Source organism: Saccopteryx bilineata, chromosome 3 (assembly GCF_036850765.1).
Source record: "Saccopteryx bilineata isolate mSacBil1 chromosome 3, mSacBil1_pri_phased_curated, whole genome shotgun sequence".
NCBI classification, from domain to species: domain Eukaryota; kingdom Metazoa; phylum Chordata; class Mammalia; order Chiroptera; family Emballonuridae; genus Saccopteryx; species Saccopteryx bilineata.
The window spans coordinates 316,636,938-316,760,064 of NC_089492.1; the positions used below are offsets into that span (position 1 = coordinate 316,636,938).

The following is a 123,127-nucleotide window of genomic DNA, read 5'->3' on the forward strand; positions in this document are numbered from 1 at the left end:
AACCACATCGGTAATCTCTGCTTCCAAGCCAAACAATAGGATCCAGTCCTTCTGTCACCCAAACCAGGAAACAGAGCAGTAGTGTCTGTTGCCTCAACCTAGCCTAGTGGCCACCAAATGTCTCTAATACCAAACCAAAGCTCTGAACTCCAGTGTCACCAAACTAGATAACCAGTCCCTGGGTCTTTGTAAGTCCAAATAAGACAATTGGCATTGTGTCTCTAGCATCCAAAACAAAACCACAAGTCTTAGACACCCCCCCCCCACATAGAGTCTACCAGACCCCTAATTTCTGTCACTCCAAACTAACAATTGAGCCTGACTGGTAGTGGCACAGTGGCCAGAGCATTGACCAGGGATGCCAAGGTTGCTGGCTAGAGCACAGACTTGCCGCCTTAGGCTTGCCAGTGTGAACGCGAGGTCACCAGCTTGAGTATGGGATCATCAACATGACCCATGGTCGCTGGCTTGATCACAAAGGTCGCGGGATTGAAGCCCAAAGTTGCTGGCTTGAATGCTCCAATCCCCTCCCCCATCAAGGCACATACTAAAAGCAATCAATAAACAACTAAACTGAAGCAACTACGAGTTGATGTTCTCATCTCTCTCCTCCTCGCCTTTCCTCTCTCTCTGTCTCTCCATCTGTCTTTCAAAAAAGAAAAAAAAACCTAGTAATTGAATGTTCAGTCTGACATCTCAAGTCTTAAAATTTTGGTGTCTCACCCAGCAACTAGACTCCCATTCTGTCTCCCCAAAAGACACTAGACCCCAACTGATACCCTTAAAGAAGCTCTAGGAATACCAGTCTTGGTCACCCAAAATTAGACAATTAGATGCCCTGTCTGTCACCCAAACTAGACCTTAGAATCCCAACTCCCCCGTTCTAACCTTGACAAGAATCCTAGTCTCTGATACCTCAAACAACTCCAGTCTCTATCACTCCCAACCATCAAAAGAGCCACATCTGGCTCGTGAGCCATAGGTTCCTGACCCCTGCCCTAATCTATCACTTCAACTTTGAAAACTAGACCCACTGTGTTTTTAAGACCAAACTAGACAAGTGGACATCCCCCCAACTAAACAACACAATCCCCCCAGTCATTGTCACTTCACACTAGGCAATGAGACCTCCCCAATCTCTGTTGCCCCAAATTATGCAACAGGACCCCCAGGCTCTGTGACCACCAAATAAACAGCAATGGTGCCAAAAGGAAACAACCAGACCATAATCAGGTTGTCTCCAGCCAAGGGGTCACCCTACCAAGTCATCCCAAACCAGGGCCCTAGACTCCGAGTCATCACTATTCCAAATTGCCACCTAGACACCCAGGCTTCAAAAATCCCATTCAGGCCCTGGCCAGGTAGCTCAGCTGGTTAGAGTGTAGTTCTGACATGCTGAGGTTGTAGGTTCAATCCCCGGTCAGGGCACATACAAGAGTCAACTAATAACAGCATGAATAAGTGGAACAACAAATTTGTTTCTCTTTCTTTCTCAATCTCTCTCTCTGTTCTCTGTTTCTCTCCCTTCCTCCCTCTAAAAAAATCAATCAATAAAAAAATCCCCTTGCCCTGGCCGGTTGGCTCAGCGGTAGAGCGTCGGCCTGGCGTGCAGGAGTCCCGGGTTCGATTCCCAGCCAGGGCACACAGTAGAAGCACCCATTTGCTTCTCCACCCCTCCCCCTCTCCTTCCTCTCTGTCCTCTCTTCCCCTCCCGCAGCCAAGGCTCCACTGGAACAAAGTTGGCCCGGGTGCTGAGATGGCTCTATGGCCTCTGCCTCAAGCGCTAGAATGGCTCTGGTTGCAACAAAGCAATGCCCCAGATGGGCAGAGCATCACCCCCTGGTGGGCATGCCGAGTGGATCCCGTTCGGGCGCATGCGGGAGTCTGTCTGACTGCCACCCTGTTTCCAACTTCAGAAAAATACCAAAAAAAAAAAAAAAAAAAATCCCCTTGTTTGTCACCTCAAGCTAGATAAATGACCACCAGTCTCTGTCACCTCAGAGTTGGTAATAGATCCCCAATTTCTATTACCCTGAACCTGAAACTGGAGTCTCAGCCCAAACAAGACAACCAGATGCCCAGTCTGATGCCCAAAATGAGGTGCAGCCACTCCCTGGCTCTGTCACTCCACACTGGACAACTGGATCCTTTGTCCCTGTTTCCCCAAACCTGGGCACTCAGGCTCTTCAGTCCTAAAATCAACAACCAGATCCCTAATCTGTCACTCTCCAATTAGTCAGCTGGATACCCCAGCCTCTGTGACCAAAATTGACAACCAGATTTTAGGTCCCTGTCTCCTCGATGAGACACCATAAACAAACCTCTCAACCCCAGTGTTATTTGATGCATGAAAAAATAGACCCTGCGTCTTTTTGTTTCTTTTATGTGAGAGGAAGGGAGATAGAGAGACAGACTCCTGCATGCACCCTGACTGGGATCTACCCAGTAAGCCCCATCTGGGGCTGATGCTTGAATCAACTGAGCTATCCTCAGCGCTGGGGGGGGGGGGACGACGATGCTTGAAATCAATTGAGCTGCTGGCTGTGGGAGAGGAAGAGAGAGAGAAGGGAGAGGGGGAAGGGAAGAAAAGCAGATAGTCGAACCTGGGACGTCTGCACACCACATCAACACTCTATCCACTGAGCCACCAGCCAGGGCCTGGACCCTGAATCTTGACAACCCTAAATGGAATCTTCTGGCCTCAGCATCTCAATAACTCAACATCAGAATTAGGGACCTGTACTCAGTCACACCCAGATTAGGCCTCTCCAGACTGAGTCTCAACCTCCACTGCTCCCTAACCCCAGGCTGTTGACAGCTTACTCAGTGATCTGCTCCAGGTTCCTGAGCCCCCAGCCTCAGTCACCTCCAACAAGGCACTTGATCATATTCACTCCAGGTACAACAGCTTAAACTAGATGTAGTGACCACCCACCCCTGTGAATATGAAGTCTCGGTCACCCCCCGGGGTGATATCTGGATATCAGTGATATCTGGATTAACAAACAAAACATTCTCTGCTACCCCCAAAATAGGGTTGGGACACTATCGGAATAACCCAGGTGCCTGACTCAGCTTCAGGCACCCCTGGTCTCATTTTCCAGAAGTCCATGTCTGGTGACCTTCCTGGAGGTCTGGAGGAAGCACATTCCCGCCCTCTGGTGGCTGCCACTGGAAGTGTGTCCCTTGTGACTGTCTAGGACCCGTGAGTGTGAACCCAGACATCCATGCTGCCTGGTGTTTGCATCTTGCCTGAAGCTTGAAACATGGGGTCATCTTTGCCTGCTCCCTCCCACTCAGTTCCCACACAGCTCAGTGATCCAGCCCCGACCCTCTTCCTCCTGAATCTGCCTTCCCTTTCTCTCTCCATTCCATGTTCTTGTCTCATTTTTCCTAACTTGACTCATCCTTCCAGCCCATCCCCATACCACCCCATAGGGATATTTCTAATGTTCACACTCGACCTTGTCCCTCCCTTGCTCAAAACCCTTTCATAATTCCACATTACCTTAAGCTAACATTCAAAGTCCTTACCATGGCATGCAGGTCCTGCGTGAGGGCCTCCAACATCCTCCCCATCATTGTCTCCTAAGGCTGTCCCCCTCACTCTTAATCATGGTCTTATCATTGATCAGGTCCAATCTCAGGGCATTTGCACTTGCTGATCCTTCTGGCTAAAATATTCCCAGACCTCCAAGGGGCAATCTCCTCCTCATTGTCCAGCAAGGCCCCACCTCACCGCTCTAAACTCAGCTACTCTCTAGCCTTGCCCAGTCCCATTTTATTGGCTTATAGTGCTTATAGCTGAGTTTCCTGTTGTTGGTTGTTTGGCTTGTATTTTGTGACTTCCACTAAATGGGAGCCCTGAGGGGGCAGGGCCTGGTTTGTTTGCAGCCCTAACCTTCCCTCAGCTCCTTAGCCAGCATGTCCAGTAGAAACAGAATACAAGGCAGAAGTGTGACTTTACATTTACATATCTACTTAATCAATCATATAAATTAAATTAAAAAGGAGAAAACATGCCTGACCAGGCGGTGGCGCAGTGGATAGAGCGTCGGATTGGGATGCGGAAGGACTCAGGTTCGAGACCCCGGGGTTGCCAGCTTGAGCACGGGCTCATCTGGCTTGAGCAAAAAGCTCACTAGCATGGACCCAAGGTCATTGGCTCGAGCGGGGGGGTTACTTAGTCTGCTGAAGGCCCGCGGTCATGGCACATATGAGAAAGCAATCAATGAACAACTACAGTGTCACAACGAAAAACTGATGATTGATGCTTCTCATCTCTCTCCGTTCCCGTCTGTCTGTCCCTATCTATCCCTCTCTCTCTCTCTGTCCCTGTAAAAAAATTAAAAAAAAAAAAACTTAAACCAGTATACTTAATATATTATCCTTCCAACATAAGCAATATAAAAAAATTATCACCTGATCAGAGTGGTGCAGTGGATCAAGTGTCGGACTAGGACATGGAGGACCCAGGTTCGAAACCCTGAGGTCACCAGCTTAAGAAGCGTGGGCTCATTAGCTTGAAAGCGGGGTCACTGGCTTAAGTGTGGGATCATAGACATGACCCCATGGTCGCAGCTTGAGCCCAAAGGGCACTGGCTTGAAGCCCAAGGTTGCGGGCTTGAGCAAGGGGTCACTAGCTCTGCTGTAGCCCCCACACACCATATATAACAGGACTCCAGAATGACACTGGGCACTCAGTGGGCACTTTAGATAAACACTTGCTGAATGAACGACTAACAGTGAGTTTTGGTGACAAGATACTAGGTTAAAGAGGCTGTGCCTCTGCTGGGGATACTTCCTCTGCAGCTCTTCCAGTGGCTGGCTCGTGTCCCTCAGGGGTCACCAAAACGTCACTTCCTCAGACAGCCCTCCAAGGTCAGCTCCACTTGAAGTAGCTTTTCAGGCCGTCCCCCACCTCACTTTGTCATGTCTACCAAACGCTTTTCCCACCAGGTGTTTCTCTTTTGTCAGCATTTCTACAGTCTTCACATTACAATGAAAAGCAGATCACATCCCTCTCACTACACTCAGAGTAAAAGTGAAGCCCACACTGAATCCTGCAAGTCTCCCGCTCCCTCTCGACTCGTCTGCTCTGGCTACACTGGCCTCTTTGGCCTCCTCGCCATTCCTCAGATCTCCAGACACGCTCTCATCTCAGGGCCCTGTACCTGCTCAGTTTCCTCTGCCCAGCACATTCTTCCTCCCAAGGATCCACAGCTGTTCCCTCAACTTAGGCCTTCACTCAGTGTCACTTCAGGGAGGCTTTCTTTAACCTGTGACTCATTTTTGTCTGTGCAGGTAACATAATCGGCCCAACTACTGTCCTTAGAGAGGCCTGCTTGTGTGGTTGGCCCCTGGCCGGCACCTGGGAAACTGGATTTCAGGACAGTCCCCACCATTCCCTGGTAAGGGTGGCTCACATGGCTAAACTAGTTGTGCAAATGGCATTGTTATGTGGAACACTCACTTTCCTTCTCGGAGTCTGGAATTTTGGTCCATGTCAGACAGAGGGTGCTTATGTGGCCAGTCCCCAATAAAAAGCCTGGGCACTGAGACTAAAGCGTTCCTCGCAGACATTTCACGTGTGTTGTCACAATCACTGATGGAGGAAGTAAGCATGTCCTGTGTGACTGCTGGGAAGACTCTGGGACACTTGTGTCTGGTTTCCTCTCAACTTCACCCCATGTGCCTTTGTCCTTTGCTGATTTGGCTTTGTATTCTTTCACAATAAATGACAGCTGGACTCCCAGCTGTGTGCCAAGTCCTCCTAGTAAATCAAGCATGGTTTCCCTTCCCAACTCTTTTCCTTGCACTTACTCCCATTGGTTATTCTCTCATACTTAAAAATTATTTATCTTAATTTATTTCCTTCCCCCCACTGTGGGTCCCCCTCTGCCTCTGTCTCTACAGTATCCCAGCATCACCCCGCACAGACCCACAGAAGATCCTGGGAGAGTATGTGCTGAACGACAACTACAACAGCTTTATTTCCAAAGCTGGTTCCCTGGGCTTGTGACGGGAAGGGGGCTTTCGGCGGGAGCAGCAGAGCAGTGCAGAAGTTAACAAGGCTAAGCGGCCGGCTAGGGAGGCTGGCAAACACCTCATACCAGCTCCATTTGTAGCTCTTCGCTGTCCAGGGCCTCAATCTGGTGGAAGGCAGCGTGGGAGCCAATGACCACGAGGGTGGCTCCTGCAGGAAAATGGACAGTTGAGGGCCTTGCTCCTTCACCTAGCCCCCACCGCCTACCCCCCTGCCCAGACCCTGTACTCACCCAGGACCCAGAAGACTGCTGAGCCTGCACCAGCCAACCAGAAGAAGGGAAAGGAGACAGCCCCAGCCAAACCATACTGATGGGCGGGGGTCACCTCTCGGCCTGGGGGACAGAGAGCATTGGGAAGGCTGTTCAGATAGACACACGTGCCCACTTCCAGAGTAATCCCCGATGCCCCTCAGAAGTCTAGTGCCATAAGCCTCAGGAGCCTCAGAATCACCCAAACTCCTCATGCCAAGGCCCTCCAAGTCCAGGTCCATTTCTCCAATGTCCCCGCTGTCCACTAGAATACAGCACACCATCCTCAGTCCCTCCCTTGCCTTCACCCTAACCTCCAAAGGGAAGCCGCCAGCCCCCACTCCCCCAGACTAGGGCTTTCCTGCTCCAGCCTGCTCCCAACTAGACGAGGAACCTCAAACGGGTGGCCCATAGGCCAAGTCTGACCTGAAAAACCTGTCTTTTGAGCTGGCCACTAAGTTCCCCAAGAATGTGATTTGAGGCTGACAGAGAAACCAAATGATTTCACATAACAATACAGATTTCTGGCTTCTGTGGCAGACTGAAAGAGCAGGTGTGCAGGCCCCTGGGGTGGCAGCAGCTGAAACCAGGTCGTGGTTGTGCTCTAGGAGCCCCGTCCATGCCCTGCTTGCCTGCTATACCTCTCCACCAGCCCACCTTTGTCATGTGCATGACTTGTAGACCCCTAAAGGATTGTCTGGGAACTACCCGCCTAACTGATCCCACTCCTTCCTGTCCCTACTCCAAACTTTGAGCACCCCTGGGTGGGGAGGCGCAGGTCCTTCTTTCTTCCCAAGAGGGCCTGGTGCCGGTCTGGGACCACATGAGCCACAGGCCTCAGGTTTCCTGTTTGAGAAATCCCAGGATCTTTCTGATGCCACCCCAGGAAGCAGGACAGGGATGGGGACAGATCTAGGCCAGTATAAGGTCGCCACCTGGTGTCCAGTATGGGTTTCTGCAACTGATGCTTTCCCAGGGAGATTAGGGAAGGGGGTTAGTGGAGAAGGTTTAATGGACAGAAGCTAGGTGGGGAGTGGGTTGTAGAGTATCTGATTCTAGGTTTGGGGAATAGCAATTTGGGGGGCTAACACTGGGTAGTAACATCTGGTGTGTCTGGTATTTTAAGGAATAGGGATTGGGGGATAAAGCATAGATGTAGGCTTGGGCAGACTTGGGTTTGAGGTCCAAGAGACCAGGATTTGAGCGGTCAGGGATCCACCTGCACAGCGGACTTCTTACCAAAGAGCACAAACTTGGACTGCAACGCGCGCAGATAGAGAATGTAACAGGCACCAAAGAAGACAGCCAGGGCCACCAGCAACATGGGAGACGTCATCCTGGAGGAGGGAAGGGAGGCATCCGTCAGGCAGCTGGGGCTGGCCCAGCCAGGGGGACCCTGGCCTTCAATACCGGCTGATGGCAGGCTTTGTTCTTGAGGCCAGGCAAGTTGTTACATTTGGTCACAATGCGAGACTGACAGGGAAGTAGGGACCAAACCTTTGGTGAAAAAATGGCAAAAGTATCCCCAGGGGGCGGGGCCTGGCCAGTAAGAAGAGGGGCTGACCGCTGAGGGCAGGGCGGGCCAGGGCCGGCCAGTGCGACCGGCGGGGGCGGGACGTGGCGGCGGGGGCGGGCGGCCGGAGAGGCACTCACACGCAGTACAGGATGAGACCCAGGAACACGAACACATAGTTGCTCTGATAGTACTCCACGTTTCGTACGAGGCGCTGGCACAGCTCGCCCAGGTTGCGGGGCCGCGAGAAGCGCCGCTGGTCCGCGAAGGCGGCCCAGGGCCGGATGGTTGCGCGGCGCCGCTCCAGCCATTCGCGGCCCGCGCCGGATGGGATCAGTTTCGGCAGCAGAGTCCTGGGGGGCGGGGCCAGGTCAGTGGTAGACGCGGATGGAGGCCGGATCCCCAGTCAGAGAAGGCTGCGGGGGGCCAGAGTCCGGGTTCTGAGGGGTAAGGGTGCAAGACTCCTGGGTCCTAGGGGAATAGGGCGCTGAGGGCCTCGACTCCAGAGTCCTCGAAGAGGAGACCAGGGGCCTAGACTCTAGTGTCGGGGGGCCTGGATTCCTGGGACCCGAGGGAGGAGGGACAGAGGGCCAGGACTCCCGGGTCTCGGTCAGGGGTCTACACCCGGTCTGCTCACGTGGCGCTCAGCCCTTCCGCCTCAGCATCGTTCTGTTGGTCCTTCTCGGCTGCCATGTCTGCGTCGTGAGGGGTAGAACCGCTGTAACAAGCCCTGGGTCCTGCGGACCCTGCCCACCCCTTTGGAGCCGGGCCCCACCCAGCGGAGCCGACGTGGCGACGTTTGGGAGCCGCGGGGTACGAGAGTTCTGCCGCTGAGCATTGTGGGAGTCGGAGTTCTGATGATGTCGGGGAGGGTGGACGCCGTGGTAGTGGTCTGGTTCGCAAAACATCTTGGGAAATGGAGTCTAGTCAAGTGACGAAGAGCGCCTCTGGGCATTGTGGGGATTGTAATTCCAGAAGCAGGGGGTGTGGCGTCAGGAAGGTTGATTGTCACGAGTTGCTGTGGAGAGTACAATGGAGACCCTGTAGAGCTGTCGTTCTGACTCCAGAGGCATAAAAAACACCTGGAGGCTTCATAAAACACTGATTCAGCAGATCTGGGATGGGGCCCGTTCATCTGCATTTTTAACAAGTTCCTAGGTGATGCTGATACAGTACTACTAGCGCATGAACCACATTTTGAATAGCCAGACTAGAGAATTCTTGGGAATCTATTCCTTCTGTCCTCAAGAGGCAAAGACTAGACTAGAGAGAAGGCCACGGTTGCTGGAAAGGGTGTCTGGGGTGGGGAGCAAAGGTCCCCCACAACCCCTGGGCTCCCAGGGATGAATGGGTTAGACTAGAAAACTAGAGACACACCCCACCACCACCACCACCTTGAATAGGAAGGAGGTACATTGGGAAAGGGAAAAGATTGAGAATTTTTAAGACAGAATTGTTGCAACCAAAAGAGCTGGGGTTTTGGAGTCAGTGGTGGAAATCTGGGCTATGTTGAGCTCATCGCCTCCCTGAACTTGTGTCTTCATCTGGACAGTGGGGATCCTGATAGTGCTGCACTCAAGGGGTTATGATAATTCAGTTACATGGTCCATGGAAAGTGCTTGAGTATTGATACTTTGTAACTGCTTAATAAATTGTAGCACTGGTTATTGCTACTTTACTATCATGAATGTTATGATTATTTCTAGAGTTAAGTCTTCTTGACACTAACAGTAATGCATAAAGGGCTGCTGGCCTGTTGGATCTCCCAGAGTGGCTGGTGTCTGAGACCTGGGCCTCTCTTTTTCCTAGTTTCCCACAGCCATGTTCCTTTCAGTCTTTGCCCCTACCCTACCTTTTCTTCTTGTGGGGAAAAGGCCGGCATTTTAAAAAGGTGCACAGAACAGCCTCAAGAATGTGTGTGGAAGTGTCAGGAAGCCTGCGTTCCCTTCAGTGAACTGAGGGCCTAATATTTTCAAAGCTGGATGGGGCTGAAGGAGAATTCCCACATGAGATATTCAGGTGACTTTTAAACCAACTCTTGTCTTCCAAGGTCCACATCCCTTTTGGAGTTGGGCTTTGAGGTGGCAAAGAGCCAGTCAGCTAGGAAATAAAATACAAACTTTAGCATGATTAACCTAGCATGCAGGATGAACTGGGGAAGCAGAAAGCTGTTGCACCCTAGTCTCTGTCCGTGCTCTCACCTGTGCTGGTGTGCCACCAGCCCATGCTTAGGACCCCTGACCCAAGTCAAATTAGTTAAATTAGAAACCAGAGGGACTGGTTCATAAGTGGAACTGAGGCTTAACAGCTATAGCCACAACTGAAAGAGAAAAATTTTTAGCAGGCTTGTGTAAGGTTGAGGTTTGCTTTGCTAGCTTAAGCAGGATGCGGTTCTCATACTTTAGCTTTTTGCAGGAACTGTAAGATAACGGTTTCATATTCTTGGAATCTTATATCTGTACAAAATATTGTGCAAATATGCTGAACCAACTGTAACTTTGTGGTTTTTGTCTTTAAATACTCCCCTCCCCATGGCTCTGGCCTGCCTCTCTCTAATTCTCTGTGTAGATTGCAGATGGATGGTCCACTGGAAAGGCTCTAAATTTTTCCTCAGTTTGGGCTCTGCCTCAGTTTCTCACGAGTTGCACCGCAACATCACCCAGCGGGAACTGGGAGGAGGGTGCTGTAGGGCACTCCCAAGAGGTGGGGGAGCTGCCTCTGTCAAAGGGGCTAGTTGAGCAATAGGTAGGTAGGTACCCTGAGGGGGGGTGTCCTAAACTGAAGCTGAATGAGCCACACTTTATCAGATCGGCTCCCTTACTGTTTTTCAGCCCCAGGCTTTTAGAAGAGTCTGGTTCAGGTTTCCCACTTGGCTTCAGGAAACCAAAGGAGGTATCTCTCTGCCTTAGGGCTCCATCTCCCACAATACCTGTTGCAAGTAAGTCTCCATCTCCCATATTGCCTCTGGGACAAGGCCCGGGTCTTCTCCCAAAACCCCTTCCTTATTCAAAGTTCCTCCCATGCCTTGACCAGAGGGTCCCTCCAACAGTGTTCTTGCCTCTGGACCCCACCATCCAGGACCCATGCTGTTCAACATTTCCAGGCCTTTGCCCATTGTCTTCTGCTCAGAACAAGTACTGGTTGGTTATGGAGTAAAATCACTTTCATTGAGCATACTTAGCCCAGAGTGTTAAAGGGGGAGCTGTACCTGAGTGCAAAGTGATGCAAGCAGCAGCGGTCACCAGTGAAAGAGCCCCAAGAGGAAAATAAACACTGGGGAGGAGAGAGCTGGAGGCAGAGGTCCAGCAGCTGCCACCTCCCTTGGCAACCTTGGGACATTTGTGTTTGACTTTTGTTATGAGAGTTACTGGTTTCCTTATAGGAACTCAGTGAATGTGATTTTACTCCATAACCCACCAGTACTTGTTCTGAGCACAGGACATAATGGGCAAAGGCCTGGAAATATCGAATAGCGTGGGCCATGGACGTCCAGAGGCAAGAACATTGTTGGAGGGACCCTCTGATCAAGGCATGGGAGCAACTTTGAATAAGGAGTTTGGGGAGAAGATGGGGCCTTGTCCCAGAGGCAGTATGGGAGATGGAGAGTTACAACAGGTATTGTGGGAGATAGGGCCCTAAGGCAGAGAGACATGCTGTGAAATACAGAAGGATCCCTGAGACAAGTGGATAGTAGGAGATCAGGTCCTTGAGAAAGGGGGCCTATGGCAGGTGAGCCTTGAATTAGGGGCATGGGGGGAGATGATGGGGGCACCTGAGCAGACTGTGGGAGACGGGCCTTGCCGCATGGTCCCTTTAGTCTGAGACCTCCTTCCTGCCTCTTGATCCCCAAAGGAAGAAGAGCTGAGAGGGTAAGAAGGCCTTAACATAGACAACCAGAAACCTGGGTTATATCCCTACTGTGTGACTTCAAGAAAGCCCCTGCCCTGTCTGGGCTTCTAACTGTCCACTTGTCTACGGGAGCATTTCTTACCCTGTGCCAATGAATAAAGTAGTTTCTACAGCCTCCCTAGGAGTGGTCCAGGCTCATACAACCCCTACCCCTCAGATTCACGCACTCCTTCAGCTTTTGTCTCGTGCAGTGGGCATGTGCACACTCACAGCTGTGAACTCTCAGCATCCTGCCCCAGCGTCCCCTCTAACTCACGTCTCTGAGCTGGACCAAGAAGGCTGCCTCGAGGGAAGTGGTATGGCTGCCTAAACAGAATGGCTAAAATTCAAAGGACTGACAATAACTGGACTTTCATGCACTGCTGGAATGCAGAATGACACAAGAGCTTTGGAAAAGGTCTGTTTCAATTAAAGCTAAACACAGTTCATCCCATGACCAGCAGTCCCACTGCTAGGCATGTGCCCAACAGATATATACATGTGTCATTACTAGAATGCTCCTGTTCCTAGCAGCACCAATTGCACCAACTGTAATAGCCCCCAAAGTGGAAATGACCCAAATGTCCATCAACTGAACAGATAAATTATGTTATAGCCATGCAGTAGCATACTACACAACAATAAAAAGAGTGAGCTACCAATACATATGACAATGTGGGTGACTCATAGACATGATGCTGGGAACAGGAAGTCAGACGCACAGACAACATGCAGTAAGATTTCATTTATACAAAGTCTAAAAACAGGCACAACTAACTGATGGTGACAGAAACAGATCAGTGGTTGCCTCTGGAAGGGGGCTGACCTGAGGGGCATAAGGGAACTTTCCAGGGGGACAGAAATGTTCTGTATCTTGATCTGGGTGGATGTAATTTTTAAAAATTGTTGAGCTGTGTCTTTTAGATTTGTGCACTTCACTGTATTAAAGTTTATTTCAATAAAAAGAGAGAAAATAGCACAGTGACTTAGAGCTCAGACAGCTTCTACACATCCCAGATTTGTCACCTCTCAGCTGTGTGACCTTGAGCAAGTCACTTTCCCTTTCTATGCATCATGCCTATGAAGATTAAATGAGCTTATATACATAGAGTGCTTAGAAAAGGGCCGAACACAGAGTGGATGCTCAATGAGTCGCTACCATCATCATCGTCATGGTTGTCACTATCATCACCTCCCTGGGGTCCTACTCCAAGATGAGAGGATCCAGTCTGATTCTCTCCCCGTCCTGTTCCAATCCCATAATCCCATCTCCTGGTGAATTCAAGCTGCTTTTACTCTAACTTTAGTTTGGCCTAAAACTCCACGATTCGATGACCCTGAGATTCTGTGACCCCCAAGCTGGTGCCAGTCTATGTTCCTGGTGTTGTGTGAACCCCAGCCAGGTGTGCCAGCACAGGGGACTCCATCCCACCCACACCTCTGGTCCAGAAAGCAAGTACAACGCACACACCCTTCTCCCCACTGATATATTTGATCATTTTCCAGAACCAGAGATGGCATCAGCCGGGGTTGGGGGGACATTGCAGGGGAGTAAAAAAGAGCCCAGGGAGGGAGCTGGGAAGTAGGGGTGAGGAGAAAAAGAGGAATAGAGACACAGAAAAGAGAGAGGCAGGGCAGGGGGCACGGAGAGAAGCTAGCCAGAGTCGGGGAGAGAGGGAGGGGTCGAGAGATACTTTGAGGGGGTGGGGCCAAGGTGGGAGCCAAAGGGAGAGAGGGCCCCTCCCCCCAAGAATACAAAATGGGAAGGACTGGAGGGGGCTGTCCTGGGCTTCGGGGTCAGGGAAGAGATGAATGAGGTGGTGGGGTTGAGGTCAGTAGTAGGTTTCCTTCTCCACCCAACCTGGAGAGGAAAGAAACAGACACACAGAGAGACAGGAATGGTGAGAAGCACATAGAAAAAGAGAGCGAGCGACACAGAAACCAAAAAGGACAGTGACACACAGCAGGACAGAGAGGCAGCCCGGAGAGACAAGGAGGGGAGTTGGGAAGGGAAGGGAGAGACAACAGAGAAGGAGGCAAGGAGACAGAGAGTGAGGTTAGCGTCGGGCCAGTAACCACGGTGCTGCCCCGCCCCGCCCCCGGCCCTGCCCGCCCGCAGCGCCCCCCTCCGCTCCCCACCCTCGGCCCAGTCAGCCCCTCACCCCCGGGGTTCCTGCGCAGGATGAGCTTGCGGATTTCGTCATAGACAAAGATGAGGAAGCTGTAGGGGAAGGCACAGAACCACCAGCTGGGCCTGCAGAGACCAGACAACAGCAGGGCGTCAGTGTGGGGCCGAAACGGGGACAACAGACAGTCGGGAAGACACAAAGGGCCATGCTGAGGGGGCATTCTCCCTTGATCCCTCCTGTCCACCAGTGAGGGGTACCTGGACCATGGCTGCAGGCTAGGGTTGCCCGAGCACCCACTGTGAGGCCGTCCCACAGGGGCGGGGAGGGGGGAGGATTAGTGGATCAGAATGGAGACTACAGTCGGGGACACAGAGAAGGGGGTTCCAAGAGACGCCAGGAGAAGTGTGGCCTGCGAGGAGGTCCCACTGGGAAGGCTCCCCAAAGCCCACGGAGGGGTCCTAGAGTGGTGCGGGGCACTCACTTGAGAGGGTACATGCGAAGGGCCACGTCCATGCCAGGGCAGTAGGACAGGAAAGCAGCCAGGGCCGTCTCTTCAAACAACCCGAAGATCAGGATCTTGTTCCTGGAGGCACAGGCAGGGCTCGACCCAGGCAACCCTAACCAACCCCCAGTGACAGAGCACACTCAAAGGCAGACAGAGAGACAGACGCGGAGACATGGGGATAAAGACAAAAAGAGAGGCAGAGACAGATTCAGGGACATGGTGACATGAAGACAAATACAGAAAGACAGAGACAGCAACACACAGGAACGGACATGAAAAGGTGAAGCAGGTCTGGAGAGGGACCCGGCAACATACCACACACACACACACACACACACACACACACAAGAGAATCCCAGGCAAAACACAGAAACAGAGCCCCAGGGGAGGACAGACACGCAGCGCAGCCCTCACTTCATGCCCTGCTGAAAAACGGAGTTCCTGCGGGTCTTGCAGATGATCAGGTCAGCCCACTGGACGACCACGATGCTCACAAAGAAGGCCGTGTGGCACGTGAACTCCACCACTTTCCTCTGCTCGTATGTCTGCAAAAGCCGGGACCAGGATGCAGGATGGCAGTCAGCGTGGCCGTGGCCTGGCCTCCAGGCTCCTTGTCTGAACCCCAGGCTAAGCAGGGACTCCATCCCAAAGGGGTCCCCCAGGACCTCAGAAATGTCTCCCCTCTTAGGCTCATAGCCCCACGGGAAGAGCCAGGGATGTACTAGTAAGAAGAGGTTAATGGTGATCTCAGTCGTCAATCAGGGACCAAGGACCATCTCTGGCATGGAGGGAAGTGGGAGGTCGAAGACCCTGTGGGCCTCCTGAGGGGATAGACACCAGTGAACTTAGAAGGGACAGACAGAAACAGGAAAGAAGGAAGTGAAGGTGTCTCACCTGGTGTGGCAGTGTGGCCAGAGGACACTAGGCCCATGACAAGCTGGGCGTAGAGCAACGAGAGGCTCTGCATGCCCAGTGAGGGTCCTGACATGGACCCAGAACTAGAGGGGCCGTTGTAGGAAGCAGAAGAGCTTGCCTAGGGGATGCTGATTGGGAGTCCTCGCCACGCTGTGGGGCCCAGCCCCACTCACCCACTGCTGTCCATAGCTATCCTCAAGGTCATTGACAGTGCGGTCATCCCAGTTCAACCGGATGCCCACTAGGTTGCCAGGCAAGAAACCATTTTCTGCCAGGATCACAAAGTAGGAGAAGAAGCCACCGAGAGCCTGGATCATTCCTGGGAGGAGGAGAGAAGGAAGATGAGTGGCTCAGGTGGGGACTGACAGCCAGCCCCCTGCACTTCTGGAATCCCTTAAACCCCGACCAGGAGAAGAGTGGGCCATCTTAGTCCTCTTGCCTAAACATCATTCGGGGCCAGGCTCCCAGTGGGCAGTCTAGTCTGGTGGTGAGTGCCTGTGACGGGTCATCTGGAACAGAAGCCTTAGGCAGAGGGCTCCCCCAGATGGATAACTTGGTGGCTCTCTCCCACCTGACCCAGACCACCTGAACATCAGGAAGTCCTGAGGACAGTTAGGATTGAGTCTTATAGGCCCCTGTATGCAGGAATGACCTCCCCACACTTCTGACCACCAGAGTGAAGCCTCTGCTTACTGGGACTCTCCCAGTGATGGGGAACTCAGCACTTCTAGTGCTCTGCACACATCACTTCCAGCGGCGGGTTGAAGAGGAGGCAGAGAGAAATGCAAAGGGTTCACTTCTGCCTCATAGAGCTTCACAGGCTGATCTTAACCTTCCCATCATGGAGGTGGGGAGAGCAGTAGGCTCTGGAGTGGCCATCCTGGGGCCAATCCCGATCTGCCACTCAGTGTGCTATGTGCTCTCCAGATGCACCCTCTCCAGGCCTGTCCTCCACCTGTGCCAGCACCACGTTGGTGACCACCCTCATCGGTAAGTCACTCCTTCCAAACCTCCTGCACCAAGACCTATGAGGTTTTGGGTGCCCACAATGAGCCAGGCACTGTTCTAGGTCCTGGGCATCTTGCCATAGTCAAGGCAGGGTCCCCAGGTCCTCACCAATCTGCCCATAGGCCATGCTGATGAGCCTCTCGTTAACCAGCTTGTCAGTGCGTGGATTCCTGGGCTGTCTCTTCATGATGTCACTCTCAGCAGCCTCATACGCCAATGAGATGGCCGGGACCTGAGCAGGAGAGGCCAGGTGAGTCAGGGAGTGAGGGACCTTGCTCTCCAGGGCCCTGGGAGTGGCTGGGGGCTCACCATGTCAGTGCCCAGGTCAATGCAGAGGATGGTAATGGTGCCCAGAGGCAGCGGGATGTTGGCCATGATGAACAGCAGGAAGGGTGTGATCTCAGGGATGTTGCTGGTAAGGGTGTAGGCGATGGACTTCTTCAGGTTGTCAAAGATCAGGCGGCCTGTGGCAGGGACAGGTTCAGACCTCAGGTGTCCACACCACGGCACCCTATTCCCTCTGCCCCCTCCCTGCCCAGTTCATGTGTCCTTTTTCTTTTCCGTTATTATTATTATTATTTTTTGTTTTTGTTTTTGTTTTTTTTCTTTTTTCTGAAGCTAGAAACAGGGAGAGACAGTCAGACAGACTCCCGCATGCGCCCAACCGGGATCCACCCGGCACACCCACCATGGGGCGACGCTCTGCCCATCCTGGGCGTCGCCATGTTGCGACCAGAGCCACTATAGCGCCTGAGGCAGAGGCCACAGAGCCATCCCCAGCGCCTGGGCCATCTTTGCTCCAATGGAGCCTTGGCTGCGGGAGGGGAAGAGAGAGTCAGAGAGGAAGGCGTGGCGGAGGGGTGGAGAAGCAAATGGGCGCTTCTCCTGTGTGCCCTGGCCGGGAATCGAACCCGGGTCCTCCGCACGCTAGGCCGACGCTCTACCACTGAGCCAACCGGCCAGGGCTACTATTTTATTTTTTAAGATTTTGTTTATTGACTTGAGAGAGCATAGACAGAGAGAAAAGGGGGAGGAGCCAGAAGCATCAACTCATAGTAGTTGCTCTCCATACATGCCCTGACCAGACAAGCCTGGGATTTCAAACTGGCGAGCGACCTCAGCATCCCAGGCCGATGCTCTATCCACTGCGCCACCACAGGTCAGGCCACACGTCCTTTCTAGTTCATCCCCATCTACCTGTCTCCACAAATGTCCAGCCACATTGCTTTTTGCAACTGTTCTTGAAATACAACCTCGCCTGACCTGTGGTGGCACAGTGGATAAAGCATTGACCTAGAATGCTGAGGTCACTGTTTTGAAACCCTGGGCTTGCCTGGTCAAGGCACATATGGGAGCTGATGTTTCCTGCTCTCCACCTCTCCTTTTCTCTCTCTCTCTCCTCTTTAAAATGAATACCAAAAAAAATAAAAAAAAATACAACCTCTCTGGAAGACTGTTTGGCAGTTTCTATTAAAATTAAGCATTCCCTTCCCTATCGACCCAGTAATCTTGCTCCTAGGTTTACACCCAAGAGATATTAGTGCTATGTCCACCAAAAAGCAAGTGGAAGTGCTCACTGAAAGATACAATGGCTACTCAGCTGCCATCTTGAGAACAATGCAAGCCCAAAGGAGGAAGGACTTGCTTACTTAGAAACCAAGCCCAGACCTCCCTTACAGCCAGATGCTGATAAGGGACAGTTGAGTCAAAGTGCTAACAATTTTGAGGAACTGTAGTGCTGCTCCAATCCACAAAGGAAAACTGTCTTGCACCAGCGGATGCAGCAACACCAGCTGCTTTTGCCCAAGGCCCTTTGACAGGCCTATGTAACCCCTGCCCTTTCCCTCTCTAGGTGCTGACACCCTTTGCTGGTCTCAGCCCACTTGCACCCAAGTGTTTTTAAAATTAATTTCCCTTTATGAACACATCAGCCTAGTGTTTTCGGTTTGGCCAGTGTTTTTTTTTTGTTTCTTTGTTTGTTTTTTTAAGGCACACTCTTAGGTAAGAGGTGCTTTTTTAAAATTTATTTTTATTCATTTTTAGAGAGGAGGGAGAGACAAAGAGAGAGAGAGGAGAGACAGAAAGAGAGAAGGGGGGGGAGCTGGAAGCATCAACTCCCATATGCGCTTTGACCAGGCAAGCTCAGGGTTTCAAACCGGCAACCTCAGCATTTCCAGGTCGATGCTTTATCCACTGCACCACCACAGGTCAGGCTGGCCAGTGGTTTTTGCCTTTCACTTACTATATAGCATTAGTCACAATAGCAGAAACCAAAACCAACCCCAATGTCTGTCAACAGGGGAGTGGGTAAATAAACTGGTCCATCCACATAATGCAGGAGTTGGGAAACTTTTTGGCTGAGAGAGCCATGAACACCACATATTTTAAAATGTAATTCTGTGAGAGCCATACAATGACCCATGTACCTTACGCATTATCCAGTAAAAATTTGGTGTTGTCCCAGAGGACAGCTGTGATTAGCTCCAGCCACCCGCAACCATGAACATGAGCGGTAGGAAATGAATGGATTGTAATACATGAGAAGGTTTTATATTTTTAACATTATTATTTTTTTTATTAAAGATTTGTCTGCGAGCCAGATGCAGCTATCAAAAGAGCCACATCTGGCTCACGAGCCATAGGTTCCCGACCCCTGACATAATGGAATACTACTCAGCAAGGAAATGGAACAAGCTATGTCACACCCAACCTCGGATGCAAGGAAATGGAACAAGCTATGTCACACCCAACCTCGGATGAATCTCACAGCTATTACGTTGAGTGAAAAAAGCCATGATTCCATTTAGAGGATTTGAAAGTGGTCTATGGCCCAAGCCAGTGACTCAGTGAATAGAGCATCAGCCCAGTGCATGGGCATCCCAGGTTTGATTCCCGGTCAGGGCACACAGGAGAAGTGACCATCTGCTTCTCTCCCCTCCTACTCTCCCTTTCCCCCTTCTCTATCTTCCTTTCCTGCAGCCAGTGACTCAACTGGTTTGAGTGTCAGCCCCAGGCACAGAGGATAGCTTGGTTGGTCTAAGCCAGTGGTTGGCAAACTCATTAGTCAACAGAGCCAAATATCAATAGTACAACGATTGAAATTTCTTTTGAGAGCCAAGTTTTTTAAACTTAAACTATATAGGTAGGTATATTCCTTATCGAGGTAGCGCCCGCATGTGGTATTTTGTGGAAGAGCCACACTCAAGGTTTCAAAGAGCCACGTGTGGCTCACGAGAGCCGTAGTTTGCCAACCAGAGGTCTAAGCACATCAGCCTCAGATGTTAAAAATAGCTTGGTACTCAAGCATTGGTTCCAGACACGGTGCCGGCTGGATCCTGGTCAGGGCGGATGTGGGAGTCTGCCTCACTATCTCCCTTCCTCTCACCTAAAAAAACCCCAAAACTGACCTATGGTGCCAAAAGTCAAGGTAGTGGTTATTTCTGGGAGAGAGTACACAGACTGGAGGGCACCTGACAAAACCTTAATGGAGAACTGGAAATGCTCCTCAGTCAGGGTCTGGTGGGTGCATAGATGTGTATATGTGTAAAAATCACTGAGCTAGAAAAGAAAAATAATAATAATTGAGCTGCCCACCTTACTGTAAATATAAAAATTCAATCTGTACAGTGTGGACAAAGTATAAAGAAACTAAAGATGACTCCAGCCAGCCCCTCCCTCCACTTTCTCTCAAGTGCTGAGAGACATGAGCAACAGGATATGTCGTTAAGAAGGAACAGAAAGGCAGGCCATACGCAGGTATGGATGGTTCGATCACCTTTGTGTAAAAATAGGGGCTTAGGTGTTCACACCTGCTATTCCCTTTCCTCTAATACATGCACTGCTTTCCACAAATATATATATATATACTTATATATATATACTTATATATACATACATACATATATATATATATGTATATATATATACACACTTTTTTTTTTTTTAAGTGAGAGTAGGGGAGATAGACTACCACATGCTCCCTGACCAGGATCACTCAGCAACCTCTGTCTTGGGCTAATGCTCTGCCCATCTGGGGCCATGCTCGCAACCAAGCTATTTTTAATGCCTGAAGCAGAGGCTCAACAGAGCCATCCTCAGTGCCTGGGCCAACATGCTCAGATCAATCGAGCCATGGCTGCAGGAAGGGAAGAGAGAGAGAGAGAAAAGGGGGAGGCGAAGGGGTGAAGTAGATGGTCTCTTTTCCCGTGTGCTCTGACCAGGAATCGAATCTGAGACATCCACATGCCAGGCCAATGCTCTACCACTGAGTCAACTGGCCAGGGTCTCATCTCCAAATATTTATGGATGAAACAAGGACTTAAATGTACTTGAACATGACCCAGAGTGTGTAGTAGGGGAGGAGAGTTGAAACAAGATCCTCATGAGCTGGTAGTGGTCAGAGCTAGGTGATGGTGACAGCAGGGTTCACTATGTCATTCACTCTGCCTTGGGGTATACCTGGAATTTTCCCCTCCTGGAAGTTAGACTGTTTTTGTCACTCCAGGGAGGCCTTCCTTGTCCACCATCTCTAGGTAGGAAAGATCCCCATTACTATCTGACATAGGGCCATGCTTGCTTTCTTAGCACTTGTTGCAATTTATAATTATGTATTTTTTTGTTTGTGAGCTTAAGGCTGTCTCTCCCAGCTCCCTGAGGGCAGGGAGCATGTCTGCTCAGGGCAGAGCATGTGTGCTCTGCACACAGCTATATCTCTAGCACCCCACATGATGCACAGGGTAGGATCCCAGTAAATGTCTAGAAAGTGTGAACACATGTATCCATGTGTGCATTGCATATGCATAGATATCTGGGCATGTAATAGAAGGTTAACCATGGTATCCTCTGGAAGTATAAGACAAGGGAAAGGGCACTTAATTTGTCATTTTGGGCTCAGCTTTCCTGTTTGAATGCTCTCTTCTGCATTATTTTTTATACTGGGGACACTGTAAATGGGGGAGAGAGAAACTGAAAAGAAATGCACCGCAGGGTGAACAGTGACTATTTCTGAATGGCAAGGTTCGGGTGATTCCAATTTTCTTCTTCATACTTTTCTACATTTTCTATAATCATCATGAATTATTTTGATGACTAGAATAAAGTTAAATGTGAACAAGCTTCATTACAATTTAGTAAATTGTGAATAAAATGGGAACAAGGCCCGCTAGGAGGCGGCACCTGGGCTGTGTGGTCTGGGCTCCCAGCACCCCCATTGCACTCACAGCTCCCTCACCCAGTCTCACCTTGGCACACTCGGCTTCCTCGACATGAAAACGCCAATGTGTTCCTGGGGACTTACCCGGGATCCCCGTCCATACCCTGACCCTGTGCTGGGTGAGGGGCTTCCTGAAGAACCCTTTGTTCTCATAGCTATACTTGTGTTTTAAAAATGCTTCTGAATCTGCCCACCCCACTGGCCCTGTGCCAGACAATCCTGGGACCCAGGAGGGCATCAGCTCTGTCCACCCCCAGAAAGCCCCTGACCCCTGGGGGAAGACTGAAGGGAACAAGCTCAGGCTGCAGGAGCCCAGTGGGATCTGGGGTCTCCTCTCCGCACAACCCGCTGCAACACTGGCCTATTCCCCTCTCCCTTTCTGGCCTCATACAGGGACTCCAGTCTCCAGGCCACTTGGCTACTCACCTTCCTCCACACCCGTGACAATGGAGGCAAAGTTGTCATCCAGCAGAATCATGTCCGCTGCCTGCTTGGAGACATCAGAGCCGGCAATGCCCATGGCCACCCCAATGTCAGCTTTCTTCAGAGCAGGGGAGTCATTCACACCATCCCCAGTCACAGCCACGATGGCTCCCTGCAGGGACAGAAAGTGAGGAGGAAGCCCAGAGGCCCGGCCCCAGTGCATTTCCTCATGGACCAGGAGTCCAGCCTTGACCCCTCCTGGGCGGGACCCTGCCCCGGCCCACCTGTCTCTGACAGCCTTCCACGATGATGAGCTTCTGCTGGGGGGATGTGCGGGCAAAGACGATCTCCGTGTGGTTCTGCAGGATCTCATCGATTTGCTCGGAGGTGAAGTCCTTGAGGTCAGTGCCGTGGATCACACAGGCCTTAGCATCCCTGGGAAGAGCGAAGAGTAGTCAGGACGTATGGGGAGTAGTGCAGCACCTGATGGACAGAGAGCCAGGCAGACCAGACCAACAGACAGGAGAAGCAGCAGACCAGGCTCCAAAGCTGAGGCTTAGGGAGGCTCAATCCTCATTCAAGGTCACAGAGCACATGAGTAGCAAAGCAAAATGCGAAATGACACCAGCCTGCCAGTCCTCACGCGGAGGAGGAACAGGAAGGACCCAGGTGCTCAGTCAACAGAGGCCCAGAAGGAGGGGACCCGCTGCCGTCTGGGGGAGAAAGCTGAGCTGGCCGGTGGCACTCACCGGGGGTTGACCTGGCTGACTGGAATGTTGAGCCGCGCAGCAATGTCCTCCACAGTCTCGTTGCCCTCAGAGATGATGCCCACACCCTTGGCAATGGCCTTTGCCGTGATGGGGTGATCACCCGTGACCATGATGACCTGTGGGCATTGTTTGGGAAAGGTCTGGCCTCTGCACTGACCCGTGAGGCACTGGCCCCGCCCCCGTCTGCCCCAGGCCACACCTTGATGCCAGCGCTGCGGCACTTGCCCACTGCATCGGGGACTGCTGCCCGGGGAGGGTCGATCATGGACATGAGGCCCACAAAGCAGAGGTTGTCTGTGGTGAAGTTCACATCATCGCAGTCGAAGGCAAAGCCCTTGGGGAACTGCTCCTCGGGCAGGTAGTAATGGCAGAAACCTGGGGGCAGAGTCAGTGTGGGCATGAGGGCTCCCGCCTCAGGCCTCCGTGCCTCAGGCCCACAGCTCCTGGCCATCCAGTCCCAGCAGTCGCCTCCCAGTTAGCCAGACAGCCAACATTCATTTCCTAAAAATGCCACCCCCTCTCATTCATTCATTCATTCACTCATTCACAGTGCATTCTGGGGGCCCTATTCTGAGCTGCCTCTGGGCAGCATTATGCTCTACCTTACTCCCAGAGATGACCCAGCCCTAACCACAACTCAGCCCCACCCGTGGTACACACCCAGCACACGCTCGCCCAGGCCACCGAGCTCCAGGTAGGCATTCTGGAAGGCTTCCTTCATCTCCTCATCCAGTGGCTGCTCCTTGCCCTGCAGCAGGATGGTGGAGCAGCGGTCCAAGATGCGCTCAGGGGCACCCTTCATCACCAGCAGGTACCGGTTGTCATTGGGGTCCTCGGTCTCATGGATGGAGAGCTGTGGACAGAGCAGAGGGTGAGTGTGTGTGAGCTTCACAAGACCTAGAAACAGCCGGCACCCAGCAGAGACAGGACCCCCAGGCCCGCCCAGACCCATGGGTGCCAGGACAGACAGCTCCCTCAGAGGGCACTGTCTAAATCTTTACCTGAGAGATCATCTGTTTCTGAGACTGTCGCAGAGATCTCTGCTCACTCCTGCTTGTTTCTCCCACTCTGTCTCACAGATACTGCTGCTCCTCTGTGTTTCTTACAGAAATACTGGCTGTCTATAGAACTTGTGCCTCTTTCCCTGCCCTGTGCTTCCCCAACGCCTTCTCATCCCACATCTGACCTATCACCAAATCTGGTCGGCTCACCTGTGAAATACACTCAGATTCTGACTCCACCTCCCACCTCCAGGCCTCAGTCTAGCCACCACCATCTCTTATATGGAATATCACAGCCACCTCCACACTCACCGCCCATTTCAGCCTTCCCCACCTCAATGTATTTCCTCCTCACAGCAGCCAAGAGGATACTTTAAACAATGTGAGTTCACGGAAAATGGTGCAGCCACTTTGGAAAACAGTCTGGCAGCTCCCCAAAAGGTTAAATGTAGAGTCATTATATGACCCAGTAATCCCTGGGTACCCCCAAGAGACATGAAAACTATGTCCACACAAAAGCTTGTAATGTGGATGTTCGCAGCAGTGTTGTTCATAGCAGCCACTATTGCCTGGTTAAGGCACATACGAGAAGCAACTATGAGATGATGCTTCCTGCTCCCCTCCCTTTCTCTCTCTCTCTCCTCTCTCTAAAAATCAATAAATACAACCTTAAAAAAAAAAAGAAACATTATGCTGAGGGAGAGAAGCCATATACTGGAGGATCCCACTTATGTGAAAAGTTCAGAACAGGCAAATCCATAGAGACAGAAAGTAGATTGGTGGTTGTCCAGGGCTTGGGGAGGGATGGGAGGTTGTGGACAATAGCAGAGGAATGTGAAGTTTCTTTTTGATGTGGTAAAATTGCGCTAATTGACATTATGCATTTTATTTTATTTATTTATTTATTTATTTTTTGTATCTTTCTGAAGCTGGAAACAGAGAGGCAGTCAGACTCCCACATGTGCCCGACCGGGATCCACCCAGCACGCCCACCAGGGGGCGATGCTCTGTTGTGACCAGAGCCATTCTAGTGCCCTGAGGCAGAGGCCACGGAGCCATCCCCAGCGCCCGGGCCATCTTTGCTCCAATGGAGCCTCGGCTGCGGGAGGGGAAGAGAGAGACAGAGAGGAAGGAGAGGGGAAGGGGTGGAGAAGCAGATGGGCGCTTCTCCTGTGTGCCCTGGCCAGGAATCGAACCCAGGACTTCCGCACACCAGGCTGACGCTCTGCCACTGAGCCACCCGGCCAGAGCCGACATTATGCATTTTAAATAGATTATCTATGGTATGTAAATTATATCCCTCTAAAGCTCTTTAAAAATGTGAGCAGAGCATCGCCCCTGGTGGGCGTGCCGGGTGGATCCCGGTAGGGCGCATGCGGGAGTCTGTCTGATTGTCTCTCCCCGTTTCCAGCTTCAGAAAAATACAAAAAAAAAAAAAAAAAGTGAGCCTCCTTTCTGGCTGGATAGCTCAACTAATTAGAGCATCTTCTGGAAATGCAAAGGTTGCCAGTTCGATCCCCAGTGTGGGTACATACAGGAACAGATTGATATTCCTCTTTCTCTCTCTTCTTTCCTCTCCTGCTAAAATCAATTTTTAAAAAAATGTGCAGGAATCCCGGGTTCAATTCTCGGCCAGGGTGCACAGGAGAAGCACCCATCTGCTTCTCCACCCTCTCCTTCCTCTCTGTCTCTCTCTTTCCCTCCTGCAGCCGAGGCTCCATTGGAGCAAAGATGGCCCAGGCGCTGAGGATGGCTCTGTGGCCTCTGCCTCAGGCGCTAGAATGGCTCTGGTTGCAACAGAGCGACGCCCCAGAGGGGCAGAGCATCGCCCCCTGGTGGGCATGCCGGGTGGATCCCGGTCGGGGGCATGCGGGAGTCTGTCTGACTGCCTCCCCATTTCCAGCTTCGGAAAAATGAAAAAAAAAAAAGTAAGCCCTCTGCTCAGAGCTCTCCTGTAGCTCATGCCGCCCTCAGAGTCTCACCCAAGTTCTGTCCTCGGCCCACAAGGCCTGATGGGACCCGGCCCATCATTCACCGCCATCAGCTCACACCACACTCCCTGGTTTACTGCCCTGACACACTGGCTGCCTGGCTTTTTTCAAACACAGCAACACACACTGCCTCAAGGCCTTTGTACATAGTGTGCCCACTGCCTGGAACACTCCCCCTGGTTCCCACTCTCAGCACAATGACCTGCAGATAGAGTTCGTATTTCTTGGGCCTTTGTCACTGTTTTCTAGCACTGTAGCTTAAGTTCATTGAGAGGGACTTCACTCACTGCCTGACACGTGGTGGTTGCTCAAATGCCACTTTGAATGAGTGAGAGAGATCCCCAGCTGGCTTCCTCTCTGCTGCAGGAAGATCTTTACTCCTCTGCTTCTGCTCTGGCAGAGACCTCACCCTCACTCAGCTGTGTTCCTCTCCCCAGCAGGTGGATATTATTATTCCCATTTTACAAATGGGAAACCCAAAGCTGTGTCAAGATCAGTAACTCCATGAAAGCAGGAAGGCAGTGAGGTGGAGTTGACTGCTAGGGCATCACAGAAGAAGCGAGGTCCAGGCTGGTTCTCACAGAAAGCCCCCAGTACCTGGTATTTGTTAGTGGAGTTAAAAGGGATCTCAGCAACTTTCTTGTTACGTTCCCGCATCAGCTTCACAGAGCCAGAGGACAACTCGATGCACTTCAACAGGGCCGACTCGGAGGCATCACCGGCCACATCCCTCTGGGGAGAGAAGGCTGTCAGGGCAGAGCAGCAGGGGTGGGCACGGGCAGGGCGAAGGCCAGGTGGGCGGACGGACCCACCTTGAGCACAGGAATGTTATCCTGACCACCCTTGAAGACGGCCCGATTGCAGAGTCCGGCAATGTGGGACAGAGCTACCCAGGTGTGCGAGCTCTTGTCGAACGAGGTCCCTGAAGGAGGCACGTGTCACAGCTGGGGACATCTTGGGGCCAGGCTCCCTCGGTCCCTGTCTGGGCCCCACCCTCACCTGACTGGTCCTCAGTGGTGTCAGCCTCATGGATCTGGTTGTCAAACCACATGTGGGCGACCGTCATGCGGTTCTGGGTGAGGGTCCCTGTCTTGTCTGAGCAGATGGTGGACGTGGAACCCAGGGTCTCTACAGCCTCCAGGTTTTTCACAAGGCAGTTCTTCCGTGCCATGCGCTTGGCAGTCAGTGTCAGACACACCTGCGGGCGCACAAGGACCGGCAAGATACAGTGAGAGCCAGGTGGCAGGGTTGGCCCAGCAACATGAGTGACAACGACCCAACTGCCCAGCCCAGGGAGAATCCTGGGGGGCCTGAAAAGAGAATGCTGTCACCCAGCGAGTCTACTCCAAGGTACAAACCAACAGAAAAATGTGTCTCAAAGATACGTACTGAAATGTTCATAGCAGCAGCATTTATAGTAGTTCCAAAATACAAACAACCCAAATGTTCACTAATAGTAAAAGGGACAAATCAGTTGTGGAATACTGTAAAGATGGAGCGCCGCATGGCAATGCAACAGAGCAAGCGACTGCTGCAGACAATGGCAGGATGAAGTTCAAAACCCAAGTTTAGCAGGAGCCAGAAACAAGTTCACACTGAATTATTCCAAATGACCTGAGGGGCTGGGGGAGGGGCTGGATAAGGTCTTGGGAGTTTCTGGGGAACTTGAGCCTGGTGCAGCTGATGTGGGTGCATTGCATCTGCCCATACTGTCAGGCCGTACGTTCATATGTGCAGAGCTGTGTGTATATTGCATGTCAATGAAAGCCTTTGTCCTAGACCTAGAGTAACTCTGAATATGCTAAATGGGAAACTCTGCCTGCTGATATATTATGTAAAAGAACCAAGGGGCAGACTGGTATTCCTAGGGTGGTCCCTTCTACATCTGTTAAAAGCTCTTAGTAATGCTGCAATATACCCCCACCTGTCGGGAGGAGTGCAGAGAGCAGACTTTAGCGATTGGGCTGACAGCTGGGCAGTGGAAAGGGGACTGTTGTTTTATTTTAAAACTATTTTAATTTTTGTTTAAATTTTCTACCACTGGGGTGTACTTAAATTTGTAAGTTAACTTTAAAAAGTGATAGGGCCTAACCAGCTGGTGGCGCAGTGGATAGAGCATTGCATTGGGATACAGAGAGCCCATGTTCAAAACCTGAGGTCACCGGCTTGAGAACGGACTCATCTGGTTTGAGCAAGGCTCACCAGCTTGAGCCCAAGGTCGCTGGCTTAAGCAAGGGGTCACTGTAGACCCCCAGTCAAGGCACATATGAGAAAGCAATCAATGAACAACTAAGGAGACTAAGGAGCCACAGTGAAGAATGAATGCTTCTCATCTTTCTCCCTTCCTGTCTGTCCCTATCTGTTTCTGTCACATACACACAAAAAAGTGATAGGACTGTAAGCCTTTTTTATGCCTTGTAGTGTTTCTCAAGATTTTTGTTTGTTTGTTTTATTAACGAGGATCTCTGAGTCCCAGAACACTCCTCATTTAAGATCTAGGAGACTTACCTGACCAGTCGGTGGCACAGTGGATAGAGCATCAGCCTAGGATGCAGAAGACTCAGGTGCAAATCCCTGAGGACCCTGGCTTGAGCACAGGCTCATCCAGCTTGAGCATGGGATCACTGACATGACCCCATGGTTGCTGGCTTGAGTCTAGAGGTCTCTGGCTTGAAGCCCAAGGTCACTGGCTTAAGCAAGGGGTCACTGGCTTGGCTGAGATACCCCCAGTCAAGGCACATATGAGAAATCAAAGAACTAAGGTGCCACAACAAAGAATTGATGCTTCTTGTCTCTTTCCCTTCCTGTCTCTCTGATACTATCTGTCTCTCTCATTAAAATAAACAAATAAATAAATAAGATCATCAGCCTGACCTGTGGTAGTGCAGTGGGTAAAGCGTCGACCTGGAACACTGAGGTCGCAATGCTGAGGTCGCCAGTTTGAAACCCAGGCTTGCCTGATCAAGGCACATATTGATGCTTTCTGCTCCCCCCCTTCCCTCTCTCTGTCCCCTCTCTCTAAAGTGAATAAATAAAATCTAAAACCAAATAAATAATTAAATAAATATAATTAAATTAAAAAAAAAAAACACCTCCCTCACACTCAGGAGTCCATCCACACCCAGACCCTCCTCCCTCAGACATGAGAGTCTGAACCCTCTCTCCCAGGACTCAGGGGTCTGTCCCCAGTGCTCTCCTCCCTCAGACCCAGTAGTATGGGGTCCTTCTCCCTCAGACCCCCTGGGTCTGGACCCCCACGCCTTCCTCCCCAGACCCACTGTAAGGGTCTGAGCCTTACAGTGACAGTGGCCAGCAGACCCTCTGGGACATTGGCCACGATAATGCCGATGAGGAAGATGACAGCCTCAAGCCAGGTATATCCGAGAATGAGGGAGAGAACGAAGAAGGAGACACCCAGGAAGACAGCCACACCAGTGATGAGCTGGATGAAGTGTTCAATCTCGATGGCAATAGGTGTCTTGCCCACCTCCAGCCCTGAAGCCAGGGTGGCGATGCGGCCCATGACAGTACGATCCCCTGTGGCCACCACCACGCCCCGAGCTGTGCCTGTGGGGCCAGAAGGGATTAGGCTGAGTGGGGGGGGGAGCTCAGTGAGGTTCAGAGGGATCTGAATCCCTGAAGCATGACCCTCTGTCTACCAGTGGTAGTCAACCTGGTCCCTACCGCCCACTAGTGGGCGTTCCAGCTTTCATGGTGGGCGGTAGCCGAGCAACCAAAGTATAAATAAAAAGATAGATTTAACTATAGTAAGTTGTTTTATAAAGATTTATTCTGCCAAACTTAGCGAAAATCCAACATAAAGTACTTGGTAACTAATTATTATTATATGCTTTAACTTGCTGTAACTCTGCTTTATAAATTTTATAAAGTAAAGTTACTTCCCTACTTTATAAATCACCATTACTGTGGAACCGGTGGGCAGTTAGAAAATTTTACTACTAACAGAGATACAAAAGTGGGTGGTAGGTATAAAAAGGTTGACTACCCCTGGTCTAGACCAACCCTGCCCAAACCGGGTGTCCCCACTGCGCCCCACCTCACCTTCCACACAGTTGGTGGAAAAGAAGGTGATATTCCGAGTTTCCAAGGGGTTGTCATGTGTGCAGTCGGGAGAGCGGGTCTGGGGTTCTGATTCACCCGTCAGGGAGGAATTGTCCACCTGGGGGTGGGCGCAGAGGGGAGAGGGTTTAGCCCTGGGCCTGGAATCAGGAGCCATTTATCTAGAGGAGACTGGGGCTGAAGCCTGTGTCCCTTGAGATCACAACTAGAAGCCTGGGTGGGTGAGTAGTGTTTGAAAGGCCAGAGGTTGGGCTCCTGTAGATGAGGAGGGTAGAGGGCTTCCTGCTAAGGTCTAACAACTTACAGGTCTGAGTGAGGAGGGGCTGGGGGCACGGACTCCCGGGTCTGAGGGAGGAGGGGCTGGGGGCCCAGACTCCCAAGTCTGAGGGGGGAGGGCTGGGAGCTCGACTCTTGGTCTGAGGGGAGAGGGGGTGGGGGGCTGGACTCCCGGGTGTGAGGGAGGAGGGGGTGGGGGGATTGGACTCCTGGGTCTGAGGGAGGAGGCAGAGCTGGGCCCCAGGCTCCAGGCCCACCTTGCAGCCATGGGCTGAGATAATCCGTAGGTCTGCTGGGACTCGGTCTCCACCCTTGATCTCCACCAGGTCCCCGACCACCACCTCCTCAGCATTCACCTGCATCTTCTCACCTTCCCGGATCACCAGGGCTTGCTGGGTGGGACAGAAAGGAGTCACCTCCAGGACTCTGTCTGGGGTCACTTGGCATGGCCCCCACCCTCCTGGCCCCTTTCCGGGCACCACTCACCTGGGGAACCATGTTCTTGAAGGACTCCATGATCTTGGAGCTCTTGGCTTCCTGGTAGTAGGAGAAGCAGCCGGTGATGATGACCACGGCTGCCAGCACAATGCCCAGGTACAGCTGCAGGGAGATGCAGGCTCACAGCTGCCCAGGAGCCAGCCCCCAGCCCCACCCTGAGTTTGTGGAATATGGGAGGGGAGTTTTGTGCCAGTGGGGGTCTATAATTGTGTGCCTGAGTCTCTCCAGTCTGTGTGTCTGCCTGCCTGTGTTTGAGTTCCTCTTTCTAGTATGGGTGTGTTTAGGTGTCAGGGTCTGTCCATCTCTCTATCTTGTGTGCCTGTCTGTCTGTCTGTCTGTCTGCCTATGTTAGAGAATCTGGGGGTGTGCTATCATCTGTCTGAGTCTCTGTATGTGAATTTCTGTCTCTGTCTGTCTTCCTGTTTAGGTTTTAATTTCTGAGAATATTGTCTACCTGTGCTTGATCCTCATGTCTGCTTGCAACTCTGCATGTGTTTGAGTTCCTGTGTCTGTCTTTCCATCAGTTGATCCAGCTGTCTGTACCTGTATACCTGAACTAGGTGGTCGCATGGCTGTGTCCAAATGTGACTACAATGACTCTGCATGTGTGTGTACAAGTGCATGTGTATGCATGCAAGGATCCATATGTAATCAATGTCTGCGTCTGTGTTTATGGGCATGTTGTCTGTGAGCCCACGTCCCCGAGTGTCCACTGTGTTGGGCGGATGGGCCCTGACAGATCTGCAGGTGGGTATGCCTGGGACTCTATAGGCTCGTACTCTCTCTGTGGGTATTTTTCAGCCCGTGACCACCTGGTAGTGTTTGTCTCCAAGGACGTTGAGATCACACAGTCTTGGGATGGAGCCCCAGCTTACAGGTCCTGCTGTGTGATCTTGGGTAAGTTACTTGGCCTGTCTGAGCCTCAGTTTTCCTTGTACCTTCTCTAGTTCTTTCATGGGATGACTGTGAAAGTTAGATGAGAAAAGAGGGGAGTGGGCTTCAAAAAGTAAAAAAGGATGAGAAAAGTGCCTTTGTGCAGAGCAAGGTGGAGGGCACTCACGTTGTCCCCAGAGGGATCATCCTCGGTGCCCGCCTGAATGCCGTAGGCCAGGAAGCAGAGAATGGCCCCAATCCACAGCAGGATGGAGAAGCCCCCAAAGAGCTGGCGGCAGAACTTGACCCACTCTGGAGTGGTAGGCGGCGGCGTGAGTGCATTGGGCCCGTCCCGAGCCAGGATCTCCTGGGCTTTGCTGTGGGTCAGACCCTGGGGGACACAGGACTCACACAGAACCCTCCCTGACCAGCCCTGGAACCCCCACACTTCACGAGCACCTTGGGCCAGAGGCCCAGCCCCAGCCTTTCCTTTCGGGCCCCCGCACCTGCACACAGTCCGTGTTGTATTTCCGGCAGACCTCTTCCACTGACATCTTGTGCTCTGTCTGAGGAACAGGAGTTTGGGGGGAGGCAGGTGAATGTCGAGGCTCCCAGGGGTGGGGCAGGGCCTGCTCAGGGACACTGTGAGGTGCTGAGGGAGGGGCTTACCATAGCCACCTCCTTCTTGAGGTCATCCAAGTCCCGGCGATCCTTAGTGCCCTTGCTCTTCTTGGGCGAGCCCTTGTCATCTTTCTTGTCCTGCGAGGTGGCGACACGATAGCTGTCAGAGCCACCAGACTGCGGGCGAGAAGGGATTACAGGGGGACACCGGCCCTCCGAACCTAATCTCACCCTGTCCTGTGCCTGTGGGCAGGGGCTTGGCTCAGGGGTCTTGGTCTGTTTCTGGGTGGGTTTCCCTCTGGCTCTGGGTGTCTCTCAAACCTGTGTCTTGTCTCTGCCAACTGGCCTTACTGTTTCTGGCTCCATGTATCACTGTCCCTGGGGGTCTCCATCTGAGACAGTTGGCACTTCTCTCTCCCTCTCTGCCTATATCTGTGGGTTGCTCCCCTTCTGTCTCTATGGGTTTTTTTTAAATACTGATTTTATTTATTTTAGAGTGAGACGAAGGGAGAGAGAGAGACAGGGACATCAATCTGTTCCCCTATATGCCCTGACTGAGAATCGAACTGGCAACCTCTATGCTTTGGAATGATGCTCTAACCAACCAAACTATCTGGCCAGGGCTCTATGGGTCTTTATATCTCTGTGTGTCTCCTTCTGTCTCTTTCTCCCCCTCCGTGGGCCTGTCCAACCTTCCAAGTGTCTGTCTCTTGCTATGTCTGTCTGTCTGTCTCTCTCAATCTGTGTGGGCCTGTTTCTGCCTGTCTTGTTCTGTTTTGTCTCTCTGTCCTATTTCTTTATCTTTTCATCTCTGTATCTCTGTGGCTGTTTCTATGCCTGATCTCTCTCCCTCATCACTTAATGTGTCTTTCTATCTGTGTGCCTCTGAGTCTCTCTGCCTGTGTCTATGATTTTTCTTTCCCTCTGCTCTTTGGCTCTTTCTGTCTCTCTGTCTCTCATACAATGTCTATCTCCATCTCTTGAACTATCTCTGCTGAGTCCAGCTGAGTTTGTCTCCCTGGGATCCTCCAAGTTGGTGTGTTGGGACTTTAGATTGTCTCTGTGGGGCAGTATTTTCTGTCTCTGCATCCTTCACCATCCAATCTCTGCCTCTCTGTCTTGAGTCTCTGTCTTCATCTCTCAAGCAATCTCTATGATGCTGTGTCTCTCCCTGTCTGTCTCTCACTGTCTCACTCTACAATCTTTCTCTCTGTCCCTGTCCCTGTCTCTGTGTCCATCTCAGCACCTCTGTGTCCATCTAGCCCCAGCTCTGCAGCACGTTGCTCTCCCTGTCTTCTCCGCCTGTCTCTTCCACTGGGCCTCACTCCCTAGCCCGTGGATGTCTCAGTCTCTGTCTCTCCGAGAACCCAGCAAATCTTGCGAGCCAGTCATTCCTGAGTGCCTTGACTGACAAGCTGTGGAGTCTGGCCTCTCTCCTGAGGGATGGTGGGAGCCAAGGACAGGCTGAAACAGGAGGCCTTTGGAGGACAGAGTGGGAGCTGGCTGGGATTTGGGGTACAGACGAGCAAGAGGCAGAAGCCGTAGGCCTGGCTTCAGTAGATGGGGTATGACTGAAGTGCCAGTCTAGCAGTCTGGGTAGATGGAGAAAGCAGTGTCCTGAGATGGTGACAGGAGGGGTGGGAAGAGGCCAGGTGCCAGTAGAGGGCTGCTGACAGATCCCACGGGCCCAAGGCCAGGCCGGAATCCCAGGCTCAGTGAGGCTCAGCGATAATCTCCTCGTGACCTTGGAGAGGGCTGAGCTGCCTGCTGTCTGCTCCCAGAGGCTGAGCTAAGGGGCTACCGGGAGCGGCTGCAGCCCAGGAGCCTCTAGGAGAGTAGCAGGGGGTGGGAGGGAGGCTTGGCCACGGGCCAACCCTGCAGCAGCACTGCGTCTGACACAGAAGCACAGAGGCTTGGGGACAGTAAGGACACTCCTCCATCCGCTGTCCCAGGAGGAGACTCAGACCCATGGATGGGGAGATATGGAGATATAAGTTCATGAGGTCAAGGTAGAGATATGAAGGGAAGGCAAGGGGGAGAGATGAGGGCCTGGCACGAGTGGGGAAGGACACCGGCTACTCAGCCCTGAAGCCTTCCGGAAGCCTACGGAGCTGGCAGCTGGGTTCCTCTAAGGCTGAGGAGTGAGCCGTGGGCTCCTGGGTCTGAGGGAAAAGGGGGCTGTGACACCTTGGCTTTTGTTTGTCTTTGCCATGACCAGACTCCCTTGAGGACAGGCTTCCATCTGCTGGAGGGGGAGCCAAGGCTTTCCCAATGAAGGCAGGAGGCCCAGGTGGGTGCGCTGTGGGGCGGGAGCACCTCCAAAGGTAGGGGACACACCTGTCTTGCTGCAGCCCGCCTATGCGGCTCCTTGTGATTTTTCTCTCCAGAGCGTCTGCGCCCCCCCCCCCCACTCGTACAGCCTCTGGACCTTGGCCAGCCTGTCTCTTCCCTTCTTAGGGTGTCTGGGGCCTCACCACTGAGCATCTCTCCCTCGACCCCCTTGTAGCCCTCTGCCTCCTCTTCCATCATTCAGGCTGCCTCAGGTTGTGTCTGGATAGTAAATGTCTGTCCTTGGATAGCCTCATTTTGGCCTCAGTTTCTCTTTGTCTCTCTCTGTCTCATCCATGCCTCTCTGCCATGTGTCTGTCTCTTTGTCTCTGTATTTGTCTCTTTCTCCCTGACTCTTTTAGAGCATCTCTCTGCCTCTGCATTTTTCTCTATTTTTCCATGCCTCTGCCTCTCTGTGTTTGCTTCCTGGGTCTGAGTGCCTCACTCCTCTTCTTGTTCCTTTTTTTCCTACATCCCCCCACCTCCAGTTCCTTCTTTAAGGCCTTTGGCGTCAGTCCTGTCCTCCATCTGCCCATGGATTCCCCTCCCTCCATCCCAATTACCTGGAAGCATCAATGACTCCCATTCCCCCCCCCCTCTTTTCCTCATCCCCCCTTCAACCACCCCAGTGTACAGATCTGTAGTCCCATCCCCCACCTCCCTCCCTGGGCCCATCGGCCCTTAGCCTTCATCCGCCATCTTTCTCTCCATCCCTCATATTCCCTTTCCATTAGCATCTCCCATCCAGGTCCTCTCTCTTCATCTTATCCAGCCCAACCCACCCGCCTCCTTCCCCATGGCCCCCCCCCCCCCCCCAGACACACAGGGAGGAATCCAGGGCTGCGGTGGGGGTCAGGTGGTCAGCCAGGAAAGGAGGCAGCATCTGCTGGAGAGACTTGCAGACAGACAAGGACACACGGACACTGAGGCAAGGGCACAGCCCGGCATGCACCATACCCCCCACTACCACACATTTGCAAATGTTCGCCCTCAGCAAGGCACTCAGTCTCCCTGCCATGGTTCCGCTTCTCCCAGCCCCCAGTGTCTGCTCCCCCAGATTAGGGGCTGAGCACAAACCACAGCCCCAGGCCGCACTGCACTACACTGCAGAGCACTCCCCTCCCAGGCCTGGAAGGAGAAAGAGAGGTCATCTGGTCCTCACCGGGCCAGTGAAGCAGAGGGGCTTTAACACCCTCAGACATGACACCAGGTAGTGGACACACCCAGACATGTTTGCTAAGAGTCATACACACACAACCCGGGCTACACAATCGCAAGCAGGCGGTGTTCCCAGGGCCTGACAGAGCCAGGAACTCACATGAGCGCACACACACGACTGAGCATCAGGGAAGGCAAAGATGCCACGGGCCGGTCCGTGCCCCGCGGACTCAGCACACAAAGACACACCAACATGCGCCACAGACCCCCGTGACCCAGGCAGCCCGCGCACACATGCAACCAGAGACACAACCACAAGCGCTGGCCGGGTCGGCGGGCTCACGGGGTCCCGCAGACCTGGCCCCAGAACGCAGGGGTCCCGGAGCCCCCACCCCCTGCACACCCCCAATGTCACTGGACCCACTGTGTCGCACACACGCACCGCACCGCTAGCCCGAACACCTACCCCCATCTTGGCGGCTTCGGGGGTCAGGGGCAGGCGCGCGGGGTGGGGGTCGGGGCAGGGGCCTTGGGGTGAGCTTAGGCGCGGGCTTGGGCTGGGGGCCTCTGCAACGCCCGCGCCTCGTTCCGCGCGTCTGTCCGGCGGTCCGCCCTACCGCACAGGGTCTGCAGCGGCTGCCGCCTCCGCCGCCTCATAAGCCCGCTCCCGCGGGGGGGCAGGGGGACCGGCGTCAGCCAATCAGGGGCACCGCCGCCCTGACGGACGGCCCGCAGCCCTGCCCCCGGTACTGCAGCTGTCCTTCCCGCCCCCTGCCTCCGCTAAGGGGAAACGCTGCGGGAGGGGGGGGATCCCGGAGATCCTCGCCGTGAGGAACCTGGAGACCCTTGCAATGTGTGTGTGTGTGTGGGGGGGCCGCCTGCGAGGAGGGGGAACTGAGGGAGGGAGAGGCCCAGCATTCCCCTTATTGTGGGGGTGCGCTGCGGGAGGTGAACACCGGTGGGGGAAAGCCCGGTGAACCTCTGCAAGGAGGCAGGGGGCCCAAAGCACCTCTACATGCAGTGAGGCGGGAGAGGGAGCCTGAAGAGTGTGTAGGGTACTGCTCAGGAGGGGAAACTGGAGAAGACACAAGAGGGAAGGAAGACCCTCAGAAGGGGTGCTGAGGAGGGGGAAGGAGCCCCGAGGCCCCCTCATTGTATGTATTCCCTCTACCCAGAGCCATGGCACAGCCTCCCAATAAGACACAACTGCACAGCTACACAGGAGACACATCACAACCAGAAGGCCGCATTCAGCATCACACACATGCCCATCACCCAGGTAGCCCAGATACTGGGGACACACACATACACCACTCCATCATGCTCCACCACAGTTTCACAATCACAGTACCCTCACACACATACATACACACACACACACACACTACACTACCCCATCACACAACCCCAAGTGAGACTCATGAACATAAATGAGATACACATAGCACATACCTCACACACCCCATCACACCACAACTGAATCACAATCACAGCCATAAAGTGTCATGTAGATTAATCACACACCCTCAGAACACTACATCAAAGACACACACATCATACACTCCACCATACCTGATCTTGTTCCATCTCACGTAGAGACCTAAAACCATGCAACCCATGGACTTAAGAACCAACACACATCCACACTCAGCACCATCATACACCACAGGCCTCACACTGCCTCCAGACACCACAGGAGCCTTTGTGGATACTGTTGCATGGTCATACAACACACACACACACCATCACATATGTTCTTCCACAGTATATCTGGGCATGAGCAAAGGCCCACAGTGAAAAATTGACAGATTAGCAACAAATTATGGTTGCTAATTGTTAATGACAGACAGAAAGATGCTCCACTCACACATGGCACAATTCCACAGAAACATACACTCTATCCCACACACCTCCCATACTGTGAGAGCATCACCTACTGGGGTGCTGTCCTGTGCACCTTTGTTGTACCTCCAGACATACCCCCCACGCCCCCACCCATATGCCACACCCCATCTTGGTATGTGTATGCACACACAGACACACAGCTGGCACACCTCAGGCCTGCCACCAGCCACCCACTGGAACCCAAGGAGTCATGGCCTCCCACCACCCCTTTGCTCTATGAGAAACACCCCACACTCTCTCTGGGGGGAGCAGAAGGGGCAGAGAGCAAGAGAGAGCCTCTGTAACCTTCTCGGGATGTAAGTCTCCCTTCTACTTAAGGGAATGGCCTTGTGGGGGACACAGGCAAGGGGCATGGTGTGAGTCTGGTGGATGAATGGTGCGTGGGGAAAATTAGGGACTTGTTCAGGGAAGCATGTGAAAGTCTGGAGGCCAGAGTGAGAGGCACAGAAAGAGACAGAAATTTAGAGCCACAGAGATATGGGCACGGACAGGGAGAAAGGACCAGAGTAGGAGGCAGGGAATCAGCTCCTTGGCTTCCCCCAGCTCCCAGAGTCTCAGCCCAATCCTGTACTCTGACCCATCCCCTTTCCTCGCTACTGTCCCTTGTTGCCATAGTAACAGGAAGGCCGAATATGCAGCAAAGCAGGCTGGGTCTGCAGACCTGGCTTGTCTCCATGGAGACTGGGAAAGGGGGAACACCTCCTCTAAGCCAGATAGTTGCCCTCCCTTCTCCCCAACTCTGCACCCTTCCAGGGGCAGGGAGGGAGGGCTTAACATATCCTTTTCCTCTCCTGACACCTTGGCCTGCAGGGATGCACCTGGACCATGGGGAAGGGGATTGAGAAACAGAGAGAAGCCTGGGGGGGGAGGGTCTGGATCCCAGGAGATTCTAGGCTTTCTCTTCCTGCTCTTCAGCTGAGCTAGGGAAGCCCTTGGTCCCCCACACCCCACCCTAGACACGCACTCCCTCCTCAGACACAGCCTGGTGATACTGATGACTGTGCATCGTGCTCCCAGAGAGAGGCTCTGCGGAAGTTAGGGGGGGGGGGGAGACTTAGGAAGGTCACAGGAATGGACAGCGACGGGAGAACTCAGCATGAGAGACAGAGAAGAAATGGACATAGAGTCCGGAACCAGATAGAGGCAGACACAAATGGATCAAGACAGAGACCAGAAAGAAAGAAAAAGATGAGAAACTGACGGAGGGAGACAGCAACAGAAGTACTCAGTGAAGGTAACAGAGATACAGGAACAGACAGCAAGGCAGAGACACGGTTAGCAAACTGGAGAGACTTAGAGATAAAGACTGGGGAGACTCAGAAATGGGGAGAGACCCCAGAGATCAGCAGAGTGGTACTGAGACCGAGATGAGGAGACCAGAAATGTCTACAATTAATATTCTAGTCCCTTGACACAATGACAGTATGGCCCAAGATCAGAGACATCCATTAGTCTGAAGAGATGTAAAGACAACAGAGACACAAGCCCCCCCACACCTGTCCCTGAGAGGCACACACATAGCAAGTGTCTGAGACAGAGGGGCTGGAGGGAGATTGGAGGTGCTGTATACCGTTTCCTGGGGTGTGGCCCGCCGCCCAAGGACTGCAAGGCAGGCAGGCCTGCAGGGAAGACAGAAGTGCTGTGGTCAGGCTGGTGCTGAATGGACAGCTCCCTGTTCTGGGCCACAGGCCACGGGGGGTGGCCAGGCCTCTCTCCCTCGCTCCTTTGCCATCAGTTTGGCTTTGCTCATCGCTCCAGCCCCCTCTTGTCACCATCTAATTTTCTGTTGTTGTTTTTTTTCCTGCTCACTTGTCTCTGCTCCACCTCCTGCTCACTTGTCTCTGCTCCACCTCCATCCCTGCTTTCCTCAGCCCCAACTCCTGGGAATCGTACCCTCCCTGCTTTGTCTGTCTCCCACTCTTAACTATCTCCATTCTATCTCATCATTTCACCTCATCACAGCACGTCTGTCTCTCCCCCTTTCTCTGCTCCTCTCTGGCCCCCTCATTGTCTCTCCCCACCTCTCCATCTCTTCCCATTCTCTCCCCACTTCTCCATTTCTTCCCGGCCTCGTTTTGACTCTCGCTGTGTGACCTTCACTCGTCCTCTCTCAGCTGCAGTTTCCACATAAACATCCAGCGGGGCGGGGGAGGGCGGGGACGGAAAGCAGACCCACCCTTCTCCCTTCTACAGGACTTATCGCTTCCTCTCCTGGGGGCTGGGGAGGTACATTTTCAGCAGAAACACAGGGTCAGTCATAGACACTGGAAGATGGCCTCATGGATGTACGTACACACACACGCACATGATTACAAAGTCGCCGTATCATCCCTGCCCAGGCACACATGTGCCACCACAGGGCCACCCAGGCACCACCACACTGAACGGCTCACTGGTCCTCCCCACCCCAGCCCCATCTGATTTTTGTCTTTCTGTGTCTGTGCTTCCTGGTGTCTCTGCCTCTCCAGATCCCCGCATCTCTCTCCATCTGTCTCGGGGTGTCTGTCGGGGCCTCCTTCTGTTCTGAGAGGTCAGTGGAGAGGGACCAGCTGCAGGGAACTGGGCTGATTGCTGGGTGTGGGCAGGGCCGAGGGGGGAGAGTGCAAAAGTGACCATCCAGTCTGTGGTTCTCAGCAGACTCTTTGGGGGGTCCAAGCCTTTAATGCCCTCACACCCTCAGGAAATGAGATCGGGGTATCCCAAGTTTGGGAGTTTTGTTCTTTTTTTATTCCAACGGGACTGAGGTGTGGCAAGGGGAGGGATGAGGGTCCATCAGGCCCCCTCCCTGGGGGGGGGTCTCATAGAAATTCCAAAGTTTCTCCCCCCAAAAAAGAGAGAAAAAAGAGGCGAGGGGCGCACCAGGGGGACACTCATCTGCCCAGAGGCCCTCCTTTAGAAATGGGGAGCTGTGTCAAGTCTTGGGAGCCTGAGCAGGCCCAGGATGGGGTTCTCCCGGCGGACTGCTTCCTGCTTCCGGGAATAGCTCCGTAGTCCTAGATCCCCGGAGTCCTCAGTTCCTGCGCTCTTCCTGTCCGCAGTGGTGGGGCAGAGTGCCGGGTCCGCGACACCCTCTGGCAAGCCCACTAGGGGGCGCAGGCAGGCTCTGAAGCCGGGCCTCGGACTTCACCGGAAACCCAAGGCAAAATCGTGGCGTGCGGCCAGCCGAGGCTCAAGTCCTGTGGCTGGCCTCGTCCCTGCGGCCAGTTCGGGTGCCTGGCCGGCCCGACCCGTGGTCACTCGTGCTCAGCCAGCTCGCGGGGGCCGGCAGGGCCGGGTCGCGGCCGGGGCGGACTCGTGGCCTCGGCGGGGGCGCCCAGGCCACGCGGGGGCGCGCCGGCCCCGGAAGCCCGGAGTGCCTGGATGCGCCGGCATTCCTGGCAGACGCGCACGTGGGTGCAAGGGGTGGAAGCCAGGGGCCGGGCCCCGCCAGGCGGCCCCGGGTCGTCCAGGAGGCGCTGGGGGCCCCCGTGCGCGCTGCCCGCGTCCCCCCCTGCGCCGGCCGAGTAGAGCTTGCCGTTGCTGAGGCGCATCTCACGGACGGCGCGCAGCGACAACAGGGCCCGGCTTGGGGCCCCCGGGCGCCGGCGCCGGCGGGAACGCGACGTCTTGCGACAGGACACCGCGTGCCGCAGCTCCTGCAGCATCTCCTGGCACACGGAAACCTGCGGGTAGAGAGCGGGGATCACCAGCCCGCGCACTCTGCGTGGGTCTCCCCTCCCCGCTGCCCCCAGCTTCTCTCCTCATCACCTTCCCTCCTGCCCCCCTCCAGCCCCTCCTGCTCTCCCCGCCCCACACCCGTCATCTTTCTCCCCCACCCTCTCCCTACCCATGCCCTTTCGCCTCTCTTCCCTCTCGGTTCCTTTATCTCCTCCCCTGGGTTTCCTGGCTCACCTCTCCGCCTCAGCTCCTGTCTCTCCGCTTCTCGCTCCCGTTTCCATTCTTATCTGCACTTCGCCTCCTCTCTCCTCTTTTCACTCTAAATTCTGACTGTCTCTAGTCCTTTCCCTCCCACCTGCTTTCCATCTCCGGCCTCTGATTCATGCAGCCATTATTGCTACGCGTATTTGTTGAGCACCTACTGTGTGTCACGCACTGTTTTGGGCCCTGAGGATACAGCAGAGAATCAAACAGACAGCAGTACCTGCCCTTGTGGGGGTTATGTTCCCATGTGCGAAGGCAAAAAATAAAACACATAGGCAAGTACAGGTAGTATGTGAGCTGGTGATGAGTGCTCTGGAGAAAAATAAAATGCTTCAGAGAGGTTGGGTGTGTGGGTGGGGAGTGATGCTGAATTTCAACAATGGACAGGGAAATCTCACTGAGAAGAGGACCTTCAAGGGAGAGTGAAAGGCAGGGCTGCCCATGCCCCGTGGAGCCTGGCTGGAGAGCAGGCAGACAGCTCAGCAGGATGGAGGTGCTGAAGCCAGAATGGTGTGGTGTGTTCAGGAACCATGAGAATGGGGTGTGCTGGGGGTAGGGGTGGGAGGGTGGTAGATGAGTCCAGAGGAGCAATGGGGCCAGCTCCTGTGAGGCCAGGCTACACTGGAAGGATTTGGCTTTTATTCTGATCACATGAAAGCCAGTGGAGAGTGAAGTGGGGGATGCTGTGTTCTTACAGGACCACTCTGGAACTATGTTGAGAATAGATAGGGAGGACAAGGGCAAGAACAGGGAGGCACTGAGGGCCCTGAGAAGGTGATAAGGGGTTGGATTCTGAGTATTGTATTTGAAGGTGGAGCCATCAGGATTTGCCAAGAAATCAGACAGAGGGTGTGAAGAGAAGGAGTGAAGGGTAACGCCACATAGTTTGGCCTGAGCAACCAGAATGATGGGGTTGCCTGGTGGGTAGGCAGAAACCCTATGCTGGATACCCGCATTGTGTGCTGCCTCTTAGACATCTGTGCGATGTTGAATATTGAGCTGCATTTATAAACCCTGGGTTCAGGGAGAGGTCCCTGTGAGATACATATTTGGGGGCCATGGGAGGAAGCCCCCAAATTCCATCTCCCAGTGTTCCCACCTTTGTGTAAGCCCCTCTGCCTTTATGTCAGGGTTGCTGTATGACAACAGAACATGCCAGGTCAGCTGACATGCCGGCTTCTGCATGTTCACTCTCTCTTGGATCACTTGCTCAGGGAAGTCAGCTGCCATGGCGTAAACAGCCTGTGGAGAAGTCCCTCTGCAAGGGACTGAGGCCTCCTGCCAGCTGCCATGTGAATGAGTATAACAATCATGTTCTTTATTTTCTGTATCTTAGGATGTTTTGACATCTTTAAAATCTTGCTGACCAGGGAAAGAATGCCCCTCCCAGAGGATGTCAATTCTTACAGATAGCAAAGGGCTAAAGGCCCACCATCCACATGCAAACCAACCAATCCCAAGTTCGAGCCCCATCCACCCCCTTCATCTACCTCACACACACCAAGCTGCCCTCAATCACCTGGGACCAGGTACCAGACAAGTAGAGACCAGTCCTCTAGCCCAGAGCCTGCTGACATGATCCACACCAGTCCCTAAGCTGTTTCCCCTGCCCTGCCTTGTCCTTCCTGTGGAAACCCCAATAAAGGCTCTAGCCTAGGCCTCCCCCATGCTCTTGCTCCTGCACAAATCCAGTGCTCTCCCACATGGCCCTCTGTGGTGTGGCAGGCCCCCTCTTGGGAAATGTTAAGTCATAAAAAATGTTTTTTCAATGGCATTGGCTTCTCTGTGTCACCACTCAGTCACCTCCATAAATTAAAAACCCACAGGGACATTTTGAGACAGTTAGGGTGGTAGAAGGAAAATGTAGGCATGGGGAAGAGTGGCTTTTGAGGACAGGAAGATGTGCTGGGCTGAAGCCTGTTGCTACCTTATGTATGATGAGGCCTGAGACTTGGGCACTGGTTTTCAGATGTGAAGGTTGCTGGTGACAAAGAGTGGCTTCAGTGGACAGGTGGTGAGAAGCTGGATTGGGGTGTATCCAAGAGTGAATGGGAGGAGAGTAACTGGGGACAGCATGGACACAAGTATTTCAAGATTGTCAAGGGAGGGGAGTGATAGGATGGTGGCTGGGAGGGGAAGCAGGGTTGAGAGAAGGATTCTGAAGATGAGAGAGCCCTGGCTGGCTGACTCAGTGGTATAATGTTGGCCTGGCATGTAAAATCTCGGGTTAGATTCCCGGCCAGGGCACACAAGAGAAGCACCCATCTGCTTCTCCACCCTTTCTCCTCTCCTTCCTCTCTGTCTCTCTCTTCCCCTCCCACAGCCAAGGCTCCATTGCAGCAAAGTTGGCCTGGGCGCTGAGGATGGCTCCATGGCCTCTGCCTCAGGCGCTAGAATGGCTCCAGCTGCAATGGAACAACACCCCAGATGGGCAGAACATTGCCCCCTAGTGGGCTTGCCTGGTGGATCCGGGTCGGGCGCATGCGGGAGTCTGTCTCTTTGCCTCCCCACTTCTCACTTCAGAAAAATACAAAAATACAAAAAAAAAAAAATGACAGAAATGAGAGCACATTTGTATGCTGCCAGCTCTGATCTAGTAAAGAGGGGACACTGATGATGTCCTGGGAAGGTGAGAGGGGAGGAGACAGGGCAAGATGGAGGTGCCTTAGCTAGGAGCATGGTCCTTCATGTGAGTTGACTACAGGGTGAGTAGAGAAAGCCAAAGGCGGCTGGATGGGGGACTCTGCATGCTCTCCTGACTCCTGCTTTTCTCAGGGGAGTAGAAGCAAGGTCATCAGCCAAAAGTGGGGAGTGGGAGGAGGGGCTGGAAGCTGGCAGAGAGGGGAAGGTCAAAACCATCTAGGAGTGCAGGAAACAAATGGGTCTCGCAATGGAGCAGTACAGCTGGGTGGCACCAGCAGCCCTGAACATAGTATGAGAGACTAGTGAGCAAGTTTGTTTCTTCTCGTTCCATTCAGCTGCATTATCATCACCTCTCTCTTCCTATTTCTTCTTACTTTAGCACCTCTGCCTCTCCCATCTTTCTCTGTGCCCCTCACTCTGTTCCCTGGCATCCTTGCCTCCGCCTGTGTCCCTTCCTCCTCTGTCCACCTCATGCCCATGGATTCCCCCCACCCTGTCTTCTCTCTCCTCTTCTCGCCCTCCTCTACCCCTGGAGTCTCAGACCCCCTCAGCGACCTGGCTGGAAGCCCCTCCTCGCCACCTGCTTTCCTTCCCTAAGGCCCCCAGGGCCAGTCTCCATGCCCCTCCACCTCTGGGGTTCCACTGCTCCCCCCATACCCTTTGCCAACCTCCTCACCTCTTCGGACTCTGCTGTCCTCCGCGTGGACCATATGAACTCCATGACTGCCACAAAGACAGCGATGATGAGGCCACAGATGAGCACGACAAAAATGCCACCGATGTTCTCCATGCCCAGACCTGGGAGTCAGGGAGAGCCAGGGGTCGGGCTGTGTGGGCACAGCAGCAGGAGGGGTCTTCGGGAAGGCACAGCATGCAGGGTGGCTGACCTTTAGCTCGGTGGTCCTCCTCCTTGGGGCACCGGCCCCCCTCCCACCACTTGCGCTTCAGGATCTCCAGCCGATTGTTCTCCTGAAGCTGCAGGATGGCCAGTGTGATCTCATCCCGGAACGGGGAGCCTGGGCCGGGCACACGAGGGGTGGACCAGCCATCAGGGCTCCAAAGCCCTGTACTCTGAGCCCTAAATGCTCCCTCATCCCAGCCCCTCCTGTCTCCACCATATCCCCAAGGTCTACCCTGTGCACCCCTGAATCTGACCACTGCTCCCCTGCAACCACACTGGGCCAAGCCCCACTACACCCCATGTCACATCTGTCCCAGTCCCCTCCCTGTAGCCTCCCCCACCTCCCACCTAGATCCCTCTCCACACAGCAGCCAGAGGGACAATTTCAGAAACAGAATCAGACATCACTCTTCTCTCATGCTTAAAACCCCCCAGTGGCTTCCCAGGTGCTGGGAGGACAAAGTTCCTTCCTGGCCTACACGTTCCCGCAGCCAATGGCCCAGCCACCTGCCCATGCCCCGCCATGTCCCTCAGCTCCAGCCACACAGGCCTCCTGGCTGCTCCTTGAATCCTCCAGGAGCAGCACCACCCTCGGACCTTTGCCTCTGCCTACAATGTTCTTTCGCTCGACTCACTCAGGGCTCTGCTCACATGGTGCGTCCTCAGGGGTCTTCTCTGACTGACTTTATTTAAAATGACCCCAAGCGCTGCACTCCCTGTCAATCTTCCCCTTCAGAGCAGCTGTCACCACCTGACATCACATTGTAAAGCTGTGTTCATTGTCAGTTTGCTGTCTGTGCCCCTAGAATAGGTCAGGAGAGGGACCCAGAAGCCCCCCCCCCGTGCTATCCCAGCCTGAACCTGGGGCAACTGTAAGGCACACAGCCTCATGGCCTGCGGTACCTGTACAGTCTCACGGCACTCCCAGCTGCCCTGAGGGCTGGGACTGATTGCTCCTAGGCCTATGTTTGTAGGTTGAGGGTACGGAGGCTCAGGAAGGTGACATCACCTGCCCAAGGCCACACAGTCAGGAGCCCACCCACAACATATCCAGCCTGTCCCTGGCCTGCTTGCCAAGTCCCCAGCCCTGCCACCACCATACCCAGTGGCATGCCGATGCCGTAGCCCTTGGTGTCGAGGAGGCCCCCGATCTGGGTGAGGTTGCAGTTGAGGCGCCGGTGGTACTCGTTCATGGTGGACTCGAGCAGGAAGGCATAGCGGGAGTTGAGGACGCGGGCAATGCCCTCCTCCGTGCTCTTGACAAACACACTGGGCTGCTTTGACTGCATGTAGTTCCACATCCGCTGGTATGTCTGATACCGCGAATTCTGGGCAGAGTGGCACAAGGGGAAGAGATGAGGGTTTTTTTATTCCCAGCCCTTCCCTGTACCCTGTCTCCTCTAGCAAGTCTCCCTCAACCCAAGAGGAAGCGAGGAGACCAGAGGAAGACAGAGGAGGAACCAGATGGACAGACTGTACAAGGCCAGGTCCACGCCATCCCACACTCCCAGCCCAGCAAGGACTCCAAGGACCTACGGCTTAGGAAGAAGGGGCCACGGTCTATTTTTCAACCTGTCTTCTCTATTCCATTGCTGTGCCTGGCTCAGCCTGATACCAATCCTATCTTCCCAATACTCCCAGACCTTACTCAAAGAACCTGGGAGCAGATGTTCAACCCCCAAATATACCGGAGAAATTAGCTTCCCAAATATACTCGGGAAGACCTCAGTCCATGCTGAATAAGACAGCTTACTTCCTATAGGTCCTGTGGGAATGATTCCCCCTGCCCTACCACCCGATGTCCACCCTCCTGCGCACTCTTCTCCCTCTTTGATTTGAGGTGCAGACTGCCCTCTCCCTAGGTACCCCACAGGCCCCACCCTGGGTCTCGGCAACCTCTCAACCCTATTCCAATGGTCTCCCACCTGGGAACTCACCCTAATCATCTCCTCCTGCTTACCCCTTCAGCCAGTGGCTGCTGCCCAACTCCAGCCTCCTCTCCAGACCACTCATCTACCCCCAATTGTCCCAGAAGGAACTTTCAACTTTTAAATGCATCATCCTTCAACTGTTCCCACATCCAGCCTTACAGGTTCCAATCTCAGCCCTATCCTGGCACTCAAGGCCTCTGTGGTTTCTCACCCGAACCTCCCCAGGCTCGCTTTCCTCCTTATTTCCTCCCACCACCCCAAAATGCATATAAACAAGTTCCCTTCACCTTGAAGGGCCTTCTGCTCTTCTCTGCTGGTTCGTTTTGCCATGACTGACCTTGGCAGCTTCCTGGACCCCATTTGGCTTGTCCAGCACCGATGTGACATTAGATCCTACATCTACCTCCCACCCTGCCATTCGCGGAGTGAAAGTTCCGCTTCCCCAGCCAGACAGCAGACTCCTCATGAAAGTAAGAGTGTCTTCTGCTCCCCAGCCTTCCTGACCTTCATGACCATCAGTTCCCCTGACCCAGAAGACCCTGCCAGCCCTACCCTGAGCTGTTATGCATGACAGGGATCCTGATGCCAAGGCCAGGCAGCTTTGAGGGGCCTACCTGGAAGAAGGTCATAGTGGAGCCAGCGTGGATGGTGCCATACTCGATGTTGGTCTGGTCGGCCAGGTCATCAGCTGACTCCACAGGCACCTCCATGCGCTGCACGGTGAGGAAGGCGGCCAGGTTGGCCGTGTAGGAGGAGATGATGATCAAGGTGAAGGCCCACCTGAGGGTGGAAGGGGTGAGCTACAGGTTGGAGCTACCCTGCCCATGGCCAACAGCTCCACTGGTGGCCCTCAGTGACCTGGCAGGCTCAGTGACTACTCATTAGTGGTGAGATCGGAGGCATAGATTCTGGAGTTAGATGCTCTGGGTTTAAATATTGCTTCTAGAGACTTCCATTTCTAGGTATAAGAGAATAAGGTGGTCTGGAAATATCCTCCCACAAAGAAAAGTGAGGAGACTAGACAGAATATAGGAACCTATCCATATACACAGAGTAAAAGGCATCACGGGACTGTGATCCCTGAGGGAACAAAACAAAGTGAGCCTGTCATTGCTGAGGCTGCCAGCTGGATTTAATTTACACACTGCAGTGCCAGGAGGGAGGAAAACCCAGGCTGGCAGTCTCGCTGAGCTGTGGAGAGGGAGATCAGAAACCAGGAAGGCCAAGGTGTCTGGGATTTGTGGCACAGAGTACCCAAGGGGGAGAGTTGCACAGGGAGGGTTCCACAAGTCTGTACGGAGGTTCCCTTGACTCTTTGGCTGACTATCAACTTGTGTATGCACAGGGTGAAATTCCAGCAGCCAGCCAGACAAGAACAACTTTTAAAGAGAGAACAAACAATTCCCAGGGCTGGGAATCTTGGGCTCCCTCCAGCCAAAGTAGAAAGATTTCACTGGAGCCTGACTTGTGGTGGCACAGTGGATAGAGTATCAACCGGGATGCTGAGGTCTCAGGTTTGAAACCTTGAGGTCGCCGCATGAGAGTGGGAACATTGACATGATCTCATGGTCGCTGGCTTGAGCCCAAAGGCTGCTGGCTTAAAGCCCAAGGTCATTGGCTTGAGCAAAGGGTCACTGGCTTAGCTGGAGCCCCCTGGTCAAGGCACATATGAGAAGCAATCAATGAACAACTAAGGTGCCACAACTATGAGTTGATGCTTCTCATTTCTCTCCCTTCCTGACTGTCTCTCTCCTTCTCTCCCACTTGCACACACACACACACACAAAACCTCATTGGATTCACTAGACATTCAGTAGAGACCCAAAAGGATAAAACATTAGAAATAGCATTAGCTTAGCCATAGAATAAAGGCTACACTGGACCTTCCCTAAAAGAACTTAAAAACAGGCCTGGGAAGGAATGTAAATAATGTAAAATTCACAATTTATATCATCCAATAAAAAAAAGATTAGCAGATATACAAAAGCACAGGAAACTATAACCAAGACTAACCAAGATTAAAATCACTCAATTGAAACAGACCCAAAATTGACACAGAGATGACAAAGACATTAAACTACTATAAATATGTATTCAGAATGCTCAAGGACACAAAGAAAAACATAAATATAATGCAGAGAGAAATGTAAGATATAAAGCAGAAGTGAATGGAACTTCTAGGAATGAAATATACAACACCTAAGAAAAAACTTTTACTGGTAGGGATTACACAAATTAGACACAGCAGCAGAAAAGAACAGGAAATTAAAAGAAAGCAAAATAATCTATCTAAAATGAAGCACAGAAAGGAAAAAAAAATGAGCACAGAATGTGAGTGGTCTGAGGAATATCAAGTGGTCTTACATATGTGGCTGTAGTGCCAGAAAGGAGAGAAAGGGGATAACAGGAAAATATATATTTGAAGAAGTAATGACCAAAAATTTCTCAAATTTGATAAAAACTATAAATGAGCAGATCCAAGAACCTCAATAAAACCAAGTAGCATAAAGAGACATACAAAATACATCAAGGCACATTATTATCGATCCCTGAAAACCAGTGATAAAGAGAAAATCTAATAAGTAGCCAAAAGTGGGGAAATATATCACACATAGAAAATCAAAGATAAAGAGTGACAGGATAGTGGCAGAGCATTGGCCTAGAGCCTTTATCGGCAAACCGGCAAACCACGGCTCGTGAGCCATATGCGGCTCTTTGGCCCCTTGAGTGTGGCTCTTCAACAAAATACCATGTGCAGGCGCTACCTTGATAAGGAATGTACCTACCTATATAGTTCAAGTTTAAAAAATTTGGCTCTCAAAAGAAATTTCAATCGTTGTACTGGTGATATTTGGCTCTGTTGACTAATGAGTTTGCTGACCACTGGTATGAATGTCCCAGGTTCGATTCCCAGTCAGGGCGCACAGGAGAAGTGACCATCTGTTTTTCCACTCCTCCCCTTCCCCCTTCTCTCTCTCTCTCTCTCTTCCCCTCCCACAGCCATGGCTCGAATGGTTTGAGCAAGTTGGCCTCAGGCACTGAGGATGGCTTCATGGCCTCACTTCAGGTGCTAAAATAGCTTGGTTGCTGAGCAATGGAGCAGCTGCCCCAGTTGGGCAGAGCATTGCCCTGTAAGGGGCTTGCCAGTAGATCCTGGTCGGGGCGCTTGCAGTAGTCCATCTCTCTGCCTCCCTGCCTCCCCGCCTCTCATTTAATAAAAAAGAAAAAGAGTGACAGGAGCCTGACCAGGTGGTGGATAGAGCATTGGCCTGGGACACTGAGGATCAGGTTCGAAACCCCAAGGTTGTTGGCTTGAACACAGGCTCATCCAGCTTGAGCGCGGGGTTCCACAGTCACTAGCTTGAGCAAGGGGGTCACTGGCTCTGCTGGAGCCGCCTGTCAAGGCACATAGGTGAAAGCAGTAAGTGAACAACTAAGGAGCCGCAACGAAGAATTGATGTCTCTCATCTCTCCCTTCCTGTCTGTCTGTCCCTGTCTATTTCTCTCTCAGTTTCGCTTAAAAAAAGAGTGGCAAGAGACTTCTTGTCAAGAAGTCTGCAAGCCACAAGAGAATGTAACAATGTGCTGAAAGAAAAAAATAGCCTGCCAACCTAGAGTTACATATTCAGAAAAAAAATCCTTCGAAGAAAACACACTAATGAATTTTTCATACAAACAAAAGCTTGGAGAACTAAGTGCTAGCAGACCTGCAGTTCAAAAAATGTTAAAGGAAGTTTTTCAGGTAAAAAGAAAATACTAGACGGAAATCTGGATATATATAAAGAGCACCAGAAATGGTAGATGTGTGGGTAAATATAAAAGACATATTCCTCACTTTGGAAACTTATCTAAAAAACATTCAGCCCTGGCTGGACAGCTCAGTTGGTTGGAGCATCATCCCAAAGCACAGAAATTGCCAGTTTAATCCCTGGTCAGGGCACACACAGGAATGAATCGATGTTACTGTTTCTCTCTCCCTTCCTCTCCCTCTAAAATCAATAAAATTAACATTTTAAAAAATAATAAAAGACATTTACTATTGAAGTAAACACACACACACACAAACCTAATGTACTGTGGGGTTTGTAAGAAAGTAGAAGTAAAAATATGACAGCAGTAGCTCAAAGGATGGGAGGGAGTTGGGGAAGTATGCTGTTGGAAGGGTCTTATATCTTATGTGATGTGGCATAAAGCTACCTGAAGTACTCTGTAATAATTAAAGGTACATATGGTAAACCCAGAGCAACTACTAAGAAAAATAAAAGAAATATATTATTAAGTAAAGAGTGTGCATCAAACAGAATTTTAAAAAATCTCAATCAATCCAAAAGAAGGGAGGAAAAAGAAGGGAGTGGGAATAAAGAAGAGATGAGACACAGAGAAGACAAACAGCAAGCTGGCACATTTAAACCTGACCACATCAATAATTACAATAAAGGTCTCAATCAGGGCTTGGCAAGCTATGGCCCACAGGCCAAATCTGGTTTGCCATCTGTTTTAGTAGACAGCCTGAGAATAGTTCTCACATTTTTAAATGATTTAAAAGAAAGCAAAAGAAGAAGAATATTTCATGACATATGATATTCAACTTGCAGTGCCAGTGTCCATAAATACTTATTGGCACACAGCCACACTCGCTCATTTGTGTATTGTGTATGGCCGCCTCTGCACTACAGAGCTGAGTAGTTGCAATAGAGCTGCATGGCCAGCAAAGCCTCAGTGTTTACTCTCTGGCCTGATAAAGAGGCTTACCAACCCCTGCTCCAAGGCCTGAGTATATGCTTCCTAAAAGAAACCAATTTTAAACATAATATATAGGTAAGTTGGAAGTGACAGGATGGGAAAAAGATACACTAAGCATAAGAAAGCATGGCTCTGTTAATGTTAAAGGCAGCTTCAGAACAAGGACTGTTACCGGGAATAAACAGGGACATTATATAATGACAGAGGGATCAATTAATCAAGAGGACATAACAATCCTAAACACTTATTCATCTAATTATGAAGCAAAAACTGAAACAACTGAAAAGGAAAACAGATACTATTTCTCCACAATTACAGGTGGAGATTTCAACATGCCTCTCTCAATAATTGCTAGAACAAATAGACAGAAAATCAGTAAGGATACAGAAGACAAATAACACTATCAACCTACTGGCCCTAATTGCCATTTATAGAACACTGTACCCACCAAAAGCACATTCTATGCAAGTGTACATGGAACAGCTACCAGGACAGACCATACACTGAACCACAAAACAAATCTCAATAAATTTCAAAGGATTAAAATTCTACAGAGAATATTCTCTGACTACAATGGAACTATACTAGAAATCAATAATAGAAAGATCGCTGGAAAATTCCCAAATCCCCAAATCATTGCCTAGCTGTGTGGACCCACCTGCTAGGTAAGTACAACTATAGTCCCCTCCTCATAAGGCTGTTGTAAGAGTTACAACTGCTGTGCAAGTGTGTATTCTCATTGTCCTGCTGACTCAGAACTGACTCAGGAGAAGAGGTACCCACTGGCCCACCTATAGGATCCAAGAGCAGCCGCTATCATTCCTGTCCTGGCCCTCTGTCCTACTGCCTGGCATGTGAGACAGGCCAGCTCCCTGCAGATGGTACAGATCTGTGGGGCCCAGAGAAGGGGAGATGCTGAGAGGGCCTCCCCGACCATACCTCTTCCAGTGGATAATAATAAAAACAGCAGCTGCCCTTCACTGAACACACATGCACAGCACTGTGCAAGGCCCTGGGGTTGGGGTGGAAAGGAGGCTAAGAGATGAATAATACAGCTTCCTGCAAAAGAAAACCAAAACCCAACACACAAAGACTCAGAGTCTGACATCCTCTCTCTGGAAACCGTCTCTACAAACCCACCCCACGGGTCAGTGCTGTCATTCCTTGAAGACAAAATTATCTAATGCCCAGAAGATACCAGGCACCACCTATACCCTGAAAACATAGTGTAGCTGGCTGATGGTTGTGATGGAGGTGGGTGAGAAGGAGCCACTTACCAAGACAGAGCAGGGGAACACCGATGGGGAGTTTGATTTTGGAGTAAGGACACGAGCTCTGTCTTGGAAAAGCTGAGTTTTAGGGAGGCCAGCAGGCACCCATGAAGAAGTCCAGAGGTGAAGACTTGGGAAGTGTCAGTTACAAATAGCAAGGGAAGCTGGGGATGGATAAAATGGCTGTGGAAGTACGAGGCAGTGGTCCCCAGGTGGAAGGTGCCTGTTGAGGGGTGGAGCACTCTGGTATCAAAGTGATTGGGGGAGGGGCTGGTGGTGTCAGTGGCTGAGATCAGGCATCTGACAATGCAGCTCTGTCTCAACTAAAGGGAAAATCTGGGAGGTGATGATCTGAGCCTATCTCCTTGGTGTATAAAATACCAAAAGTATTTTTAATTTTTTTTGTTATTATTCATTCATTTTAGAGAGGAGAGAGAGAGAGAAAGGGGGTAGTAGAAGCAGGAAGCATCAACTCCCACATGTGCCTTGACCAGGCAAGCCCAGGGTTTCGAACCAGCAATCTCAGCATTCCAGGTTGATTGACACTTTATCCATTGCGCCACCACAGGTCAGGCATCAAAAGTATTTTTACATGGTCATAATAGAAACTGAAATTTCTGGAAATATACCTATCACTTAGACTGAGGAAGAAATGGATGTTGTTTTGTATGAAACTTTGCCAAGAACTGTTCACCATTTTGGGAAATCCCATCTGTGACAGTACACCCTGGCCGTGGTATTGAAGTCATCAAGTCAAGACACGTGGACTGCCTGAACAGGTGGTGGCGCAGTGGATAGAGCATCCGACTGGGACGTGGAGGACCCAGGTTCGAAACCTTGATGTTGCCAGCTTGAGTGCGGGCTCATCTGGTTTGGGCAAAGCTCACCGGCTACAGCCAAGGTCGCTGGCTTGAGCCAAGGTCCCTGGCTTGAGGTCTGCTCCCATCCAAGTACTAACCAGGCCCGACCCTGCTTAGCTTCTGAGATCAGACGAGATCGGGCGCGTTCAGGGTGGTATGGCCGTAGACGAGGTCTGCTTTAGCCCCTGGTCAAGGCATATATGAGAAAGCAATTAATGAGAAACTAAGGTGCCGCAACAAAGAATTGATGCTTCTCATCTCTCTCCGTTCCTGTCTGTCTGTCCCTATCTGTTCCTCTTTCTGTCTCTCTGTGTCTCTGTCACACATACACAAAAAAAATTAAAAAAAAAAAAAAAGAGACACGTAGACCAGCGGCATTAGTCAGGTGTCACATTCATGGTGATTAATAGATATTGACATAATTCTAGTAAATGGTCTTACTTCCTTTAATTCCAAACGCACCCATCACAGGTAGGCGCAGACACCTGCCACCACCGTCTGTATTCAGGCATAGGCCCACCCAAGCACTTAAGTATCACTAGCCCACTCATTTTTTTTTTTTTTGTATTTTTCTGAAGCTGGAAACGGGGAGAGACAGTCAGACAGACTCCCGCATGTGCCCGACCGGCACGCCCACCAGGGGCAACGCTCTGCCCACCAGGGGGCGATGCTCTGCCCCTCCGGGGCGTCGCTCTGTTGTGACCAGAGCCACTCTAGCGCCTGGGGCAGAGGCCAAGGAGCCATCCCCAGCGCCCGGGCCATCTTTACTCCAATGGAGCCTCGGCTGCAGGAGGGGAAGAGAGAGGAGAAGGAGAGGGGGGGGGGTGGAGAAGCAGATGGGCGCTTCTCCTGTGTGCCCTGGCCGGGAATCGAACCCGGGACCTCTGCACACCAGGCCGACGCTCTACCACTGAGCCAACCAGCCAAGGCCTAGCCCACTCTTTTATCATAAATCCTTTTCTCCTTTTGTATTGCAATTAGGGCGTTTTTCCAATTTGTTTTACATCACATGTATAGGTAGATATGTTACCCTTGAAATTCATCAGAGTGCAAAAGGGGATGTTACAAAACATTTGCCATAAAAAGAGAGACTTGGGTCTGGGAGCACCAAAGCACCACCGGTGTGGAGGGAGGAACACCACGAGAGATGGCAAGGGTAAAAGGAAACAGGACCCAAAGATGCAGGACACACTGTGGCCATATCAATAAAGGGGTCCCGAATGACCCCAGTGGAGCTAGGGGGAGAGGGAGTCAGGATACTACCTAGAACTGAGGTTTGTGTGAGGAAAGGAAAAAGGGGTCTGGAGGAGTTGAGCACAATGGCAAAGGAGCAGCGAAGACACAGCCTATGGGCCAGCTTAGGTGACAGACACGAGAACAGGCAGGGCTCAGAGGACAGGGAGGTAGAAGTTCAAAGGACTCTCACCATGGGAGTGACCCAGGCAGAACCTGAGAGGTACAGAGCTGTGGTCAGAGCATTGATTCAGCTCAGAAACGTGATTTCCAAGGACTGATCACCATTCAGTCCTTGGGTGTGGCTCCAGGAGGCTGAGGCTGGACTGCACACTGGAGATGCAGAGCCCAGCAGGGGGTCCAGCCTGGTTCCTGCTGTTGAGGGCAACACCCTCACCCACCGCCCCACCACGGGCCCTGCCCGCTGAATCATTGGGCCAGGGCCACTTTTGAAGATTAATCAACACCTGTTTAAACTTCTTTTGAATAAGTGAACGTATGGGAGGTCTTGGGGTGAAAATGAGAGTGAGCCCAGGTCAAAGTCTCCAGTGAGGGAGGGCGTGTGACGGGGTTTCCAGGTGACAGCGATGGGCAGGGGCAGAGACTGCCCAGCTGGAGAAGCCAAGATGACCTGCAAAGAGGAGCCCCCTCCCCCCCAGACCTGGAGCTTAGCCAGGTTTGTCATGGGAGGTCTCCTCCGGCCCTCTGCTCCTCACACGTGTGCCTCCATGGTCCTGTCTGGAACACTCCTCTCTCTCCTCAGCAGAGGCCTCCATTTTATTTATTTATTTTTTTTACAGGGACAGAGTGAGGGATAGACAGGGACACACAGACAGGAACGAAGAGAGATGAGAAGCATCAATCATCAGTTTTTCGTTATGACACCTTAGTTTCTCATTGACTGCTTTCTCATATGTGCCTAGACTGTGGGCCTTCAGCAGACCAAGAACTCCTTGCTTGAGCCAGCGACCTTGGGTCCAAGCTGGTGAGCTTTGCTCAAACCAGATGAGCCCGCGCTCAAGCTGGCGACCTCGGGGTCTCGAACCTGGGTCTTCCGCATCCCTGTCCAACGCTCTATCCACTGCGCCACCGCCTGGTCAGGCCAGATGCCTGTTTTAGCCTTTAGGACTCAGCCTGACGTCACCACCTCAGAGGGGCCTTCCCTGAACACCCCATTCTCTATTCTCTTTCACTACGCTCTGTTTGCTTTCTAGTACCACAGTTCATGTGCATCTGAGACATCATTACATTGGTAATGTTAATAATTTTCACTTGGGGTGCACAATAGGCAGAAGAAAGCCCCCCCTCGCGAGATGTCTACACCCGATCCCTGCAACTTGTAAGTGGAAACGGGTCTTTGCTGATGTGAGGAATGAGGAAGTCAAGGCTCTTGAGATTAGGAGATGACTCTGGGTTAGCCAGGCAGACCCAGGAAATCGCAAAGGTACGTATAAGAGGAAGAAGAAGATCAGAGTCAGACAGAGAGATTTGATGATACTGTACTACAGCTTTTGAAAATGGAGGAAGGAGCCATGAGCCAAAGAATGCAGGTGGCTTCTAAACGCTAGAGCAGGCAAGGACATGGACCCTCCCCTAGCGCCTCCAGAAGAACCAGCCTGCCAACACCTTGATGGTAGCCCAGTGAGATCGCTTTCAGACTGCCGACTTCCCGAACACTAAGGGAATAAACTAACATTGTTTTAAGCCACTAAATTTGTATAACTTGTTGCAGTGGCACCAGGAACAAATACAAGGTATAACACTTGAAATGATACAAATCCCAAGAGGCTAGGAAAAAATCATCAAGACTCAAAAGTTTTGAAGCCAGTGGACCAAGTGAATTAGAAACAATGCCATATGGCAGTGATCCCCTGTAGGCTGAGAGATAAAAACCTGTCACCACTGCAGTTAGTCTTCAACTAAACAAGTTTTTAATTAGACAATATCTTTGGCATACATTCTTGGCATAAAATATGCTATTTTTGTGTTTATGTATCTGATTACTTGTTTATTCTTGGCTCCTCTGCCTCTTGAGAGCTGATTCTTCACCTGAGTGCCCGGCAAGCGGAGGGCCAAGCAGTGTCTGTTGCTGCAGGAATTCTGACTGACAGGAGGAGGTGAGGAAGACGCGCTCCTTGAGAGGGCCCAGTGCCGGGAATTGCCCTGGAGACACCACCAAAGGCCTGGGGAGCAGGGCTGGGCACAGGCAGCCCCAAGGGCTGGGGATGAGGGGCACGGGGCGGGAGCCCAGCTGGGCCGGGCCCTGCCCTGCCTCTAGCTCAGCGGTTCTCAACCTGTGGGTCGCAACTCCGGCGGGGGTCAAACGACCAAAACACAGGGGTCGCGTAAAGTCATTGGAAAATACATATTTATTATACAATACATTTTTAAATAAAATATGTATTTTCTGATGGCTTTAGGCGACCCCTGTGTTTTGGTTGTTCGACCCCCACCGGGGTCGCGACCCACAGGTTGAGAACCGCTGCTCTAGCTGAATGCAGGCTCTGTACTAAATCACTCCCTCTCTCTAGGTGTACCGTCTAATAAAACCAGGAGACATTCCCTTTCCTAAGCATGCTCCTCAGTTCTCTGTGGTTCTACTGAGGGAAAGGAGGTGAAATGAGCTACATGAACTGCAATGAAATCTAGATGCTACTTGAAACTCAGGTAGCAAAGTCGAGTGCTTATGAAGGCCAGGCCAGAATGTGACTGCAGGGGGAGAGGGAACTGAGGTCTAAGGAACAGACATCAACCCAGGTGGAAACGCCAGCCCAGTGCCACCAGATCTTCTGAATTTTTTAAGAGAAATCTGGATTTTTGAGGAACTTTGCCCAATATTTAAATGTTGCCAACTAATTTTTTAAAACTTTAAACTGTGAGCCAAACAGACCCCATGAGTTGTTGATGTTTGCTCTCTGACAGGTAGCTTCTTGGAACTTGTCATGGCGGTAAAATAAGTTCTGTCCAAGCTATCGGGTCCCCAGGTGACTCTGAAGGACCAGGTGTCCCTGTTTGGGCCTTGGCCTCAGGACAGTGAAGGATGTCGTGGCTCTAGGTCTGTAAGCCTCTGTGATTGCCAGGTCAATGTCTGAGACAGCAACAGCACAGGCACAGCTCTGGTTATGACCCCTAATGTCGGCAGAAGCCCTTTCCCATACTAGCCTCACTGAATCTTTACAACCTGAGACACGGGTATGTTTATCCCTATTTTTCAGGTGAGGAGACTGAAGCATGCAGAGGAAAAGTGGCCTACCCAAGGTCACATGTCTAGGGAGTGGGAGAGCTGGGGCTCAGCCCTCCCCCCCACCCCCTGCCACACAGCTGGCAGTGGGGACCAGGGATCCGCCCAGGCCTCAGCACGGCCCCTCCCAGCCCCAGGCAGGTAGACAGAAAGCCTCTCACCAGACTCCGCTGACACAGCGAGTGGACAGCGCTCGGGGCATGATCTCCGAGCCCTGCTGCATGAAGCCCCCAACGGGGAACCAGAGGCTATTGCCCAGCGTGTACTGGTTCTCCAGGATGTGGGGGCGCGCCCGCAGGCACGGGTGTGGGTTATACCACTCGTACGGGCTCAGCCTGCAAAGAAACATTGTGGAGGAGTGTGAAGGGGGGAAGAAAAAAGGGAAAGAAACAGGAAAGAGACAGAGTATGGAGACCAGGAGAGATAGGGGAGAGACAGGAAATGGAGGAAAAAGAGACCAAGAGATGAACAGAGAAACACACACAGGGAGAAGAGGTAGAAAGAGAAAACATGGAGACGGAGAGGTCAAGAGACATCCAGAGACAGAGAGACATGGAGACAAGGCAGAAAGAGACACACAGAGAAAGAGAGAAAGTATGGAGGGAAGTGGCCCTGAGGGAGAACCCCAGAGCAGGTGAGAAGCCCAGGGGAAAATGCAGACACAGGCCTGGACTGAAGAACGGAGGGTGCAGGGAATCCAAGGCCCCAAGTGGAGTCCCAGGATGGTCCGAAAGATGATAGAATGTACAGGTCAGTCATGGGCCCCGGCTCAGGCCTCCTCCCTACCCCCTCTCCCCAGGCAGCAGGCAGGGAGCTCACCTGGCAGCCAGGAACAGGACACAGCTGACAGCCAGGTAGGCGAGAAGCATGAAGAGCCACACAGCAGGGGAGAAGGGGTCCAGGAAGGAGAAGTAGCCAGGCTTGCGCCCCTGTGGGGAGAGGGACTGAGACTCCGAGCCACTCTGACCTGAGCCAAATGCCAACCCCTATCCCGTCCCCCCAGGGGCCATGAGCCTGACAGGCCCTTCCCAGGTGCAGCCCACAGCCTCTACTTCTCTTGGGGATGCAGGCATCTGGACCCCACTACCTCCAACCTCCATGTCTCCATGGGAACTGTACCATGTGCACTCGGTAGAGGATGCTGATGCCCAGGGTCATGAAGGGTTTGGAGAAGTCGATGACCTTTTCCCGCTCAGCTGTGATGGTGAATGCAGCCACGGCCAGATCTGCCTTCTGCCAGAAGGGAAGCGGGGGAGGGGGAGATAGCCAGGCAGACAGACGGGCAGTTAGGGAGAAACACATGGAGCACAACTAAGAGAATATCAGAAGCCGAATGGGGCAAAGAGAAGAGGACAGGAAGGGTCAGGAGCCTGAACTAGTTCCAAGAATGCCCCAAATGGGACCCTCGTTACCTCATGTCTGCTGTAAGAGGCTTCTGGGGCTTGTTTCAGCCCCGCTGCCCCACACCATCCAATCCTTCCCACCCCAGTCAAGTTCATCATTAATGTGTTCCTTTATAAAACCTGCCACTAACCTTCACCCCCCACCACCAATCTAGGGTCCTGGAGACCACCTGGGATTGGAGTTGAGATGCCTGCACACCGACCCACTCAGGACCTTCTTGGGGCCTTGGTTTCTTCTGCCTTAGTTAACAACAGGTAACATTTGTCACATGCTTACTCTGTGCCAGGCTCCATGCCAGATAGCATGTGTACTCCTCCCTACAGCTCCCTGAAGGCCATGACTAGCCCCATTTTATGGATGGGGAAACTGAGTCTCAGAGAGGCAAAGGCAAGAGCTATGACCTCTCTTCTCCCGCCCCTGGCAGGCACTGGCAGCTTAGATGTGTGCATGAAGGCCCCCTCAGAATACAGGCCCAGTGCCCAGTTCCGCCGAGAGCACGGCCTCAGGGGAAGCTTCACGTGGTCTTGGTGAGAGAGGGGTGCCTAGGGTCCCAGCCTGAAGTGGGAAAGGGTGGGAGTGAGATGGGGTGAAACAGAGAGGGGTTTGGGTTGGGTTCTTGCTGGCACACCTGGAATCCCTGATCCAAAGGGTCCTCTCACTCTGGCCCATGCAGCCATTAGCTGGCCTTTGGCTGTGGGCAGGCAGGACACAGGCTAGGGAAAAACCTGGCGCTTCTCACCCCACCCCACCCAAGACACACACTGCACATGTGAGCACTGAACATGGTCACATCTATACCACCTCTCCCAGGTGCTCACCGTGCCAAAGCCACACGTGAGTGCCCAGACACAGGCTGACCAACGATGCACTGACACAGACAGGCAGGCAGATGTGTGCCCTGTACACAAGTATAGGAAGGAGCGCAGGAACACAGGGGAGCAGGCAGTCCTGAGAGGCATAGTGCCCACACTAGCACACACGGCCCTCACATGTGTACGCACATCACGGCCCAGGCAGGGCAGGGTGCTGGGAGGGGCCTGGTGCGGGGATGTGGAGCCTCAGCTTTGCCCTGAGCTCGCTGAGTGACCTCAGGCAGAGGTTTCCGCAGCTTGCTCATCTGTAAAATGGGGGTGAGGGTTGAGAACCGGATGCCAGGAAGTCCCTTCCAAGTATAATGACTCCACCCCCTAGGCCTCAAGTAAGCCCCAGCATTGACTCCAAACTCAAGCAGAGACCTCCCTCTGGGGCTGAAATAAGAGTCAAATTCCCGGGTCACTGACCAAGGAGGAGACATGCACTCACCCCGAAGGGATTGAGACTGAGAGCACATGAGGTAATACGGACCCAAGCAGAACCCAGGCAGGGAGAGAGGGCACATGCCTGAAAGATAACCAAAAGATAGAGAGGGGTGGCACAGGCTGAAAGTAAAACCACGGTCAGTGAAAGTGCACATTGCCCTAGAATGAAGCCCACAGTGAGGCAGAGTGAGACAGGTCTCAAGGACAATTTGATGATAGGGAGAGAAGACAGACCCAAAGGATAAACTATGAAGAGAGAGAAATGGCACAGGTCAAACAACTAACACAGGGCAAGGAAAAGATGGTGCCAGCCTCAGTATGACTTGGGAGCAGAGAGTGGCACAGCCTCAAAGCAGATTCAGAGACGGTGACATGTGGCAGGGGCACAGGACACGGCTGGATTCAGAGAATACCCTTGGGAATCCCTAGTTGTTGAGTGTAAGGAGTGAAATTTCCCCCCTTCTTGTGCCCTGGTACTTTTATGACTAACATGTAAATTGTCAAGAATAATCACAGCTAACACAGGAATCCAGTTATTTTTATGCACCCACGGGAGCTGTGTCCTGGCGAGGCCCTGCTTGGGGGCCTGAGTCACCATTTCAGAAAGCAAGAGGCAGTGGCTTCTCAGAGGGAGGGTCAAGAGGACCCAGGCTGTCCCCAGGCCAGTTACTCAGCACACTTCTCCCTTCGGCGGCACAGCTCCCAGCTCCTTTCTGTTTCATCCCTGGCCACCTCACTGTCTTCCTCACCCACTCCTGAGACCTGGCCTCGGGCCCAGCACTGGGCGGGCCTGTTTCTCTTTCCCATATTCTCCACATCTCCTCCAGTGGCAAGGCAGCAGCTCCGCTTCCAAAACACTCCTTCAATCTGTCCACTTCTCTCCACCTCCACTCCCAGACCCAGACAACCAGGATCTTTCTCTTGACAACAGCATTAGCCTGCCTGGCCTCCCTATCAACACTCATAACCGCAAATCCAAAGGGAGAGTCCCTTGTTTAAAACCCATTAGTGGCTTACCAAACCCATCCCAAACTGATCTAGGACCAAACCTTTTCACAGCCAAGAGGCTTTACATAATCTGAGACACACCTGCCCACTGGCCTCACTTCATGGCCTTTTCCTTCACTCACAAGACTCCAGCCCACAATGGCCACTTTTTGTACTTTGTTTTACTGTATTTTATTTGAGAGAGGCAAGGAGAGAGAGAGACAGGGAGAGAGACAGAGACAGGAACATAGAGACAGGAACATCAAGCTGCTCCTGTATGTGCCCTGACTGGAGAATCGAGCCAGCAACTTCCAAGCTCCAGGACGATGCTCCAACCAATAATGTATCTGGCCAGGGTTCAATTTTTATTGATTTTTTTTTTTTTAAAGAGAGAAAGAGAGAGAAAGGGAGAGAGATGGGAGGGAGAAGGGAAGCATTCATTTGTTGTTCTACTCAGTCATGCATTCTGGTTTCTTCCGGAGTACCCTGATGGGGGATAGAACCTGCAACCTGTTGTTTTGGGATGACACTCTTAACCAACTGAGCTAACTGACCAGGGCCACCTTTTGAACTTTAACAGCAGGCTTAGGGCTTTTGCATGTGCGGTTTTTTTTGGTTTTTTTTTTTGTATTTTTATGAAGCTGGAAACGGGGAGAGACAGTCAGACAGACGCCCGCATGCGCCCGACCGGGATCCACCCGGCACGCCCACCAGGGGCAACACTCTGCCCACCAGGGGGCGATGCTCTGCCCCTCCGGGGCGTCGCTCTGCCGCGACCAGAGCCACTCTAGCACCTGGGGCAGAGGCCAAGGAGCCATCCCCAGCGCCCGGGCCATCCTTGCTCCCATGGAGCCTTGGCTGCGGGAGGGGAAGAGAGAGACAGAGAGAAAGGAGGGGGGGGGGTGGAAAGGCAGATGGGCGCCTCTCCTGTGTGCCCTGGCCGGGAATCGAACCCGGGACCTCTGCATGCCAGGCCAACGCTCTACCACTGAGCCAACCGGCCAGGGCCTGCATGTGCCTTTCCCCGGCTCCTCCTTACCCTTCGAGGCTTAGCTCATACCTCACCCCTTTGGCCCTCCCCACAACAGCCTCCACACCTCACTTACCCCACACACAGTCATCTCCCTCACCTACACTGCTCACAAATATTAGGGGATATTTTATCACTTCATATTCATTTTGAAATATCCCCTAATTTTTGTCAGGAGCACATTACCCTGTTTCATATCCTTCTTAGCACTACTGGAGATGACCTTATTTACGTGTGTGTGTGTGTGTGTGTGTGTGTGTGTGTGTGTGTGACAGAGACAGAGAGAGGGACAGATGGGTACAGGCAGATAGGAAGAAAGAGAGATGAGAAGCATCAACTCTTAACTGTAGCACTTTAGTTATTCATTGATTGCTTTCTCATATGTGCCTTGACTGGGAGGTTCCAGCTGAGCCAGTGACCCCTTGCTCAAACCAGCAACCTTGGGTCCAAGCTGGTGAGCCTTGCTCAAACCAGATGAGCCTGCGCTCAAGCTGGTGACCTTGGGGTTTCGAACCTGGGTCCTCCACATCCCAGTCCGATGCTCTATCTACTGCACCACTGCATGGTCAGGCACTTTATTTACTTTTTTTTTTTTTTTTTTTTTTGTATTTTTCTGAAGCTGGAAACGGGGAGAGACAGCCAGACAGACTCCTGCATGCGCCCAACTGGGATCCACCCGGCACGCCCACCAGGGGTGACGCTCTGCCCCTCCGGGCGACGCTCTGCACAACCAGAGCCACTCTAGCACCTGGGGCAGAGGCCAAGGAGCCATCCCCAGCGCCCGGGCCATCTTTTGCTCCAATGGAGCCTTGGCTGCAGGAGGGGAAGAGAGAGACAGAGAGGAAGGAGAGGGGGAGGGGTGGAGAAGCAAATGGGCGCTTCTCCTATGTGCCCTGGCCAGGAATCGAACCTAGGTCCCCCGCACGCCAGGCCTACGCTCTACCGCTGAGCCAACCGGCCAGGGCCTACTACCTGGTTTTGAACAAGTCTGGCCTCTCAGAACAAACCCAAGGCTGCTCTGGCTCTGCACAAAATCCCTGGGCCTCTCGCTGCCCTTGTGCCGGCTATTTTCTGATCTTTGCACCTTTAAGCATGCCACGCCCTTTGCCTGAGATGCCCCACCCAGCCTTGCAAAACCGGACCTCATCCACCCTTCCATGGTCCCCTCAAGCCTTCCTTCCTCTGCTATTTCTCCATGACCCCCACACACATGCCAGACACCCCTGATCTTGGCATTTAGCTCAATTTGGAAAATATCTTAACTTCTCTGTCTCTGCTACTAAAACTTCAAAGGCAGGGCCAGTAGGACTCATCCTGTCTCCTCTGCTGAAAGCCCAGGAACGTCACACTTCCTCTAGGAGTCTCCCAACAGAGGAGCCTCTACTTCCCTGGGCCTGGTGGAAGGAACTTCACACTGGTCTGGAAGCCCACATTTACACAGCACTTACCCCTGGCAGAGTTCCAGGGCTTCCCCTTCCTGGAGTATCTCCTTCAGTCCCCCGAGCAACCCTCATGGAGAGGGACTAGCATGGAAGCCATTTTACACGGGAAGAAACCGAGGCACAGTGAAGGTAAGGACCTTGCTCTAGTGGACCCCAGGATTCAGAACCATTCACCCTCTGAAGGGACTTCATCTGTCTGCTGCTCCCACCCCTCCTTCCATACCCAGGGTCCAGGTCTGAGGTCAGAGTCCAGGTGTGCAACCCCTCCCTACTTCCAGGGAGCCCAGAAATGAGTGCTGAGTAACTAGAAAAGAGAGCGAACCCTTGAGCCTCCCATGAACAGGCAGCCTCTGCCCTCTCCCTAACGACATTCCCAGCAGAAGCCCAAGAGTATCCTTGGCAGCCTCCCCGCTCCTCCTTGCACCTAGCCTCAAACCCTCATGATTCCACCCCCGCCCCGGTCCCTCTGGAACCAGGCTGCTTCTCCCACTTCCACTACCCCTGCCTGGGTCACATCTCTCAGGACTGGAAAGCCGTCTCTGCCTCTCCGGCCTCCCCGGCAGGCAGCCTGAGGAACCCCAGAAACTACAACCTAGCCACACCACCCCCTCCTTACATGCTGCAATAACCTGCATTCTTCTTACACTCTCAGCCAAAGTGCTCTCCAGCCCCCCACCCTTATCCCCCACAGCTTCAGACAAAATGTTCGCGTTCCCCAAAAATGTATATTGAAATCTTTTCCCTCATGAATGGGATTACTGTCCTTATAAAAGAGGCTCCAGAGGGCTCCCTCGCCCCTTCCACCACATAAGAGGGACACAGTGAGAAGACAGCCACCTACGAGCCTTCACCAGACCCCGAGTCAACCAGCACCTGGATCTTGGACTTCCCAGCCTCTAGCACTGTTGACGAATGTTGTTCACAAGCCCCTAGAGCTTATGGTATTTCGTTAGAGCAGCCTGAACAGATGGAAATAGCTGCCATCTCACCCTGCCTTCTCATGTTGCAGCCACTCTGCCCTTTCCATCTGCTCATTCCTTCACCTGCTCAACAGATGTTTGTGGAACATCCACCACTGGCCATACTCAGTTCCAGCTTTGGAAATATAGCAGTAAATATAAAAATATGTCAAGTAGTGACACATGCTATGAAGAAAAATAAAGCGGGGTAGCACGATCCAGATTGCCACCCACCCCCACCATAGGGAGGTCTTGCTATAAATGTGAAGGAAGTACAGGAGTGAGGCATGAGAAAACTGGGGAGAAAGTTCCAGGCTGAGCGCCAATGGATACAGCAGTGGTCAGATTCAGCTGGTTCGCACTGGTTCGGCAGAACAGATACCTAATTTTTTGTTGAGTTCAGCAAACCGGTTGTTAAAATGGCACTTATAATCAGAGTTCATGGTAGGTGCCTGGGCAGCCACCCAATGTGGGAATCACAAATATACATTCCATACTCTTTTTTAACATTCATCTGCACAAGAGCATGTTCTAAGCACCTGTAGGAATGTTCATTCCGTCCATAGGTGAAGGACTGGGATCCTACTCCTACAGTGAAAAGATGGTTAAGGATAAGACACACAGCCAATCATGCTCGGATAAAAGGGAAAAAAATTGCCAGTAAGAATGCCAGTCAAGAAGCAATATGGAGCCCTGGCCAGTCGGCTCAGCGGTAGAGCGTTGGCCTGGCGTGCGGGGAACCTGGGTTCGATTCCCGGCCAGGGCACATAGGAGAAGCGCCCATTTGCTTCTCCACCCCCCACCCCCTCCTTCCTCTCTGTCTCTCTCTTCCCCTCCCGCAGCCAAGGCTCCACTGGAGCAAAAGATGGCCCGGGCGCTGGGGATGGCTCCTTGGCCTCTGCCCCAGGCGCTAGAGTGGCTCTGGTCACAGCAGAGCGACGCCCCGGAGGGGCAGAGCATCGCCCCCTGCAGAGCATTGCCCCTGGTGGGCGTGCCAGGTGGATCCGGTCAGGTGCATGCGGGAGTCTGTCTGACTGTCTCTCCCCATTTCCAGCTTCAGAAAAATACCAAAAAAAAAAAATTAAATAAAATAAATAAATAAATAAAAAATAAAAGAAGCAATATGGCCTGACCAGGCAGTGGCGCAGTGGATAGAGCGTCGGACTGGGATGTGGAGGACCCAGGTTCGAGACCTCGAGGTCGCCAGCTTGAGCGCGGGCTCATTTGATTTGAGCAAGGCTCACCAGCTTAGACTCAAGGTCGCTGGCTCAAGCAAGGGGTCACTCAGTCTACTGTAGCCCCCCGGTCAAGGCACATATGAGAAATCAATCAATGAACAACTAAGGAACCGCAACAAAAAATTGGTGTTTCTCATCTCTCTACCTTGTCTATCTGTCCCTATCTGTCCCTCTCTGTGACTCTCTCCATCTTTCTCACAAAAAAACCAACAACCCCCCCCAAAAAAAAAGTCATTAGGGCAAAGAACCAGTTGTTGAATTATTTGAACCCCACCACTGCGGTACAGCCCTGACGTCCCTGACGTGGGAAAAGACTTGCAATCCTGGGTGGCTGGGGCAGAATGAGAGGCATGAAAAATGCAGTGGAGTGGGGCCGGGGCCAGAGCCAGGCAGGGTCTTGCAGGACATAGTAAGGGGGCTGGATTACAGGACATCCCATTGGAGGGTGTGAGAAGGGGGTGATGTGAGCAGGGGGGTGATGGGATATGACTGCCATGAGAGTAAACCACAGAGACAAGGATGGAAGTGGGGAGGGGGAGGGATGAATTACAATGGCCATAAGATGCTGGGGTTGGAGCTAAGTGGCAGCAGAGAGAGGAGATCAGACATGGGTTTCATTCCAAAGTGGAGACAGACAGATTTGTAAATGCTCCAAGTTCCTTCCAGGCTCTTCTCCTATCTACCTACCTACCTATTAGGTGAGAGGAGGAGAGATAGTGAGGCAAACTCCAGCATGCACTCAGACCAGGATCCACCCAGCAACCCTGTCTAGGGCTGATGCTCGAATACTGAGCTATTTTTAGTGACTAAGGCTGACACACTCGGACCAACTGAGCCATCCTCAGTGCCAGGGCCACGCTTGAAATAATTGAGCCACTGGCTTCAGAAGGGGAAGAGAGAGAGAAGAGGGAGAGGAAAGGGGAGAGAATCAGATGGTTGCCTCTCCTGAGTGCTCTGACCAGGACTCAAACCTGGGACATCCATATAGTAGGCCAATGCTCTCTCCACTGAGCCACTGGCCAGGGCCTCCTCTCCTCCTTAGAACCCCTTCCCATCTCCTCCTCTTTCCCCTTCATTTTCCAACAGATAGATATTTGTTAAAGGAGACTTCCCTTCCCAAGAGAACTTTGACAGTAGTTTAGTACCCAGAATGAAGTCAGGAAGAATTCAAATGATGAGCCACCAGCATTGCTGTCTAAATGCCTAAAAACCAACCAAACCACTTGTGACTATTCCACAGTCCAAACCTGCCTTCTACGTCAGCTCTGGTAGAACTGTGCTTCTGCTTTGCCCTAGGCTCCCTCAGCCTCTGCCAAGAGGGGGTACGAAAGCAAGGCTGCAAGGCTGGAGGAGAAACAGAGCTGCTCGCTCCTGTCTACTCTCCAGTCCCAGCCTCCTTTAGGTACCACAGCAGTGGTTCTCCCTGGGGCAGCAGAGGAATCCAGTTCGCAGCTCCCTGACACTTGCAAAAACCGGCCTTACTGAGCTTGGGGATACCACAGCTAGTTGGCGAGTGCCTTCCCTCTATTTCCAGTAGTTTTTTTTTCCCTCCAGAACTAGGGACATAGCCACTCCCTACCTTGCTCCTCCATGATACTCAAGAGCAAGTCCAACCCACCTGCCTAATGTTATAAATAATGTTTTACAACTGAAGAATTGAGTAGTTGTGTCAATATGGCCCAAAAGCCAAAAATATTTACTATCTGGCCCTTTATAGAAGAAGTTTTCTGACCCCTGCCTTGGAGTTCAACTTTGTCCCTCCAAGCTACTTAGAGAATGACTTTATTCCTAATATATAATTCTCTTCATTCAAGTACCTGGCACAGCTCGTCTCCTGGCAGGATCCTGACGATACAAAAATGACAACACCCAGGTTGCATGAGCGCTCAGGCCACGTGCTCGCTCACTGCCCGCGAGCAGCTAGCTGTTCAGTCTCTAAGAAGGCCCACTAATGAGCAGTTTCTCAAAAGGATAATAGCTGGTTCTGCAGAGAGAGCATGATTTGCTCCCAAACCCTAGACTGATGCTGAGTCACCTCTGGGTGGCCGCATCCCTACTAGCCACCAGCTTTCTTCACAACCCTGGATCTGCTGCTTGCACACAGCCTGCCCTGGGTCTCCCTCAGAATGAAAAGCCAAATAGGTTGTTTGGCAAATGGGCTGAAGTAGCACACTCAACTCTGACCCAAGTAGAAGTTGCTGCCCAAATCCAAAAAACACCAAACGTTGCAGCCAAGCAGTGTCTCTACTTCCCAGCTCTGCTTTTCAGCTCAGTTGGGCCCCTAATCTGAGTCCCTAAGGTTTAATCTTTCCAACATCTTCCCCTGTTCCCTCAGCCCTTAGCCTTCCTAAGCCGCTACCTCCATGCCCCTTTGTCTTTTTTTAATCTTTGTCAGCTGGTTAACTCCTTTTTTTTTTTGACAGAGACAGAGAGAGTCAGACAGATAAGGAGGGAGAGAGAAGCATCAAGTCTTCGTTGCGGCATCTTAATTTGTTCATTGATTGCTTGCTCATTGATTGTTTTCTCATATGTGCCTTAATGGGGAGGGGGCTACAGCAGAGCGAGTGAACCCTTGCTCTAGCCAGCGACATTGGGCTCAAGCCAGCGACCATGGGGTCATGTCTATGATCCCACGCTCCAGCTGGATAAGCCTGTGCTCAAGCCAGCGACCTCAGGGATTTGTACCTGGGTCTTCTGCATCCCAGGCTGATGCTCTATCCATTGCGCCACCTCCTGGTTAACAACTGTCACATAGAATTCTCTCTGTTCAAGTAGCTGGTATTTTTGTCTCCAAACTGGAGACTGACTGACAGATGTCAGTAGTGGGTTTGGTTTACTATGACCCTCTTCCTACTCAATGAAGTGGGCCAGCCGATACTGTGTGAACTGTCATGGATGGAGCAAGAGAGCTGAAGGTGTCCTGAAGCAAGACCGAAGGCATGGCTGTGCTCCTGGCTTCCAGTGGTCCTGGGAAAGAGGCTTGGAGAAAAAGCATTTGCCAGGTCAGTAGCTCACACCAGCTGCCAAGGGCTGTGTTGACCTGCTCTAGTAAAGACACTTCATTGGGTGAACTAGAATTGGAGTCACCACCTGATTACATTTATAATAACTCAGTCATTCTTTAAGAACCATCTACCTTCTACACAGACCAAACAGACCAATTGAACCGGATGAGATCACTGTCCCTGCTTCTTTCAAGCCATTCACAGGGGCATTACTTGGTATAATTCCCCCTACAGGATGTAGAATTGCTTTTGGATTACTATCCTGGTAAAGACAGGGAATTTCCACTTGGCTCTTGCTACCATAATGGCCCTGACTCCATGGCTCAGCTCTGCCAGCTGCCACATGTATCTATTCCAATTATATAACCAGGACCTGGCAAAACACAAGGTGGGTCCACAGGCCTAGTTGGCCTATTCTGAGTTGAACTTGGGCTCACACCCCATCTATTACCTGACCACATAAATCACACTGTGGTCTACCAGTTAAAGCAGGGAAAATCAGAATGATCTGCCATCTATAAAAATGGCAGGGGGTTGTCTAAATATCTAAAAGCCAATCAAAACCCTCAGTACTGAGAAGGAGCCTGTCTAGAAATGGGTATAGCCTTTCTAGGAAGCAGTTTAACAATATCTAACCAAAGACACACAGAGGGTCTCCCTCTTTCATGTTGTCAGAGAATCAGTCAATCAGCTACAATACAGGCAAAGCTGGTGCATTAAGATGGTTGTTTACGGTTGTTTATAACAGTACAGACAAAAAAAAATACTTGGAAACAACCAAATATAAAAAATGTTTGGCCTTGCTCTGGTCGGCTAGCTCAGCGGTAGAGCACCGGCCTGGTGTGTGGAAATTCCAGGTTCGATTCCCGGCCAGGGCACACAAGAGAAGTGCCCATTTGTTTCTCTACCTTTCCCCCTCTCCTTTCTATCTCTCTCTTTCACTCCCATAGCCAAGGCTCCATTGGAGCAAAGTTGGCCCGGGCACTGAGGATGGCTCCATGGCTTCTGCCTCAGGTGCTAGAATGGCTCTGGTTGCAACAGAGCAATGCCCTGAATGGGCAGAGCATCGTCCCCTAGTGGGCATGCCAGGTATATCCCGGTCGGGCACATGCAGGAGTCTCTCTCTGCCTCCCTGATTCTCACTTCAGAAAAATACCCCCCCCAAAAAATGTTTTGGCCTTGGCAAGTTGGTTCAGTGGATAGAGCATAGGCCCAGCATATGGATGTCCCAGGTTTGATTCTGGTCAGGGCACACAAGGGAAATGATCATCTGCTTCTCTCTCCTCCCTCTTCTCTCCCTCTTTCTCTCCCACAGCCAGTGACTCGAATGGTTCAAGTGTCGGCCCCCAGCACTAAGGATAGCTCTGTTGTTCCCAGCACATCAGCCTTAGGAGCTAAAAAAAAGCTTGGTTGATTTGAGCATCAGCCCCAGACAGGATTGCCAGGTGAATTCTGGTTGGGGTGCATGCAGGAATCTGCCTCACTATCTTCCCTCCTCTCACTTAAAAAAAAATAATAATTCACTAGTTATAGTATGTCCACACAGGGATTAATAGGCAGTCGTATAATATCCTGTTTAGGTGAAAACAGTAAGATACCATTTTTAGCCTTTCAGATTGGCAAAAACTTTTAAAAAAGATTGATAATACCCATTGTTGTCAAGAGTGTGGGAAATTTGACATTCTAGTGCACTCTGGTGAAAATATAAATTGGTGGAACCTTTCTGAACAGCCATCTGGCAGTATAAACTTAAAAAATGTTCATACTTTTTGACCCAGTGCTTCTACTGCTTACAATGCATCCCTCAAGAACACACCCACAAATCCACAGGCCTAGCTGATGGTGGCATTGTCTATACTAGCGAAAACTGGAAATCACCCAAATATCCATCAATAAGAAATGAGTTAAATAATCTATGATATGGGCCTGACCGGTTGGCTCAGCAGCAGAGCATCAGCCCAGTGTATGAAGTCCCAGGTTCGATTCCCAGTCAGGGCACAGAGGAGAAGTGACCATTTCCTTCTTCACCCCTCCCCTCCCCTCTCTCTTCCCCTCATGAAGCCATGGCTCGAATGAGCAAGTTGGCCCTGGACGCTGAGGATGGCTCCATGGCCTTGCCTCAGGTGTTAAAAAAAGCTTGGGTGCCAAGCAATGGAGCAGTTGTCCCAGATGGGCAGAACATCAGCCCCCTAGTGGGCTTGCCAGGTAGATCCCGGTCAGGGCACATGTGAGAGTCTCTCTCCACCTCCTTGCCTCTCACTTGATTAAAATAATAATAATAATAATAGTGCATGATGCCTAACCAGTGGTGGCACAGTGGATAGAGCATTGACCTAGGATGCTGAGGACCCAGGTTCAAAACCCTGAAGTTGCAGGTTTGAGCATGGCTCATCTGACTTGAGCATTGGATCATAGACATGATTTCATGGTCACTGGTTTGGCTGGAGTAACCCCCCTCTGGTCAAGGCATGTATGAGAAGCAATCAATGAACAATTAAAGTAATATAACTGAGTTGAAGCTTCTCATCTCTCTCCCTTCCTGTCTGTTTGTCTCTGTCTCTCTCTAGCAAAATAATAATAATAATGCATGCCCAGCCACACAATAAAATGTATATTTCTCCACATGAATTTATTTTTTTTAAGTTTAGTGAGAGGAGGGGAAACAGAGACAGACTCCCACATGCGCCCCGACCAGGATCCACCCAGCAAGCCCACTAGTGGGCGATGCTCTGCCCATCAGGGGCCATTGCTCCCTTGTAACCGGAGCCATTCTAGTGCCTGAGGCAGAGGCCATGGAGCCATCCTCAGCGCCCGGGCCAACTTTGCTTCAATGGAGCCTTGGCTGCAGGAGGGGAAGAGAGATAGAGAGAAAGGAGAGGAGGAGGGGTGGAGAAACAGATGGGTGCTTCTCTTGTGTGCCCTGGCCGGGAATTGAACCCAGGACTTCCACACGCCAGGCCAACACTCTACCACTGAGCCAACCAGCCAAGATCAGAACTATAATATATTTCTTAGCACCTGAGGCAGAGGCCATGGAGCCATCCTCAGAGCCTGAGGCAAACTCATGAGCTAATTGAGCCATGGTTGCATGAGGGGAAGAGAGAGAGAAGGGGGAGGGGTGCAGAGGCAGATGGTCACTTCCCGTGTATCCTGACTGAGAATTGAACTCGGGACTTCCACACACTGGGCCGACACTCTACTGCCGAGCCAACCCGCCAGGGCCTCCACTTGAATTTCAAATAGTCATCTCAAAGGATCCCTGTCCTGAGATAACTTATTTCCCCAACACCACCAAACTGCTCCTCTCACATCCTTCCATGATGCAAACTGGCCTCACCATTCTCCCAGCTGTTTAGGCCAAACCCTACCATCACCCTTGGTCCCTCTCTCCCACGTGCACATATCTGATCCAGCCACCACTTAAGCACAAGCCAGCATCTTCTCTGTCTTCCAAATCCATCAATGGCTTTCTAAATGGACAATTCTGTTTCTACTCTTTACCCAGTATAGTTATTTCTCAACAGAGTAGCAAGAGTAAAAATTTTTTTAAGAGAAAGACAGACAGACATAGAGACAGAAAGACAGGTAGTGAGAGAGATGAGAAGAGAGAGAGATGAGAAGCATCAGCTTGTAGTTGTGACCCTTTAGTTGTTCACTGATTGCTTCTCATACATGTCTTGACTGGGGGGCTCCAGCCGAGCCAATGACCCCTTGCTTAAGCCAGCGACTTTGAGCTCAAGCCAGCAACCATGGGATCATTCTGATGTTCCCGCACTCAGCCCGGCAACCTTGGGATTTCAAACCTGGGACCTCAGTGTTCCAGGTTGACACTGTATCCACTGTGCCACCACCGGTCAGGAGAGAGTAACAATTTTTAAATGATTTAAAAATTGCCCTAGCTGGGTGGCTCAGTTGGTTAGAGTATCGCCCCTATGTCCCAGGGGCATGGATTTGATCCCTGGTTGAGGAACATACCGGAATCAAGCAATGAATACATGAATGAGTGGAACATCAAATCAATGTTTCTCTCTCCCTCCCTCTCTCTGAAAAATCAATCAATCAATAACAAATTTTAATTGCATCAAGGTTGCATATCCATACAATGGAAGAAAATGAATGGAGCACCGAAAATAAATAGAGCACTGATAGATGCTACAATGGGGATGAACCTTGAACACATTACGCTGAGTGGAAGAAGCCAGACACAAAAGACCATGTATTAGATGATTCCATTTACATGAAATATTATTAGTAAATAAATCCATTGAGACAGAGAGCAGATTGGTGGTTGCCAGGGGCTTGGGAAAGGAGAATGGGGACTTTTCAATGGGGATCGGGTTTTCTTTCAGGACTCATCACAAATGTTTTGGAAGTAGATAGAGGTGATTGTTGTACAACATTGTGAATACACTAAATACCACTGAGTTATATACTTTAAGATAATTCTGTGATATGCATTTCACCTCAATAAAAGAAAAAAAAGTTAGATCATAGCACATTCTCTGCTTAAAAGCTTTCAATGGCTTCCCAACACGATACAGATAACATCCAAACTTCTTATCCTAAGACTCTCATGATTGGGGCACTGCTCTGGGACCTTGCACTCTCACCCACTCCCCACACCCCCATTTTAGAGGGGAAATTGAGTTCAGAGAGATAAAGTGGTTTGCCAGAGATCATGTGGAAACTCGGGCCAGCTGAAGCTGGCTCTTCCTGTCTCCCAACCAGCTCAAGCTGCAGTGCCTTGGTGGCCACCCAGACACTCCTTCAGGACAGGGCATTCACTGCCCCAGCTGCACAGTGCTAGTGGCTGATCACTCTCAACTCTGTCAGTGAAAAAAAACCCTCACTCAAGGTCCCGACCCTCCTGATGACAGTCCTCTGCAATAATGTACATACAGGTGGGGGGTATAAAGGCTTGCTTCCTTACCTCAGGGGGATGCTTTTGATGGCCGTCCCAGCTCCAGAGCTGCCCACGGCACAGCTGAGGCTCAGTCATAACTGCATGGCCACTCAGTTCCTCCCCCTGCCCAAGCCTGCTCCTTCACTCCCTCACAGGGCTGGTCTTCAAGAACAGAACAACATTCCTCCTGCCTACCTAACTCCACGTCAAAGTCCATTTCCTGGGACCCCGGCCTAAGAGCTCTGCCCTTCAGGGCCAGGCTGGAGGGCACAGACTTTATCCTGAAGACCCTGGGAGGCTACAGCTAAAGCATGCAAGTTACAGGTCAGGTTTGTAGAAAGATTCTACTGGAAGACAAACTGGACTAGATAGAGATAAGAAGCCAGCAGACGAGTGAGGAGGATGGTGAGAGGTGCTGGGGCCTGAATTCACACCGTGGCAATGATAGCAAGGAGGCCAATTCCAACAATGGCCACTGGGTGGAATAAATGGGCCATAAATCTAGATGGGCCAGTGAACCTACACCGGGCCTGGGATGACTCAGGGGATGCCGGTATTCCGGGCTGTCTTCCACCTGGAAGTTACTCGTCAGCTCTGGGCCAGCCTGTTGGGGTGCCAGCCTGGCCCTGCCTGTCACTAGCTGTGTGGCCTGGACATCTCACTCTGCCCATTAGAGAAAACTGGGCTAATACCAGACCCTCCTTCTGTGGTAGCCATGAAGAGTCAAGGAATTAATCCAAGTTCAAAAAGCTTGGACAAGGCCCTGACTGGGTAGTTCAGTTGGTTAAAGCCTTCTCCTAATACCAAGGTTATGGGTTCAATCACCTGTCAGGGTACATACAAGAATCAAACAATGAGCCTAACCAGGTGGTGACACAGTGGATAGAGTGTTGGCTTGGCACACAAAGGACCCAGGTTCGAAGCCCCGAGGTCACTGGCTTGAGCACAGGCCCATCTGCCTTGAGCACAGGCTCACCAACTTGAGTGTGGGGTCACTGGCTTGAGCATGGGATTGTAGACATGACCCATGGTTGATGGCTTGAGCCTAAGGTCACTGGCTTGAGTACAAGGTCGCTGGCTTGAACTCAAGGTCGCTGGCTTGAGCCTAAGGTCACTGGCTTGAGTACAAAGTTGCTGGCTTGAGCAAGGGGTCACTTGCTTTGCTGTAGCCCTCCTCCCCCGGTCAAGGCACATATGAGAAAGCAATGAATGAACAACTAAGGTGCCACAACGAAGAATTGATGCTTCTCATCTCTCTCCCTTCCTGTCTGTCTGTCCCTGTCTTCCCTCTCTGTTTCTTTCTCTGTCACTAAAAAAAAAAAAAAAATCAACCAATGAATGCATGTATGGGTGAAATAACAAATTAATGTTTCTCTCTCTCTCCTCCCACCCTGCTTCTCTCTTTCCCTTCCTCTCTCTCTGGAAAATCAATAAATAAGTAAAATTAAAAAAAAAAAAGCTTGCCTGACCTGTGGTGGCGCAGTGGATAAAGCGTCGACCTGGAAATGCTGAGGTTGCCGGTTCGAAACCCTGGGCTTGCCTGGTCAAGGCACATATGGGAGTTGATGCTTCCAGCTCCTCCCCCCTTCTCTCTCTCTCTCTCTCTCTCTGTCTCTCTCCTCTCTCTCTCTCTCTGTCTTTCCCTTTCCTCTCTAAAATGAATAAATAAATAAAAAATTAAAAAAAAAAAAAAACCTTTATAAAAAAAAAAAAAAAAAAGCTTGGCCAGGGACCGGCATGCCATGAGTGAGCACTGCCCTGCTTCCTGCAGGTTTCCCATGTGCCTGTTTGGTGTCTGGAAAGAGCACAGGCCTTGGGTCCGACACACCTGGCTGCCCTGTGTTTTTAGGGGGACAAGTCCCTTCACTGCTGAGACATAGATCTCATATCTGTAGGAAGGCAGTCATCCACTGGACCATGAGGGATTGTTAGGAGAAAGAAGTTACACTTGAAAAATTCCTGGCACATGGTATAAAGTCAATGAACGCAGCTGCTGCTGCGAGGCTGCTGGGGAGTAGCTGCATAAAGCACAGCACCCTCGGCCGTCCCACGGCAGACAGCTGAGCCTCAGCGAGGCCAGACCCCGCCTGTCCTTTGCACTGCCAGCCTGCTCCTCCTCCAGTGTTCTCTCCCTAAATGTCATTGCCATTGCCCAGCTGCCCGAGCCAGAAACAAGAGGAACACCCTCGTCTTCTCTGCTATGTCCCCAGCCCCAGGCAGTCACCAAGCTCTGGTATGCTCCCTTTCTGCCATTCCCTTACGTTTCCACTAGTCACCCTGGCAGGCCTGCTGACCCCCCCCCCCCCCCCCCCCCCCCCCCCCCCGCTGATTGTTTCCTCACTGAAGCTAGCACAGACCCTGAGGGGCACATCCCGAGGACCTCCTTCTGAGAGCCAAACTGTAACCTGCCCAGTAAGAGCAAGGCCAGGCCTAGCCACTGTATCCCCAGGGTACAGCACAGAGCCTTGCATACAGTAGACAACAAATTCTAGCTGGCTGGAGAAGGGACAAATGAGTGAATATATCTACGTGCTGGCTGTGCCAATAGAAATAACATGACCAAAGAGGGAACTTGCACACAGCACCCACAACCTGCCAGCCCCATTCCAAGGACCATGGATTAACTTGTTTCATGCTCATGACAGCCCTTCCTGTGTGCTAACCACTGGTTTCCCCCCAATTTTACAGTTGAAAAAATTATGTTAAAGGGAGGTTAAGTAACTTGTCCAAGGTCACACAGCTAGTGCAAAGCAAAGCCAAAATTCAAACCGTATTCAGGACCACAATAGCGGCAACTGATCAGAAAAGGTCCCAGTCACTGTGCTGTGCTTTTCCCCAGGCACCACTGCACCAAATTCTCCCACAATCCTGTGGGGCAGGCCCAAGGCACAGGGGGTTAAGACTCTTACCCAAGGTCATGCAGCCATAAATAGTACTATTTCACTACTCCTTTGTTGATGAATGAACTGGTACCCAGTTTAGTGACTTCAGTTGAGGGGCCACTGCCCTGGTATCTACTTACTTCTGGGGCCCCAGGCTGTGAAAATGGAGGTCATGTGGAAACCAGCCAGTTGGGTAGGCGCTAGGTACCAGCTCTTCCACTCCTCACCTCCTGTCTCCTCAGGTTCTGGCTTTAGGAGGAGCTTTAACTACTGGCAGCCTGTGGGGCAGTGCCTCTGGCCTGCTCGTGGGGTACGGCAGGGGAGACCCAGCCACCAGGACCCCAGGGATACCCCCTTCCCAATCCCCACAGCAGCTCTGCTTTGTCCAGGGTTCTGAGGGTGCTTTCAATTGGAAAAAGGGCTCTGCAGTCAAAACAATTTTTGAAAATCTGTGCCCTGCAGGATAAATGTCCTTGTCAAAAGCGGCCTTCTCAAGTCTACCCTGATGACATTCAGGGGCTCGAATGCAATAAATTCTGGGATGGAGGAGGCAGGAGGGGGAGAATCTCTAGTGCCCTTAACCAAGTCCAAGGCCAAGGCTGCCCTGACCATTTGTGGCCACAGGTCCTTAATCTGCACACCTGCCTGGGTGTACCCTCGCTGGAGCTTATGTGTATCCCGTGCACAGTGCTGCCTCTGGGCATTTGCAGTCGCAGCTCCTAGTACCTGGGATAAAAAGAGGAACTGAACATGGGCAAGCCTCTCTAACAAGGAATGTGTGCAGTGCAGTCCATTTTCTGTAACCCTCACTATAGACTTGTCAGGTATCATTACCCCTGTCCCAAGGAGGGGAAATTGAGATTCAGAAAAGAGAAATGACATACCTGAACACTCAAACCCAGGTTGGTCTGATTCCAAAATATTCTTTCCAGTGCTCCCTCACCTCTGATCTCCCAGGCCCCGCCTCTCCCTCCTCACCTTCTCCCAAATCCTGCAGACACTGTCAGGGTGCCCCACTCTTATCTTATCCCCCACCTTTGTAAACGCCATTTCTTCTGCTCCAAAACCACTGCTGTCCTCCCACACCCCCTTCATCTTTCTGACTCTACACCCTCTGAATATCCGCTTGGGTGCTACCTCTTCTGGGAAATCCCCCCTGTCTGGCTGGCTAGGTAAGAAGCTTCTCTAAGACTAAATTTCCCTACCACATCCCCAGTGGCTCTGGCTCTTTTTCCATTCAATATTTTTTAAAAGTTATTTATTGACTTTTAGTAAGAGGGGAAGAGAAAGATAGGAACATCGATTTGTTTCTGTGTGTTGACTTGACTGGGGATCGAAAAAGCAACCTCTGCACTTCGGGACAGTGTTCTAACCAACTGAGCTATCGGACAAGAGCCAGTGGCTCGGCCTTGTAGTCATTTGCTTTTCTGCATCCTAAGGAAACATTGAACTCTTAGGGGCAGGGTCTAGGGCCACTGTGCTCAGCCCCACATCCTATGCTGCCAGCATGGTGCAGACACAGTAGGTGCTCAACAAACACTGAATGAGTGGACTTGAGCTCAGCAGGCAGGCTCAATGTCTGCAACATGCCAGGCCCTCCTGGCAGGTACTGGGCATAGCACACAAATGAGGCACCATCCCTGACCTCCTGACCTACACCCTGCCTTTCACAGGAAGCTTCTCCTGACCTCCTACTCCTCTCCTGCTTCCCATTCCATGCGGCTTTCATTCATGCAAATCTCTGAGCACCAGCTAAGCCATGGTGTAAGGGAGCGTTTGGAAAATATCCGGGACATAGCGGTAACATATGCTTCTCTCTCCCACCATGTCCACACCAATGAAGCTCACCCACCAGGCACAGGTACACAGCACACTATTGGTGTGAAGAGCCCTCTGTGACTTATTCCTCTTCTGTCAGGCTGGTTCTGAGGCTCCCCTAGCTGCCCCTGCCCATCCTCCCTCGCTCCACAGGCTGTGACCCCCTCCCCAGTCCTGGCAAAGCGCAGCCATACCCGGTTGATGAGCTCGCCGACCATGCCTGTCCAGGAGCCGTTGGGCTCGGGCGCCCCGTACAGCCCATCCTCCACCAGCCGCAGGCGGTAGCGAAAGCGTAGCAGCTCGGCCAGCTCCCGCAGCATGTCCACGCAGAAGCCCTCAAAGCGCTCATTTCCTGATAAGGCCTGGAAGTTGGGTCGGCGCATGACGTATGGATTTTCCTGGAGAGGCAGAGAAGTCAGTGGTGTCAGAGACCGGGCATCTGGAGGCTGGGTCAGGATCCTGGGGCCTAGGCCAGGCAGCTAGATCCAGGATCTGCTCAGAGTGGGAGTAGGAAACAGGCCTGAAAGGCAGGAGCAAAGCACACAGACCCTGCCAGCCCCCAGCAGATCACAGGCTGCCATTTTAATCTCCACCGACTGACCTGGCATTCAGCTGTCTCAATCTCAAATGCCTATGAGGGCAGCAGGTAACCTAAGAGTGAATCAGACTGGATGAAGGTCATGCCAAGCTAGAACAGGGCCTTCTAAATTTTTGACTATGACCCATAGTAAGAGATTCATTTCACTTTGCAATCCAAGCCACACACATACATGCACATGTACTCACACGCCATAATGAGACTTAGCTCCACAAAACAGTGCTTACATTTATGCTTATGGTAATATACCCTATTTTCTGTTCTGTTCATATTTTTTTACACAACCAGTAGTGAGCCACTGAACAGACTTCATGAGCCAGCAAGGGACCAAAGAGGGTCACCCCCACCAGGATCCAGCTTCAGCCCAATGTCATCATGAGGGAAATAGACCTAAGATGCCAGACAGCCCACATTGAGAGAATTTGGAAACCCAGGTGGTTTTGTAAAATCTCCTAATTATAAAGGTTAGCCACAATTCAAGTCTAATACCCTTTTTAAAATGCTGTCAACACCTGAGAATTTGCAATCTCTGGCCTAGAGGTGGTTTATGATGATGGTGCTTACTTCTAAGGGATTCAAGCACCTTTTTTTTTTTTTTTTGTATTTTTCTGAAACTGGAAACGGGGAGAGACAGTCAGACAGACTCCCGCATGCGCCCGACCGGGATCCACCCAGCACGCCCACCAGGGGGCGACGCTCTGCCCACCAGGGGGTGATGCTCTGCCCCTCTGGGGCGTCGCTCTGTTGCGACCAGAGCCACTCCAGTGCCTGGGGCAGAGGCCAAGGAGCCATCCTCAGCGCCCAGGCCATCCTTGCTCCAGTGGAGCCTTGGCTGCAGGAAGGGAAGAGAGAGACAGAGAGGAAGGAGAGGGGGAGGGGTGGAGAAGCAGATGGGCGCTTCTCCTGTGTGCCCTGTCCGGGAATCGAACCCGGGACTTCTGCACGCCAGGCCGACGCTCTACCACTGAGCCAACAGGCCAGGGCCGGGTTCAAGCAACTTTTACTGGCTCTCATCATGGTGAGTAAGGGTAAGAGCTAAAAGAATACTCCAAGTGCTGGTAAGACAAGGCATATGAAGATGCCCGTAACAAAAGGGAAACTTATCTTGAAATAGTTATTGTCTGCCTGACCCGGCGGTGGTGCAGTGGATAGAGCATCGGACTGGGATGTGGAGAACCCAAGTTTGAGACCCCAAGGTCACCAGCTTGAGCGTGGGCTCATCTGGTTTGGGCAAGACTTACCAGCTTGAGCCCAAGGTCACTGGCTCGAGCGAGGGGTCACTCAGTCTGCTGTAGTCCCCCCCCCCCCCAGTCAAGGCAATATGAGAAAGCAATCAATGAACAACTAAGGAACCGCAACGAAGAATTGGTTTTTCATCTCTCTCCATTCCTGTCTGTCCCTCTCTCTGACTCTGTCTCTGCCACAAAAAAAAAAAAAAAAAAAATAGTTATTGTCTAAACGGTTGTTGGTGCACTGTCACGTTGGACTTAGGGAACAGCCAGGAGAGCTCTGGCAATAACAGCCACAATAGTGACCATAAGCTGAGCGCCTGCTGAGTACAGTCCCTGCACCGCATGTTCCCTGGATTCTATCACTTTGATTCCTCACAGCGACCTTACACACAAGGTTTTACTACACTCACTTTACGCATGGGAAAACCGAGGCTCACAGAGATCAAGTGACCTGTCACCTCTCAGTTATTCAACACATCACTACTGAGCTCTGAGGCAGACGTGGCTACACATATTTTGCAGCTCTTCCCATCAAGAGGTAAAGATGCCTGACTAAATGGTGGTGCAGTGGATCAAGTGTCGGCCTGGGACACAGAAGACCCAGGTTTGAAACTCCTAGGTTGTCACCTTGAGCGCTGGCTTATCTAGCTTGAGCATGAGTTCACCAGCTTGAGCCCAAAGGTCGCTGGCTTGAAGCCCAAGGTCACTGGCTTGAGCCCAAGGTCACTAGCTTGAGTCTAAGGTCACTGCTGAGCAAGGGGTCATTAAGGTCAGCTGGAGCCCCCCAGTCAAGGCACATAAGAGAAAGCCATCAATGAACAAAGGTGCCACAACAAAGAACTGATGCTTCTTATCTCTCTCCCTTCCTGTCTGTCCCTGTCTCTCTCTCTTAAAAAAAAAAAAAAAAAGAGAGAGGTAGAGCTGATTTACCCCACCCCTTGGCTCTGAGCTGGCCTCAACACTTGCTTTGGCCAACAGAGTACAGTACAGTGACACTGTGTAAATTCCAAGACCTTGGCCTTCAGAGCAGCCTGTGGGGACTGCTATGTAAGGAAGCCCAGGCCAGCCTGCTGAAGGATGAGTGAAGAGTGAACACAAGTATGCTGCCTACAGCCTGCACCCACAGCCACTCCAGAACTTCCAGGCCAGCATAGCCACCACTGGACACAACAGCCATAGCAAGACCAGAAGAACTGCTCAGTCGACCCATAGAATTGTGAAAAATAATAATTGTTTTAAGCCTCCCAGTTTTGATGTGGTTACACAGTGATAAGTACTTCAAGGCCAGGTCCTATTATAAGTTCTGGATTCCAAGGGTCCCATAAAGCCCCTCAGCTGATGGGAGATGAAATTGAGGGAAGTCAGTGCTTTTTTTTTTTCTCTCGACCAAGTTGCCTTTTCAAATTCAAAATTGTAGAACTGGGGATGGGAATGTGAGGTATTACTAATAATAGCAGCAGCAGCTAGCATTTCTTGTGGGATCACTGTGTGACAGCTATTCTGTCAGCGTGGGAGGTTGGTATTATTACCTCTCCTCAGAGATGAGGACACTGAGGTACTGAGAAGTGAAGTAGTAAGTGGCTGAGATGGACAAGTCAGTATGATTCCAAAGCTCTGCTCTGAAGCCCTGTGCTAGACTGGACTCAAGTGGACAGAATCTGAGAGTGACATGGGAGAAACCAGACCCAGAGACTGGGACCCAGGTCAGATACCAAAGCTGGATAATCAAAAATCAAGAATTATCCAGATAAACACCCAGTGTTGGAGCTGGAAGGCTCGAGTATAGCCCTCTTGACAGGCAAAGGAAGAAATTAGAGCTCAGGGAGGTTAAGTGTCTTGCCCAAAACCACACAGCTGAAGCAGGACATTGGGGAGACTGGGAAGAGTTAGGATTCAACACCTAGTTGCTGTGGGATCCAAAGCTCTTGTTCCTTCCAGAAGGCTAAGCTGATCTCCAAATCCAAGATTAAGACACTTGGGTTGCAGATTTGGGGTCAAGACCTTAGTTAGGACCAGGGTCTGAGCTAATAGAGCCAGAGACAGGGACTGGGCCTGTGAACAGAGCTCAAGGTCAGAAAATAATGATCTAGGACTCAAACCTTAAGCCCCAGACTGTTGGAACCAAGGGTCTTAAAGGAGCCTCTAAGCTAAGCTGTTCAGGCTTCTTCAAAGAATTTTCTGTGGAAGCACTGCAAACAGTGGGCTGTTGCTAAGTCTGAGTTAAGAATTCATCCTAGGCCCTGGCCAGTTGGCTCAGTAGTAGAGCGTTGGCCTGGCGTGCAAGAGTCGTGGGTTCGATTGCCGGCCAAGGCACACAAGAGAAGCGCCCATCTGCTTCCCCACCCCTCCCCCTCTCCTTCCTCTCTGTCTCTCTCTTCCCCTCCCGCAGCCAAGGCTCCATTGGAGCAAAGATGGCCCGGGCGCTGAGGATGGCTCTGTGGCCTTTGCCTCAGGTGCTAGAATGGCTCTGGATGCAACAGAGCGACGCCCCAGAGGGGCAGAGCATTACCCCCTGCTGGGCATGCCAGGTGGATCCCGGTCAGGCGCATGCAGTAGTCTGTCTGACTGCCTCCCCCATTTCCAGCTTCGGAAAAATGGGGGAAAAAAATTCATCCTATAGGCCCTGGCCAATAGGCTCAGTGGTAGAGCATCGGCCCAGTGTGTGGATGTCCTGGGTTTGATTCCTGGTCAGGGCACACAGGAGAAGCAACCATCTGTTTCTCCACCCCTTTACCTCCCCCTTTTCTCTCTCTCTCTCTCTCTCTCTCTCTCTCTCTCTCTCTTTCCCTCCCACAGCCATGGCTCAACTGGTTAGAGCACATAGCCTCAGGTGCTTGCTGAAGTGCTAATAGCTCAGTTGCAAGCATGGCCTCAGATGGGCAGAGCATCACCTTGACAGGGGTTGCCAGGTGGATCCCGGTTGGGGCACATGCAGGAGTCTATCTCCCATCCTTTCACTCAGAAAAGGAGGGAAAAAAAAAAAAAGAATTCATCCTACAGCCTGACTATTGGTGGCACAGTAGATAGTGTATTGATCTGGGATGCTGATGTCCCAGGTTTGAAATTCTGAGGTTGCCAGCTTGAGTGCAGGGTCACTGGCTTGGCTGGAGGCCCCCAGTTAAGGCATGTATGAGAAGCAATCAATGGACAACTAACGGGAACCAACTACAAGTTGATGCTTCTTATCTCTCGCCCTTCCTGTGTCTCTCTCTCTTACAAAAAAAAAAACAAAAACAAGAAGAAGAATTCATCCTATAAATGTCTGTGCACCTGTACACAAAAAAGTAAGGAAGGTCCCAGAGAGTCACGGCACCATTGCTTGTTGTAGAAACAAAGACTAAAGCAACCTAATTTGGGACAGGTTTAAAAGATTATTGATGTCATTAAAATATCACAAGCAACTACTAAAATAATAAGTTCTCTCAGATCTATTAAGAGGAAAAAACCAAGCCACAAAATGTGTACAATATGATACTTTTTGTGAAAAGAAGAGCACAGCCGTGGGATTCAGCCAGTTCGCACGATTCACCAGAACCAATACCTATTTTTTGAGTTTGGCGAACCAGTTGTTAAAATGGCACTTGTAATTAGGGTTCTCCAAGGTAGGCGCCTAGGTAGCCACCCAATGTGGGAATCACAAGTATATATTCCTTACTCTTTTTTTTTTTTTTGTATTTTTCTGAAGTTAGAAGTAGGGAGGCAATCAAGACAGACTCCCGCATGCGCCCGACCAGGATCCACCCAGCAAGCCCACCAGGGGGAGATGCTCTGCCCATCTGGGGTGTTGCTCCATTGTGGCCTGAGCCATTGTAGCACCTGAAGTGGAGGCTATGAAGCCATCCTCAGTGCCCAGGCCAACTTTGCTCCAATGGAGCTTTGACTGTGGGAGGGGAAGAGAGAGATAGAGAGAGATAGGGAAGGGGGAAGGGCGGAGAAGCAGATGGGCACTTCTTCTGTGTGCCCTGGCTGAGAATCGAACCCGGTATCTCCACACGCCGGGCCAACGCTCTACCACTGAGCCAACCAGCCAAGGCGTCTTACTCTTTTTATAACGTTCATCTGTGCAACAGTGTATTCTAAGCGCCTGTAGGACTGTTCATTCTGTCCATAAGTTAAGGACTGAGATCCTACTCCTACAGTAAAAAAATGGTTAAGGATAAGTTACACAGCTTTGCTCGGATAAAAGAAAAGAAAATTGCAAGTGAAGACGCCAATCAAGAAGCAATATGGAAAGATCTTAAAATAACAGTTTTATTATTTTTTGTCTGGTGTTATTTAATATTTTTTTCATTAATATTTTAAAGCTCTTTCTTATAACATAATCTAGTTCTGTGTACCTCTTTTATTTTTCTTATTTAAATATTAAATGCATGAAATAATAAACTACCTTTCGGTATACCATTTTTTTAATACTTAAACGGTCATTAGGGCAGAGAACCGATACCAGATATTAACACTTAAAGCTAATGTGGTATGAGAGCAAAGATGGACAAATGGACAACAGAACAGAGGGTCAGAAGCCCACACATAAGTGGATACTCATTCATGACAAAGGTAGCACTGTGGTAAAGGGGTAAATGAGGATGTTTTTAATAAATGGTGCTATTCAACTAAACATTTATATGGAGAAAAAAATGTATTCTGACCCCCAACCTACACGATACATAAAAACCAACTCCAGGTGGATTGTAGATCTAAGTATAAAAGGAAAATTTATTTTGTTTTAAAGATTTTATTTGATTTTTAGAGAGAGGAGAAAGAGAAAAAGGGGGTAGGAGGAGCAGGAAGCATCAACTCATAGTAGCTGTTTCCCATATGTGCCCTGACCGGGCAAGCCCAGGGTTTTGAACAGGTGGGCTTAGCATTCCAGGTCAAATGTTTTACCCACTGTGCCACCACAAGTAAGGTAGGAAAATTTATTAATTTTAGAAAACAGACTATCTTTATGACCTTGGTCCAGAGAATTATTAAATGTTAAAAGAATTAACCATAAAGGAAAAAATAAACAGATAAAGTGGACTTTAGTAAATGAAAAATCTTTTCCACAAAAGACAATGTTGGGAAAAAAAAGATACCCGTGAGAGTGGAAAGGCAAGCTACAAAGAGAAGACATTTGTAATACATATTGCAAGAGGACTATATCCAGAATATATAAATAACTCACAAATCAATAAAAAGATCATATATTCCAATTTTAAAAAAAATAAAGACTTGAATAAAGATTTCCCAAAAGAAGATTTCCAAATTGCCAATAAACACAGAAAGGTGATCAGCTTCCCTGATCATTAGGGAATTATAGGTGAAAATCACAGTATGATTGGGTCCTATACATACTGACCACTGGGAAAAATAAGGAGCAACTGAAATCTCATTCATACACTGCTGCTGGGAGTGAAAAGTGGTTCTATCACTATGGACAATACAAAAAGTACCTATTAAAGCTCAAAAGACCCAGCAATTCCAGTCCTGGGTATACACTCAACAGAAATGTCGTGTGTGTTCACCAGAAGGCATGTAGAAGGATGTTTAATGCAGGATTCTTCATAATAGCAAAACACTACAAAAAAACTCCAAAGTGGATCTACATTTGGCGGCTAAGTAAATTGTGGTACACTCATACCCTATATAACAGAACATGTAAAAGTGAGACTAAACTACTCACAACATGGATTATCTCACAAATGTGTGAGCAGAAGCCAGGCAAAAGAGAGAGAACATAGAGCACGATATCATTTACATGAAGATTGAAGGCAGGAAAGCTAAAAAGCTAATCTGTGGTGATAGAAGTTGAGACAGTAGTTACTTTGGGGGTTAGGGAGCACAAGAGGCATGAAGGGCTGGGGTGTTAAGGCTGGTTCCATGGGTATGTCCAGTTTTTGGAAATTCAGTGAGTGGTACATTTAGGATTTGTGCAAGCTTCTGTATGCATGTTACAATTCCATAAAAATCTCTTAAAACTAAAAACAAAAGATATTAAAGTAGGGTGGGTTCTAGAACACTCCTCACAAGCTGCTTGCCTGGACCCTTCTGTGAACCTAGGACTCAAATCCATATCCAGGACTTCCTGGAGTGCTGTTTAAATGACCCCGATCTAGTCCAACCCCTTCACTCTATTATGAATATTTTAATTCTCTCATTTCAAAGAAGGGAACTGAAGACAGAGAAGAGACCTACCCAGGTCAGGTAGCATGCAGACAGCAGAGCCAGGCCTAGAACGCAGCTCTCAGGGCTCAGGAAAAAAAAGAAAGAAATTGAGGAAAATAAAGGTGGTAGAGCACAAAGGACGGGCATGTGGGCTCTGCCAAGTCAACTTGTCTCTGCCACCTTTTAGCTGGGTGACTGGGGCATATCAACCCTCATCCGCAAATAAGGGGCCATAATAGTATCCACCTCAAGGCTACCATGAAGATGAAGAGAAAAACACAGTGCTCGAAGACGTTGGCCATGAAAATTGCTGCTTTTGTCAAGGACACCAGATCAGGAGAGAGAAGAGGAAGGGCCTTGTACCTAGTATAATCATGCTGAGCACTATCAGGAGAGCTTTCTGATCTCATACCACCCCACAGCCCTTCAAAGTGGGATTAATACGCCCATTTACAGATGAAAGTATGGACAATCTGAGTGGTAGGGAGCAAAGCCAGAAATGAGAGTGAGACCCCAGAATCACCAAAACGCAGGACGAGACATCACAGCTTAATGAAGTGAATCATGGGGACCAATGGAGTGCCCTGAGAATTCTCCAGGAGGAACAGCACCTGAGGAAAGGCTCCTTCACAGTCTCATCTGCTTGGGCCTTCTCTTACACCCCCACCTTCCCTGTGGGGCCTCTCTCAATCTTGGCACCAACCAGCCCTCTCTCAGCTTCAGACCTGTAAGCCCCACCCCAGGGACACCTTCACCCTCTACACTCCATCAAGGACCTTCTGCTCCTTCCCTCAGCCTAGCCCCTGGGCACCACGGGCACCACATCCTATCTTCACTGCCTTTTTTTTTTTAATTGAGAGGCGGGGAGACAGAGACAGACTCTTGCATGCTGCTAACTGGTATCCACCCAGCAACCCCCCTACCAGGCAATGCTCTCCTGCCTGGGCTGTTGCTCCGTTGCTCAGCAACTGAGCTATTTCAGCACCTAAGGTGAGGCATGGAGCCATCCTCAGTGGCTGGGGCCAACGTTTTTTGTTTTTTGTTTTTTGTTTTTTTTATAAAGTTATTGAACCCAAGTTTTATTTATCTTTTTTTTTCTTAAGATTTTATTTATTCATTATAGAGAGGGGAGAGAGAGAGAGAGAAGGGGGGAGGAGCAGGAAGCATCAACTCCCATATGTGCCTTGACCAGGCAAGCCCAGGGTTTTGAACCGGCAACCTCAGAGTTTCCAGGTTGACACTTTATCCACTGTGCCACCACAGGTCAGGCTGGGGCCAACGTTTTTTGCTTGAACCATTCAAGCCATGGCTGCGGGAGGAGGTGACGGGGGAGGAGGAGAAGCGGAGGGTCGCTTTTCTTGTATATCCTGACTGGGAATCGAACCCGGGACTTCCACATGCCAGGCCAACGCTCTACCACTGAGCTAACCAGCCAGGGCCTCTTCACTGCTTCTTAATATCTGACCTCAGATCTCCATCCCTATCCATAGCCCAGCCCAGGCCTTGTTACTCCCCTACCTGGAGAACCTCTCTCTCCTATAGCCTTCCTTGTGGGCCCAGGAACTACTCTGACATCCCAATCTGGTCCTGCACCTTCCCATTCAACACCTCCAAGGTACAGGGTAAGCATAACTGGGTCTCTCAGAGACGTTCCTCCACCTCTGTCACAGTACTCACCACCCCTCCATGCCTACAAGGTGCTAGGCACCATTCTAGGCCCTGGGGACAGAGCAGGGAATAAGAAGTACTGACTGCATCTTGCCCCAGGCACTCACGTTGACTCAGGTCTGATTCTCCAAATGTCCGACACAGCCCTGACCAGATACACAAGTCAAAATTTTGGTGAGTCAACAGGCACATCCGGCTATGCACTACGAGCCCAACTTCTTCCACATCCAATCTGACAAATACTTCCTGAGACCCATGCTTCTGTGGCTCCTGCTACCAGATGCCCACCCCTGCCTTCTTCATACACCCAATTCTTACACAGCTTGTACAGCTTGGTCTAATGCCACCTCCTCTGTGAAGCCTTCCTTGGGCCTTCCAAAGCTGTCAGTCACTCTTTTTTTGCAGGAATGACTGTGTCCATGCCTGTCTCCTCCATCGACTGGCATCCTCTCCCCTCAAGAGTAAAGAAATCAGCCATGGCCAGTTAGCTCAGTTGGTTAGAACATTGTCCCAAAACACCAAGGTCGAGGGTTTGATCCCTGGTCAAAGCACATTCAAGAAGCAACCAATGAATGCTTCTCTCTCTCTCTTCCTCTCCCTCCCTTCCTCTCTCTGCCTCTAAAAATCAATCAAAAGGAAAAAAATAGTAAGGAAATAATGAGGCCACATGTGACTATACCTCCAGAATTTATGCAAAGTCTGATACACATCAGCTTCAGAAAATATTTCTGGAATGAATGAATGAATGAATGAATGAATCCATCAAGAGAAAAATGAATGTCAGGAAGAAAACAACATTGATTCATGGGCCTGTGGGAGGAGAGATAAGTGTGAGAAGAAACTTGAAGACCTTAGGATCATGGCTCTGCTGTCTTGCCATCCCCTCCCTGGCCTCTGTCCCTGCTCCCCACCAACAACCCTGTCTCTCCAGGTCCCACCCAGGAAGGCCCTGGGACTAACGACACTCCCACATGCAGAGGGCTGACTTCTGCCAGCCAGCCCAGCCTGGCGCTCAGAGCCCCTCAGTGAGGCTGTTATGAAGTGTTTGATTTCCCATCTGCAGTCCATCTGTCCCTCCCCAGCAGGCTCACTGGCCCTTCTCCAGAGACCTAAAGTCCACTTTTAGATCAGGAGTTCCCTAGGGACTGAGGGAATGGCCTCGTGACATGTTGCTTTAGGAGACCTAGGACATCCTGTGGGGCGAGTGGTAATCCTCAGCGTCCACAGCATTAGTCGGCCCAGCTCACAGAGGGACTAGGGAGCCCCCATAAACAGCGGATGCCAGCAGGCCAGGGACTTGGCTTCTATAAAGAGCATGACTGTCAGGCACACCCAGCCTCTAGGCCCAGCTGCTCTGGACAGCTTCCTGACCATCAGGCTCTATCCATCACCTCTTCCTGACCTCCCAGAGGCTACTGTGCCTGGCGGGTGACAGCAGGGCACAGGGGAGAGAGGGCATGGCCTTGAAGACTGACAGCTCCAGCAGGGACTTGCTGTATGACCTGTTCCCCTACATTCAAAAGAAGGAAAATAAGACAAACCTCATGGAGTAGCCGAGAGGTTTAAAGGGGGACGCCTGGAAAGGGCCTAGCACAGTGCCTGTGTAGAACAGTGCTCAATAAATATTCACTGACTCACAAAGGCCTGACTCTGGTCTGGTCAAATGCAGGAGCAGCACCCCTGGGGGCTGCAGGACAATGAGAGGAGGAGATGACTGGAGGTTCAGAGACTTGATGTTTGTCCTGCCTACAACATTTACTTGCTGTGTGACCTTGGACAACTTGCTTCACCTCTCTGAGCCTCAGCTTCTACACTTTCAAGATGGACATTAAATAAGTTGATGTGTCAACATACTTGGCCTGACCAGGCGGTGGCGCAGTGGATAGAGCGTCGGACTGGGATGCGGAAGTACCCAGGTTCGAGACTCTGAGGTCGCGCGCGGGCTCAGCTGGCTTGAGCAAAGATCTCGCCAGCTTGGACCCAAGGTCGCTGGCTCCAGCAAGGGGTTACTCGGTCTGCTGAAGGCCCACGGTCAAGGCACATGTGAGAAAGCAATCAATGAACAACTAAGAAGTCGCAATGCGCAACGAGAAACTGATGATTGATGCTTCTCATCTCTCTCTGTTCCTGTCTGTCTGTCCCTGTCTATCTCTGCCTCTGTAAAAAAAAAACAAAAAAAAAAACAAAAAAAAAAAAAACATACTTGGTTGGCAGGTGTGACAAAACAACCTCTCGTGTGACAGGGAAATCAGGATTTACAGGAGAGCACCGTGAAGCCTCATGAAATGCTCACGGTGCTCTCCTGCAAGCCAGACATTCCCATCTCTGCCATGCAACAAATAGCAGGCTGGCAGAGCCCGGGGCTGGGCTCTGATGGCAGCGTCTGTGCCATCCCCTGATCTGGCAGGGACTAGGAGGAGAATGCCCTGGTCCCAATCAGGGTTGCTGGGTACATGATTCATGTCCCCACTGGTCTATGTGCTATACCAGCTTAGGCATCCCTCCTCCTCCTGACTAGGACTGCTCAGGAAAGGCCCCTTCATTTACTGCCTCCCCACAGGGGCCACTCACCAAAATGGTTGTGACCACCAGCGTCTTGTTGGCCAATGTCTGTGACAGGTTGATGTCCAGGGTGGTGGCGTTCATGGCCAGGGTCCGGTTAGAGTACCACACCCCGATCTGGGGAGAAGAGGGGTGTGGTACTATAACCAGTGGGGTCCTGCCCTGCCCTACCCCCACCCCCACTCCCCCCAATTTCACCTCCACTCCTCCCCACCTGATCAGGGCCCTGGCATCACCCTGGGCCTGCTCACCTCACGGTGGCCCTGCCGGGACTTCTCTAGGATGCGCAGGGTGTAGTTGGTCCTCTGCCCTTTGCTGTTGAACTCGACCCGCCCTGTCAGCCCGTCATACTCTACCTAGCAGGGTGGGAGGTGGCCAGAGGGAGGGGTGGCAGAGCCCAGAGAGATGGGTGGGAGAAGCCCAGAGGGAAGAGACAGAGGTGAAGGGGACAAGAGAGTGGAAGAGGGACCAGGAAGGACCACAGTTAAACAAGCAAGACAACAAAGCAGCAAATGAGAGGCAATGGAACAAAGACACAAGGAAATAGCAGCCCAGGTGGGCAGAAGAAAGCCAGGAGAGAAGGGACAGAAAGAGTAGTGGGGAAAGGGCCCAGAGAGAGCAGAGGTGTTGAGTGGAGTTGGAGATGGGGCAGAGGGGCCACAGAGTAGACACAGTGAGTCCCACACCTGAGGCAGACGGAGCGCCCTCAGCCCTCCCACTCCTGGCTCACCATGCGAAGGTAGTTCATGAGGCTGGTCCCGTGGGGCCAAATGTTGGCTGATGTACAGGCCAGCGGCTTCACACCAATCTCCTGGCTGCGGTTCAGTTCCCGGACGGCACTCACCACCACATGCACAGCATCAAACATCAAGGCTGCAGATAGCTGAGTAGGGGGCAGAGGTGAAATGAGACAGGGAAGAGGAGGCTTAGACAGGGAAACCCCGAAGCCCCATGGAACTACCCCCAGCCCTCAGATAACTCCTCTTTCTTTGGGAACACGAAACCATGCAGGTCAGGTGTGAGGATAAGTCTCTGGTGTCTTTCTCAGGGAAGGCATGTAATTGTGGAATGCACGTGACAGGGAAATGTGTGCATGCTGCCCAGGCCTTTGTGGAAGCACCTCTTCCTGAATGCATGTAATCATGTCTCTCTCTGTTTGGGGAAGGCCACGTCTGAGAGGGTTTGCCTGGACAGCTAGCTATCTCACCCCGACAGGGGGATGTTCATGGGCCTAAGGGTGTGCCTGGGAATCTGCGTGTCTGTGTGGCTGATGCAGGCAGTGAACTATGGCCACAGTCCCTCTCTGAGTGTGTTTGGGAGTGTTTATGTGGGTGGGGCTGGGCAAATGGACCAGTGTGTCTGTACACAGGATGGGGCGTGGTATATAGGAGGCAGGAGTGCATAAAGGTCATGAGTCTGGGACTGGGAGGCAGGCAGCTCTGAGCTGGAGGCCCAGCTCTGCTATTTCTTGTTGAAGGCCAAGTCCCCGGGACCCTCTGAACCTCAGTTTCCTCCCCTGCAAAGTGAGGATAATCATCATCTGTGCCTCTGATCAGCAAGATAATGCATGTAAAGAACTCAAAATAGCACCTGGCACACAGTGAAGACTCAATACAAGCCAGCCACTGAGTTGTGACTGACGGCACAAGGCATCTGTGTATGCGTATGTCTGTGAGAGTTTGTCTTAGCTGGGTAGATGTGCAGGTGTGAATCTGTGCCACGTAGGCAGGAATGTACATATGAATGTGCCTCTGTCTGTGTACATGTGTGATGCCCCTGCATGTGCACATTGACTGCATGGCTCGCTATTGTCTGTTTGAGTTTCTGTGCATGTAAGAATATCTTGGTATCTTGGTAACAAACACACATATAAATCTGCATATTTTGTATGTCTGCATTTATTCAACATATATTATTGGACATCTAGGCTGAGCCAAGCTTTTTTAGGTGCTGGAGATACAATAGTGATCAGAGAGAAACCCTGCCCTCAGGGAACTTACAATCTATATATCTATATCTATATCTATGCAAAATATAGAGCAAGCCACATGGTAATTAGATAAGCAAAGACAGGTGCTATGGAGAAAAATATAGCAGGGAAAGGGGCTACATAGTGGGGAGTTTCCCATATTTTAAATAGGGGGACCAGGGAAGGTCTTATAACTGAGGGGCATTTGAGCAATGACTTGGTGATGAGGGTGTGAGTCGTTGGCTCTCTGGGGAAGTACATGTGAAGCAGCGACGGGAGGGAGCACAAAGGCCCTGAGGTGCGCATGTGCAGGGGAAGCAGAGGCACCTCCTGCCACACGCTGGGGCAGTATGTCAGGTGGGGAAATGGACAGGGTCAGAATCACCTCAGAGTGGGGCCACACAGCATGTACTCAGAGAGTGAGTGGGAGCACCGGAGGTTCCAAGCATGAACTGGCAGAAATATGAAGGGGCCCCAGCATGTCTGCGTGCAGAGGCAAGGGTGCGTGCTCACCGCAGGGCCCGGGTAGGTGCTAGCTTCACAGTTCTCCCTCCAGGACATGTTGAGGCTGCGCACAAACTCGGGGTAGAAGGGGTGCGAGGTGTTGAACATGGAGAAGCCCAGGATGTTGGAGGAGTCCTCCACGATCCCATCCAGGTGTAGGATAGGGAAGTCCTGGGCCGAGAAGAGAGGTGAGGCCTGGGACCAGGTCCCCCTGGTGCAAAGGCCACAGGAGGGAATGGGGCAGCAGGGCTGTGGGGGTACGCACCATGGTAGTGAGGATGTACTTATAAAACGCTGACGTCATTCCCAGCTCCGAGGCCTGGCGATCACGGGCAGGAAAAGAAGTGACCAGAGAAGTGGAGATCCACAAGCAGAAGTGGGGAGAAGCCGAGAGGGAAGGAGATATTTAGAGATAAGCCTGGTGAGAAGACACCCTGTGGGGAATACAGTAAGAAACACCCAGAGACAGAGAGAGACAGAGAAGAGATAACACATGCGGGCAGAGGGAGACCTTGACCCTTCACATTCAACAGCACTGATTGGTGGCCCGGGTGGGACATAGTTTTTGTTGGAGGAGAGAATGGTGCCCTTGAATGCCTGTGTCCCTCTTTAGGTCACTGAAAAGACTGCCCTCTGGAGACAGGCAAAGGGACACCTCAGAGTCAGGGAAGGTGAGTAGGATTAACCTTAACACCAGTGCTGCCCCAAAGCCAGGTTTGGACTGCTAATGCGTAAGGCTCAACCTAGTCCCAGGTCATAAACCTCCCCTGCGATCTTTAAAAAGCACTCTGCAGCAAAAGGCAGCCAATCTGACTCTCAAGATTCACGTTTTTGAGCCCTCTTTCTCACAGTCCTAGAAGAGAACAAAGCTAGAAGACCTTTCCAGGCCAGCAGTGCCCAATCCTGTCCCCATGGTCATCAGAACATTGAATGGCACCAGGTTGCATTGCCTGAGTGTCTGGAGCTGTTTTCACGTGGGTTACAGCCCATTCCACAACACAGACATACAGGCTTGAGAGGAAAGTGAACACTGGTCCCTTGGCTCACACAGGAGGGAGGGCCAGGGTCTCAGCCCAGCCTGCCTGCCTCCTGAGCCCAAAATCTTTTCTCCTAGCCATCCCCCCTCCAGAATCCTATGGATTCTGTCCATACTTCTTCCTATAAACTATAATCATCAGTAACACACGGTTTTAATTTTTTTAACTGGAGAAAAAGAAATAATACATATTAGATCATGAACAATTGAGAGTAGGGAAGCAATGAATGATGAATTAATGTGGATCACTGGTGGATGGCATGTGGCCAGCCAGTGACAGATGGTTCTGGTGCTGATGCCAGTCCGTCCCCCACCGAGGAACCCCAGCTTCTTCATCCACAAATGAACACCATACCTGCCCACAGGGTGGCTGAGAACCAAACTAAAGAATACATGCAAAGCACCTCAACATAGAGCAGGACACACACTTAATAAAGATACTAGCAAGCTCCCCTAGTCTGGACCAGGTACTGCCCCATGCACTTTTCCCACCATTCACTCATTAACTCTCACAATCACCCAGCGAGACATCAGCTATTCACAGGGAGGGGAGTTGACTGTCCAGGGTCCAACTAGGGGTACAACCAGGGAGAAGCTGAGCCAAAAGACAACTTCATGATTATAATCTGCACGTAGGAAGCAGGCTTCCATACCCCATGTGACCACCAAAGCCTGTGGGCATTGGGTGATGCTCTGTCCCCCAAGTTTCTGCCCCTGACCCTGTAGGAAATTAGAGATGGGGAACCCACCTTACGGAGGATGAGGTGGGAGATGGAGGCATTAGCGTCGATGATAATGGTGGACACCTTGTCATCACGGATCTCCTTAAGCAGTGGCGTGGGGTCCCGGCTGTCATCCAGCATCCTCACTGACAGTGTCTCCTTGGAGATGAGGAAGCCTCGCACCAGCTCTTCCAATCGCAGCAGGCCTGGGGGGGAGGACAGTCCAGATTAGAGCACATCCGTGTGCCTAGCATGGAGCAAACATTCCCTCCTCCTCACCACCATGGGGTAACTGGGAGAGGATGACGGTGCACTCAAGAGATGGGGGCAGCTGTCCGTCCAGAGTGCAGCTGGCTGTCTTGGGATACTGGACCCAGGAACCTGATGCCTGGGTCATCCCAAATTAAAATATCAACCTATACTTCCTCCCAACCTACAGATTGCCTCCTGCCACCTTTCTGCACCTACTGATTTGTTTGACAGGCCTCTCACACTCACACGTGCAAAGCCAAATTCTGCTCTTTTCATCGAAACCAGCATGTCTCCCAGGTCAGTGAACAACTCCAGCCTGTCAGTCTCTCAGGCCAAAACCCTCGACGGCAGCCTGGCCTCCTCTTTATCACACCCACACCCAATCTATGCAAGCTCTACCTTCAAAACACATCAGACCCCACTGAATCACACCATGCCACCCTCACCACCCTGGCCCAAGCCAATGCCATCTCTCGCCTGTTACAATAGCCACACTTGTCCCCACAGAGATTGTTTGCTACCCTGCCGCCAGAACAATGTAAAGCCAATGTATGTGTCCGTTCTCTGCTCTCAACCCTCTAACAGCTTCTTGCTAGGACAGAGCCTGCAAGGCCCCACTCCGTCTGCTCACCTCCCTCAGTATCTCCTGACCTCACCTCCCTTTGTCATTCATTCTTTCCAGCCACACAAGTCTTCTTGATGTCTCACACACTGTCCTTTGGCCTTTGCATTGGCTGTTCCCTCTGCCTGGAACACTCTTCTCCCAGATCCCCCCCACAGCTCCTGCCCTTATCACCTACAGATCTGTACTCATATCACCCGCACCCACCACTCCACTTCAAACTGCCCCTCTTATTCCAGCACATCCAATCCCCACCGCCCTCATATATTTGCCCACAGGACTTATTCCTTCTGACTAAACAACGTCCTCACTACTGTTCATCACCTAGCTTGTCAAACTGATATTCCAGCCTGACTTGCACGCTGCCATATCCCTAACACCAAAAATAACGCCTGGCACGGAGTAGGTATTCAGTAAACCTTTAAAACAGGAATTCTTCCTGGAGGTTACTGAGCAACCCTCTCTCTCCAGCAACATACCCACAGACCCATGAGTTTCTCAAACAGCTCTGCCCGAATGTCTCAAAGATACCTCTAAACCAACACGTGCCCCTAGATTGACTGTCCACTCCTCCTCAGGTAGGACCTGGTCACTGTCCATGACTCTGCTCTCTTAGTCCCTCATGACTCTTCTTTTCATCCCACTACCACCACTTGGGCCCTAACTAGCAACACCCCGCTGCCCCTTACTGTGCTGCAGCCAAAGACTTGCTTCCTGCAATACACATGGGGCCATGCCCCCTTGCCAACCTTGTGTGGGAACCTTTACAGTCATCAGGACATAACACAAGGCCCTGCATGATCATGAGCCACCAACGTGTCCTGTTCCTGACTCTCACACTCCTACTCTAGGGAGCACCTGTGAGCCTCTCAAAGGGGCCGTACACACTGACTTACAACCCTACCCTGCCATGCCCTCCCTCAGAACATGCTCCCACACTCCTCCCTGCCTCCCCACCCTTCAGGTCCAGCTAAGATGTTCCTCTCCTTGGGATCTGGGCTCTGAACCTCCCAGACCTTTGTGCTCCACAGCCCCTGCTCAACTCCTAACGGAGCACATGTCTCTCCACATCACAGCTGCTCAGTAACTGTGTCTTCCACTGGCCCTGCAGCTCCATGAAGTCAGGGACCACGCCTAGGCCTAGCACGGTCCTTGTACCCAGCAGGTACTTAGCACTATCTATAAGCTAAATGGTCCCTTTTGGGAATGGGGGGGGTCAGTGGAACCAGAGTTCTGGGTTACTGAAGGGGAACTGAAGGGGAAGGAAGAGTGGGGACTAGGAGAGTTATGGCTGGGTCCTCCAGGAGTTCCAACCAGGGGGCAACAGTGACTGTGTGGGAGACCAGATCACCTGGGAAGGGAGTTTGGGGAACAGAAAACAAAAAATTCATTTTCCTCCCTCACACTCGGCCTTGGCGCAGATGAGGCTGGCCGAGGGGTAGTTGAAGGACTTGAGGATTCGGGAGACCGCCAGGCTGACGTCCTCATTACTGGGATACAAGCTGACAGACGCGAAACGGAGGTACTGAAGGCGAGGTGTCTCCTCGGGACCCACCTTGATGTGGGGGATCTGGACAGAGAAGGAGCCTTTGCTTCTAGCCTGCTCCCTCCCTCCCACCCTCACCTCCCAGGGACCCCTCACCCCACCTCACCTCCTTCTCCCCACAGATATGGCTCACGGTAGAAGCAGATGCAGGGCTGGAGGAGGGCCCCAGGACAGACACGACCCCCTTGGGCAGGATCTGACACACTGTGAGGAGCGGGAAGAGATGGCAGAGTCAAGGACCCTTTCTCTCCTCTCTGTCCCCACCTCCCCGGGAACCACCCCAGCCCAGGAATGGAACGGACACTCCTCCACCATGTGGACCCAGAGGCCAAATCCTTGCCACTTACTGGACATAAGGAGGGAGCACAAGATAGAGAAAGACCGGGAGAAATGACAACACAGGGATAGGTCAAATCAGAGAAAAACAAAGGACGGGATAAGAGAAAGTACCAGAGGCTTCCTTCTGGCTGTAAACCCAATGTCAGGTTCCTCAGCCTTCATCTTCCTCAGCCTAACCATGCTACAACCTAGGGCACATTCAACACCCCCTCCACCTCAAATCTGTCCCCTTTACACTCTACATCTAAAACACCATTCTTCTGTAGCATTTACTTGCTCTGCTTTCTTCTACTCCTTTCCCTTTAAACATGCGTGCATCTCAAGACTGGAAAGTAGAAGCTGCTGCTGCTTTGCCTGTCCAGTGCCCATTCTCAAGGCAGAACCCTAACTTTTTCTCAGGGAACCACGTGGCTCCTAGGACTGATTGTCACCCGACCCAGGATCACAGAACCCTATCGTCCTGGCCACAGTGATGAGTAGAGACTGAGATGGGCTCAAACCAGGCCATGGAGAGCCTTCCCGAGGTCTTCTACTACAATTATTACTGGGTTGGCTGAACTGATGAGGTGTAAATTCTGAGCTGTTGGGGCCATTCTGCCACCAGTTGGGGCGGGCATTCCTGGAAATGAAGCTAACCTAGAAAGGAAAGCAGGACCCAGAAATGAAGACAGAGAGATTCCTGAAATATTGTTTCAGTGCCTGGATCTAGCCATGCCTGAAACAATCCTAGGACATCATTTGAGTAACTGGATCCATCTGTGCCTGAAATTAATATTTTCAGTGATGACGTGCACTGTAAGTTCTTTCTTCCTTAAGATAATCTGAGCTGGGTTTCCACCACATTCAAAAAAAAGTATCATTATTAAATGCCTTACCTTCCTCCAAACTTGCTCCCTCAGTGCCTTCCACATTGGTGAGGGCCCTGCCATTTACATAAACCAAATACCTGGAAATGACCCTTGCCTTCAATTTTTCTCCCAATAGCCAATTGGACACCAAATCCTGTCTCTTTGCTCTCAAATTTTTTCATATCTGTCCCATTCTCTTCAACCCCTCCTCCCCTGCTCTACTTCTGGGCTCTCAACTCAGGTGTGTACCAGCCTACTCACTGATCATCCGAATCTAATTTCCAGATTCTCTTTCTTTCTTTTTTTTTTAAGAGAGACAGACAGACAGAAAGGGAGAGAGATGAGAAGCATCAACTCATAGTTGTGGCACCTTAGTTGTTCATTGACTCCTTTCTCATATGTGCCTTGCCCAGGGGTTCTCCAGCTGAGCCAGTGACTCCTTGCTCAAGCCAGTGACCATTGGGCTTCAAGCCAGCAACCTTTGGGCTCATGTCAGCAACCATAGGGTCATGTCTATAATCCCATGCTCAAGCTGGTGACTCTGCACTCAAGCTGGTGAGCCTATATTTAAGCCAGCAACCTTGGGGTTTTGAACCTGGGTCCTCAGTGTCCCAAGCCAACACTCTATCCACTGTGTCATCACCTGGTCAAGCCAGATTCACTTTCACAAGCTCCCTAGTCTAAACCCATCAGTGACTCCCCAATGCCTACAGGCGAAGGCCGCATCTTCCAGCCTACTGCGGCAGGCCTCCTGGAGCTGGCCTGCCAATCTGCCCAACATTTCATCCCACTGCCCAGTCACACTCCAGCTTAGACATTTCTCATGATCCCTCTCAAACGTGTCCTTAGTCCAAGTGGTCAGGATGGGTGCAACCCCACACCTTGTTCCTTGGTTTTGAATACTTCCTCCTTCCCTCCTTGCCAGCTTCAGACTACAAGCACATGCCTGGAACACCATTTGCCTCCTCACCCTCTATACTGGCTTCTCCCAATTTGTATTCTGTGCTATACCATTCAAAAAAGCCCAGGAAATATTATACCTCATTCTGCCTCTCAGTGGTTTAAAATACACATGAACACAATAAAGGCTCTGATAAGGCCTGAGATGAAATCTTTCTAAAATACCTTTGAAGACAACTTCTCCCAAAGAGCTACAACCCTATCTGTTCAATAAACACCTACTAATATTCGCTCAGTCCACAATATTCAACATATACTTACGAACCCCTACTATGTGGCTTACTTTGAGCAACAACACCACTGTTTCTATATATCTTGCTCACCCTTCTGTACTCAGCTTCAGTTTAGCCTTTTCCAGAATGCCTTCACTAACCTTGCCCCCGAGGCCCCTGCCTTACTGCCTGGGCCCCTCATTACTCAGCTCTGAGGACTAAGTGCCCTCCTGGACGGCCATGAAGCTTATTTTTCAAATGACGCCCTCAGCTCCTCCAAGGTGGGACCAGGCCCGGTGCTCCTCCCCTCCCCATGCCCACCCAGCAGCACCATCTCTGGGAGGAAGGCAGAGCTGACATAACGAAAGCGGCCGATGGAACTAAAAGAGGACAAGGCGAGCTGAGGAGGTGGAGGCCGAGGGATACACTGAGGGCTACTAGCCTGCCCAGCCTCACCCCACGCCCCCGTGGCCGTGCTCACTGGTGTCCGTGGTCTCGTACTGGCTGTCCCGCTGCAGCTCAAAGATGTCTACTTCTACTCGGGCCTTGGCTGGGACCTCGATGATCCCGTTGATCTGCTCCCGGGCCAGGGCTAGGGCCAGACGCTCGCCACGGCCACACACTGTCTGGTCGTCCAGGATTGCAGCTGAGGGGACACAGGGGTTGGGGACCAGACTCCAAGATCATGAGGTGAGTGGGGATGGGGACTAGGGTCTAGGCTGCTGGATCTGAGGCTAAAGAGAACTGGGGGTCTGGACTCCTGAGTCCAGGAATGAAGGAGCTGGGGGCTGCTGCTCCTTGTCCCTGAGGAAAGCTGAGACCGGAAGCCCAGATCCCTGGGTCCTAAGGAAATGGCCAGGCTGGGTTCCTAAACAAGAGCCACAGGCCTGATAGGAGGGTCTCTGCAGAGACGGGGGAGGGCTGCAGGGCCTCACCCATGCGCAGTGATGAGAGCACCTGGCAGCTGGGGCTGGCAAAGGCGACAATCAGCAGCAGCAGCAGCTCAGCCGGCATCTTCCTCCCCTCCTCATGGGGACGCAGCTGCCGCGGCCCCCACTTGCCACCTGCAGGGACAGACCATGGGGAGACTGCTGATGGGGGCCTCAGAGCCCCTTTGGACGACTGCTGGACAGGGTGGTAACCACAGACCCTGGAACATTGTGAGTGAGTTCTGAAGGGCCCTGCTCTCATTAGAAGCCGACAAGATAGTACTGAGAGCATCGCAAGGAAGGAAGCTCAGGCTCAAGAAACACTATCAGGGAAGAGCACACAGCACTCAGGTACAGAGTGGGAAAGCCACTGCTGGAGAATATTCACAGCTACCAAACTGGAAGGGAGACATGATATGGATCTCAGGTAAGAGAGAATTCCAGGGACCATCCCCACCCCAATGGGAAATCAAGAAGTGCCACCCCCAACCCAGTCCTGCCCTTGTCTCCGGGCAGGCAGCCGTTACTAGGCAACAGAAACCAGCTGGAGAGGATGCAGTGGTTGCTAGGCAACCCCTCCCAGGCCTCACTTGCCACCTTCCTGAAGTCCCTGGTTCCCACAATTCCACAGGGAGAGAGGCCTAGACATCCAGGGTCTGGAGGGTAGAGTATCCGGGAATGAGGAAACATAGCATGGGGGGGTGTGTGGAGACACATGGATGAACTCAAGCAGCTTAGGGGCTAAAAAGAGTAAAGAGAGAAAGGGGGGGGAGAGACAGAAAGAGAAAGAAAGGCTAAGAGGAGGAAATATGAAGATAATCAGAAAAATAAAAAGAAAAATAGGCAGAAATATAAGGGACCAGAAAGATGATAAGAAACAGGGAAATGAGGCTAGAAATGGAGAAACAGAGAAGAGTTACAGGAAGATAAAGAGAGGACTGGGAGAGAGAAGGAGGGAAGAGACAGGAACACAGAGACATGGAGATGGAGACAGGGCTGGGCAGGCAGAAGAGATGGAAATCAAGACAGAGAGACAGAACAGAAAAGGAAGACAGAGACTGAGGAGAGACACAAACCCACTTAAGATGCCACTGAAGAGAGAAGGAAGGTAAAAGTATAACAGGGAGTGCACTGTTGCCAAAGAAGGTGCCAAACCAAAGCCCCCACCTGCTCTGGGGAGCTAAAGATTGGGGAGAGACAGTGCATCTTTGCTTCCCATAATTATCCCCCACCTGCAGCAAGTTAGAGATTCCTACAAGTACACCAGCCTTCTGCAAGGCAACCACCGGCAGGGATGAGTTGGGCCAGGTGTGCAGCTCTCCCTGGACAAGGGCCATGCCCCAAGGGGAGAATACTGGGTTTCCATGGTACAGGGTTACTGTGAGGCCCAGAGTGCTGGGAGATGAGCCTTGAGATCTCCCTGCATCCCATCTAATCCCCAAGGAGGGCTTAAGCTAGTGAGATGGCAGAGAAACTGCTAGGGGCAGGCAGAGACATAATGCAACACTTCAGACTGTCTCTTCTGGCCAGGAAAACCTAAGCAGGGCAGCAGGGGACTCCATCAGTCCTGCTCTCCCATGTGACCTTGAGCAAGTCAGTCTTCCGTCTCTCTCTCAGGGGCTTCTGAGAAGACAGGCTGGGATGTGAAAGGACATGCTGAACAGACTGGGGACTGCAGACTGCAATTTGGATCTAAGGCGAAGGCTTGTCCAGGGTGGAGCAGCAAGGAAAACTGAGAGAGCCAGGAGAACCCACAGGGGAGGGAAGTGGAGACTGGGGCTAGGGGAGAGGCAGGAGCAAGGGTGTCATTCTGAGACATCAAGGGCTTCTGGGGCAGATCAGGGAGCAGGGACTAGCAGATGAAAGACTGAGGAAGAGACAGCGGCTGAAAGGGAGGGGGCCCACAGGTGTCAGACACAGGTAGGAGCAGAAAGAGACAGACATACAAGACCTAAAAGGAAGTAACTGGGACTAAACGAGACAGAAGAACACACAGACATCGCCTAGAAGCCACCAAAGGAGACAGAGACCAGAGGGTGGGAGAGGGGAGGCAGGGAAATCAGCAGGCCTGAACCTCAAGACTCAAGGACTTAGGCTGAAACACAGCAGCCAAAACGAAGCACAAGGGGCTGAGTTAGGGGCCCTTCCGGGAAAGGGAGACATACAAGTGGGCAAGGGAGATACTGATATTCATATCAAAGATGTGAGTGAGGACAGACTGATTTAGAGAAGGCAAATATGGTAAGAGACAGGGCCAAAAAATGATGACAGGTACGAGAAGTGTGGGAAGTAAAAAATCGCAATACTCTGAAAAGAATGAGAGGACTCCTCAGAAAGAGAAAAAGTATGTCAGGGCCACACAGCAGATCTACAGAAGAAGGGGTAAGCAAGAAGACACAAGATTGAGAGAGACAGATTGGGACAGAGACAAACTCACAAAACAGTAGAGACAGGGAGTGAGAGTCAGGGCAGACAGGGAGTCACGGAGAGGGGAGAGTGAGTGAGCTGAAGGGACACAGGCAGGGGCAGGGCAAAACACCCATATTAGGGGAGCAAGTCTGCACAGAGGTGCACCCACTCAGGGTGCATGCAGGCACGGCGGGAACTTGGGTGTGGGGGGAGAAGCAGAAAGAACATGAGGGAGTGGTTGGTAAGACCACCAAGGCAAAGAAAAGACAAGTCACAAAGTGGCCCGTGGAGTGAGGAAGCACCTAAGGAGTGAGCAGTGGAGGGGATGGACCCAGAGTGAATCTGGGGAAGAAAGCAGAAAAGTGAGAGAAAGACGACAGCCTCCAAGGCCAGGGTTAAAGAGGGTGGAGGCCAGGTGAGCAGAGGCCCAGGCAGAGCATGGAGTAGACAGAGGTAGGTGGCAAGAGGGCTAAGCTTGGTATGGCAGCCTCCAAAAGAGACAAGAGACAAGACGGGGGAGTTGGGAGAGAGAGATCAACAGAGACATACCAAAAAATGATTAGACTAATGGCAAAAAAGGGAGAAGTTAGAACCAGAGAGAGGCCCAAGAACCACATGAAATGGAGATTCAAAAATGGAAAGACATTTCCAGGAGATAGAGACTGATGGGACTGGGATGGGGATGACGGGGACGGGGACGGGACGGGTCCACGGCAGGCAGAGAGGATAAAGCTTACAAGAAAGAAGAAAGAGATGGAAACGGTGAGAGCAAGCAGAGCTGGTCTCCGTGGACTCAGGCAGGAGACAGCAGGAGCGGAGACGTGCCAGAGTCCGGAGAAAGAGTGAGACCGTAAGTAAGGGCCAGTCAGCCCCCTCGGGACCACAGAAACTAAGGAGCAAGGGTGAGCTGTGTACCGAGATGGGGTGAGAAAGGGCCACGGGGAATGGAGGTTGGGGAGATGGCAGGCCCCTGGTGGGGGAGGGTATTTGCCAGTTCCGGGAGCGGGAGCCCGCCCTGCTTCCCCCCAGCAGGCAGTAGTGAGTTCAGCCTTCCAGGACCCGGGTGGGCCCCAGCCCAACCCCTGCCCTGCAGACACTTACGGATCCTGGTGGGACGGAGGGGCTGGGCTCCCTGGAGGCCGAGGAACGACAGTGGGAGATGCTCTGGCACTGGGTGGTGGTGTGGCTAGCGGGGGGGGGGGGGGGGGGCTGTCCACAGGGCCCCCTCCCCTGCCTCTGGCAGTGCCCCCAACTAATCCAAAATGGGGGCCTCCCCAGGAGCAGGGAGGATGGACAGGTGGAAGAGGAGAGGGTGGGTCAGGGAGGGGAGGAAAGGGAAAGGAGAAAATGGAGGAGAGAAGGGGAGAGAGGAGAGGGCGAAGGAGCAAATGGAGGGGAAGGAGGGAGGAGAGGAAGGTGAAAACGGGAAGGAGGGGGCACAGGCAAAGCCGGGGGAGGGGGAACCGGCCCAGAAAAGGGCCCCCGCCCCCTCCCCTAGCCTGGCCGTCCTGGGGGGGCCACTGGGGGTGAGGACTGGGTGGAGACAAGGAAGCCAGCCATCAGGAGAAGGGGGGGAAGGGAGGGCTTGATAGGGGGGAGGGGGTCACCCCTTCCCCCCTCCCCCCAGCTTTGGCCCTGCCAGGGATGAGGCAAGTGCCCAGAGTTCTCAAGCCCTCAGCCCCCAGGGGAAAAGCATGCTGGGGGCAGGGAGAGGCTGGAGAGTGGAGGGGCTGGGGAGGCTGGGATGCTGGGAGACCCAGGGAACCCAGAGGGGGCAGGCAAGGTGGAGAGATAGGGAGAAGGGAGGGGACAAGGAAGGGGAAGATGAAGAGAAGAGCGTAAAAGAGGATGGCAGAGCAGGGTGGGGTGTCCTGGGGGTGCCCAGCGCAGGGCCTGGGTGGGAAGGCCTGGCCACACTGATTCCTGGTCCCCTTCGAGGATCAGCCTCCAGCTCCGGATCCCCAGCTGGGCCAGCCTCCCTGCTGCTGGCCGTCACCACTGCCCGCTGCTTCCAGGGCCACCTCTCCTTCTCCCCTCTGAGGCTGCTGCCTGCCTGTCCGCCTGCCAGCCACCCGCGCTGGGTCCTGGAGCCAGGGGGGGGGGGCGGAGAGATGAGGGAGGCAGGAGAGAGGCGGGCTAGAGGAAGGGAGGGAGGCAGCAGAAAGAGAAAAGGGAGGGGATTGAGGTGGGGGGAGGGGAGGCCAGCCGTATTGGTCCAGGCTGGGGGGCCTGCGAGGAGAATGCTGATGAGGAAAAGGCGCTGCATTGGACAGAAGGTCCACCCCCAAGGCCACCCTCTCTCCACCATGCCGTGCCACCTTGGGCACAGGAGCAGAGATGAGAGGCAGGGATACCTGAGGAGAAGGCCATGCTGCTAGAGGAGAGGGGTTACAGGGATGAAGAAACATGCAAAGACACGGAAAGACAGTCATCAAGACCCACAAAGTTGGGCCAAGGTCCACAAACCCCACAAGGACAAGGACAGGGAAAAGCCCAGAGAAAAAAGAAAAATGCACATGGAGACAAGAAAGCAAACCACAGTGGCAAGCAAAGGACTTCAGAGACAGGGCAGCTGTGGACCCAGAGAATACCTGTGAAGCTGGAGAAAGGCCTATGAGAACAGAAAGTCCTTCTTGGGGATAGAGAGTGGTCCATGACGATGAGAGAAGGCCATGGGTAGAAGAGGCTGACAGAAACTGGAACAAAAAAGCACATCACAAAGATGGGGGAGCAAGGAGAGTGAAACAAGGTCACAGAAATGAGGGGGAGGCCCACAGACATCAGGGAGCCCATAAAAACAAGGATGTAGACACAAGAGGCCTACTGAGGCAGAAGTGGCCAGGACATAAAGATAAGGGAGAAGCCCCCAGAAATAGAAATGGCCCCCACAGAGATAAATGGATGGATAGTAAATATGGAAATTCTCCATAGAGAAATCCTTGAGACCCATAGAGATGAGTGAGTGGGGAGTAGAGGCCCTAGGTCCTCCAGTCACCTGAAGAGAGGCAGTGAGAAAGGGCAGGGAGCTAGAGGGTAAAGCCAATCAAAGTGGGAGACATCCTCCCCCTCAGGAGGGAGCTGAGCAGGGCAGGGGGATGGAAGAGAAGCAGAGACAGATCTCGGAGTGGGGATAGGTGGTGCACGGCTGGATGGGGGGTTGAAATCTGGGGGGAAGGATATGACAGTTGGTACTGAAGGCTGAGCCTGTGACTCACCACCACCCCCAACACTTGTAATGGGGAGGAACACTGACAACTCACGTGCAATACCCCAGCACATGTGACTGCATGCCTCAAGCACACATATGGCACATGGCAATTCTCGCACTGGCCTGGCATGGGAAGCCCTCTGCAGCTGGCATGTGGAGCATCCCCAACATACATCTGACCCTGAAGGACCACCAATGTTGCACATACATTCTCACCCTATCTGGGCAACATGTATGGTCTCCCATTCTCAGCTTCAGCTAGGCCTGAAAGCCCAGACTCACGCCTGCCTCTAGGCCTTTGCTTACGCAGGGACACCAGCGTAGAATGCCTGTCCTCTAAATTGAACCTGTCCCAGAAGTCCTAATCCCATGCCACCACCTCTGGAAAGACTGACCCAGCCTTCAGCCTACTCCTGTATCATCTGAAGAGAAAGGAACTAGCCAACACAGATAAACTGAGAGATAAAAGCAGGTCAGAGCAGAAAAGGGCCTGACTAGCCAAGCTGGATGGCATTTTCAAGTGGGGAGAGGTGACTGCAGCAAGAGTGAGAACTTCCAGGTTCTCGAGCTCTGGCCTGAGATGTTTTCGCCCTGAGGAAAAATCCAGGAACCCAGGTTACCGTTTTAGAGCTCACTGATTCCTTCTAATTTCTTTTCTCTACTTCTTTTTTTTTTTTTTTTTAATTTTTTATTTTATTTATTCATTTTAGAGAGGAGACAGAGAGGGACAGAGAGAGACAGAGAGAGAGGAGCTGGAAGCATCAACTCCCATATGTGCCTTGACCAGGCAAGCCCAGGGTTTCAAACCAGCGACCTCAGCATTTCCAGGTCGATGCTTTATCCACTGTGCTACCACAGGTCAGGTCTCTTTTCTCTTCTTGCATTTATCCATTCAACATGCCACTGGGTCCAATTTGTCAGGAAGCAGAGCCTGGGGGTCATGGCTGTAAACCTTGAAAAACTCCTGGGTCAGAATACTGGCTCTGTCTCCCCCTAATATGGACAAGTTACTTATCTGGGCCTCAGTTTTGTTGTTTTGTAAAATGAGAATATCCTCCCCTGACCAGGCAGTGGCGCAGTGGATAGAGCGTCGGACTGGGATGCGGAAGACCCAGATTCGAGACCCTGAGGTCACCAGCTTGAGCACAGGCTCATCCGGTTTGAGCAAAAGCTCACCAGCTTGGACCCAAGGTCGCTGGCTCGAGCAAGGGGTTACTCAGTCTGCTGAAGGTCCGCGGTCAAAGCACATATGAGAAAGCAATAAATGAACAACTAAGGTGTCACAACGAAAAACTGATGACTGATGCTTCTTATCTCTCTCCATCCCTGTCTGTCTGTCCCTATCTATCCCTCTATCTGACTCTCTGTCTCTGTAAAAAAACAAAACAAAACAAAACAAAAAAAACCCTGAATACTACATTGAAAGCACTGAGCACAATACTGAACACTGAACACACTCAGGGCCTACTAGCTGATAATCACTTGAGATCCTAATAAAACTAAGTCTTATATAGCTTTTATTTTGTGCCTCACAACCATACGGGACAGAGAACATTATCTCCATTTCACAGATAGTGAAACAGGTACAGGGGAGTTGACCAGACCAAAGCAATAGCTAGGCAGGGTCAACACTCCAATCCAATCCAAGCAGCCTGTTTTAATTATGTGGGTCTGGTATTAGGGAGTTTATTTATTTACTTTTTTTTCTTCTTCTTCTTTTTCTGAAGCTGGAAACAGGGAGAGACAGTCAGACAGACTCCTGCATGCGCCCGACCGGGATCTACCCAGCACGCCCACCGGGGGCGATGCTCTGCCCACGGGGGGGGGGAATGCTCTGCCCCTCCGGGGCATCGCTCTGCCGAGACCAGAGCCACTCCAGCGCCTGGGGCAGAGGCCAAGGAGCCATCCCCAGTGCCCGGGCCACCTTTGCTCCGATGGAGCCTCGGCTGCGGGTGGGGAAGAGAGAGAGACAGGGAGGAAGGAGGGGCGGGGGGGTGGGGTGGAGAAGCAAATGGGCGCTTCTCCTGTGTGCCCTGGCCGGGAATCGAACCCGGGTCCCCCGCACGCCAGGCCGACGCTCTACCGCTGAGCCAACCGGCCAGGGCCGGTATTAGGGAGTTTAATCTAGTGGAAAATTAGGCCCCCCAGGTAGAAACCAATTAAATGACAGTAAAATTGTGACTGAAATGTCACACCTAGGTCTTATGCTGTGTTTTAATTCCACTAGTAGCTTTTTTACCTCAGGAAGGTGTATGACCAATTCCTGGGAGACTCAGCTATTCATCTGAGAAATGGAGGGTAGGGAAGGTACACTAAGTCAATCTCTTGCAGCTCCTTTGTCCTTGGGTTTAGGAAGTAGCTCTAGAAACATAACAGTTCTGATTGGGGCAACTCATTTCCAAGGCCCTCAGGGCCAGAAGGGGATGGTGAGTAGGGCCAGCCACAGCCCCATAGACACAAGAGGAGTCAACCCGGAAGGTACCCTGGAAGGAAGCAGAGTCGTGTCCATCCACCACAGGGTCACTTCCTTCAGGTTCTCACCCTGGTTGTCCTTTAGGTTATTTATCCCCTACACTATGTTTCTTCAAATGAAAACTGCCTACCTCCGCTCTTCCTTTTTCTCCATTTTCCATTTCTCCTTCAGGTTTTCCTCGTTCCCTCAGATTCCCTCTCTTCATGCTTTTCCCTGGATACTTCTCCCACCTCCCAAGTGTCAGAGTTTCTCGCTGCCTTTATTCCTCTCTTCATGACAAAATGATTCAGGAGCCTTGATCCACCTTTTCCGCCCTGTGATTGATGCTGCAGTTTCCTCCCTTCGTTCATCGGGGGCCCTCAAGCCCCCGCCCCCGCTCTGGCCCTCTGGGTGTCGCAGGCCTCAATTACCCCTACTTTCCCCCCTTGACCCCCAGCAACTTCCCTCTGTGTCCCCAAGATGGTGCCCACAGCCTCACTCCGCTGTCTGACGTCATCACGCTGCCCTCCCCCTTCTGAGCCGTCAAACGGAGTCGACGAGGAGGAGCATCCTCCGGGGCACTTAAGGGGGCGGGCACTATCAACGGTACCAGCCGGCGAGAAAACGTCGCTAGAGGATTGGTTGGGCGCTGAAGGGGTTCCAAACGCTCCATACTATTGGCCCAAGGCTCGGGGACGTTAGCGCCGATTGGCCGAACGGCAGAGGCAAGACGGACGATGATTGGTCACGTTTGGACGTCCGCGCGGCGACCGAGGAAGAAGGTGGGAGGGGCGTTGCTGAGGGCGATTGCGGGCAAGAGCGAGGCTCTGGAGCAGGCGAGAGGCAACGGCGGGAGCTAGAGAGGGCGCAGCGCTAGGGTGGCCGCGCGAGGGGAGCGGCTCCCCGGGCCCAGGCCCGGGGTGTGCGAGACAGCGGAGGCGGGTGAGAGCGGACGGGCACGCGCGCGCACGTAGAGCTGGCCCAACTGCTCACCCTCCCCTGCGGCCTGCTGTCGGCACCCCGCCTGCGCACTGAGGGCCGGAGGGGGTGCGCGGCGGCGGTGAGTGAGAAGCAGCACCAACCCGCGGCGGGCCTCGCGGGCCGCAGGGCGGGGGCCGGGCTGGGGCAGTGTGTGGGAAAGGGGGCTAGAGTCGAGTAATGGGGCTGAGTGGGAAGGGTCGGGGCTCGGGCGGAGGTTTGGGAGGATCCTGGGTGGGAAGGGAGGCGTTAGAGCTGTCCCCCAAGAGCGTCTCCGGGGTTATCGGAGCAAAGGGCTTGGCAGTCGGACAGCCCAGGACCGAAAGGGGGTAGACGGGTCGAGGTTATTTGATTGTCTCGGGAGGTTTAGGGCGTGAGAAAAGAGGTGATGAGTTGACGTGAACAGCAAGGTATACCTGGGAAGAATTAGGCCGGTGAGAGAGGTCTTGATGTGAAAAGATACTGGGAAACGGACCTCCCCGGAGGGTAGTTTTAGAGCTGAGGGAAAGGTCCAAGTATGAAGAATGGGATCACATTATTGTGAAGAGGGCTTAAACCAAACTGAAGGGGGATTGGGTTTCCTTGGAATGGGATGAGAAGGGTCTCAGTGCAAAGAAGAGTTATGTGAAAAGGGTGCATAGGTGTTTCTAGAATAGGTTGCGTGGAGGTAGTCCTTTTGAAAAGTGCAGGGAATTAGGTCGTGAAGAGTGGAAATTGGGTCTTCCTGGATGGGTGTTGGGTGATGAGAGATCTGTGTGCTAGGGGCGCAGAGTGTCTGGATATCACTTAAATGAGAATGATCTGTTAGTTTGATAAGAAGTTAGGAATCCTGGGTATCCCCAGAGTATGTAATAGGTTGGCTAGTGAGAGGGTCCGGATATGAGGAAGAGGGACCTGGCTATGCTCTGTCAGGGGCTAGGGTGGGTGGGGGGTTCTGCATAGGAAGAGAGGATCTGGGGATCCCTAAAAGGAACTTAGGCAGTGGGAGGGTCTCTGTGTGAAAGGGATTCAAGCTATTATGAAGGGTAGTTTGGATATCCCTGAATTGGGGGGTGGCAAGGGGTCTTTTTGCAAAGAAGGGAAATTAAGTTACAAGAGGGGGCTGAGTGTCCCTGGAATGGGTTAGGGTGAGAAGGGGTTGTGTGTGTGTGCGTGACAGAGACAGAGAGAAGGACAGATAGGGACAGAGACTGGAAGGGAGAGGAGAAGCATCAGTTCTTTGTTGCAGCACCTTAGTTGGTTCGTTGACTGTTTTCTCATATGTGCCTTGGTGGGGGGAGCAAGTGACCCCTTGCTCAAGCCAGCGACCTTTGGGCTCAAGCCAGCGACCATGGGGTCATGTCTATGATCCCATGCTCAAGCCAGCAAACCGCACTCAAGCTGGATGAGCCCGCGCTCAAGTTGGCCACCTCAGGGTTTCAAACCTGGGTCCTCCGCTTCCCAGTCCTATCTGCGCCACCTACTGGTCAAGCGAGAGGGGCTCTTTAAAAAAAAAAAAAGAAAGGTTAGGTTAATAATGTGAAAGGGGGGCGGGGTCCTGGATATCCCAGAATGGGTTAGGGTGTGTCTTTTTGTAAAGAAGAGCTTGGGTTGATAAGGGTATCCCTACAGTGGGTTAGGGTGGTAAGGGACATTTTTTCAGAGAAGAAAAAAAATGAAAAGAGGATCTGGGAATTCCTGAATGGGTTGGGGTGATTGTAAATGAAGACAAGGGCTTTAAGTCAATATGTATAGTGTATCTGGATATCCCAGAGGAGAATTAGAATTGTAGATGAGGTTTCAGTGTAAAGAAAAAGTGATTGATGTGAAGAGTGTCTGGGGACACAAGTTAGAATAGGGGGAAGGGTCTAGATATGAAGAAAGGGTTAGGTATTTGTGAAGATGGGTTTGGGTATTTCAGACAGGAGATTAGGCCTTTTTTTGAAGAGGAGGCCAATGTGAGAAAAGTTGAATAGAAGAAGGGATAGTCTGATGTAAAGGTCCTGGGCACCAGAGGCAGAGAGTGAGATGGGTAGCAGGAGTTGTGATTAAAGGAGAGAAGTTGCGCAATGTGAGGGTGCTGAAAGGGGTGGGACATTGGGCAATTTGAGTGGTCTGGGTGTAAAAAGTTTGGGGGCTAAGGGGAAGGAGCAGAGGACAAGCGAGGCCGGAAGAAGCAGGTTGTTAGAGCTTTGTGGACTCCCCTGAGTGTCTGGGAGCAAGAATGGGGTAGTTAGTTAATAGTGAGAAGAATCAGTGGAAGGACGTCTCAGTGGAGAGGACATGGGTTCCTGTGTGACTGGTGGAGCATTGGGCATGGGAGAATGAGGTTATAAGGATCTGGTGGGTGGAGTTTGATTCCGGTTGATTCAGACGTGAGACTTGGGTAGATTCACCAGGAAGGGGCTGCTGGGAAGATTTTGTGCTTGGTGCTCTCGTGTGTTTGGGAGAGGGAAAATTGGGTGGGGGGTGCAGTAGGAGTGGAAAAATGGTCATAAGAAGTTAGAGGGGGATATAGGTCTAGGTGGGGCAGATGGTAAATGGAAAGAATTGTTCCTGGGAAGGACTGAGAAAGCAGTGGCTTAGTTGTGATTTGTCTCCAAATATTCCTTTTCCCAGCCCAGGGTCTTGCTGCCACCATGACTGAGGAATCAGAGGAGACGGTCCTGTACATTGAACATCGCTTTGTCTGCTCAGAGTGCAACCAGCTTTATGGCTCCCTGGAGGAGGTGCTCATGCACCAGAACTCCCACGTGCCTCAGCAGCACTTTGAGCTTGTGGGTGTGGCTGACCCTGGAGTCACTGTGGCCACAGAGGCAGCTTCTGGCACAGGCCTATATCAGACTGTAGTGCAGGAGAGCCAGTACCAGTGCCTAGAGTGTGGGCAGCTGCTCTTGTCACCCAGCCAGCTCCTGGAGCACCAGGAACTGCACCTGAAAATGATGGCGCCCCAGGAGGCAGTGCCAGCTGAGCCACCACCTAAGGTGCCTGCCCTAAGCTCCAGTACCATCCACTATGAATGTGTTGATTGCAAGGCTCTTTTTGCCAGCCAGGAGCTCTGGCTAAACCACCGCCAGACGCACCTCAGGGCCACTCCCACCAAGTCTCAGGCCCCAGTTATTCTGGGGCCCCCAGTTGTCCTAGGATCTCCCATGGGTCCAGCCCGTGTGGCCATGGAGCACTCATACCGCAAAACAGAAGAGGGAGGGGAAGGGGCAGCTGTCTCTTCTGCTGCTACCACCACCACTGAGGTGGTGACCGAGGTGGAGCTGCTTCTCTACAAGTGCTCTGAGTGCTCCCAGCTCTTCCAGCTGCCAGCTGACTTTCTGGAGCACCAGGCCACTCATTTTCCTGCTCCTGCCCCAGAGTCTGAGGAGCCTGCCTTGCAGCAGGAGACCCTGACCTCCTCACCTGCAGAGGTGCCTGTGACTCAGCCTGATCCCCTACCATCCTCTGACCACAGTTATGAGCTGCGCAATGGTGAAGCCATTGGGCGTGATCGCCGGGGACGCAAGGCCCGGAAGAACAACAGTGGAGAGCCAGGTGGGGCAGCCACCCAGGAGCTCTTTTGCTCAGCCTGTGATCAGCTCTTTCTCTCACCTCACCAGCTACAACAGCACCTGCGGAGTCACCGGGAGGGTGTCTTTAAGTGCCCCCTGTGCAGTCGTGTCTTCCCTAGTCCTTCCAGTCTGGACCAGCACCTCGGAGACCACAGCAGTGAGTCTCACTTCCTTTGTGTGGACTGTGGTCTGGCCTTTGGGACAGAGGCCCTCCTCCTGGCCCATCGGCGAGCCCACACCCCAAATCCTCTGCATTCGTGTCCATGTGGAAAGAACTTTGTCAACCTTACCAAGTTCCTTTATCATCGGCGTACCCACGGGGTGGGAGGTGTCCCTTTACCCTCAACACCAGTCCCACCAGAGGAGCCTGTTACTGGTTTCTCTGAGCCAGCTTCGGCAGAAACTGGAGAGCCAGAGGTTTCAGAGCCCCCCATGTCTGAAGAGAGCTCAGCAGAGCCTGCTGCCCCAGGCACCTACCGCTGCCTACTATGCAGCCGTGAGTTTGGCAAGGCATTACAGCTCACCCGGCACCAGCGTTTTGTGCACCGGCTAGAACGGCGCCATAAGTGTGGCATTTGTGGCAAGATGTTCAAGAAGAAGTCTCATGTGCGAAACCATTTGCGCACACACACAGGCGAACGGCCCTTCCCCTGCCCAGACTGCTCTAAGCCCTTCAACTCGCCTGCCAACCTGGCCCGCCACCGGCTCACACACACGGGGGAACGGCCCTACCGGTGTGGGGACTGTGGCAAGGCTTTCACACAAAGCTCCACACTGAGGCAGCATCGCCTGGTGCATGCCCAGCACTTCCCCTACCGCTGCCAGGAGTGCGGCGTGCGTTTTCACCGCCCCTATCGTCTGCTCATGCACCGCTACCACCACACTGGCGAGTACCCCTACAAGTGTCGCGAGTGCCCCCGCTCCTTCTTGCTGCGCCGGCTGCTGGAAGTGCACCAGCTTGTGGCCCACGCTGGGCGCCAGCCTCACCGCTGCCCATCCTGTGGGGCTGCCTTCCCTTCCTCACTGCGCCTCCGTGAACACCGCTGTGCAGCTGCTGCTGCCCAGGGCCCAAGGCGCTTTGAGTGTGGTACCTGTGGCAAAAAAGTGGGCTCAGCTGCTCGGCTGCAAGCACATGAGGCGGCCCATGCAGCTGCTGGGCCTGGAGAGGTCCTAGCTAAGGAGCCCCCAGCACCCCGGGCCCCAAGAGCCACTCGCACACCAGTGGCACCCCCTGTGGCCCTTGCAGGCACTGCTGCTACAGCCCCTGCAGGCACTGCAGCTCCTGCTCGACGCCGGGGCCTGGAGTGCAGTGAGTGTAAGAAGCTCTTCAGCACAGAGACGTCACTGCAGGTGCACCGGCGCATCCACACAGGCGAGCGGCCCTACCCGTGTCCAGACTGTGGCAAGGCCTTCCGTCAGAGTACCCACCTGAAGGACCACCGGCGCCTGCACACAGGTGAGCGGCCCTTTGCCTGTGAAGTGTGTGGCAAGGCCTTTGCCATCTCCATGCGCCTGGCAGAACATCGCCGCATTCACACAGGTGAACGGCCCTACTCCTGCCCTGACTGTGGCAAGAGCTACCGCTCCTTCTCCAACCTGTGGAAACACCGCAAGACCCACCAACAGCAGCATCAGGCAGCTGTGCGGCAGCAGCTTGCAGAGGCAGAGGCTGCTGTTGGCCTGGCAGTAATGGAGACTGCAGTGGAGACGCTGCCCCTGGTGGAGGCCATTGAGATCTACCCTCTGACTGAGGCGGAGGGGGTCCAGATCAGTGGCTGACCCTGCACATTGTCCTCTTCAGCAGCACCGTGCCCTATTGCTGAAGAAACTCCAGTTAAATTTCTATATATACAGTACCCCTTCCTCCACTCCTCCCAACCGCTATATAAGTTGTATAACCGGATTTATTCTTTTCTGAGGGGTGTTCTGGCATCCTGATACACATAAAGGTGCCTCTCACCCTTCCATCTGTTAGCACTGGTGGCCCCAAGGTAAAATCGTCAATAAAGACTAAGTTGGACATTTATGTGCTTTTGACTGGCCTGGCTGTATGGGGTGGAGTTTGGGAGCCATGAGTCCAGGTACTTTTTATGGCTGTGTTTTCAGTGTCTAGAACAGGGCCTCGCAAGTAGTAGGAGCTCAGTAAATACAATGTGTCCATAAAGTCATGGTGCACTTTTGACCGGTCACAGGAAAGCAATAAAAGATGATAGAAATGTGAAATCTACACCAAATAAAAGGAAAACCCTCCCAGTTTCTGTAGGATGATGTGGCAGTATGTGCACAGATGGTGACGTAACACCATGTACATGGCGGAGCAGCCCACGGCCATGCCAATCGAGATGTGGACGGTACAGAGGAAAGTTCAGTGTGTTCTGTGGCTCACTAAATTTGAATCTGTGACCAAAATGCAATGTGATTATCAACACGTTTATAACAAAGCGCCACCACATAGGAATAACATTACTCGGAGGGATAAGCAGTTGAAGGAAACCGGCAGTTTGGTGGAGAAACCCTGTTCTGGTAGAGCATCAGTCAGTGACGAGTCTGTAGAGGCTATACGGGATAGCTACTGCACTGAATAGGTATGAAACTGGGAGAGTTTTCCTTTTATTTGGTGCAGATTTCACATTTCTATCATCTTTTGTTGCTTTCCTGTGACTGGTCAAAAGTGCACCATGACTTTACAGACACACTGTATTTGCTGAATTGAAGATCTGAATTCCAAAGTGAGGGCTCCTGGGAAGCGAGGACTTCACTCTGGTTCTAGATGGAAGCAGCATGGCTCTCTTGCCACTAGAGGTCCCCACAGTTTTGTAGAAAAACCTGAAGGTGTTTCTACTGATGGTGGGAAAATTTGGGAAAATCGGTCTTCTCACCGCCACTCTCCCCGATGTCCTGGCCTCTTCCTGGCCTGATGTAAGCTGTCTCCTTCAGGGCCATCTGGTTTTCTTGATATGGATCCCTGAGGGCACATACAGGTCTGGAAAAGGCATGATCTCCCCAGCAGTGGAGGAAGGTAGCTCCTGGGACCAGACCCAGCTGTGGAGTTCAAGATTCTAAGGGTTGGCTGGGGGAGGAAGCTTCAAAAGAGGAGGTGCCTTGATGCCAGCCTGGAGTTGGACTCTGGCTCAGCTAACAGATGTTTGTTGGCAGAGGAATGGTTGGTATGGCTGACTGATGTTTAAATGTCTAGTTTGTCTGAAATACTTTGCTACAGTTTTTGGAATAATTTTCAAACTGATCTGGAAGAACATTTTGCAGGGAAGAAATCTGAAGTCAAAAGCAGTAAAATGACTTGCCCAAGGTCATTTAACCCAAATAAAGCTGAGCTTGAATTGAAGCCTGATTTGATCTGGTTTAATCATTCCTGCTTTCCTCATGCTTTACTGCTTTCTGCATACTTGGGGGGGGGGGGGTAGTGAGTGTGTGACCAGTAGGAATGCTCAGTTGTTACGGCAGTTTTGTTCCTAGAGGTATACCCTAAGGAAAACAAGCCTCCCACCCCAGAAGATTCTAGTCTTTTTATTAGAATTCTTATTTGGAACACTAATAAATGAGGGGTAAAAGGGAAGCTGTTTGTACTAAAACCAGAGGAAAGAGAGGCCCAAGATCGGCACATTCAGCCTCTGCTGCGCACTTAGGCCTCCCTTCAGCAGTCCTGTCACCCTCAGCAGTGGGGCTCTAAGACAGACCGGGTTTGCCGGTTGCTCAGGTGAGAAAATGAGGGCTCAGAGAAGAAAAAGACAGCAAGGATACACAAGTGGTGGAGCCAGGCTAGAAACCAGGTCTTCTAATACCTTTGATAAAGATTTTGCTACAGTATGCTTAGTTTAGTAATTTTTAAAAAGTAAAAGCACTCATTTGGTATCTTGATAGTTCCTAATGAAGAGCAGTTATTTGTTAAAAGTTTTTGATCAGGCTGTATTGATCCCAGGCACCATCTTTCAGTACCTTATACCCTGCAGAAAGGACTCCAGTCAAATGAGCCCATCATGCCAGACCCTGCCCCCCTTAACCCAGGTATAGATTTGTTCTCAAACTGCCTCCTCTCATGAGGAAGTGTAACATGTCAGTCATATCAAATCAGTACTTACAATAATTGGAGGGTTTATACTTGCAAAACCAGCCAACAATCAGGCTGAATGAAGAAAAGGGATGGGAATGGGGTACAAAACCTCAGGGTGCTGGTTGACCCCAAGATAAAGATGCTTTCAGCAGAAAAGAAAGGCTTAAAAAGAAAAAAAAAAGAAAGGCTTTGTGACAGGTGACCACCCTTCCTCTACTGTTGTTCCTTTTTAGAGCCTCTAAAGGAAATTTTGGACTCCCACCTGAGAAAAATTTATTTGTGCAAACAAGTTTATGAACAAGACTCACTATTCACCATCACCCTACTGAAATATCCACCATCCTCAATTTAACCAATGTAAAAAAAAAAAAAAAATGGCACTGTCCTGTCTGGCCAGCTCAGTTGGTTAAAACATCATCCCATGCTCCAGGGTTGTAGGTTCAGTTTTTGGTCAGGGCACATACAAGAAGCAACCAGCGAACGCACAACCAAGTTGAACGAATTGAAGTTTCTCCCCCTTTCCTCTAAAAAAAATTTTTTTTAATGGCACTCATCAAACCCTATTGGATGCTGAGGTTTGAGTTTAGACAGGCAAAGATTCTCAAACTTTGTGTTAGGCGATTCTCCGAGAGATTTCAGATCCAGCAAGTATATGTGGATGAGACCCTGGAATTGATGCTTTGAGCACACCAATTCTGATGCAGGTGACCCCCCCAAGAGCCTTGCATTGCCAGTTTATAGGTGGCTATAAAAGCTGCATGAGCCTGACCAGGCGGTGGCGCAGTGGATAGAGCATCGGACTGGGATGCAGAAGGACCCAGGTTCGAGACCTCGAGGTCGCCAGCTTGAGCGCGGGCTCATCTGGTTTGAGCAAAACTCACCAGCTTGGACCCAAGGTCGCTGGCTCCAGCAAGGGGTTACTCGGTCTGCTGAAGGCCCGCGGTCAAGGCACATATGAGAAAGCAATCAATGAACAACTAAGGTGTCTCAATGCACAATGAGAAACTAATGATTGATGCTTCTCATCTCTCTGTTCCTGTCTGTCTGTCCCTGTCTATCCCTCTCTCTGACTCTCTCTGTAGAAAAAAATAAAATAAAAAATAAACTTTAAAAGCTGCATGAGCAGAACTGTCAAGGAGACAAAACAGTGGTTCTCTAGTGCCCAATGTGCTTTTTTTCTCCCATTGATTTGAGAGAGAAGTAAGGGTGAGGGGGGACGGGGAGCGAGAGAAGCATCAACTTGTTTCACTTAGTTGTTCCATTTAGTTTTGCACTCATTGGTTGCTTCTTGTATGCGCGCTGACCAAGGATTAAACCCATGACCTTGGCACACCAGGATGACACTATATCCACTAATCCACCTAGCCAGGGTTCCCAATGTGGTCGGGTTTTGTTTGTTTGTTTTTAATTGATTTTAGAGGCTAGAGAAAGGGTGGGGAGGAGCGGGAAGCATCAACTTGTAGTAGCTGCTTCTTGTATATACCTTGACTGGGCAAGCCTGGAGTTTGAAACCAGCGACCTCAGCATTCCAGGTCAACGATTTATCCACTGTGCCACCACAGGTCAGGCTCCCTATATTAAGAGAAGGCCCAAGTATGACTACAGGAAGGGCATGTGGAATGGTGGGGCACGTTCACAGGGCTATATAGGTGGATGCCTAGTTCAGCTCTAGAGTGCTCTTGTGTGGCATCTGGTTGTCACAGGATGGCCTGGGTGACGAGGAACTTTTGGGTCGCTTTGGTTCTGACTACAACACCCTGCAGGCAGGGGCTGGGCAAATGACTTTTCTCAGGGTATTCTGACCCTGCATTCCAACACCTCATTCTTCTATTCCTTCTGACTTGTCTTCCAATCTTGCCAAAATGATGCAGTACTGATATTTTTTATCTTTTTAAATGATCAAAACCTTCCCACTTTTTCTTTTTCCTATCCCCCATCCCTCTGTTGGATTTGCAGAATCCCAACATCTTACATCTTAGTGCCCTACATCAGAGGATGGAACAAGGACAAGGAGACTTGATGGCAGTGAAAAAACCCAGTTGTGATACCATTTCTGGTTTTGATTGGTGAGGTCTTGATGATCAGCCCAGGTGAACAGCTACCCTGTGAAGTTGTTGTTTGTTTCAAATGTGTTAATATGGGCACAAAAATATGAATGTCACACTGAAAAAGGTTGTGTACCTTGTTTCATCAGACAACTTCAAAATCAACTCAGTTTTTTGTTTTTTTTTTTAATTTTCTGAAGCTGGAAACGGGGAGAGACAGTCAGACTCCCGCATGCGCCCGACCGGGATCCACCTGGCACGCCCACCAGGGGCGAGGCTCTGCCCACCAGGGGGCGTCGCTCTGCCGAGACCAGAGCCACTCCAGCGCCTGGGGCAGAGGCAAAGGAGCCATCCCCAGCGCCCCGGCCATCTTTGCTCCAATGGAGCCTTGGCTGCGGGAGGGGAAGAGAGAGACAGAGAGGAAGGAGGGGAGGTGGAGAAGCAAATGGGCGCTTCTCCTATGTGCCCTGGCCGGAAATCGAACCCGGGTCCCCCGCACGCCAGGCCGACGCTCTACCACTGAGCCAACCGGCCAGGGCCCAAGCTGGTGAGCTTTTGCTCAAACTAGATGAGCCTGCGCTCAAGCTGGCAACCTTGGGGACTCGAACCTGGGTCCTCTGCATCTCAGTCTGACACTCTATCCACTGTGCCACCGCCTGGTCAGGCCAGACTCAGTTTTTAAAGGCTTTTGTTAGTCCTCTGGGAATGGAAATGGGGACATCCTTTACTGAAGACAGTGTGCTGGAGATCTGTCCTAAACACTTAAATCATTTCATTCTTACAACCCCAGAGTAGGTATTATCCCTGTTAAAATGAGGTTACTGAGCTCACATATCAAAGGTCACACATATCTATAAAGTGACAGCTGAGATTTGAATTCAGGAATTTGGATTCATCCTAAATTCTGAGGCTTGGGTTTCTGATTGGTGAAAAAAACTGCTCAGGCCTTACTTCTGAGTGAACATTTACCGAACAAGTAAAAGCCTTCTCTCCTCAGCACACACGTACCCACCCCACACCCTGATTTTCCCCCACCACCCTTCCCAGGACAGAGAGGAGACAAAGGGGAAAAAAAAGAGACCAAGGGGGAGCAGACAGCATTTCTCTCTGTACAGTTTTTAATTTTTTATTTTTTGATGTTGTTCAGATGAATGACACACTCAAGTTACAAAAATGGGGCCTTAAAAGAAGCACATTGTACAATGAACAAGCAGATTGGAGTTAAGAACACTGAAACGCTAACCCGCTACCACAAGAAGAGACAGGAAGGGGGTACAGGGTGGGAAGGGAGGGGCTACCAACACAGAGGTCAGACAGAACTGAAAAGGGGCTAACGGTGGGAATGGAAGAAAGGCAGGTCTTCAGGGCCTAGTCAGTTTCCAGATGCCACTTCCTGGTCTCCCATGCCCACTATTTGCCACCTTCTCCCATCCTCATTCCAAACTGGTCATTCAAATGAGTAGGTGAGAGACACCCACCCAGCAAGGGCTAAGCCAATCAGATCTTTAGATAGTATGGTGGGGGTGGGGCTAGCTAGCTTACCCTAGTGCAGCCTTGGATTTGGGAGGTGATGGTGGCAGCAGTGGGATAAGAAGCCAGGAAGGAGCCACCAGAAAGGAGTTGATCAAAGAACAGGCTCCTGCTTTTTCCCAAAGACTCTTCCCTCTTCCCCTCCCCACCATGATCTAAAGGCCTTCTCTACAAGTTGTTGAGAGAGGCCCCCAGTCACCCTGCAATTACATAAATAAATAAATACTGAGCCCCTGGGCTTGGAGGACAGGCTGGGGGAGGGGCGGCAGGGATAGAGGAAAATGGAGGGGAGAGGAAGAGGGAGGCAGAGGTGAGGGGTCACAGACATAGTAAATAGTTGTCTCCGTCCCAGCAACACTTCTCTCTGGATTTTTCTCTCCTTTTCGTGTTTAACAAGGAGCTAACATCTCAAGGACAAATACTTAAAAATATACATTACTTTTTCTTTTATTTTTGTTTCGCCTTTGTCATCGTCATCTTGCTTTGGAGACTGCTGAGGTCAAAGTTCAAACCGCATGAAGGAACTGCAGCTTGTTTTGTTTATTTTTTTTAATTTTTATTTTTTAGTTTTTTTCACTTTTTTTTCCAACATATAAAAAGGTAGCGGAGTTGTCTGTGGTTTTTTTTTTAATGGTTAAATCTTTGGTTTGTTTCTTTTTTCTCTTGGAGGCCTTTATCTCTCGCACTTGCCTTTCCCACTCAGAGGCCAGTGGGGGCCCGCGTGTCTCAATCTTGCTCAGTCTGTCTCACTCTCTCTCTCACTCAGTTCCCCCTACCCTGGGCTAAAGGGGAGGGAGGCACCCTGGGATCTGGGTGGGTGAGGAAATCTAGTCACACCAGGAGGTCACCCCTTTGTGGCTTGGGTATGGGGCTTGGAGACCCTCTCTCTTGGCCCTCCCCAGGAATATGGGAAACTCACATCCTTCCCCTTCCTCCTGATCTTAGCGCCAACTCATACAGGTGCCTGAGTTCCCCATCTCCACCCACCCCCACGCATGCCCCAGCCCCTTCCTCCCAGAAGAGAACAGAGACAGGTGTTTTAATTACTGGCATTTTTTTTTTTTTTGGCACAATTAAAAGGCCCACCATTAGGGTAGACCCAGTCTCTGTCTCTCCCTCAAGTAAGAGGTCATGGTGGGGAGAAGAGAAATTCAGAGGGCTTCCCTGACCCTGTTTCTCCAATCCATTCAGCTTCCTCTCTAGCCCAGGCCCTTGGCTCCTTACCTCAGACATCTTACCTAGCCCAGAGCCTGGCCTGGGGTCTCCCTCCCCAGCCCCCACATAATGTTCCACAATCCCCCAACGCTCTCGCTCACACACAGACACACGGACACAGGCTCTGTACAGACCACAAAATAAAAACGATGAGATAGTTTGTTTCCCGGAGTCGAGACTGGGGACTGGAGTGGAAGGGGCAAGAGGGGGGTGGGGGGCATGAACTCCCCCATCACCTCCTAACCCTGGCTCCTTCCTGCCCCCCAGCCCCTTGCCCTGGCTGGCCCCCAGCCAACGATATTTGGTTTCCTTTTTTTAACATTAAAGTTCTATGAGGTATTTGGTGCCTTATCTCGAGTCCTCAGGGGAGGGGGCCCAGGGGGGAGACCTGGGGCACACTTGCCCCTCCCTCCCCCACCCCCTTCCCAATATTTGGTTT

The 123,127-nt window shown here is 51.6% G+C and overlaps 4 protein-coding genes across 11 annotated transcripts; 1 reads left to right on the plus strand and 3 right to left on the minus strand.

The window, feature by feature from the left end:
- Positions 1 to 5,966: 5,966 nt before the first annotated feature.
- RABAC1 (Rab acceptor 1) lies at positions 5,967 to 8,629 on the minus strand. Its single transcript, XM_066271928.1, has 5 exons — positions 8,447 to 8,629; positions 7,950 to 8,162; positions 7,536 to 7,633; positions 6,279 to 6,380; positions 5,967 to 6,196 (listed from the first exon to the last, which is right to left on the minus strand). The coding sequence occupies exons 1-5, from the start codon at positions 8,500 to 8,502 to the stop codon at positions 6,108 to 6,110; spliced, it is 558 nt and encodes a 185-aa protein (XP_066128025.1). The 5' UTR covers positions 8,503 to 8,629; the 3' UTR covers positions 5,967 to 6,107.
- A 4,536-nt stretch (positions 8,630 to 13,165) lies between these two features.
- On the minus strand, positions 13,166 to 36,110 carry ATP1A3 (ATPase Na+/K+ transporting subunit alpha 3). Of its 2 annotated transcripts, none has more exons than XM_066271929.1 (23): positions 35,952 to 36,110; positions 32,048 to 32,176; positions 31,885 to 31,944; positions 31,566 to 31,769; positions 30,494 to 30,607; positions 30,265 to 30,399; positions 29,714 to 29,831; positions 28,950 to 29,218; positions 26,651 to 26,849; positions 26,464 to 26,573; positions 26,249 to 26,383; positions 23,320 to 23,512; positions 22,859 to 23,034; positions 22,639 to 22,775; positions 22,174 to 22,324; positions 21,893 to 22,061; positions 16,564 to 16,718; positions 16,363 to 16,486; positions 15,420 to 15,565; positions 14,746 to 14,876; positions 14,308 to 14,409; positions 13,860 to 13,951; positions 13,166 to 13,558 (listed from the first exon to the last, which is right to left on the minus strand). In XM_066271929.1, exons 1-23 carry the CDS (start codon positions 35,955 to 35,957, stop codon positions 13,530 to 13,532), a joined length of 3,084 nt encoding a protein of 1,027 aa, XP_066128026.1. In that variant the 5' UTR covers positions 35,958 to 36,110; the 3' UTR covers positions 13,166 to 13,529. The 2 variants fall into 2 exon arrangements, with proteins under 2 accessions (XP_066128026.1, XP_066128028.1); XM_066271931.1 differs by having other exon boundaries at positions 32,048 to 32,137; positions 35,952 to 36,109.
- A 3,981-nt stretch (positions 36,111 to 40,091) lies between these two features.
- Positions 40,092 to 109,800, minus strand: GRIK5 (glutamate ionotropic receptor kainate type subunit 5). 6 transcript variants are annotated; one of them, XM_066271932.1, is made up of 20 exons: positions 109,638 to 109,799; positions 101,250 to 101,378; positions 100,796 to 100,960; positions 98,062 to 98,159; positions 97,814 to 97,979; positions 95,563 to 95,741; positions 94,043 to 94,096; positions 93,787 to 93,948; positions 92,035 to 92,187; positions 91,556 to 91,660; positions 91,314 to 91,421; positions 79,295 to 79,498; positions 59,254 to 59,445; positions 58,954 to 59,063; positions 58,296 to 58,469; positions 47,401 to 47,566; positions 45,958 to 46,183; positions 44,842 to 44,970; positions 44,631 to 44,752; positions 40,092 to 41,052 (listed from the first exon to the last, which is right to left on the minus strand). In XM_066271932.1, exons 1-20 carry the CDS (start codon positions 109,681 to 109,683, stop codon positions 40,624 to 40,626), a joined length of 3,117 nt encoding a protein of 1,038 aa, XP_066128029.1. In that variant the 5' UTR covers positions 109,684 to 109,799; the 3' UTR covers positions 40,092 to 40,623. The 6 variants fall into 6 exon arrangements, with proteins under 6 accessions (XP_066128029.1, XP_066128031.1, XP_066128033.1 ...); XM_066271934.1 differs by having other exon boundaries at positions 59,254 to 59,367; positions 109,638 to 109,798; XM_066271936.1 differs by lacking the exon at positions 109,638 to 109,799 and adding an exon at positions 109,464 to 109,622.
- A 302-nt stretch (positions 109,801 to 110,102) lies between these two features.
- On the plus strand, positions 110,103 to 115,855 carry ZNF574 (zinc finger protein 574). 2 transcript variants are annotated; one of them, XM_066271938.1, is made up of 2 exons: positions 110,103 to 110,372; positions 112,889 to 115,855. In XM_066271938.1, exon 2 carries the CDS (start codon positions 112,909 to 112,911, stop codon positions 115,606 to 115,608), a length of 2,700 nt encoding a protein of 899 aa, XP_066128035.1. In that variant the 5' UTR covers positions 110,103 to 110,372; positions 112,889 to 112,908; the 3' UTR covers positions 115,609 to 115,855. The 2 variants fall into 2 exon arrangements, with proteins under 2 accessions (XP_066128035.1, XP_066128036.1); XM_066271939.1 differs by having other exon boundaries at positions 110,103 to 110,254.
- Positions 115,856 to 123,127: the final 7,272 nt, after the last annotated feature.

Excerpts from the sequence above, each read along its gene's own strand:
- RABAC1 (XM_066271928.1), bottom strand. The coding sequence starts at position 8,502 with ATGGCAGCCGAGAAGGACCAACAGAACGATGCTGAGGCGGAAGGGCTG. Across the intron at positions 7,634-7,949 it reads GGTCTCATCCTGTACTGCGT|GATGACGTCTCCCATGTTGC; the intron begins GTGAGTGCCTCT and ends TCCCTCCTCCAG. Across the intron at positions 6,197-6,278 it reads AGCAGTCTTCTGGGTCCTGG|GAGCCACCCTCGTGGTCATT; the intron begins GTGAGTACAGGG and ends ATTTTCCTGCAG.
- ATP1A3 (XM_066271929.1), bottom strand. Across the intron at positions 30,608-31,565 it reads ATGATCCCTCTGGGGACAAC|CTGTACCTGGGCATTGTGCT; the intron begins GTGAGTGCCCTC and ends ATCTCCCTGCAG. Across the intron at positions 16,719-21,892 it reads TGTCACGGGTGTGGAGGAAG|GCCGCCTGATCTTTGACAAC; the intron begins GTGAGTAGCCAA and ends TCCCTGCCACAG.
- GRIK5 (XM_066271932.1), bottom strand. The coding sequence starts at position 109,683 with ATGAACGAAGGGAGGAAACTGCAGCATCAATCACAGGGCGGAAAAG. Across the intron at positions 93,949-94,042 it reads AGTACATCCTCACTACCATG|GACTTCCCTATCCTACACCT; the intron begins GTGCGTACCCCC and ends TTCTCGGCCCAG. Across the intron at positions 58,470-58,953 it reads GTCCTGTTCCTGGCTGCCAG|GCTGAGCCCGTACGAGTGGT; the intron begins GTGAGCTCCCTG and ends GTTTCTTTGCAG.
- ZNF574 (XM_066271938.1), top strand. The coding sequence starts at position 112,909 with ATGACTGAGGAATCAGAGGAGACGGTCCTGTACATTGAACATCGCTTT.